We start from the raw sequence: 144,179 nt of genomic DNA on the forward strand, positions 1-144,179 counted from the left end.
TGATGTACCTGCATCTGTTGAATACCTGAATAGACAACGAATCATCCCAAACTGAGGAGTGGGACTTTGGGAGCAACAATATATATATATTTTTTCCCTTTTTCTTTTTTTGTGAGTGTGTGTGTATATGATTCTGTGTGTGATTTTGTCTGTACAGCTTTGCTTTTACCATTTGTCCTAGGGTTCTGTCTGTCCGGTTTTTTTTTTAGTATAGATTTTAGCATTTCTTATCATTGGTGGATTTGTTCTTTCGTTTGGTGGCTCTCATCTTTCTTTCTTTCTTTCTTTCTTTTTTATCACTTTAAAAAAATTTTAATATTTATCTTTTATTTTAATTATTTTATTTTATATTATTTTATTTTATCTTCTTCTTTCTTTTTTTTTCTCCCTTTAATTCTGAGCTGTGTGGATAACAAGCTCTTGGTGCTCCAGCCAGGTGTCAGTGCTGTGCCTCTGAGGAGGGAGAGCCAAGTTCAGGACATTGGTCCACAAGAGACCTCCCAAGTCCATGTAATATCAAATGGAGGAAATCTCCCAGAGATCTCCATCTCAATGCCAAGACCCAGCTCCACTCATCAACCAGCAAGCTCCAGTGCTGGACACCCTATGACAAACAACTAGCAAGACAGGAACACAACCCCACCCATTAGCAGGGAGGCTGCCTAAAATCATACTAAGGTCACAGACACCCCAAAACACACCACCGGACACGGACCTGCCCACCAGAAACACAAGATCCAGCTCCATCTACCAGAACACAGGCACTAGTCCCCTCCACCAGGAAGCCTACACAACCCCACTGAAACAACCTTAGCCACTGGGGGCAGACACCAAAAACAATGGTAACTACGAACCTGCAGCCTGTGAAAAGGAGACCCCAAACACAGTTAGTTAAGCAAAATGAGAAGACAGAAACACACAGCAGATGAAGGAGCAAGGTAAAAACCCACCAGACCAAACAAATGAAGAGGAAAGAGGCAGTCTACCGAAAAAGAATTCAAATAATGATAGTAAAGATGATCCAAAATCTTGGAAATAGAATGGAGAAAATACAAGAAACATTTAACAAGGACCTAGAAGAACTAAAGAGCAAACAAACACTGATGAACAACACAATAAATGAAATTAAAACTTCTCTAGGGGCTTCCCTGGTGGCGCAGTGGTTGAGAATCTGCCTACCAATGCAGGGCACACGGGTTCGAGCCCTGGTCTGGGAGGATCCCACATGCCGCGGAGCAGCTGGGCCCGTGAGCCACGATTGCTGAGCCTGTGCGTCTGGAGCCTGTGCTCCGCAACAAGAGAGGCCGCGATAGTGAGAGGCCTGCGCACTGCGATGAAGAGTGGCCCCCACTTACCACAACTAGAGAAAGCCCTCGCACAGAAACGAAGACCCAACACAGCCAAAAATAAATAAATAAAAATAAATAAAATAAACCCAAAGTTTAAAAAAAAAAAAAAAAACTTCTCTAGAGAGAATCAATAGCAGAACAACTGAGGCAGAAGAACGGATAAGTGACCTGGAAGATAAAATAGTGGAAATAACTACTGCAGAGCAAAATAAAGAAAAAAGAAGGAAAAGAACTGAGGACAGTCTCAGAGACCTCTGGGACAACATTAAACACACCAACATTCGAATTATAGGAGTCCCAGAAAAAGAAGAGAAAAAGAAAGGGACTGAGAAAATATTTGAAGAGATTATAGTTGAAAACTTCCCTAACATGGGAAAGGAAATAGTTAATCAACTCCAGAAAGCACAGAGAGTCCCATACAGGATAAATCCAAGGAGAAACACTCCAAGACATATATTAATCAAACTATCAAAAATTAAATACAAACAAAAAATATTAAAACAGCAAGGGAAACACAACAAATAACATACAAGGGAATCCCAATAAGGTTAACAGCAGATCTTTCAGCAGAAACACTCCAAGCCAGAAGGGAGTGGTAGGACATATTTAAACTGATGAAGGGGAAAAACCTACAACAAAGATTACTCTACCCAGCAAGGATCTCATTCAGATTTGGTGGAGAAATTAAAACCATTACAGACAAGCAAAAGCTAAGAGAATTCAGCACCACCAAACCAGCTTTACAACAAATGCTAAAGGAACTTCTCTAAGCAGGAAACACAAGAGAAGGAAAAGAGCTAAAATAACAAACCCAAAACAATTAAGAAAATGGTAATAGGAACATACATATCGATAACTACCTTAAATGTAAATGGATTAAATGCTCCAACCAAAATACATAGACTGGTTGAATGGATAGAAGAACAAGACCAGTATATATGCTGTCTACAAGAGACCCACTTCAGACCGAGGGACATATACAGACTGAAAATGAGTGGATGGAAAAAGATATTCCATGCAAATGGAAATCAAAAGAAAGCTGGAGTAGCAATTCTCATATCTGACAAAATAGACTTTAAAACAAAGACTATTACAAGAGAAAAAGAAGGACAGTACATAATGATCAAGGGATCAATCCAAGAAGAAGATATAACAATTGTAAATACTTATGCACCCCAAATAGGAGGACCTCAATACATAAGGCAAATGCTAGCAGCCATAAAAGGGGAAAACGACAGTAACACAATCATAGTAGGAGACTTTAACACCCCACTTTCACCAATGAACAGATCATCCAAAATGAAAATAAACAAGGAAACACAAGCTTTGAATGATACATTAAAAAAGAAGGACTTAATTGATATTTATAGGACATTCTATCCAAAAAAAACAGAATACACTTTCTTCTCAAGTGCTCATTCAAGATTCTCCAGGATAGATCATATCTTGGGTCACAAATCAAGCCTTGGTAAATTTAAGAAATTGAAATCGTATCAAGTATCTTTTCTGACGACAATGCTATGAGACTAGATATCAATTACAGGAAAAAATCTGTAAAAAAATACAAACACATGGAGGCTAAACAATACACTACTTAATAACCAAGAGATCACTGAAGAAATCAAAGAGGAAATAAAAAAATACCTAGAAACAAATGACAATGAAAACACGACGACCCAAAACCTATGGGATGCAGCAAAAGCAGTTCAAAGAGGGAAGTTTATAACAGTACAATCCTACCTCAAGAAACAAAAAACATCTCAAATAAACAACCTAACCTTACACCTAAAGCAATTAGAGAAAGAAGAACAAAGAAACTGCAATGTTAGTAGAGGGAAAAAAATCATAAAATCAGATCAGAAACAAATGAGAAAGAAATGAAGGAAACTATAGCAAAGATCAATAAAACTAAAAGCTGGTTCTTGAGAAGATAAACAAAATGGATAAACCACTAGCCTGACTCATCAAGAAAAAAAGGGAGAAGACTCAGATCAATAGAATTAGAAATGGAAAAGAAGTAACAACTGACACCGCAGAAATACAAAGGATCATGAGTGATTACTACAAGCAACCATATGCCAATAAAATGGACAACCTGGAAAAAATGGACAAATTCTTAGAAATGCACAACCTTCCGAGACTGAACCAGGAAGAAATAGAAAATATGAACAGACCAATCACAAGCACTGAAATTGAAACTGTGATTTAAAATCTTCCAACAAACAAAAGCCCAGGACCAGATGGCTTCACAGGCGAATTCTATCAAACATTTATAGAAGAGCCAACACCTATCCTTCTCAAAGTCTTCCAAAATAAAACAGAGGGAGAAACACTCCCAAACTCATTCTACGAGGCCACCATCACCCTGATACCAAAACCAGACAAAGATGTCACAAAGAAAGAAAACTACAGGCCAATATCACTGATGAACATAGATGCAAAAATCCTCAGCAAAATACTGGCAAAAAGAATCCAACAGCACATTAAAATGATCATACACCCTGATCAAGTGGGGTTGATCCCAGGAATGCAAGGATTCTTCAATACACGCAAATCAATCAATGTGACACACCATATTAACAAATTGAAGGAGACAAACCATATGATCATCTCAACAGATGCAGAGAAAGCTTTCAAGAAAATTCAACACCCATTTATGATAAAAACCCTCCAGAAAGTAGGCATAGAGGGAACTTACCTCAACATAATAAAGGCCATATATGACAAACCCACAGCCAACATTGTCCTCAGTGGTGAAGAACTGAAACCATTTCCACTAAGATCAGGAACAAGACAAGGTTGCCCACTCTCACCACTATTATTCAACACAGTTTTGGAAGTTTCAGCCACAGCAATCAGAGAAGAAAAAGAAATAAAAGGAATCCAAAACGGAAAAGAAGAAATAAAGCTGTCACTGTTTGCAGATGACATGATACTATACGTAGAATATCCTAAAGACGCTATCAGAAAAATACTAGAGCTAATCAATGAATTTGGTAAAGTAGCAGGATACAAAATTAATGCACAGAAATCTCTAGCATTCCTATACACTAATGATGAAAAATCTGAAAGTGAAATTTAAAAGCACTCCCATTTACCATTGCAACAAAAAGAATAAAATATCTAGGAATAAACCTACCTAAGACCTGTATGCAGAAAACTATACGACACTAATGAAAGAAATGAAAGATGATACAAATAGATGGAGAGATATACCATGTTCTTGGATTGGAAGAATCAATATTATGGAAATGACTATACTACCCAAAGCAATATACAGATTCAATGCAATCCTTATTAAACTACCACTGGCAATTTTCACAGAACTAGAACAAAAAATCTCACAATTTGTATGGAAAAACAAAAGACCCCGAATAGCCAAAGCAATCTTGAGGAAGAAAAATGGAGCTGGAGGAATCTGGCTCCCTGACTTCAGACTATACTACAAAGCTACAGTAACCAAGACAGTATGGTACTGGCACAAAACCAGAAATATAGATCAATGGAAAAGGATAGAAAGCCCGGAGATAAACCCACGCACATATGGTCACCTTATCTTTGATAAAGGAGGCAAGAATATACAGTGGAGAAAAGACAGCCTCTTCAATAAGTGGTGCTGGGAAAACTGGACAGCTACATGCAAAAGAATGAAATTAGAACACTCCCTAACACCATACACAAAAATAAACTCAAAATGGATTAAAGACCTAAATATAAGGCCAGACACTATTAAACTCTTACTCTTAGAGGAAAACATAGGCAGAACACTCCATGACATAAATCACAGCAATATCCTTTTTGACCCACCTCCTAGAGGAATGGAAATAAAACAAAAATAAACAAATGGGACCTAATGAAACTTAAAAGCTTTAGTACAGCAAAGGAAACCATAAACAAGACAAAAAGACAACCCTCAGAATGGGAGAAAATATTTGCAAATGAAGCAACTGACAAAGGATTAATCTCCAAAATTTACAAGCAGCTCATGCAGCTCAATGTCAAAAACACAAACAACCCAATCCAAAAATGGGCAGAAGACCTAAACAGACATTTCTCCAAAGAAGATATACAGATTGCCAACAAACACATGCACGAACGCTCAACATCATTAATCATTAGAGAAATACAAATCAAAACTCCAATGAGATATCATCTCACACCGGTCAGAATGACCATCATAAAAAAATCTACAAACAATAAATGCTGGAGAGGGTGTGGAGAAAAGGGAACCCTCTTGCACTGTTGGTGGGAATGTAAACTGATACAGCCACTATGGAAAACAGTACGGAGGTTCCTGAAAAAACTAAAAATAGAATTACCATACAGTCCAGCAATCCCACTACTGGGCATATACCCTGAGAAAACCATAATTCAAAAAGGGTCATGTACCACAATGTTCATTGCAGCTCTATTTACAATAGCCAGGACATGGAAGCAACCTAAGTGTCCTTTGACAGATAAAAGGATAAAGAAGATGTGGTGCATATATACAATGGAATATTACTCAGTCAAAAAAAGGAAAGGAAATTGAGTTATTTGTAGTGAGGTGGATGGACCCAGAGTCTGTCATACAAAGTGAAGTAAGTCAGAAAGAGAAAAATAAATACTGTATGCTAACACATATACATATGGAGTCTTAAAAAAATAAAAAATAAAAATGGTTCTGAAGAACCTAGGGGCAGGACAGAAATAAAGACACAGACATAGAGAATGGACTTGAGGATGCAGGGAGGGGGAAGGGTAAGGTGGAACAAAGTGAGAGAGTGGCATGGACATATATACACTACCAAACTTAAAATAGATAGTGAGAAGCAGTTGCATAGCACAGGCAGATCAGCTTAGTGCTTTGTGACCACCTAGAGGGGTGGGATAGGGAAGATGGGAGGGAGATGCAAGAGGGAGGAGATATGGGGATGTATGTATATGTATAGCTGATTAACTTTGTTATAAAGCAGAAACTAACACACCATTGTAAAGCAGTTATACTCCAATAAAGATGTTAAAAAAAAGAACATAAAAAGCTATAACCATTAAAAATTGATAAATTAAGATCAAGAAATCCCAATCACCAAAAAACACCATATTTAGAAAGAGTTAAAGGCAAATCAAAGAATGGAAAATAAATATTTACAATACTTAAAAAAAGACTCATATCCATTACAACTTCTGCAAGTTGCTAAGAAAAGACAAGCAATGCAATTAGAATGATAAGCAATACATGTGAATAAGCACTTCACAAGGATATCCAAATGCTACTGCACTATGAAAAAATCAGTCAGCCTCCTTAGAAATCAGTGAAGTGCATATTTAAACTACAGAGAGATCCTACTGCACATTATCAGAATGTGACTAAAATAATATGAAAACTGACAAAGCCAGTAATTGGTGATTATGTAGCTTAATAGTATATTTTATATATACACACACATATGTGTATATTATGTTCCACTCTTAGGTACATTCTTGGAATGTACCAAGAGGCATGTAATGCCTAAATATTGGTACCAATATACATATACTAGGATACTCATTGGAGCATTATTCCTAATAGCTTCAAACTAGAATCAACTGTCCATCAATAATAGAATATATAAATAAATTGTGATATATTCATTCAAAAAAATACCAAACAGCAATGAAAATTAACAGAAAATCTAGCATCGTGCAACTACCTGGATGAATATTACACACAAAATATTGAATGAAAAGTATTATATGCACAAAAAATAATTCATTATTTTATGTGTGAAAGTACAAAATGAGTTCATACTAACTATGGTGTTAGTAGTCAAGATAATAATACATTTACAGGAGTGGAGATTAGGAGGGAACACAAAGCTTCTGGGGTGTTGATAATGGTCTGTTTCTTGACCTGGATGCTGATTGTGTGGGTGAATTCACTTTGCGATAATTGAGCTCTAACATAGTTACGCTATGTGTATTTTTCTCTGTTTCTTAATTTCAATAAAAACTTTAAAATTGCATAACTTGATGCTAATTTGAAAAGACACATCTGACACAAATTTTCACTGAAAATTGAAACATTAAAGGATGAACCAAGTTCTGGCACACAGATGCAATGAAAACTTAGAAAAAAGAGGGACGAGGAGAAGAATGCAGTGTAGAAATCCTGCTATCATATGGAGGGGAATAAAGAAATTCAAAACAAATGGAACTAACAAGAATTTAAGATAAAGAAAAAAACAGAGAAAAATAACATTTTTGAATTTTTTCCACTTTCAGACTTACTCAGCAAATAACATTCCCATTTCAAAGAATGTTTTGCTAAAGCATATAAATGTTAAATATAATGCAAGAAGTGGTGGAGATTTGAATGAAGCTATAACTATGGGAAGAAAATGAATATGACTTATGAAAGACTTAATTCACAAATAATCTCTGTGCCCAAATTCTTTTTGCAGTTGAGTCTTTTCAAACTTTCAATGAAGATATATTTATAATGTTATACAAACTTTTTCAGAATATTATGAACATAAAAATTTTCTAAATTTGTTCTCTGAAACTGTTTTATGTAATTCTGACATTAAAACATAACAAAAGTAGTAGTTCAAAACTTAAATGAAAATAATAAAGTGATAACACATACCACATGTGAAATTCCTAAATAAAATAAAACATTTAATTTAACATGACAATAAAATAATAATTGACTGTCACCAACTTGATCTCATTCAAACAATGTAATGATGATTTACTATTAGGAAACATTTAATCTGTCATGTTTAATTCACAAATAAATCTTAATAGGTGTTCAAAAAAGTAATTGTATATAATCCAACCTCCATTTCTCATAAAACTCAGTCAGTAAACTACTAAGAAAAAACTGATTATTTAATGAAAGCAGACATCAATTTGAAAGCAAAATCAAGTCGTTCAGTTGGCATTGAAATATGAGCTAGTCCCATTAGAGATTGGTACTAGACAAGCATATCCACTATCACTACTACAATTTAATGTTGTTTAAGATCTGGCCAATGCAGTAAAGAAGGAAACAGAAAACAGAAAGATACATAACTATTGAAAAGGAAGAAGTTAAATAATCTCTCTGCATAGCGTATGGTTGAAAACACAATTTAGAATATAGAAAACCTAATAGAATCAATATATATTAAAATTCAGAAAGTTCAAGGAAGTCACTCTTTACTAAGTCAATATACATGGATCAAGAAATTTCCTATATATCAACATTTGATAACAATTTTTGATATCTGTAGCATTAAATGACTCTATAAGAAAAGAAGTTTTCAAATAATGACATTAACTTTCTCCTTAAACAACTAGAAAAAGAAGAGCACATTAAACTAAAATTAAGTAGAAGAAAGAAAATAATAGAGATTGGAAGCTAAATAAGTTAGAAACAAGAAAAGCAAGGATACAAAAACCTGGTTCTTTGAGATCAATGAAATTGAATATATTTATCCAGATATATCAAGGGAAATGAAGACATAAATTACAAATGTCAGGAATGAGAGAGCTGGCATTACTATGGACTCTACAGATATTTAAGAAGATAATAAGGTAATTCTGTGAATAATATTATGCCAATATATTAGACAACTCAGAGGAAAAGGGCAGATTTCTTGAAAGATAAAAATTGCCAAATCTCACTCAAGAATAAATAGAAAACCTGAAGATCCCAAATCTACTAAATAAATTGGAGTTTAAAACTTTCCCACAAAGAAAACACAAGACCCTGATTGCTTCCCTGGTGCATGCCACAAAACATTTAAGAAAGAAAGAATACCAGTTCTGCAAATGTTCTTCCAGAAAATTAAAATGGAACAATTTCTTCCTAACTCATTCTATGAATCAATCATTACCCTGATACCAAATTCAAACAAAAACATTATTAGATTATAAAAAAACTATAGACCTATATTCTTCATATAGATGCAAAAATTCCAAACAAAATTTTAGCAAGTCAAATCTAAAAATATATAAAAAAGATAATACACTTCTTCAAAATCCATGAACCCAATCTTATCATAAGATACCAGCCAAACCCAAACTGAGGAAAATTCTACAAAATATTTCACCAGTACTCTTCAAATGTGCCAAAGTCATGAAAAACAAGGAAAGACAGAGAAACTGTCACACACTGGAGAAATCTAAACATAATGACTAAAGGCAACATGGTATCCTGGACTGGATCCTGGGTCAGCAAGAAGATATTAAAGAAAAATCTGGCGAAATTCTATTAAAATCTGTAGTTCAGTTAATAGTATTGTACCAGTGTTAATTTCTTTGTTTTGATAAATATGCCATGGTTATGTAAGATATTAACACTACGAAAACCTGGGTAAAGCGTCTAAATCCAAAGGAGCTAAAACACACAAAAAACTGAAAAAGAAGAAAGTTGGAAGACCAACATTACCTGATTTCAAGACATTAAAAAGCAACAATGGTCAAAACTGTCTGGTATTGGCATAAAGGTAGACAAATTGATCAATAAAACAGAATAAGAAGTTCAGAAATAGACCCACACATATATAGATAGCTGATTTTTGAAAAAAGTGTGACGGTAATTCAGTGGAGAATAATCCTTTCAAATGACATTGTAATAATTAGATATATACAGCTGCAAAAAATAAACTTTGATACATACCTCACATACACAAAAATCAATTCATAATGGGATCATACATCTAACATAAAACATAAAACTATAAAAGTTCTGAAAGAAAACAGAGAAGAAAATCTGTGTGATTTTGCATTTTGGCATAGATTTTTAAATGTGACACGAAAAGCACAATCAATAAAAAGAACATGAATAAATTGAATTTCACCAAAATTAAAAACTTCTGCTATTCATAAGCCACTGTTAAGAAAATGAAAAGACAAAGCCATAAACTTAGGGAAAATATTTGCAAAGCATATATCTGATAAAGACTTGTTATTAAGAGTTTATAGACAGAACTTAAGAAAGCAAACAATCCAATAAAAAATGAGCAAAATATTTGGACAGCTTTCCAAAGATGATATGTGAATGGGAAATAAGTACAGGAAAAGATTTCATCAAGGCAGAAATAGAGACACAGATGTAGAGAACAAATATATGGACACCAAGGGGGGAAACAGAGGGTGGGGGGGTGGGTGGTGGTGGGATGAATTGGGTGACTGGGATTGACATATATACACTAATAGGTATAAAATAGATAACTAATAAGAACCTGCTGTATATAAAAAAAAAAGAAAGAAAAGATTTCAACATCATTATTCATTAGGAAATGCAAATTGAAACCACATGAGAGACAACTAAATACCTATTAGAACAGTTAACATTTTAAAAGTTGGCCATACTAAGCATTGACAAGGATGTAGAGAAAATGGAACTCTCATATACTGCTGGTTGAAATATATAATAACACAAGAAGTTGGAAAAAGTTGACCATTTTTTCAAAAGCAAAGTATGCATGTATCATATAATCCAGTCTACTCCTAGTATTTACCTGAGAGAAAAGGAATCATACCCCATATAAAAAGCCTTATAGAAATATGCTCACTGAAGCATTAGTTTAATAGTCCAAACTGGAAATAGCCCAATGGTCATCAGCAAGTGAATGGATTAACAAATTGCAGTAAATCCATTTATCAGTATACTACTACTACCAGTCTCAGGAATCTTATCTGCAGATGAGTGTTTGGGAGCAAGATGTTCACAAAATGATAGAAAAAAGAACTGATATAAAACAAAAAAAGACCCACAAGCCAACCTCTTTCAAATGTAAGCCCTTCTAAAACAAAAAGAGTGCAATGAGGCAAATGCTTTGTGTTCTCAATAAACCACCAAAAGAGAAATAAATGCGTGCTCCAGGAAACCCATGCAATAAAAACATAAATAATGCATCAACACCTTAAAAACTGGTGAAGATTGGTTTAGCATTTAAAATATTCAGTATTCTTGTTGTGTGTATAGATTAATTTTCTAACAATTTCTACTTTAGTTAATACTCAGAATACATAATATATAAATCTGTCTTTATTTTGGGCTGAAGTAACCTAGCATTGTTTTTTAATCTGTTCAATTGTTTGGTTTGTTTAAACCAAATTGACTCCTGCCTGCCAAACTCTCAGGCCTATATTAAGATTTTTACAATTCAAAAGATTTGAATTTAGAGAATTTCTTGGAAGTCTTAATGCACCAATCTCAGAGTGAGGACTGATCACTCAAAGAGGATAATCCTCTTTTGGGAACCAACTGCATAAGCGTCTCTGACTTAGATGTACAGAAGACTTCAGAAGAAACCTCTATAATCTGAGGTTTATCTCTAGCTTGTCATGAGTACCTGACATTTCTACCTTGTTGAGCTCAGACATTTCAGCTTTCATCTTCTCCCATATATAAACCCATGAGAGTATCTCTCAGATTTATACTTCAAGGCTACCTTCTCTGAACTCTTTTTATCATTCATGCTCACTAATCTACATATTTTTGATTGTAAAAGTGCCTCTTACTAAGAGAAGTTTCATGAAAACTAAAAATCTGGCTGTTTTAATGATTCTTAGAAACAGAGCTACTCTCACGCCAGGCAATCTTGTAGACTATATGCTGCTTTCATTCCCTGTGAAGAAAAGCAATCTAGAGAAGACTATGTTCTAATGCGCAGAAAAAGAAATATAACTAAATATAATCACTACTGTTTCTACAGTTCTCTATTCCATAAAAACTGTGAGCAAATTCTGCCATTTATCACCTTCAATCAAGTTGTCACCCAAACATAGGGACCTGTTAGTGGAGTCTACCCATGAGCTCTGCAGGAATCCATCCAGAAGCCAAATACCACTGCCACGCAGCTGTACTCGACACTGTCTATCCTCTCTGTCTTCATCTCTCAGACAAATTCAAGAACCATGGGTTTGGTGAGTAAAGAGCTAAGTCAGCCTAGTTTGGCCACACTATATACACTGGATATGTTCAACAAGGCCACAGAATAATATGCTCTGTAAAAATCCATTAATTTTCAGGTTTCTGTATTTTTTTTTTTTTTTGGTTTTAATTTCAGAAAAATTTCCTCAGAAACAATGTTAAAACATCCACTTTCCATGTCTTAACGTATAAAAATGTCATACCTACCCTTTTCCCCCATGACAAGTGCGTAGGGTGCAACGAATCTAAACCAAGTCCAAAAGTGGGAGAGACTGAGGAGTAGAGGCAAAGAGTGGCGGCTCCTTGGCACGGTGTGAATCAACACAGTTTGCTAGGATTCATCCCTTCCCACCCACAGTATTCATGTTTTCATCACCTTTTAGAAAATATCCCTGTTGAGTCCATTCAGAAAAACACTTTGGGGACACACACACAAAATAGTTTTCCAGAAATATCAAAAGTGCAGAAGAAAGAATAGGGAATTTAATTCCATGAAACACTTTAAAACCAATTATGATAGGTGTAAAAATATAAAGATTATTAGGGCATATGCAGTCTAAACTTAAAGAAGAGGGAGTAAGCCAGGTATGGATTTAAAACAAAACAGACAACACACAGCAAAATGAAGAAAGTGTTCTGGAAAATGAAGAATAAAGATGATGTTAGGAATTGAAACAGAAAGTGGCAAAAAAAAAAAAAAAAGAGGAAAGATGGCAGAGCTTAATATACAAGAACCTCTGAGGGACTTACATTTGGAAGGAAGAGGGAGGAAGCTGAGGAAGAGGAGAAGAAGAGGAGGACCCACCAAGGATACAATACAGGAGTGATAAGAGAAATAAATGTGAAGGGAAATTTTTTAAAAGTCTAAGAAATAATTTTTGCCACTTAAATAAGTGGCATTAAATAGAATCAAATTATAAAAGGATATCAAGAGTGGTGACTGAAAACAAATCCTTGAGTTCACGAATAACTTGATTGAGACCACATTTCCAAAGAGTAATGTGTGTGAAGTGGAGCCATTACAGTCAGGCTGACTTTAAGGAACTCGACTGTGAAGAGTTAAGTACAGTTGGAAAAGGTTATCTTTAAGGGAATTCTGGTTGATGTTGTTAAAATAGAGAAACACAAGGCTATATTGGTAGATAGGAGAGAAAGAAGAATCACAGGGGAAAAGTGATGGCATGTCATATACCAGAGACAGGAGGATTAGCTGGGCAATGGAAAACTTTCAATGTCCATTTTTTGAAGGAGAATAATAATTCAGGTTAAAAAAAAGAAGTTCTCAAAAAAAGGAAGAAAATACTTCCTTTTTTCTGATCTATCACATATACTAAAAATGATGAAGGAAGGAAGGAAGAGGTTAAGTCCAAAAGAAAATTCTTTTCGGGAGGGACTTTTAGGAAATATACGGTTTTGTCAATGTCTGTACACTACCTGCCAGTCAAAGGAGCAGAGAAGCCACTGTTAAAGAAACATGCATAAACAAAATTACATATACCTAGTCAAAATCATAAACAAATCACTTATAGTCATACATCCAGCTCAATTACCCCTGACCTACAAAGTAGTGAGTGGTACTTCATACATCAGAAAATATTTCACATCTTTCGGTTTGCCAGGCAAAATCCCAAGTCTGCTGAACCCTTCTAAATTTATGTATACACTGCAGGTTTCCTGTGCATAGAAGAACACCTAAGATTGGCAAAAGCTGGAGTTTAATGTGTCTTTGTATGATGGGAGTCTGGAGAAGAGAGAACCTTAAAAATGTTACACAAAAACAGTAGGCCATCCTGCAAATCTGTGCTATAGCAGTGCACGTCTTGACCTAATGTCATAAACAGAAGGGATCCTCTATATACTTTGGGAGAAACCACGAGATTTGTCTTCCAGTTTTGACTCTTAATAGGGTAGCAAAAGGTCAACTAGGATCTATGGATTATCTACAATAAACATTAATTGGCTTAGATATAGACAAAGATGTAAAGATATAGATACAGATATAGATAACCTGGTGGTGCAGTTGTTAACAATCCACCTGCCAATGCAGGGGACATGGGTTCGAGCCCTGGTCTGGGAAGATCCCACATGCCATGGAGCAACTAAGCCCGTGTGCCACAACTACTGAGCCTGCGCTCTAGAGCCCATTCTCCGCAACAAGAGAAGCAACTGCAATGAGAAGCCCACGCACCGCAAGGAAGAGTATCCCCCACCCGCTACAACTAGAGACAGCCTGTGCACAGCAACGAAGACCCAGTGCAGCCAAAAATAAATAAATAAATAAATAAATAAATAAATAAATAAATACATAAATAAATAAATAAATAAATAAATAAGCAATGTTATGACAGAACTGCTCTACATTAAAAAAAAGAAAAAGAAGACAGTGCTATCCTACCCAACTAATATCCTTCCTATCCAATCCCAACCATCTCCCAATCTCCTTCACCCCGTGCTTTCCAGAGACACTAGCAAATACTGAAAATGCAGAAAATACGTAAATTGACCCCAGACAATATTTCAGGTATGGAGATTATTTCAAATATAATTCTTCTTCTGTATGTTTGAAATTTAATTTTTAGAAAGCAAATGAATTATGCACTATTTTGGGTCATTTAAGTCAAGAAAATAACTTCTAAGATATTTCTATGGTAATGTACCTCCTTGAAATAAAATTTTATTTGTTTTTGTCCTAGCAAAGACAGGACTAACTAAAACACCTGGATGATTAATCATTTAAACATTCTGATGATAAATGTAATATATATTTGTTGTAGAAAACTTAGAAAAAATAAAAAACTATGATCAAGAAAATAAAAACCACCCATAATCCCATCATCTGAGTTACTGTGTATGGATATCTTTCTAGTGTTTCTATGTATCTGCATTTTTATACAAATATAAGATACTCATAATTCTCTTTTTTGTTTAATGTAGTAACATGGATATTTTCATGTTATAACATATTCTTTTCAAATAAAATTTTAATCAGTGTCTGTAGTCCATCATTCTTTTTCCAAATACCATTATTTAAAAGTAAGGTTTTGAAGATCTTTATCTAAGGCAATATTTTTGTACATCTCTACTTCTTTTAGATTACTTTCTATAATTAGAATCATAGGATAAATTTTATATTTTAAGACTTTTTAAAATAGATTGCTAATTTTTCCTCCAGTAAATTCATTAAAAAAAAATTACATTCCCATCAGTAAGAGATAAGTGACATTTAGCTACCTTGCGAACTCTGGCTCTAGAATATTTTAAATATTTATCTTTTTGCTGGTCTCCACCTCATGACTACTTGTTTTAATATTCATATCTTGAATATCAACTGAATTTTGGCTACCTATATTTCTCTCTGTGTTAAGTCCTTAATCATTTTATTTACCCATGCTTCAGTAAGTGTGTTCATCTTTGTTATTGAGTATAAGAGCTTCAAAGAGGAAGTGACATATGAACTGGGTTTCTGAAGGATCATTTTACCATTAAAGAATCAGGGGAATGTCATCCTATGGAAAGGCACAAAAGCATGAAAGAACCTAAAACATTGAGAGACAGTGAGAAATTCACTGTAGCAGTAACAGTGGACACTGGAAGAGGAGGTGTCCAATGTTGCAGGTAATGGACCCTTGCAAAAATGAAGCTGACAGCAGATAAAGACAACAAAAACAGATGGAAAGATATACCACATTCTTGGACTGGAAGAATCAATATTGTTAAAATGACTATACTACCCAAGGCAATCTATAAATTCAATGAAATCCCTATCAAATTAACAATGACATTTTTCACTGAACTGGAACAAAAAAATTTTTAATTTGTATGAAAACACAAAAGACCACAAATAGCAAAAACAATCTTGAGAAAGAAGAATGGAGCTGGAGGAATCATGCTCCCTGGCTTAAGACTATACTACAAAGCTACAGTAATCAAAACAGAATGGTACTGGCACAAACGCAGACATATAGATCAATGGAACAGGATAGAAAGCCCAGAAATAAACCCACACACTTATGGTCTATTAATTAATCTATGAAAAAGGAGGCAAAAATATACAATGGAGAAAAGACAATCTCTTCAATAAGTGATGTTAGGAAAACTGGATAGCTACATGTAAAAGAATGAAATTAGAACATTCTTTAACACCATATACAAAAATGAACTCAAAATAGAGTTACTGTATGATCTTGCCATTCCACTCCTTGGCATATATCCAGAGAAAAGATACATGCACCCCAGTGTCCATAGCAGCACTATTTACAATAGCCAAGACATGGAAGCAACCTAAGTGTCCATCAACAGATGAATGGATAAAGAAGGTGTTGTATATATAAACAATGGATTATTACTCATTCATAAAAAAAGAATGAAATAATGCCATTTGCAGCATCATGGGTGGACCTAGAGATTATCATATTAAGTGAAATAAGTCAGACGGAGAAAAACAAATACATATGATATCACTTATATGTGGAATCTAAAAACATTATATAAATGAATTATTTACAACACAGAAATAGACTCAGAGACATAGAAAACAAATTTATGGTTACCAAAGGGGATAGCCAGGGGCCGGGGGGAGATAAATTAGGAGTTTGGGATAAACATATACACACTACTATATATAAAATAGGTAAACAAGGACCTGCTCTATAGCACAGGGAACTATATTCAATATCTTGTAATTACCTATAATGGAAAAGAATCTGAAAAAGAATATATATATATATAACTGAATCACTTTGCTGTACACCTGAAACTAACACCACATTGTAAATTAGCCATACTTCAATTTAAAAAAAAGAAGTGTATGTGCTCAAAAATTAATCATGTAATTCAGCATCAAGTTCACATCACTATTGGCCTATCTATCAGTTTTATTTTGGAGCCAAATATTATTTCAAGATTGAGCTACATTTCTTCAAAGCCAATAAATCAATCTATAAATCAATTGCCCAATAACATAATATTTCTAATGATCCAATGCAATACATTTTGGAATATGCTATACTATATTCTCCAGCATAAATTTTCATAAATATTTCTCCCTTTTTAATGAAATCACAGTTTAACAATATATTGAACAATATAAACATCTTGACTGTACAAAAATTGAAGTTTTCAATGATTATGAAACAGTGGATTAAGTTTTCATAAGGTCAGGCATATGTGCAAGCAACTTTCTTCCTGGAAATGGTCACTAGGTTTAAAACAGCATTGACAATAATGTAAGGGAAATGTGATATACAGGTCTCTAGAAAGCAGCTGTGCAAACAAAGGGAAGAACCTTATGGAAAACCATGACACATTAAGAGATCTGTTGATTATATTTCATGTCTATTTCAAGAAATTTTGCTTATACAAAATCAAGAACATAGCCTCAAAGGGATAATTTGGTAGGTTACACATTGCCTTCATATTGCTTGATTCATGTTTTTCACTTGACTGAACACGACTTGCAGTCTGAATATAAAATGATTAGGTTTCAGTAATGCAGATTTTGTTCCAAATGCATTAAAATAGTTAACACATATACATAACATTTCTATATCTTTGTGTATTTGAAAACTGCATAATGTTTACCATTTTAAGATAAGAATGAAATAGGATATTTTAAAATATCATATTTGGCAAGTAGCTAGCAATATTAGTCTTCTTTTCCAAATGCAAATTAGTTTTCTCACCATGACAACAAACTAAAAAAATTGTCATGATGACAGGTAACATTTTAGTACTCTGTAATTTACTACATTTAAGTACTGCATAACCTTTTGCTCGTTGGAAAATAAACTTACAGGACTTCTTGAAATAAACTACTATTAATGTCTTCACCTAAATTTTTTCACTAGTTTATATCATTTTTTAAAAGGTCTTCCATTTAAAAGATAAATCTAAATCTTCTATGCCCTTGATTTTATAATTAAAAGATATTTATCTGCCCTCCAGTGTTTTTCCTGAAATTCCTTCAAATAATCTTGAGAAAAACAAATTATAAGCAAAGATAAATTAATTTTTGGTTATCTCGTTTACCTAGTTAATATTGTCATTTTAAATGTATAAACTTAAAAATCTTCCTATAAGAAACAATTCTTCAATATTTTCTCTTGAAAACATTATCTGATACTACAATAGGAATTTTGTTATACATTTTTCCTAAAACATTACACTGAAAATATAAACAAAAATGAAAACTCTATTTAGACCTTTGATATCACAAATATCTCAAATCAGGATGATTCCATTACCCCTTTACTTTTTTCCTATGCCTCTACTTGCCAAATATTTCTAGTCATAGAAAACTAGGGAATGGCAAATTAAGTAATATTGAAATAATTATAATAATAATAATAATTGACAGCATTTACATCCTTAGTCCTTGCTTATGTATTAACTTTTTAAATGCTCTACAACGACCCTTTTCAGTAGATATTCATATTAACTCCATTTTTGCAAGAACAGTGATCCACCCCTGTGGTACGCACATGCTGGCTTTGAGTTCATGATTTTTCTCTTCAAAGGTGGATAATACATATTCTTTTCAGTCTTCCCCTTCGGATACAGAAGGCCACTTCTGTTTCTCTATCTTTAAAGGATAAATAACTTTCAGAATCATCATCTCCTCTTGGCTGACCGCTGCCAGCATCTGTTTTCAGTCATCCCCTACATACCTTCCAAGACTTTTCTCTTCATCTTTCTGACCTTTTCTCTCTGACCCAAATCTATGCACCTCTTTTCTCAACTTGCACTCATTTTTCCTAACTCCTATTCCTAAACCCTTCTTCTAGTTTATATCAAGCTCATTGTTTTTATATGCCCCTCACTTACAAAACTATCGAAGATTGCTATGTCAACAATTTTAAGTATTTGAGGTAAAATCCAGATGTTTGTATTGAACAGCAGTGCCAAACACCAGACATTTAATATAAACAATATGTTTACAAACCTTCATGTACTAGGTAGAATATTTTTTAACTCATATAACTAGACAGAGTATTGAACATGTGTAAGAAATAAAAAGCATTAAAATCATTAAGTTTGAAAAATCATTTTTCACAACTTCAGCTGGATATACCTGAGTGTGGAATTTGTATTTTAGTTTTATTGTTAAGAAGCAAACATATATTATTTCTATTTTTTAAACCAATTGAAAGATCAGTTATGAAAGCAATTAAACTAGAATATAGTTTATTTATGTTGTGAAAAATTACACTGAAAATATCTCAGTTTTCTAATTAATTAATCATAATATATGGTCATTGATTGTACCCAGGTTTCTTTATATTAAGAAACATAACAGGACTCTAAAAGAACTCGTTATGATCAGGAAGAAAATTATGCAAGAGGTTTAAAATTTTTTATATTTTTAATACGGTATGTTGAAAAAATTTAGGTTAGGTAAACCAATAGAACAGCCCCAAGTCTTCTGTTTTCTAGCCCTATGATCTTAGACTAATTATTTAAATTCTGTAAACCTGTTTCTTCATCTGTAAAATAAAGACAATAGCAGTGCATATCTCATATCTTTGCTATGAAAAATAAATGTGAAATGTAGTTAAAGTACTTGGTATGATGCCTAATAAAGCATATATAATCAATAAATTATTTTTATTATTATAAAATAATTACCCATTATACAGTAGAAACTCAAATTATGTAAATACCTCTCATAACTCTTTACAGTCGATTTGTATGTTCGTGTCTATGGGAACCTATAATGGTTTCCCTTAGTTATGTAATTATAAGGAATGAAATATTGAGATATATATGTGAATACTCAGTAAAGATTTCAGAGACCAAATAGAAGTTAACAGGACCTAACTGATGTGTGTGTGTGTGTGTGTGCACGCATGTATGTATCCTATATATAGGAGATACGTATATCTTAACTTAGCATGACCTGTATACAAGAGATATGTGGATCTTGGTCTTCCCAATCTGTTGTTGACTTTACTGTCTAGCTATTTAATTTTCAGATTTTCCCAAGAATTATGTAATTATTTAAAATCTCACAAATAACTATTTTTTTAACTTGCCTAAGCCTTGTTTCTGTTTTAAGACAGTCTTTTTTTTGTTTGTTTTGTTTTACTGAGATTTCTACTAAATTTTATAAAGATGATAACAAGAAGCTAAACTTTGGATGTAGAACACTCCTGTAAAAACATAGCCACACTCTGGTATTTCATTCTGATTGTTGTACTTGAAGCATGCATTTGGATAAAAATATAAAGTCCATGTATGGAGAATCAGTTCACAATGAATGAAAAAGGAGGACCTTACATTGAAATCAGAACTATTGCATCTAGATGCAGCAAGATAATTTCACAATAAGTTTAAGGAAATCCTATTAACTAAAGAGAAAAATTGTGTTCTCCATGTAAAAGATTATATTCCAATACATGTCAGATTTTTTTAAATATATAGGAATGTTCAGCAAAATATCAGGCTATTGAAACTGAAGAGTCTGATAAAAAAAACCCAAAACTCTACTGTTTATATCCCAGCATATAATCGATCATGGAAATGCATTTTTTATTGCTTTTTTGCTCATACAACAGCTGAAGGAAGATAATAACCTCAAAATCAGTTAATGTAGGAAACCAAGAAACATATTCCATTTAATCCCTATGTTTCTTTATTTTTCTTCCCACAGTAATAAAATATCCCTCTCTGCAGAAGCTGAATTATTTGAGTAGAAATGTGGAGTAGGCAAGTTTCAGACACACTTATGTCTTCCAAACCTAGACCATGAATAACAACAAACTTTAATCAGTTTCTTGGCAAGAGATAAAAAATTAAGCATGGATGTTTTAAAAGAGAAAAACAGGTTTATACCTTTCTGATGTCGTGTGATTAGCTAATAGAAGTTCCTTTTGCTGTATAATGTACTGTTCCTTCCCTGAAGGACTCATAAACTTGCCTAGGCAACACCTAGTTAAATCAGGCATTTATTAAATTTCACTATCCTTTTAATTCACCTTTGAACTCTTGGAACAGGTTATTAAATGAGGCAGCCAAAGTTCCCTTTTGCACCTGCAAATAACAATTGAATCTACAATTAAGGATCATTTCCTCTTTTTTGAAATTCAAATAATGGCATTAAAACAGAGTGTAATATTTTTATCTGCATCTGGTCAGGCTATTTCCTGGCATTTGGGATGAGGTAACAGGATGACTGCATAAAAATGCTACATGAAGATGCTGAGGTAATCTCTAGGTGACTTCGGAAACGCAGGCAACTACTAGACATTACAATATACAGTATGAAAACAGACCACACACCTCTAAAGCCACTTTAAGGGGCAGGGCGTGAAAGGCAGGGGAAGGGGGAGGAAATGACAAACTTTTGTTTCTACATGAAAACAAAAGAAAATCAAAATTAACACTAATATTTACTTTGGATGAAACATATTTAAAAATATATATTTCTAGCAGCCTTAGAACTCATTATCCAGAAAGATCTAAAACATTTAATACAATTTACCCTTCCCCAAACAGTCATATAAACTTTTCTCATACCCACTTGCATAAGCATATTCTCTGGAGCAGTTTTCATTTCTTATCTACCAGAGTTCTAGACATTTCCAAAGCCTCTCCCACACAACTCCTTTTTAAAACCTGAAGATTATATTCAATATCTGTATTACATTCACTATCTGTATTCATCTCTAATAGGCTATTGTGTGTTACTAACTAGTCAATTTTAATTGCTACTGAACTCTTTCCCAGTTAGTCTAAAAAGTTAATCCTTAGCTCCAACTAAGAGTTTTCTAAATTTTATCATTTTTTGAAAGAGTTCTTTGCTACTACCATTTCCCACATTCACATATCCCTGAATTCAGAATCCAAAATGAAAAATACAAAGTATTAACAAGGAACTATAACAAATTTGCAATACCATTGTAATTTCAGAAATTTTAGAGCCACAAGAAATCTCAAACATTTAATTCAAAGTTATCATTTATGGATGAGGAAACTGAGTCCCAAAGAGATTAAACAACTTGTCTACGATCATCCAGCTAGTTAATGGAACCAGAATTTCCCAAGACTTTCCTGGTTGAATTATACCCTGTTATCTCTTAAAGCTGTCCCAGTTTAAAAAATAAATCATAAGGTCCCCCTAGTTAATGTAACTACTCAAGTCTAAACTGGAAGCTGGGCATCTCCCTCAAAACAAATTTTTTAAAGCACTGAATCCTAGTCCCTAAGCAAACTGGTAGTGCCAACTTTTCCCTGATTTTTCAAAGTAACTAAACTAAAATCAAACTAACCTACAAAAAATGTAATAACTATCACAGAGGAATGTGTCTTATCAAATTATCTTTTTTCATTCTATTAGACTCTGCATTTCTTTATAAACACAGACCTCAAAGTAAGTTCTATAAGAAAGAAATTAGCCTAGAAACTGCCAAATAAAAATTGTCACTTGCCATCTGTCTCTACAAGGATTGAGTCACTAGCTACTGCAATTGCGGACCTACAACACCTGAAAGTAGTTCAGGGTGGAGATCAGGAATAAGACACTCTGTGCTCTGGGAAAACCTGGCAGAACAGGCCTTCAGAGAGTTAGATATTTTCAGGAGAAGGTTTTATGAGCCCAATTTCTTGCATCTTCTCATATCTAGGAGAGCACTAAAATCTTTAATGGAAACATCTGTTCCTATGACTAGCAGCAAGCCTCTGCCAAAATGTGTGCTTGACTGCACATCTCCCCCTTCATCCAAATCACAGTATATTGACTCTTCTCCCCCCACCCCCAGCTCTTCAGAGCAGTTCCTCAGAGCTATCTGAGATGCTACCTCTCAAGCTATAGTCTTCATTTTGCCTCAAGTAAAACTTAACTTACAACTCTCACGTTGTGCTTTTTTCTTTTCTCAGTCAACAAAACATACGGGCACAGTTCTGAGGTGTCTGTATTCAATGTATGGACAAGACCTCACATTATTCGAATAACACATATGCAGTAATACTGCAATCAACAAGGCAGTGAATGGCAAAGAAGCGTGGGACATGTAAGGTTACAGAAACTGGGGGAGGTTGAAAGATAGAGGGTAGAAAGTTGTTAGAAAAGATTTCATGGGAAAGATGCCATATTTGGGAAAGGCCTTTAACACACCCGATTTCAAAAGTCAGAATGCTGGAGAGTGAATAAGAGATGAGAGAAAATCATGACCATGCTCAGGGAATTTGAAGTAGTTGAGGCAGGTTGAAGAAGAGATGAGGCTGTGGGAGTGGTGAGATGGGAGTGTGGGGACAATAGAGAGAGGAATGTGAACGTACAGACGATCATGTTATGTAATCCAGTAGCCAGTGGGAAGCTAGTAAAAAATTCCAGAGAAGGTGACAACAAACACACTTTTGGGATAATCTGATAGCAGTTTGTAGATTTTCAGTAGAATTTATTTTAGAAAGTTGTTGCAAACATCTAGCTGTGAAGTACAGAGGAAAATACTAAACCAGAATCAATAAGAACATGGATCAGGAAATTAGTCACATCTGGGTTTGAAGTAGTCTCTGCCATTTATTGAGTGTTTTGAACAATTTTCTTAGCTTTTGTAAATTTTTTTCCAGATTCTACCTTTGTAATCTAGGAAGGATTAATAGGAAACTCGGTGTTGTTTGGAGGATAAGTGAAGTGGAAAAACATATTTTTCTCAGGACATAGAAAATACTAAGGATTCAATTTCGTTCCTTTTTATGGTTAATATTCCATTGTATATATGTACCCATTTGTAGAGACATGGATGGACCTAGAGACTGTCATACAGAGTGAAATAAGTCAGAAAGAGAAAAACAAATATGGTATATTAACATGTATATGTGGAATCTGAAAAATAGGTATAGACGATCTTATTTACAAAGCAGAAATAGAAACACAGACGTAGAGAACAAACGTATGGATACCAAGGGGGAAGGGGGGATGGGATGAACTAGGAGACTGGAATTGACATATATACACTATTGATACTATGTATAAAATAGATAACTAATGAGAACCTAATGTATAGCACAGGGAACTATACTCAATGCTCTGTGGTGACCTAAATGAGAAGGAAATCCAAAAAAGAGGGGATATATGTATATGTATAGCTAATTCATTTTGCTGTACAGTAAAACTAACACAATATTGTAAAGCAGATATACTCCAATAAAAAAATAAATAAAATTCAAAAAAAAGAAAATAGTAAGGATTCAGTAAGTGTTAAACGTTACTGAAATTGGTATTGTTAAAGAAGTAATAGTGGTAGCCCATTTTTAAGACTAATCTGAGATAGATGTATAATAATGCAGTCCTTGATAACAGTAATTGAACTTGATTTTATTTTTATGCCAGGATTCTTAAACCATTTTAGTATTTCTGATGTTGGGAAATTATTTTGACTTACCAAAAATTGTTAACTTGGGGGACCTTCAAGATGGCAGACGTGGATATCACCTTCCTCCTCACAAGTACTTCAAAAATACATCTACATGTGGAACAACTCCTACAGAACACCTACTGAATGCTGGCAGAAGACCTCAGACTTCCCAAAAGGCAAGAAACTCCCCACGTACCTGGGTAGGGCAAAAGAAAAAAGAAAAAACAGAGACAAAAGAATAGGGACGGGACCTGCACCAGTGGGAGGGAGCTGGGAGGGAGGAAAGGTTTCCACACACTAGGAAGCCCCTTCACTGGGGGAGACGGGGGATGGCGGGGGGGGGGGAAGCTTTGGAGCTGCGGAGAAGAGCGCAGCAACAGGGATGCAGAGGGCAAAGCGGAGAGAACGCCGCACAGAGGATCAGTGCCAACCAGGACTCACCAGCCCGAGAGGCTTGCCTGCTCACCCGCCGGGGCGGGAGGGGGCTGGGAGCTGAGGCTCGGGCTTCGAAGGTCCGATCCCAGGGAGAGGACTGGGGTTGGCTGCGTGAACACAGTCTGAAGGGGGCTAGTGCGCCACAGCTAGCTGGGAGAGAGTCCGGGAAAAAGACTGGACTTGCCTAAGAGGCAAGGGACCATTGTTTCAGGGTGCACGACGAGAGGGGATTCCTTCCCTGTCTGCCCACAGAAGGCAGAGCACCGCCTAAACCAGCTCCAGAGATGGGCGCAAGCCCTGGCTATCAGCTAGGACACCAGAGACAGGCATGAAATGCTAATGCTGCTGCTGCAGCCACCAAGAAGCCTGTGTGCAAGCACAGATCACTATCCACACTCCCCTGGAAACCTGTGCAGTGCGCCACTGCCAGAGTCCCGTGATCCAGGGACAAGTTCCCTGGGAGAACACACAGATGTGCCTCAGGCTGTGGCAACATCACGTTGGCCTCTGATGCAGTAGGCTTGCCCCGCATTCTAATTATAACGACCATACCCCTCCCTCCCACACCACCTGAGTGAGGCAGAGCCCCCTAATTAGCCGCTGCTTTAACCCCGTCCTGTCTGGGTGGGAACAGATGCCTGAGGGCAACGTACATGCAGAGGCAGGTCCAAATCCAAAGCTGAACCCCAGGAGCTGTGCAAACAAAGAAGAGAAAGGGAAATCTCTCCCAGCAGCCTCAGGAGCAGCAGATTAAATCCCCACGATCAACTTGATGTACCCTGCATCTCTGGAATACCTGAATAGACAATGAATCATCCCAAAATTGAGGTGGTAGACTTTGGGAGCAACTGTAGACTTGGGGTTTGCTGCCTGTGACTGATTTGTTTCTAATTTTTAGGTTTATTTTAATTTAGTTTTTAGGACTTGTTATCATTAGTGGATTTGTTTGGTTGCTGTCTTCTTTTTTTTAAATTATTATTATTTTTTTTTATTTTAATAATTTTTTTTTCTTTCTTTTTTTCTCCCTTTTCTTCTGAGCCGTGTGGCTGACAGGGTCTTTGTGCTCCAGTTTCATGTCAGGCCTGAGCCTCTGAGGTGGGAGGGCCGAGTTCAGGGCATTGGACCACCAGAGACCTCCTGGCCCCACGTAATATCAGCCAGCAAGAGCTCTCCCGGAGATCTCTGTCTCAACCCTAAGACCCAGCTCCACTCAACGGCCAGCAAGCTCCAGTGCTGGACACCCCATGCCAATCGACTAGCAAGACAGCTAGCAAGACAACACATGAAAGAATGCTCAACATCATTAACCATTAGAGAAATGCAAATCAAAACTACAGTGAGGTATCACCTCACACCACTCAGAATGGCCATCATCAAAAAATGTACAAACAATAAATGCTGGAGAGGGTGTGGAGAAAAGGGAACCCTCTTGCACTGTTGGTGGGAATGTAAACTGATACAGCCACTATGGAGAACAGTATGGAGGTGACTTAAAAAACTAAAAATTGAACTGCCATATGACCCAGCAATCCCACTACTGGGCATATACCCTGAGAAAACCATAATTCAAAAAGAGGCATGTACCACAGTGTTCATTGCACTATTTACATTAACCAGAACATGGAAGCAACCTAGGTGTCTATCGACAGATGAATGGATAAAGAAGATGTGGCACATATATACAATGGAATATTACTCAGCCATAACAAGAAATGAAATTGAGTTATTTGTAGTGAGGTGGATGGACCTAGAGTCTGTCATACAGAGTGAAGTAAGTTAGAAAGAGAAAAACAAATACCGTATGCTAACACATATATATGGAATCTAAAAAAAAAAAAAAAATGGTTCTGATGAAACTAGGGGCAGGACAGGAATAAAGATGCAGATGTAGAGAATGGACTTGAGGACACGGGGTGGGGGATTAGTAAGCTGGGATGAAGAGAGAGAGTAGCATTGACATATATACACTACCAAATATAAAAAGATAACTAGTGGGAAGCAACTGCATAGCACAGGGAGATCAGCTAGGTGCTTCATGACCACCTAGAGAGGTGGGATAGGGAGGGTGTGACGGAGATGCAAGAAGGGGGGATATGGGTATATATGTATACATATAGCTGATTCACTTTGTTATATAACAGAAACTAACACAACACTGTAATGCAATTATACTCCAATAAATATGTTTTAAAAAATTGTTAACTTATACTTTTTTCTAATGTAATATACAGCATGTATACAATATGAGATCAGATTGAAGGTGTTTAAGAATAGTTTTGTAATAATATTATGATTTTATAATTAAAGAGTCCCTTTTTGGCCCATAATCATGAAGGCATTGCACAATTTTCTAGTTCCTGCTAAAGTCCAGTCAGACTTGAAATGTAGTTGCTTCCATTTAACTGAGGGCAGTATGCCATGAATTCTGAAACATATGCCACTAATTGAGCAGGACCTTTAATGAGATTTGAATTTGTTCTCTGTTAATGGCCCTCCAATAAGATAAATTCTTAGTTTTCCTCAAAGTAGGCTGTGATCTTGGAAGAGATAGATAGCATTAGCGTTATATTAGTTAGACATCAAACAGAAAAATGGAAAATTAAATGAGTGTGAAAAAACTAAACTTGGCATTTACTTAAAATTTTGAAAGAGTTATGGCCTGATAACAAAAAGGCACTGATCATTTTTTGCTCTAATTAATAGTACATTTATTGAATTAAGAAAGAGATTTCAAATAAATAAAGACCAGTTCAAATTTTACTTTCAAGCATATGGGACTTCATTCCAACCCAAGGTAAATTTTTCCTGATCATGAACACTAAGAATTTTGACTGGAAGACAGTGTTACTCACACTTTTCTGTTAAAAATGCTGTAAACACACACACATATAAACACACATACAAACAGTTTTGTATAAACACACATACAAACAGATTTGTCCCAAAATTTTAAGTACTGACCACTTTATGAAATTAAGTTTTGCAGTATAACAATAGTATACCATGAATTCTAGTTGTTTTTCTTTTTCTTGTTGTAATGCAATTGGTAACTATCCAGAAAACTAATTGACCCACCAAAATTCCATGTGCTATCAGGACCATATGAGGGTTTTTCTTCTTCCTGAATAATCAGATAGCATTTTCAGGGGAACTAGCTCATCAGCTTCAAACACCCAATGTTGTTTTAATTATTTTAATTCTGAACTTATGTAGTATTTCTTTTCTTTTAAAAGTTTGTACACTTTTGTATTTTATAATTAAATTTAGATTTTGTTTAAATTTCATGAAAGGATTATGTTTAATGAGAAAGCCATCCTGTTAGCATGATATAACTCAACCATCAGTTTGACTATGAACTGTGGCCAGAAGTGCCTTTTAGGATCAAAGATGTTTTTTAAGAAAAAAAGAAAAAAAAGCTCATTTATACCCTTTTTCAATTCGTATCAGCTTAGCTGAATCCTAAAATTATCTGGGTAGTATATCACTAGACCTCTCTATTTGGGAATCTCCCTTAATGGTCTTGACGTTTTAAATTTAATCCAGTGTTTCAGTGCAGAAAACCTGGTTAACCTTTAATTCTTTCAAATGTTACTGCTTAAGCAGGGGGGTGGTGGTGGTGGTGTGATGAATTGGGCAATTGGGATTGACATGTATACACTGATGTGGATAAAATTGATGACTAATAAGAACCTGCTGTATAAAAAATAAATAAAATTCAAAAATTCAAAAAAAAAAGAAAACAACAACAACAAATGTTACTGCTTAAAATTCACAAAATATCTGGCATCTGGTAATGCATATTAAATGAAGTGTTTACAAGGTTTAAATATAATATGTTCTACCTTGCTAATTTGGATAAAGTAATTCAGATTTTAAGGAATATTTTGCAGTAAATATGACTGCCTTCTTTTCTTTTGTATTTCCTTCCTTTCTCTTGTCTTATATTCACTTGTCCATTTATTTTTTCTTTTTCACACTTTCCCTGATATATACATAATTGCACACTAAGTATATAAGTTATGTATATAAATTTCAAGATGTTCTGCTGATTTGGACCTACAATTTATAAGAACCAGATTTTCTCATTTAGCCATTTGGTGAAGAGAATATCCACATTAAGTTACTACAAATCCCTACCATGTGATGATGAAATTTGGACTGTCTATATAGTACTGTATATGCCTTGAGAATGTTCAGTTAGGATATTTTTAGGGATTGCAAGTAATGGAAAACCCTACTTGCCTGGTTAACAATGAGGAAATATTTCATATAGCATTAAATACAGAGGGTAGTGGATTCCAAGTGAAGGTAACCTCTGAATCCACTTCTACGTAAACCTCTGATTTGGCTTTGCCTTCCTCCCAGTATTGGTTTACCCTCAGTTTGGTAGTCAGATGATTTTATGTTATATATTTTTAGCATCTCATCCAGACACACTTGGAAACATTCAGAGACAGTTAAGAGACTATTTTCCTCTTTTCTCTTTCTTAAAAATCAATAAATTCTTCCCAGATGCCCACCAATGAACTTCATCTCACATCCTACTGGCCAGAGTTAGATTGCTTGCCCACTCCTACATATAAATTTTTGTCCGGAGAGCTGGGATTACCAAAACAGGATTATCTATTTAACTTCCAGCCCCTGATGCTGAGGATAAAATCAACTGCAGCACTTGGCTGGACAGAGGAAGGATGGATATTTCAATGATATTGGGAATATTCAACAGTATTCAACAATAATCATTTAGGAAGTGGGAAGTAGGATGGAATGGATACTGTAGGCAAAAAGTAGAACGTGCTTGGAATTCTGATTTCTGAGGTGAAACCCCCTACTCATTAACTTCCATGGGCCCTGATTCCTCTGAGACTACATCTGAGATGGGACACAAGAATTCCAAGAGCGCTTTTCCTTGTAGGTGGAGTTGGTGACAGAATTTGCCTTAGGGATTGAACTTCTGAGGCTATCATCCATCAGAATTGAGATTTCTTTGGCAACACAGAAAACCTTAGCAGGGTTTTAGTCTTCCAATAATTCCAGGAATTGCCATTATAATTTTTGGGAGCATTGTCTCGTTATATGAGAGGCAAATACATATATATGCATATATACATATATATGGCAGCTTTTTCTTGTTCTGTAGATATAATATCTTCTCAAACTTCTCATGGGAATAGTTAATACTAGTTAGAAGGTGCAGTGCTGAGCAGTTAGGAGTCCCTCTATCCTTCATTGAAAAATGAAGCATAGGAATGACTTTGTGATATTGTCCCAACACAGATTCCGATTCGGTAAGTCTGGAGCGGGACCACAGCATCTGCATTTTTTTCTAGCTCTCAGTTGCTGTTGATGATGTTGGTCCCTGGCTCACATGTTAAGTAGGAAACTATAGAGTATTCAGTCTTCCTAGGATCAATGCTTAGACACTTGCTATAGACACTTAAAAAGTTCTTTTAACTCTGGTCACTAGGGTAACTTTTGCTACATTTATAATGTCTAACAAATATACAGTGATCTTAATTCAAAAAAGCATAAGCAAGTTTTCAAATATTCCTGGTTTTCAAAGTTTTGCATAAATTTCAAGAAACCACATTTTAGAAATTCCTTTGTGTTTTATTTTTTTTTCTTGAGGAAATGACAATTTTCACTTAAAAGTAGGTGTCTGTTATGCGAAAATATTTAGAACATTTATTACAAAACTTTGGCTCATATATTCTTGGTTCCTTTACAACAACTAGCAAATTTCCCACATAGCGTGTGTACAGAATAAATGAATGCTCAGTGAATGCATTGCTTAACTTCACAAGATTTCAGCTTCTTCATTGGGTAAAATCAAGGTTCTTAAATCTTGCTACCACCCTATAACAACATGTAGCATAACAAAAGGAATGCAAGTCTGGAGGACAGGAGCTTAGCTTGGAGTTCTACCAATTAATCTTGGTGGAAAAGCAAATTCTGTCTCCAAACAGGCATCTGTAAAATATAGATAATAATGTTTTGAATATTAAATTAGATAAGGAATATGTCAATATGTTGTAAAACTAAAAGTATTATACAAATGTTCATTACATTACTACTACCACTACTCCCAGTAGTAGTACCACTACTGGTACTAGTATTAGCGACATTTTGTAGCAATAAAACGACTTTAATTATGTTTGATCACTTAGACCAGCGGTCCCCAACCTTTTTGGCACCAGGGACCGGTTTCATGGAAGACAGTTTTTCAACGGATGGGGGCGGGGGGATGGTTCGGGCAGTAATGCGAGCGATGGGGAAGATGAAGCTTCGCTGGTTTGCCCATCACTCACCTCCTGCTGTGCGGACCAGTTCCTAAAAGGGGGTTAGTGGTCTAAGTCAGGGGTCCCCAGGGGTTGGGGACCCCTGACTTAGACCACTTAACACAGGTAGCATTATTGTAGAGAAAAGATATTTTCTACAGTCAAGTTTGTATATTATTATAGAATGAATAAGAAAACAGTTGTCTGAATAAAATTAATCTCAATTTATATTTAGGATATAATATGGGTGATATAAATATCTAGAATTAGAATTTAAAGAATCAAAGTATAACGTTTTAACTACAACTATTTATTTTTATTACTTATTTCAGTTTGGCAGTCTTAACATTTGGAAAGAAAGAAGATGGTATCTTACTTTGCTTTTAGTCTATCTTGATGCCAAAAAGAGAAAGAAGACTGGATTATTCAGAATATTAAATGTCATGGAGAGCTAATTACCTCTGATTTAAACAGCATTTATAAGTATTCTCAAATGTAAATCAACTCTCTCATGTATGTTTTAATCTCCAGAAAATGTGAATTTTCTGAATATGATTGTATGGTATATAGTTTTCTTAATTAATTACATAATATGTAAAGCTATTTAGGAGAATCATTTTGGAACTAACTAGAGTAGCTTCACTGAAATGAAATATTAGTGATGTGCCTCTGTGTATACAAATTTTCATAAGTTTCTGTTTTTATCTTTGGATTTATTCTAAGAGAAAATTAAAAATACAACACGCATACACTCCCAAATCTGCATTGTCTACCTCTTTAGGGTCATTCCTTAAGCTGGAAACATTTTTCAATTTCTTATATAATCTTTTCTTTAAAATATTACATCACTATACTTCCCTAAGTTTATGTTACAGGATTTTCACATGCAGAAAAAAGTTTTGTTAAAGGTTGTGTTTGGAAGTGAATAATTCATAAAGGCATAACTAATAAACACTAAATATTACTTTTTCATACATTAAATCAGGGAAGCCATGTTCCAATAATTATATGTTCCTGAATTTACCTTCTTTCATTGATAAGCATTAAAATATAGATATCAACACTTAATATCTATGTAGTGATCTGTCCACGAAAAAGCCAATGACAGAACTTTGCATACTTTTGGAAAATGACATTAAGGAAATGATGGAAGTTCTCCCACTGATGTTGTGATGCACTGTTATATTTTTATTCTCTAAAGCACGTGTCACCAGTTAACATTATAATTTTTAGTACTTTTTAAAAGCTGTCTCCCCGAAGTATAACTTCCCTTTTGAGTTGCCCTCAGATCCCTTGAGGAGAAGTAAAATATTAATTGAGTACAAATTCTTATTATACTAGACAGTGAAGTCACCTCCATTTTACAACAGATGTGACTCAGGCTCATCAACACTGTACAAAAAGCTCATCAGGGTTATTTCTATGGTATGCGCCACATGAACATGTAGTCCAACTAATGCGATGACAATTTAACACAGAGGAAAATATTCCAGAGCATAATCTTTTTCAAGGATTATGAACTCAGCAAACAGACATTCATTCAATTAAACAATGTTAAGTTCATTCAATAAGAGAAGTTAGGACTGGAACTAAGTTTGGAAGTAAGGACAAGTAAGGGCTGAAATTCTCTGCATAGCAGAGGAGTAAGAATTTAAAGGAGTTAGACGAATATAGCAGAGTCGAAATGGGGAGAGAAGGGCCATCAACATGGTAAGAGTAGCCAGGCCTGTATATATTAATAAAGCCAATGAGAAGTCACCTATATCAAGGAGCCAAAATGATGTTAACAACAAAGATTCTAGCATGTAATTTTAAGTTTGTTTGTTTTTTGCTGGAGAGCTATGTGTATAATCCCTTTCCCTGAAAAGAAATACAAGTTCTATATAATGCATAAAGTTCTAGTACATGCCAAGATTCATTTTTGTAGTGATTTGGTCAAAGGAACAGTGGATAGGTAGAATATAAGCCATAAAGTAAAATTTCCAAGATAGTAGCAAAGAACAAGCATTTAGTGGAGGTGGGAAATAAAAGCCAGAGGTGACTATGACAAAGAGAACCCTTTAAAAGTTCACGGGATGTTCCACAGGGAAACGAGAATTTATGGTATGTATATATGGATCATAAGTGGTGTGATTACTCAACTGAATTTTGAGTCCCAACCCAACCTCAAATTTTGAGAATATGAAATACCTTCCAGAATTAATTTGATTCTTTATTGTGACAGAGAAATAAGAATAGACAAAAATAAATCTTCAATATTATCTGGAGGCTCAAGCCAACGTTGTAAATAAACGAAGAAATCCAGATTGCAAGGGAAGAAGGAAAACTGTCTCTGTTCACCAGACACATAATTCTTTATACAGAAAATCCCAAGAAATCCACAATAAACTACTAGAACTAATAGACAAGTTTAGAAAGAACATAGGATGCAAGATCATCATAAAATCAATTTTATTTCTATATTCTAGCGATGAACAATCAGAAAATGAAAATAAGAAACAATTTCATTAGCAATAGCATCAAAAAGAATAAACTGTGTAGAAATCAATTTGACAGGAAATGGGTAAGAATTGTACACTGAGAAGTACAAAACATTAATAGGAAAGTTAAAGATCAAAATAAATAGAGACACATTTCATGTTCACAGATTGAAAGACTCAATATTTACTTTCATGATGACAATTCCCTCCAATTGATCTACAAGTCCAATGCAGTTCCTATTACCTCTTCTTTATTTCCTATTGAAAAACTAAAGCCAAAATTTGTAAAAAGAGCTTTTTGCCTCCATGTTTTTTTCTTCTCAGTTCTGGTGAAAGGGCTCTCTCACTGCTTGGTAAAGTCTTGGCTCCTCTTTCAGCAGCTACAGCTGACACAGCTGTGCCGTCACCTCAAAGATGGATTATTCTAACGAAAATTTTTCTCATTTGACATGTCCAGAGTATAAGGGGTCAGATGGACATGTAAAATTATTTTAGTCATAGCTTCAAGAATGCAAAACTGAGACAACATAAATACTCTAGAATAATAATACATTTTTACTATACCAGCTCATACATCCCTTACACACTATGATTTCCCAAGACAAGACGGTATTTCCAGTACTGGTTATCCATCAAAATCCACAAGTATAGCACCATGACCAGTCAGACAATAGTAAGAGCAGTTTAAAGTTTTCCAGGAGAAAGAGCGAGGGACAGGAATAAGGAGGGGGGAAAAAAGGACAGAAAAATTAAAAACAATCTTGATTACAGCTTCACCAAAATGCTGGTAAGGTTAAAACTCATTTGAGAGAAATATCCCAGTGAGAAGTTAAATGTGACAGTATCCTTCTACATTCTGGGGGGAAAAAAATGTAAACATTTTCCTCTTTCAAAGGGTGGCATGAAAAACATACTATATTTGGGGGAGAGAAAACAAAGAGTGCAAGGTACAAAAAAAAGTACATGGAGACCTGGTCAGATTTTCTTCATATCATAGGGGCCTCAGGTTCTTATCTATAAAACGGGATTCTCCTCTGCTATACGAAACTGTTCTGCTGCTGGCAGCCTTTTCATCTACTCCTTGCTGCTGAACACAGTCTCCTGATCTGCCACATAGCCTCCCAAGTCTGTGCAGTGAGGCAAAGGAAACCTCTGATGTCTTGTAATGTTACTACAACTTGTAAGAAAGAGGCCAAGACAACAGGGAGGAGACAAAAGGGTACCCATCAATCTCTGATCTTCCTGATCCTTAATGTAGAGAAACGCTTTCTATATTCTGCCTGTAAAAACATAAATCATGTTTATATTTTCTGTGAATATTACAATATCTACTACCTAGGGACAAAGAATGAAAAAAAATACATGAATAAAGGTGTACATCTATCAACCGATATATCAACAGTTTTCTTAGGATTGCTCAGCTTGGGACAGGAATCCAGAAATCTAGACATACACAACAAGAAAACCCTAAAAACTGGAGCACTGTGAGTTGTACACCTCATGTATCCAATGCTAGAGAATTTCACAGATACTCATCAAACCTCTTCACGTGTTGGAAGGATGAGAAGTTAAGTGGATTACCTCAGAATAAATATTCTCTCATTTAATATTCTTTTTTTCTCCAGAAAAGTAAAACAATAAACATTAGTGTGAAATCTCATTCTTATTTCTAGTGCAAAAGAAATCAAGGGAGAAAATATGATCATAAAATGAAAATATTATAAGAAAAAAGTAAATGTTTTTGAAAGCAATAGAATTTGTCTCTGTAAAAGAGAAACATATGGAGGTGAGCTAAAGAACCATTGCTCACCAGGGTATCTTGCAATTTCTTAAAGCACTTTGCTTTCCTGTTAGGAGAATGAAAATAAATATATTTGAGAATTTTTCAAACTAACGATGAGACTATTCTGTGAGAAAAGGTGAGCCTATGGATAGTTACACGTGCCTCCTCTTATCCATTATCATTTTTGTAATAAAATATATAAGGCCCCCAAATAGAAAACTAAATACTACCCACAATTATCTTGAACCACAAGTATTAGACTTGAGGTAATTACTCCATTTCAAGATTCTTCTATGGTTGATATCTTGAAGATCAACGAGAAAATTGCTTTTCAAATGTTTGAATTTATTCAACAAATAATTATTGAGCACCTGCTCAATTGAGTTCAAGACAATAAGTGCTACATATTAGAAAATAAGCAGTAAACCAGGCATACACAATCCCCTGCTCTCATGGTGTTTACTGCCTAAACAATCATCCACTTCTACTATTTAAAGCTAAACCCCAAAATCTGCATTTCTGTCCTAGAGGTTCAAAAATAAATGGAACTTCAGTTGCATTGTTTTTTTCTTTATTGTTTTGTTTTTGTTTTTAAATTTACTTTCAAATGGATACAAGTCATTATAAATGTTATTTGTGGAAAATATACCTAATAAAAGTTGTTTGTCAAAGCCTGTACTTTGAAAGGAACATAGGTCAGAAATGCTAACTTTTCAGACGTGTGACCTGAAAGACTCTCCAGGGGCTGTCAGCCTGTAGGGTAACTTTCACGCCTCCATTCATTCAGTAACAGAAGATGAAAATAAGGGAGGAACAACAGACCAAATATTCGTTGTTTCTTAGATATGTAAATAAAAATTTAATCTAAAATTCACCTACATCAGATTAACAATTGCTTTTTCTGGAAAGATATATACTTTGTTCTTTCTGACATAGCAGTTAAGCTAATATTTTTAAATGTTAATTCCAAGGCTATATTTGTGTTTTTGTTTTGTTTTTGTTTTGGCTTGTTTGGTTTTGTTTTTGTAGGACTGTTTCTAGGTCACAGATGTGAGAAAATCTTTATTTTCTCTCTCGGTGAGAAAAATCTCACTAAAGCCACAAAAGAAAAGGGTCACTAAATTGACATTGCCTTGTAGGAGAGGAGTAGAGAATTGGCTGGTGTTTGTTGCTTGTTTGTTTGTTTGTTTGTTTTTAAGAGAAAGATAACTAACCAAAATATCCTTGCTCAGGTTTAAGAACAGAAATTAAAATATTTTTCAGTTAGACAAAAAAAGATACACAGGAAGAAAGAAAAATGATAATGAGAAAAGGGGAATGAAAGAATGTCAAACAGATGACTATATAGAAAGATAGAGAAATGAGTGCTCTGCCCATTGCAGGACCCAGAAGGCGAAAGATACAGATACAAATAGATAGACATAAAGATCCTTATAAATATTTCAAAAATTAACCCATAGAGAGCCATGCAGAGAAAAGAAACATATATACAAAGATATATGCTCAAATACAGAAAGAAATATTAAGAAGAAGCTCTGAAAACTAATACAGAGACACATATGCTCTCAGATAACATTTTGCTAATTGGAATTAAATAGCAGATGGATTCTTAGCACTGTTATGCTATTACATCTATGCTTTAAATACTGTTGAAATAATATTTACATTGTTTCCAAGAAAAATATACAGACCCTTTGAATAAAATTGTTTCTAAGATGGTTTCTGTTAAAAGCTGTCCTCGTAAGCAAGCTTACGACACTGCTAAGGGCAAATCTAGATGGTTTGGGGGAGTCCTGATATGTTGGTGGAATTCAATTTCTTGATAGAAGGAGGGAAGTGTTATCTTTCTGTAAAATAAAAATAACATTAAAGTACTGAAAATGTGAAATAAAGTCAGAAAAACTAGAGAAACTGATTGTAGCAAGAAAACTGTTGCTGTATTGCAAGGGTCCCCAAGCCCCGGGCCGCCTCCCGGTAGCTGTCCGAAGCCTGACCAGGCCACACAGCAGGAGGTGAATGGCTGACTGGCGGGCGAGCGATCGAAGCTTCATCTGCCCCTCCCCATCGCTCCCCACCGCTCGCATTACCTTCTGAACCACCCACCGTCCACAACACCGTCCGTGGAAAAATTGTCTTCCACGAAACCGGTCCCTGGTGCCAAAAAGGTTGGGGACCACTGCTGTATTGGGAGCCAGTGCTGCCTTGTGAAGTTATGGCACTATTAGAGGGACTTAATAGAGAGGCTCCCTACATACACAGGTATATTCAGTGTTGGAAGAAGGAACCGGGACATGGACACAATGACTTTGGGTACAATTATAAGAAGAGCTTTTTCTTGCTGATTAAGGATATAAATTTTGGAGATATAAAGTATAGTACGCAAACAAAGTGGATCTAATATATACAAAGGAAGAAAGTGAAAAAAAAAAAAAGCTAAGACATCTTTTTTCTGAGACAAGGGAAGGAAAAAGAGCATGATAAGTAAGTTCTAAATGTACTCTGCACAAATTCCCTCTACTCGTGTTGCCTTTAAATATATTTCCTAGTGTTTAAATGTAGGAGTTTTAATAATGATTTTTATTTAAAGTATTTTAATCTTTACGTCAGATGTTTTGCGTACAACTTTTGTGCTTTCCCCAACTCCTATTACATAAGTTGGACCCTATATAAGTCAACAAGAGATCACTTCAGATTGGACCAAACAAACATTTGTTTCACTGGCCTCTACAAACTCATGTTATATTCTTAATTCATCCTTTCCTATCTGTCATATATACTCATGTATCATAACTTAGGTAACATACATTCCCAAGAGCATAGCCCTTAGTCTGAACACTGAATATAACTTAAATATTGCTCTTGCTTTTCCACAATTCTGCATTTCACTCTCCCTCTAAATTATCTTATGTAACCCGCATAAGTGGGTCCTGATTAAACATTTTTGCTGTACAATTTTATGAATGTGTATTCCCATTCATTTTATAATAAATAATGGGAAAAAACTAGCTTATTATTATATATACCGTAGTCAGTGGACACATAACTTATATAAATCTCATTTCAAATGTCTGAGGAAATGCCCGGAGCTTTAACTTTTGTGCAGATTATAAAGATTACATATCACATGAAAACTCTGACCCTTTAGTCATGGCTGCCTTAAATGCTGTATTTGGAAAGATCATGATGCTTTATTTAGGCTAATTGATGATAGAGGACTATTAGAAATGCCTGCCTCGGGTGTGGGAAGGGCAGAATGGCAGTTGAGGCAAGGCAGGTTAGCCACTTAGTCTTATTGATAAGTGGGAGCCAGGCATAAGATAAATGGCTATAGTATTAAGCTAACCATTTATTAACCAACAACCATATTTTGGGAACTGAATAAAGCATCACAACTAGTTAAAGACAGTGAGATGTATCTCCATGAAGTGCCTGATACAAGTGTGGAATCTGCCAAGAAAAAGTTTTGCGTCTGTGATCGTCTAAAGTAGACTAGCTGTTCCAGTCCCTGGCTACAAGGTTAGCGTCACCTAAGGAGATATTAAAAAATACCAATGCCCAAGCCCCATCTCGGACGAATAATATCAGAGCTTCTCTGGGCATGATCAGTATTTTTAAAATATCTTCCAGGTGATTCTGATGCAGAGGGAATGGGAGTGAGAATGTCTCGGTTTTTCCCTCTGCCTTGATCGTGCATAACCACTGTAGAGCCTTCTGGACCTCAGAACGGCCTTCCAACCCCTCTAAAAGGAATCTCAAACAAGACTTTAAAGGGTCTGAATTGGCACTTAAAGCCAGAGATTTTTTGTTGGTGTTTATTTTATTACAGGGATTTATAAAAGTTATCTTTGTCATTGTTTTCTCCATATTCAAGAGAAAAAGATTTAAAGCACAAAGAAACAATAATAATGAACTAAATGCCTAATTTCAAATAACATTAGTCTTAGAATTTTACTTCCTTTTCCCCTCACCTGCCCTCATTGACTAAGGCTATTCTTAACTAGTGAAATCTGATTTTATGCCAGACTAAATGCTGCTGAAGAATAGAGGATAAATGTACCCAAATGGATGCACACACACACACACACACACACACACACACACACACACACTGATCTTTAGTTCCCTATAGACATTAGAAAGTTGTCAGCAGTAGCATAATGATAGTCTTAATTATTAAAATTACTCTTGTGTGGAGAGAACTTTTAGAATAAGATGTCAATGGGCATGCAATATGTTAACTGCACTATGGTCTTTTTCTTTTCTTTTAAAATTAAATTCTTAGGAAATATTCCACTGGCTTTCATCAAAACACCTCTCACCACCCCAGTGATATGCACCCTCTCACACAGTCCAAAGGAATTACCAATAAATTCTGATTTCATAAGAAGTACAATGCCCTGAAGATATATTTTATTATTCATTTAGGTCAAGCGATTTCTTTATAACTACAACTACACAATCTATTACAGTCTCAATTTCTCATATTTCTTTAATATGTAATCACATATTCATTAATTCCCAAATTTTTCATGGTGACACAAAGATGCTGTGATTTAAATATTATTAATTTGAAAATATTTTACATGTTTTCTTTTAGGTCTCAAGAAGGACTAGTCTTTGATCTTTAAGAAATAATTTTATATATTCTATTATAATATAGATGTGTAAATACTGATACATAATTATTTCAGGAAAAACACTTCAAAATATTGCAGAGTCTAACATGGGCCTCCATGGATCATAGAAAATGTCAAATAGACCAGAGCTATGGCGTAGAAAAGAAAAAGGGTTCTTTTATGTTGCTTCAGGAAGAAGAATCAGGACCAATGGGTGGCAGTTACATGGAAGCAAATTTGAGATCAATATAAATAAAATGAACAATCAGATCTGACTTAAAAAGGGGCCACCTTGTTTAGCATGCCTATTATTTGTAGTTGGTTCTCAGTATGTCCAATTTGGGAATTCACCAACTTGGAAAGTATTAGAGCTACAAATAGGAAGTAATATAAAGCTGATACGCTCTCAGCCTACCCGCATCCCATGGAAAGAGTGCCAAACATTCATTCTCAGACACAACCAAGAACCAGCCCAAGCAGAAGCACTCTTGTTTCTCTAAAGGACATTCTCTGCCTTCTTAACCAGGTCAGGAGACATAATTAAATATTTGGGTTTTTAACTGCCTACCCTTCCAGCTCCCAGGCAACATTCTGTTGGGACCAGATAACCAAGAAGAAAGTGCATGCTCAAATCTTTATCTCAGGGCACAGAGGCAGTTAAAAAACCAAACGTTAAATACCAACAAATGTGGCTATTTATTGTGTAAATAGACTAAATTGTCTCCCCATTTTTCTGTCATTAAAATTTCCCCTGTGTATCAATCAGTGAAATATATAAATTAAAGGCAGGTCTTTTCTTAGTTGGAAAAGAAGAAAAGATATTATATAATCTGTGTCTAGTAATCCTAAGTAATGTCACTTAGTTTTGATCCTTTTTGCAGGAAAAAATATATGTTTGATATAAAGGACATTGAATAATTTATGTAATATTTAATAATGCAGTAAACTGGGAAGAATTCAGAATGACACTCATGGTGATCTAAATTATTTTCATACCGTACTATTGCATATGTGCCCATACACTTAAATCTATCAGCATGGGCAATTAAAAAGGAGAAATACTACAATTTGGAAATTAAGCAAACAAGAAAAGCTGCTTTTATTTTGACTGATAAAATAGCAGCTTTTTAATCACGTAATTTGAATTGTAAGAACTTATCTTGAGAAAAAGTAAATTAATGGATTAGGATTTATAGTTATGTTGTCATAAACTGAGCACCGTTTTCCCTATGCCCAGAAGCTGCTGACAAGGAGTAAATGTATTAAGGGTGACAGATGTCTATGATTCAGTGATACGGTATAGCAAGTGTCTCAGAAGCAAAGACGCTGTAGAAGTATAATAATTTCCACCCAATCTCAAAGCTATAACAATGTATTACTGATCTCTCTGTCTCTTAATTTTAATGCTATCTTGATCTGTTTATCCGAGGTTTGAAAACGCTACTGGGTCTCCTTATCTCTGCTATGTGCTGCACTCAGGCCTGTGCATCTTTAGGGAGCAATTTGATTCACCAGGAAGATGTGGAAGCTATAAACACAGTGCAAATGAAAATGCTATTTTCTTGAATCCCTCTGATTTCCATTCCTCTGCGGCTGGCTGAAGCCTCTATCACCCTATTTCATCTAAGCTTTCTAGAGGACGAGGCTAACCTTGGCTTCTGTGTTTCTGAATTCTGGCATAGATTCATGGGAGGACATCTCAAAGGAACTTAAAGTCTAATGGGAAAATGTTACATCCTCAGCTTGTCACACCTGCTGAAGTGCTTCACTTCACGCTGTAGGGACAAAGGAAATATTATAACTCCAGCGTTGGCCTTTAGGACTTGTAAAGCAGGCTCTGGACATTAATGTGGCTCTTGAAGCCAGGTGAACTTTGCAACTCCACTAAGAGGCAGGCATTTTAAATGTTTTCTATTCTGAATGTGAGGAAACAGAAGCCAGAATCTGTAATACTCTGCCTTTAAAAAAAATTTTCCTTTTAAAAAAATCTTCATAAGTACATTTTTGCTAATATTTCTGATTCTCTTAGGATACAAATTTACGCAATACAAATTTACAAATAGTTTTCTCAAGATATTATACTTTTACCAGCAGTTTGAGAAGATCTTTTTCCTTGGACTGTCATACTATTTATAGTTTTAAAATGTTTTATTAAATGAGAGGCAAAATTTCTACCTTGGTATTTGTGAGATAATAGAAAGTACATGTACAGGTCTCTGTCCCTGGTTCCTGGCACAGAGTTCCTAAAGGCTTTGTAATTGCCTAAATGATGAGAACACTAGGAACATCTTTTGTTCTATTTTTTTTTTTTAATTTTTCTCAGTCTTTTATCTCCTTGAACATAGTAAGCATGGTTATTTTTTAGTCTGTGTCTGATGATTCCAATATCTGAATCACTGGGGGTGTTTCTTTTTTCTTTTCTCTCTTTTTTTTATAACCATGCCTGAATGGCTTGTTTTATTGGAGAAGAAGATGTGGAGTCAACAACATGAAGACAGTTGGTACTGATCTCGGAGAGACAGCAATGAGCAGCCCTGAACAGAGATCTTAGTTCCCTGCCTAGGAATTGAACCTGGGTAGCCTGGATGAAAACCAGGAATCCTAGCCACTAGCGCACCAGGGGCTAGATCTTTTGTTCTATTGAGGTGACTCTGAGTGGCCTTCTGGATGGCTCCTGGATGGCGGCTGGTCACCAGAAAAACCAAGCCATGATTAAAAGCTTGGAATTTTCAGCCCTACCCCTCATCCTTCAGACAGAGAAGAAGGGTTGGAAATGGAGTTAATAATTGGTCACGCCTACATGATGAAGCCTCGGTAACATCCCAAGAGTAGAGGGTTCAGAGAACTTCCAGGCTGGGAACATGTCCATGTGCTGAGAGGCTGATGCACCCCAACTCCGCAGGGACAGAACGCTCCTTCAATCAGGATCCTCTCAACTCTCGCGCTATGGATCTCTTCATCTTGTTGTTTGTTTGTATCCTTTATCATATCTTTTAATAAACTGGCAAACGCTAGTCAGTGTTTCCTTGAGTTCTGTGAGCCACTCTAGCAAATTAATCAAAAATGAGGAGGGGTTCATGGGAACCTCTGATTTGTAGCCAAATCAGACAGAAGTTGTGGGTAATCTGGGGACCTACTTCCTGCAATTGGCACGTGAAATAAGGTGAGAGCTGTCTTGTGGGACAGAGCCCTTAGCCTGTGGGATCTGACACTATCTTCACTGTTAGAATTGAGTTAAATTGTAGGACATCCAGATCGTGTCGCAGAGAATTGCTTGGTGTGGGAAAGTCTCCAACATTTGGTGACAAAAGTGAAGTGTTCTGTGTGAGAATAAGAGAGAAACGCAGGTGGAAAACTGAGTTTTTACAACTCGTATTGTATCTAAGTTCCTGCCTTTGATTATCAATGATAAACATTTTGGTATGTCTATTGGCCATTTGTCTTTATTCCTCTGTTGATAACCTATTCATGTTATTTGACCAATTTTCTTTTTCTTATTGATCTTAAAATTTTCTTTCATACTAGTTTTATTAATCATTTGTTATATATGTTCATATATTTCTCACTTCTATGTTGAGGTTATGGAATTATTAATTAATCACATTTCTTATTCCCTATGCCACATATAAAAAAATGCCTATGTACACATCTTTATTTTGAAAATTGTTAAATCCACTGAAAGTCTGAAAAAGCAGCACAGAGAAACCATCATGATTCATCAACTGTTAACATTCTTCAATACCTGTTATCTATCCATACCTGTTATCTATCCATACACACACACACACACACACACACACACACACACACACACACACATATGCCTTTTGTCAAACCTTCCAAGGTAGGCTGCAGATATTATAACATTTCACCCCTAACTACTTCAGCCTGCATCTCCCAAGAAGTGGAACATTATTTCCTATGAAACCTCAACATCATTACCACACCTAAGAAAATCAACAACAGTATTATCCAACATCCTTACACAAATTTTCTCAATTACCCTCAAAATATCTTTTCAGGATCCGTGGTTTATATCATTTGAATATTATATGTCTTTAGTTCCCTCAATCTAGACAAGCTATACCTCCCTTTCTTGTTCATTCATGATACTGACTCCTCAAAGGATCCAGGTCAATCAACCTGTAGGACATCTCACTTTCTAGATGTATCTGACTGTTTTCTCATCATTATGTTTGATTTACGTCAAACATAGCTGACAAGAGTCTACATAGAAGATTAGACATACTTCCCAATGCATTACATCATGAGTTAGTGCTTGTTAAATTAAAGTAAATTAGAGTCACACAAGGCAAATTGGAGTTAAAATACTATCAACTTCATTAACCAAAACATTCCCCAGGAATACTAGATTAAAGAATATATACTTGAAAGTTGCTAAGAGACTAGATCTTAAATGTTCTCATCACAAAAAAGAACCGATAATTATGTGATGTGATGGAGGTGTTAGCTAACAGTATGATGATAATCATACTGCAATATATCAGTACATCAAATCAACATATTGTACACTTTAAACTTATACAATGTTATGTGTTAATTATACCTTAATTAATTAATTTTAAAAAAAGAATATAACTTGGCCAAAAAGCCAGAACAGGGACACCTACTTCTACCCATTGAAATGTATCAATTTAATCCATCCATCCTGCCATCAGTGGCTGAAAAATTGACAAACCATGTACCCCTATCCCCACTCACATCCATACAGGTTTACAATTGAAATTTACAATTTCATAAATTTACAGTTGAAAGAGCAGATCTGTGTGCACAAGTTGTTCCAAGCATACTTAAATATTTTCTAATAACTGAAACTTTTCACAAAACAGAAATGAAGAAAGACAATGTGTTCTTCTGAGGAAAGAAAAAGGCCAATTCATAAGAAGAACAATGACCTTTAATACAGTTATAAGAATGAGGTGAGTCATTCCTTCTCTAGGGGAAAGGTCCAAAAGGATGATCCAGTGCTATCCAGTTCTGGGGAATGAGCAGGAGACCTTCCCCCACTGTAGAAGATAGGAAGAACTGCCTCCACAAGATAGTAAACTGTTGCTTTTTAGTTTTATTCATGATGGATTCTTAAAATACACACACACAGAAACACACAGGTCATTAATTTTATATAGTCAAAGCAATCAATATATGATTTATGATTTCTTCTTTTTTCTTTATTCTGATAAAACCATTACTCATACAAAAATAAAAAGAATATCATCCAGTTGTTTATGACTTATTTTCACACCGCTCTAATTCATTTGAAATTTATTTTTATATACAGAGCATTTAATAGTAGCCTTTCTCTTAGGGTATTCTTCTAGCAGTGCTGTCTGATAAAAGTATATGCAAACCAAATATGTAAGTTCAAATTTTCTAGTCACCGCATTAAATAAATTAAAGAAAAACATATGAAACTGATTTTAATAATATATTTTACTTAATGCAATCTTTCCAAATATTGTCATTCCAACATTTACCCAATATTAGATAAATTATTAATGAAATATTTTCCATTTGTTTTTCATACTGTTAAAGTGTCCAGACTAGGATCAACGTGGAGTCCCTCATGCTTAGCCCCACCTCAGCAAACCAGAACTTAACTGTTTCTATGCTCAGCTCTCCCAGAAAAAGAAGGTCTAGGTCAACCAACCAGCACTTGTCTGCTCAGCACAAGTTACACGACCAGCTCCAAGTCTTCCTTTAGCTCCATACAAGGAAATTAACCCTTCTTTAACCAATCAGCAAACCCCTAGTGTAACTTCCTGGTTCCTGCTCACCTTGGTCTATAAAACCCTCTCACTTTGTGCAGCTTCTTGAAGCTCCTCTCTGGGATGATTCCCGATCCATAAATTGCTGAATACAAGCCAACTAGATCTGAAATTTTCTTTTAACAGCTCTAAGTCTTTGAAAGCTGGAGCGTATGTTACATTTACAAAACATCTCATTTCAGACACTAAATACTCATCAGCAATACTTAGTATGTATCGAGATTTAATAAGTCTATAATTGAAAAAATACATTCACATACCCAAGTTTTCCAAACTTAAAAAGTTTCCAATAAAGTATCAGTTTTAAAATTAAATTAATTAAAATTAAATTTAAAATTCAGTTTTTCAGTCACACAAGCCACATTTCAAGTTCTCAGTCGTTACATAGGATTAGCTGCTACAGTATCAGACAGGGCAGTCTAGAGAATCCATATCTGCTTAACAGCTAATCAAAGATTCAATTTAGGGAATCTCGTTATTATATAGTACTTTAGTATATACTTAATGAAACTCGTAGTTCAGTCTTTATAAGAACTTAATCATTTAGAGAAGACAAGGCAGAAATGATGATGATAGATGATAGGTAGATAGATAGATAGAGACTAAAATGTGTGGTAAATTTCATGTCACTTGTAGACCTTATAGAATATCTGAAATTTAAAAAAAGCAACATGCTTAAGTTTGCTTCCAAACTAGGAGAAAATTGAGATTTGTTCTGAGCCCCACAAAAATCTATACCTTTAAAACGCACTTTTAAAATTTATTTATTTATTTATTTATTTGGCCGCACCGGGTCTCAGTTGTGGCACGTGGGATCTTTAGTTGTGGCACGCGGGATCTTTATTTGCAGCACGCGAATTCTTAGCTGCGGGATGTGGGATCTAGTTTCCTGACCAGGGATCAAACCCAGGCCCCCTGCATTGGGAGCACAGAATTTTAGCCACTGGACCACCAGGGAAGCCCCTAAAACACATTTTTAATAGTACCTCGTCCTTTGATGTTTTCCTCATTAGTGTTTGTAAAGAGAAAACTTTCATCTTAATTATAATAAAAAGTTATCTTTCTCATTTATTTAAAAGTGAGTAATAAATATAAGATTCAATTGTCTGTATAAGGAAATTTACAGTAAATAATTTAAGGTAATAAAAACTTATTTTCCAATACTATACCACAAACATTTGCAATTTTAAACATTAAATATATCTTGCCCAATCACCAGTTAAAATGGGATATAGATTTATTTTTGAAGACAACACGAACATTTTATTCTATTGCTATTTGTTTTGCTCCATCTCTGTGAGCATAACAAAAGTATTTTATAGATGAGTAATTGTGGGCACTGAAGTCAAGTATTTATCACCAAAATTCATACAATAAGCCACCACTATGCTAAGAACTCATTGTGAAGTTGACTTCTTGTCCTTAGAGCCAGGAAGTAATCAAATGGCAGCATTTTACAATAATTAAATTCATATTTAGATTTAACATCTTACAATAATGGGTATGGGGGACTAGAAATAAGAATATAATGACTAAACTTGGAAATAATTTATATTTGACTTGAAAATTAAGTTTTAGAGGTAATAACCAATGTCTGTAATCTCATGAACAACTCATTTTGAAAATTTATTGAACAGTTGTCAATCAGATAGTCACAAAAGAGAAGTTCCTGTAAAGGACTTGAGCGGCAAGAGAGCTTCCAGAATGGACCAGTGGTTCACACTGCAACAAATCACGGAAAGCATGAGCTTCTGTAACTAGAGATCTTTGTAAATGTCGGACTCCAAATGATCTCAAGTATGGGTCTGATTTTCACCTGCCTCCATTGATTTCTGCATGTGCTACAAAGGAACAGACCCTTTCCATTTATAGTTATACGAATAAATCTCTATATAAAAGAAAACCCTCTCAATTTTGGAAATATGTGGGGGTGGATCATCTTCAGGATATTCTAAACTTTGGCATTTGATTAAAGTTACTGCCCCAGTGCAGTTTTCATGATTTTATTTATATCAGGGAACCACATTGTCTGTGAAATAAAATGAATGCCCAAATGTCTTTAGTCATTTTGTGACAAAATTTGGATTCTTTCTATTGAAGACTTTGGAGTTTGATTTATTGACTTAGCCCAGATAGTATTTCTCAATTACTGTCGGATAAAAGGCCTCTTGTGACACACAAGTGTCCTAATTCAGGTTCAGACAATGGCCCTAGGGCAGCTAAAAATACTTTGCCCTGATGCATTTGTTACAGAAGTTGGATATTATCATTGCTTTTATAACTGCTCCTGTAGTAAAGGATGATTTGAGTTTTTATTGTTTCATCTTATAAGTGACCAATAAAATGAATAATATACTTCCTAATATACAGTTAAAGACACGATTGCCAACTTTACTAGGAAATGAAACAGAAATAGAAATATGATAAAAGAATCTGAAGAAAAAAAAAACCAAATTGATCTTGTCATTAACTAACTTGCTCCCTAATTATTTACATTCAACTTGTTTATAATATTATTTATGCGTGCTACAATTTGTTTTAAAATAATTTTTCTCACTTCACAGTCTGCTAAATAAGCTAATTTTTTTCTGTTTGCCTCACTGTAGTGTAAGTGCCTGACAATTAGCTTTTTTGATTGTAATGTAAGTGCCTGACATTAAGCTTTTGATTGCCAAGGCATCTACCTCAAAGAACTCCACCTCAGACATATTGCCAGCTACACAAGGAGATAAAGGGCCAGGCTGCCCCACCCATGAAGTTCCCCTTTTACAAAACCTCAGGTGACCCAGACAACTGACCACTTGAGGACCCTGCTTTTCTCTTCCAGCACTTTAACTCCTTCTGTTTTAAATTCATCAAAGAAGAGTGAACCGAAGAAATCTCAGGAACCCTACCCTTGGCTCCAATAAAGGCAGAGCCCCAGATCTGCAAGCTCTATCTCTCGGTGGCCATGTACCCACCAGGACACATGTGTGAATTAATAAGCTTGTTTTTTCAAAGTTCCTTGCTGGTTGTTGCTGAGGTGTGTCTGGCAATCATACTAAGAATTACAAGGTCCAGTCCAGCCACAGCACTGGCTTTGGACAGAGAACTGTCTATGGGGGAACTCACCACAAATAGTGCAAGCCCTGGTGAGCGCCCCAGGCATTCCTAGCTGATAGCAGCACCATCGATAGGCTGAGATGAACATAAAACACTCGTTTCCCATAATTTGGTACTGATAGAATTTTAAAATACATTCCAATGATTAGAGCAAAATTTTCATTTGTACCTGGCCACTGAGGCATTTCTCCCCCAGCCCCACTGCCCCAGTCTCAGAAGTGATAAAAAGAAATCATTTTCATGTGTATTAGAGGCAGCTGTTTACCAGGGAACATCATCTGGCCTTAGCCAATCTTGATTCTGGACAGCTAATTGGAACAGCTAGTTAATTGCTGCAAGCAGCCTCTTCCATTTTCTCAGAAAATGAGGGGAAGCCTAGATTGGAAGCAAAGGAGGAACAGAGGAGGGAAAGACAGGCAAATATGGAAATAGAGTGGATGACTGCTGAGGCATGGCTAATCAGAAAGGACACTCCATGCATATTATGGACCCATTGTGATAATAAAATTGGAATAAAATTGCCTACCCAAACCACTTGAGACACTCTGCATCTTTAATTTTTAAAGTTATGAAGACACTTGACACAGAAGGGGATCAATTATCCTGAGTTTGAGTGCAAATACTTACTTAAGCAAGGCAGTGGGTCAGAGTCAGCAGGAAAATTGCAGGCTTGCAGCCACGTAATGGCAACTAATTACACTATTCCAGGGCCCCTTTCCAATGGTCTCAGTTGGCAGTAATGGTCATGGCTGATTGATTTTGTATCACTTTCAGGGATCTGAAGTTATGATAAATTTATATGTTTGCTAAAGAAAACTGGTTCTCATAATGAATCCACCAAAACATTAAAACAAAAGGGAGTCCCTCCAGTTAACTTGTTAGGTGCTCTGATCTTTGAGATAAATAGTTTGGCACAGTTTCAAAATGGAATACAGATATCTGGTGTAGGATAGAAGCGGCTCTCAGATCACAGTAACCCCTCTTACAATGGCCAACCTTGAACATATACATTTTGGAAGATGAGAATTTTAACTGTCTCCCCTATGAATGCTTTATTCCATGTAAAGTAAAGTAACAGGGTGCTTTTCTTTATGTCAATAACACTTTTGAGGGCTTGGTTCTAAATTATCAGGGCAAATTTAAATTTTATTTGTTATACTATTCACCTAAGATTATTCAGCTGATTTAGTGGGAAAGTGTTTACTCTTCTTTTTTGTTCCATCCTCACAAAGTCATGAGGGATTTGTATTTCCATAAGGTCAAGTCTGGTCTGACAGACAAGAAAACTGAACTTCATTATTGAGTTCAAGAAAACAAACCATTAGAAGCTAAATGAACGTTGTCAGACTTGTGGTGAACAATATAAATAAGCAAACCTCCACTTATTGTCTACATTTCCTTAAGGAAAAACTCATATCTCTCTCACACTATTGCCCATGTGAAAACTATAAAAGAAGGCATGACATCTGAAGACTGAGTGTTCCCTTTCTTTTTTCTATTTATCTGTTAGCAATTTGCCCATTGAGGAGTGAATTTAGTACTGGGAATGACTTGCTTTCTCTTTCTGCTCTACTGAAGGTACTGCTTTAATGTATATGTGAAAATTAATGTATATGTGAAAATTAATCCATTACATATAAAAATAAATCCATTCCATGGTATTTCCCTGAATCTCTTCCAAAGGATATCACCTTTACAGTAAACAAAGCTTTGCTTATGAAAGTAGCCCTAAGCCTAAAGTGTAAGTTCTCAGCCTGCATGGATACCTGTGTCACCACCTGCACTATGGGTGGATGTGACACACTGGCCTCTATCAGATGCAGTGACTAGGATGCCAAAAATAGAAAGAGATTATTGTCAACATTATATATGCTACCAAGCAGCTGATCAGATTTCAGCATCAGCTCCTCGTATTGCTGGCTTGAATCTAGAAGCAAAATCTTGTTTGGTATCAATCCTTAAAAATGTAAAATATGAAAAAAAAAAAAAAAAAAATGTAAAATATGCATATTCACACATTTAACATAATAAATGTTACAAGAAATGTGTACATATGCATTCAGAATCTCCTATTCTTTTCCTACCTTTTCTGACATTTTCACTTTCTTTCTGAAACTTATAATCTATTTGAATTAGAAAAAGTATGTTGGCACATTGCTGGGTGATACCTGGCTCAACATTGAATAAATGATTCCATGCTGGCGTCCTCAAACCCATACAGAGTCTGAGGAGGTAGGATTGGAAAGCTACTGCTCTCTATTGATACATGGCCCAATAGGGTTAGTAGAAGTAGTAGTTTTTCTTCCTTCCATCAGCTCTGTGGTCTATTTGGAGGTGGAAGGCTGTTAACAGTGGGATAGGAGCTAACAGCATTACATGCTACAAAGAGCAATTGCTTGAGCAATTTTCCTAAGCCAGAGCCAAAGCAAAGCAAATGCAATACTCTCCTTCGCCTCTCTGTCAGCCACTTGAGAGTGGAGCTGTTTGGTGATCTCCACGGGGCAAATTCCGTGACGGAACTGAATTCTGTGGCCAGTTGCCTGGCGGCATGGGTCTGCCTCAAGTACAGAATTTAAATATTAAACGCTACGTACTTTTTTTCTTTTCAGGGGCTCTCAAAAATAAAGAATTTTAATAGCACAGGGGTATTTGCTTGACTTCTTTGAAAGAAAACACCTTCCGGCTAAAGAAAAATGCACAATGTTATTTGGAAATATTAGTATCACGTTATGGTTTGGTATTTTAATATCAAGTCCAATGAAACAATGGCCAAAAAAGCCCATCTTAAAATTATTCAATCTTATATCCTTCAGCTAAAATATAGACAGAATATTCCCTGAGATTTGACCATTCAATGTAGAGTGTCTCTTTGCCCCCATTTAGAACGTTATATATTTCAAAAAATTACCTCTTCACTTCTAAAGAGATAAGAGGAAAATGAAATGGAAAAGTTCAACTGACAGCTAAACCTTTTATAGATAACATTTAAAGCAACTGCTCTTTCCATATCCCATGCCTAAAAATATAAGTAAATTGTATTCATTGAATCTAAATGTTCAAAGTACATATAATCAATGTGCACTAAATAACTACTTTCACTTAACTTTCTTCTTCTGCTTCTAGTTTTGAATAGAATTTTACTGTTTAGTTTTCAAATTCAAAGCTACTTAATCATGATAGCCATTTATTTTGTGTTTTCATATGTATATTAGCATTTTTGTATCTTAAACTCATTCAGGTTTATTTTCTTATATTTAAAATTTTTACATATAAAAGGTACTGATTTTTTCATAAAGAAATAGTCCTCATACAGAGTCAGAATAAAGCAGAGAATAATTCTGAGCAATCGCTGAGATTAAAATATTATATATTTTATAAATATTATATATTGCTTATTTCATGAAATTGCAGAATCTTAAAGCCAGAAGATAATCTTAGAAATCATCTAATATAACTCTCCTCATTTTCTAGATGAAAAAGAAAAACTGAGGTTCAGAGGAAATAAATGAGCTGCTTATGATCACATGGAATATAGATTAAAACAGGGTTAATAAATACAAGCTAGATAAAGGAGTGTCTAGGATCAACTAAATCAGGATAGTGTAAAATAAAGAAAAATCCCAATAAGGAACAGATGACACACTCAAATTCAGATGATCGGAAGAGGGTCTAATTAATGAACCGTTTACCAAGGTGTGGGCAGAGAATAAAGAAATCACAAGAGATATCACCATAGTCCAAGGCTAGAAAAAGCTTGAGCTATTAATATTCCTAAGGCTAACCTAAGAAAGAGTATGTGGTTCCTGGAAGAAAAGAGAGGATCCTGGAGGAAGAGCTACTTCGACAGGAGCTCTAACCTGTGGTCAAGAGGCAGAGCCAAAAAGAGGTGATCGCTAGAGGGAAAGGGGACCTCTTGATATATTGTCCACATAGGTCAGTCTCACAAGACAGGGAGCAGAGTGGGAAGGGCAAAGTCCAGGTGGAAAAGAGTAGATGAAAGCATGCAGGTGAAGTGTGAACAAAGGAAAAACAGGGAAAGAGCTAAACGAGGAAAAGACATCAATTTTAAAATTAGGAGCAAAAAAGTACGAACTCAGTACAAGGGGCAGACCAGATAGAATGAGGAAGTTGTGTTGGATTATAGATTGCAAAGTCAAATTTCTGGAAAGAGAGAAAAGGAAGAATAAATGGAAAGGAGGGAAAGTTGCGACAAAGAAAGAGAAGGTTGAGAGTGCAATGGGTATAAACAGATCAAAGTTTACAGAAAAAAAAATCCCTTTTTCATGTAAACCTGTTCCAATTGGGCCTGTGCTAGAGATAAAATTCTACTGGACCACACTGCTCTAATACTCCTGCAACATTAAACACGTAAGTGTCGTGTGAATATTGAGACTTTCCAAATTACTTCAATCTATGAAATATGTTCACTTCATCCCAAATCCTTTCCCTTTCCTTGCTTGGTACAGGAGACTTTTGCAGCACTTTCCATGGTGTTCAGTTACCTAACTTTCCTAGGATTCCGCTGTAGGCCTGTGCTGCTTACATCCACTAGCAGCCCCACCCTCTTCCTGAACAGCCATCCAAGTGCATCTTCCTCAAGACTACCCCTTACGGAGGTCGTTCACTTCCTAAACCTCTCCCTGGTCCACCATTTGCCTTCTGTTATTGCTTGGTCTTGCTTCTGGTTATTTAGGATTTGGTTTCTTCCACAGGAACCCTCAAGCTATATAGAAAACAAAGAAGAGAAATAAATCATGTTTGTGGGGTTTCTCTCCCAATATTATCAGGAAAGAAATAGAACCTGCTTCTTTTTGCTGGAAGTCTCCATGTGTTTCTCTGCCTCTCCCACATATCCTTTTTCTGCTACCAGCAAAGCATTTCCAACTTCTTTCCAGATTTTTTTTTTTTTTTTGCCAATCAAAATATAGACTTCCTTTGCTAAGACATTTACCAAACTCAGAATGAAATATTTTTGTTTACAGTTTAATTTAGGACTGTGCTGTCATTCGCCTAGAGTTTTTTTCTTTGAGATTTCATTGGCCCCTCTAAGCCTCAGTTCCTGCATCTATAAAAGGTAAATAATAATAGCTTCTTCCTCACAGGTTGTTAAAATGATGTGAGATAATCCATGTAAAGTGCTGATCACAGCGCTGCAAATAATAAAAGCTTTTTAAATGTTAACTACTATTATTATTGCTCTCTAAATGGCTGTCCAGGATGGGCTGATGATTTACTGCGAAAGACGGTAATGAAGCAACTAAGGGTCAAGGCTGTTCTCCAAAGGATGAAGATGAAAGAACAATGACACCTCCATTATTATCCCTTGGTATCAATGAGCAAGATATTGCTAATGACAAGCTAGTCTTTTTCTCAGAAATAACACATATTTATCTCCATCAATCAGATTAGCCAGTGCAGAGTAAAGTTAACTTTTTTAATGGTGACCTTATTTTTCCAGAGGTTGTGCTTAATGAAACATACTTGGGGCATTCAACTGAATCTTAAAAAAAAAAAAACAACTAATAGATATATTGCAGAGTACAGCTCCATAGATATTCTGAATATCTTCAAGAAATAACTTTGCAAATGGATCACCAAATGCATGATAGTATTGGAAAAAACCTCTGTGCTATAAACACACAATCTAGGGAAGAATATAGGCCAGCTGACTGAAGTGAAAACTATGGTCTGAGGCTGCAACAGGATTAACAGAGCCACACAAAACAACCCAAATTAAAACCATACCAGATTATGTATGAGGTAATTAGTACATATGATAAAATAATTAAATGTGGTCTTTTTTTAATTGGGTTATATTTGAAAATACAGAAAAGTACAAAACAGTAATCTAGCAAACACATTGTACCCACCTCTCAGACTTAATAAACATATTATCACATTTTCTTTGGATACTTGTGAAAAGACATAAAACAGTAAAATTTTGATCAAAGTCCTTTTTGTGCAGCCTAATTGATTCTCTTCCATGCCATCCATCCCCCTTGCATCCTGGAAATAATCACCATTCTGAAATTGAAATGTATCCTTTCCATTCATGTTTTCATATTTTTACATACAAATGTATAATATATATGTGAATGTCTACATATAACATATATTATTTTTAAGTTTCAAAGTTTTAAATAACAGATATAATGTTGTAGGAATTCTTAAGAGTTTGCTTTTTCTTTCAACATTTTTCTGTTTATTTTTGTTATTCATTGTGCCTGCTGTATATAATTTTATTCCCTTATAATAATGGATATTTAGGTTATTTTTAGGGCTTTTTTCCTATAAACAGCAATGTCACATTGAATACCCTTGTGCATATTTTCTTGTGCACATATGCAAGAGTTTTTCTGAAGTAAATACAGCACTTAGGAGTGGAATGTTGGATCCTGAACAACCTAAAGATATTGCCAAATTGTTCTCAAAACTTGCTGTATCAGTTTATGCAACCACTACCAACATATAAGAGTTTCCTTTATTCCATATCCTAACCTGCACATGATAGTATCAGAATGTTTTTAATGTTTATTTTTCTGGTGAATATGAGATTGAATAACATTGTTTAGATTTTTTTTAAGTGAAATTAAAACAAATTTTCAAATGCATGTCTTTTAAGCAGTAAATTACTGGATTATGGACTTGAAGCAGTTTACTAAATTTCCATTTAACCCATTTTGTACCAATTTGTAATGTTACTGTGTGTGATATTACAGTGAGTTGCCCAAAGAATGACGAGTGAAACATAGCAGATTCCCTTTCTTTCCAAAACAGAGGAAGACAGCTGCTCTCAACCATTTTTCTCAAGCCCAAAATTACCTCCATCCTTAGCAAGAGATCACTTACCTATGAATCAGAACTTTTTTAGCTAATTTATACTTTTGTAAATAGTAGCATCCTTAGAAACCCTCTGTTTTCTTCCCATTCCTCTCTTCCCTGTCCCCCAGCGTCTCCTTTTCCTTTTCCCCTTGTTGACTTTTTTTTTTCATAATAAAAGCCCATTTAAATATACTACTCAGTTGTGAAGTTGGACTGGTTAGCCCCTTCTTAAAAGTGACAGAGCCCACAACTTCCCACAGAGACTTTGCATTTGAGTCTTTTCATTAATACAGCAGCAGGATTTAAGCATTTCATTAACTCTTCATTTAGAGTTTGACAATCCTAATAAACCCATCTTTCTCCTAAAAGGCTGACTTTATCCAGTCATTTATATTTCCATTATAGCAATGTCAAAACTTGTTCTGAATAAAATTTTCTGCAAAAAGTATCATTGTTTCTCAAGTTAGTCCCTAAAAGATAGTTTTTTTTAATTAAATGAAAATATCTATAAGTTGCCATACTTATAAACTATAAACTATAAACTAAGTCCTATAAACTAAGGACTATTAACTAATGGGTTTCTGTTTCATTGTATTGTTGAAATTCAAGGAATCATGTAGGTTATGTATGCATACAGTCATATTTATTTAAATAGTGACAGTTTGCTAATGCCAATCATATTTTAAAAATTATAAAGAGGATTTAAGCTCTTGTGAAACAATCAGAATATAGTTCTTTAAATATGCATACTATATTATTAGTTTTATGACTTTATATTTGACTTTTACGATTTACGTTTTATTGATTTCTTGAAAAGCAAAGAGCAATAGTATTAACTACTTTGGCTTTTTTCTCCTGAATCAACTCACATACTGCTCAACAACTTTTGATAACATTATTTTTCATCATATAAAAAATAATAAAATAAATAAAACTTTTTTGCCTAAATTTCAAGGCCCTCAATAACCTAAACCAACCCATGTGTACTGAGTCATCTATTATTTCTCTACACATACTCTACACTTCAGCCAAATTTCTTACCAATTTCTTACCTCTGTTCATTAACAGCACTTCATATTTTTCTCCATCTGCATCATGGACCTACTGTAACCTTTACATGAACACCTTTACATTAGTTTCCTATGTCTGATACAAAAAATTACCACAAATGTAGTGGCTTAGAAAACACAAATCTCTCATCTTACAGTTCTGTAGTCTCACTGGGCTAAAATCAAGGTGTCATCAGGGCTGCGTTCCTCTTGCCGCTTCTAGAGGCCACCCATATTCCTTGGCTGTGGCCTTCTACCATCTCCAAAGCCAGCAATGTTACAATTTTCTAACTATTCTTCTATAGTCATAGCTCCCTCTCTCTTACAACATTAAGGTACCTTCTTCAGTTTTAAGGACTGTGTAATCAGATTGCATTCACCTGAATAATCCAGCTCATCTCCTCATGGCAAGGTCCTTAACTTAAACACATCTGCAAAATCCATTTTGCCACGTATGATAATATATTCTCAGGTTCCAGAGATTAGCACGTGGACCTCTTGGAGGACACATTATTCTGCCCCCCACAGCTTTCTTCTATTCCTGCCACCTAACAAAGTTTACTTCTTTACTCATAGAATTAGAGCATGTAATGAGTGGTTCAGATGCACAAATGTCATTCAATTCAACCTCCCATCTACAAGTGAGTCCAAGAGTCTCATTGCTGCCAGATAGTAGATTTTTAGTAAATATTTGTTAAATCCTGAATGAAATAACTTGTTTTTCTAGGCCCAGCTCAGATAATAACATTTCTTTGATGCCTCAATTATTCTAGTTTAAGTAGATTTCTCACCCCAAATTTCTCTAACATTTATCATCTGACCACTAAATTATAATCTATCACTTATTTTATATAAGGACAAATATTACTTTTCTACTCTCAGATATTATATTTATTATACGTTTCATTTTATGATGTGTCTAGTACATGATAATAGTTTATACTTTTCCCTTTATTTCACTTTTCAATCATTCATTTCATTGTGCATTCTCCATATTTCATGTGCTATATTTCAGCAGTCCCCAACTTTTTGGCACCAGGGACCAGTTTCATGGAAGACGATTTTTCCACGGACAGGTGGTTGGGGGAGGGGGTGCGGGGATGGTTCAGGCGGTAATGCAAGCGATGGGGAGAGATGGGGAGAGGCAGATGAAGCTTCACTTGCCCGCCTGCCACTCACCTCCTGCTGTGTGGTCCACTTCCTAACAGGCCAGTAGCGGTCCACGGCCTGGGAGGTGGGGACCCCTGTTATATTTTATTAGTCTGGGTTGGTTCTAAGCCTAAAGGCAAGACCTGCTCTCCCAGTTCATTTTTCTTTCTGAGCTCACCTTTGTAAATTCCCCTCACCAGAAAGCACATTGGAGCAGGAGACCTTGCACAGAGTAGATTTTTCCATTCTCTGTCTTCTTTTCCAGCATTTCTGACTGCAATTGGGGTGGCAACGCAGGTTGAATTAGCACCCTGGGCCCAGCTGTCTTTAATTTAGGAAGTAGAAAGTCCCACTTCAGTCTCAGGCCTATGTTCCTGTCATATTATTCTCTCTACCAGGGAGAATCAGTTTTATTTATCACAGCCAAGCTCAATGTTCAGTGCATTGCCTGCACATAGTAGGCACTTTAAATAAACATTTGTCAAATGAATGAATGAAAGGATGAATGAAATATTGACATAAAAAATTAGACTCTTATTGATCTATGTTAGTGTGTCCAAGCTTTGGATGCAGGAGCAGAGTGGGTAGGTCTACTTTACTTTTCTCAACCCACCCTGGATACTCATTCCTGAAAGTCCCTTGCATTGGTGATAATATATTTTTTCGGATGTAAATGTGATTGTTTTCAAGTGTTGAAAGTCAATAAATTGTCTTCTAAAAACATTAATGAAAAAGCCCAAGACAGCTATTTTGACCCAAGAGTGAAGCAAAACCTTCTGTAACAGAATTCATAGTAACAAAATTATTCTAAAAGTATTTCAAAATATTTTCAGTCTTACACTATTTTTGGATCCCTCTTATGCAGCACCCTAAAATGACTTTATTCAAAAATACTACATATATCAACATTAATGTCCTATCAAGTTAGTATTTTATTATACTTTTTTGTATGTCCTTCTTTGACAGATCTTAAACTCCTTGGTGCGTATTTGTATCCTTAGAACCTAGGACAGTTTCTATTTCTTTTTAAAAATATTAATTAAATGAATAAGTGCATATCTCACTTGGTATCATGCCTTCCTCAGATATTTATTGAGCATTAACATGTACAAGGGACTCTGAGAGCCGCACACATAACCTGCCATCATGGAATAAGAATAAAAAACAATTCCAAATAGAGAAATTTTCTGTCTCCATATACAAGGCTCCTAGTTATAGATAAATCAAGATGTCCTCTCTAGTATCTCAAGACTTCATGGCCAGATTAGCCCTCAACTTGTAATCATTAAATAAAGCCTCCTGGTGTCTGGATCTGATGTCTATGATTTCTCTTCACATTCGAAATGCTGTTCTCTAAAAGACTACCTGAGTGGAAAATGTTGCATTGGGAAAGATGGAACATATATTTTGGTATATATACAGCGTTTTCAAATATTTAAGTCCTATATACTCCTAATTTATTTTAAGATTAAGTTATCTAAGTGGTGCTTGGATTTAAATAATTTTTAAATAATGAAGTTTTTGCATTTATATTAGTAGGATACTCTAGCATTATACTTTTTACAACTTTAAGAGTTCAAGGACGGAAAGTATATTTTTCTTCCTAGTTCACTGATGATGAAATAGGAGCATAAAATTTTTAAGTATCTTATTCTAAGTCATATAATGAGTCCTGATTAAAATCACTGTTGGAAATCAAAGCTTTTTGTTCAGTGGCTTCAACAATGGGCTATTCATCTTCCTTGGACACTTTGCATAAGTAATAGCTGCTCACATCTAAGAACAATTCCAGTGGCTATAATATCTATATTCATTTTACATTAAAGGATTTATTTTTCTGTTTATGAATTCAGCATATTTCTCTGAATTGGATGTAGTTCAATGTTTTATTATAGGAAATCATATTTTTTTTCTATAGGTTATCAGGAAACAGTTATCCAATTTTACTAAATTATAACAATGGTTCTTATCCAAAAGCTGTTATAAGTCATGAAAATGAAATCAATTTACTGGCTCAGTTCCCAGATTAAGAATTGCTTTATGAATAAATAAAATAATAGATGGTATCTAAAAGGGGAATGGACAATTTATATATTTTCAGTCTACTTCTTACATTTCACATTTAGTAGTAAAATAGTTACTATTTGGAATTGAGATGCCTCATATTGTGCTGGTATTTTGCAAGAAAGAAACAGGCAAAAAATAACTAGATATTCCAATAATAATAATAATAATAATAAAGCTGATTTTCCACAATACTCACATTCACTGATAATTTTAACATTTTATGAATATAGATACTATAACACATCTCTTCTACTTCATTTTCTTCCTCAGCCTATTCACATTTTATCTTTCTAGTGATCACCTACAAAGGAAATATGCCTACCCAAAGGTTTGTTCAGCAAACCCTCATTATTTGTCAGTTTTGTAGTTTCACATGAGGAATTTATGTTTTGACAAGTTATCCTTTGTCATTCTTCTTCTTATTATTCTATAGAATTTGATAAAACTAACAAAAGATTAATAACAGTACAAGTGTAACATCATAAGTAAACCATCACAAATATAAGACAAAAGACAAGAAATCAAAGAAGAAAAACTGACAACTTGGAAATTTCAAGGGAAGAAAGAACAAGATAATAGGATAATCTTGACACACATAGCTACAATGTATTTGAATTAGAAAGAGGGAGAACAGAAATTGAATGTGGACCTCTTCTCTTTTCATTCTATAACCCTTACCTAGATAAATTTATCTTCACCTAAGACTTCAATTGACAGCTCTAATCCTTTGGGCAATAAATCTTTCTCTATTACTACCTAGACCTCTTTTCTGAGCTCCCAACACACTTATCAGCCTCATCTCCTCTAGCTTGTCTTAAATATGTTACCATATATGTGCCATATATTTGGTACATTGATACCATCCTTGACCCTTCCCTCTTCCTTACCTGCCATATTCGATCCAATACACCACTAACTCATATTCGTTGTTTTCTCTGAATTATCTCCTGAACATATTTACTTCTCTCCATTTCCAATTCACCAGCCTGTTCCAAGCCACCATCTTGGACTATTGTAACATCCACTTAACTATTCTAATTCTACTATTGCTTTCCTCCGAACCATCACCACATGGAAGCCACACTGACCTTTTTAAAATGTAACCACAATAATGTTATATTCCTGCCTACAACCTTTCAGGATAAAGACAACCATGGCTTCAAGATCATGAGCTGGTCACTTAAGACATCTCTCGGGCCAAATCTAACTTCTCCTTGCCCTCTCCTAACTACCATGATCATCTCTCAGTGCCACCTCCTCACCGTGCTTCCTCCCACCACAGGGTCTTTGTTCATGTTCTTTCTTTTGGGTAAACAGTTCTCCTCTCCCTCCTTCGCCTAGTCAATTCTTATTCATCCTTTAGACTTCAACTCCCTAGTGCTTTCACAGGAAAGACCCTCTTGGCAAGGTCGAATTGCCTGATTCTACACCCTACAGAACAAGGCCCTCCTCTTTTATTGCACTTATTGTGTGACCTGTTTATCAATGTCTGTCTCCTCCACTGGACTATAAACTCTAAAAAAGCAGACAGGGCTTATGACTTTACTCATCATGGTAACTCCAAGATAGAGCAAGTGAGTACATATGGTAGATGCTCAAAAATTTTAGTTTAATATGAACACCAGTTAAAAGTAATTAACTGCAATAAACAATTATAAAATAAATATTTTAAATAATGCAATTTAAATTACATAAGAATATGAAACACTTAAAGATATATTTAGCAAAATCAGTAAAGGACTTCTATACTAAAAACTAGAAAAAAATTTCTGAGACAGAGTAGAAAAGAAACAAAAAGGATAAACCATAAATAATTGATAAAGTGGAATTCACAAAATGTAAAATTTCTATTCTTCAGAAGACACGATTAAGAAAATGAAAAGACAACTTGAAGATTTTATGTGTGTGTGTATGTGTATGTATGTGTGTGAATATATGTATGTACATAACAAAGGACTTGTATCTAGAATATATGAAGGACAGTTACAACTCAATAAGAAAACACCTTTATTCATAATAGTTTCAAACCAAACACCACCAAAATTTGCATCAATGGGTGAATAGGTAAACAAATTTTGGTATATCCATACTACTCATCCATAAAAAGGAATGAACTAAGACATGAAAACACAAGGATAAATTTCAAAAATGTTATACAGAGGAAAAGAATCCAGATACAGAGTACATATTCTAGGATTCCATTTATATGAAAAGGCAAAAGTTATCTATAGTAACAAAACCAGATTAGTAGTTGATTAGGACTAGGGAAGTGAGTGGTCACATTGATGGCATATGGACACAGGGAACTTTTCTGGGTGATGGACAAGTTCAATAACTTAATTGTAGTGGTGGTTTCATGGATGGACACATCTGTCAAACTCATCAAACTATACATAAAAGTGGGTGAATTTTATTGCACGTAAATTATACTTCAACAAAATTAAGTAAATGAAAAAACTAATTTAATTCTTAAATACTATGGGTTGAAAAATAAGTAAAGACTACAAGACAATAAAAAGCCTTAGCCAACACAACTGAGACCATACCTTATTTCAAAGTGAGGAAGTAATAGACCCACCTTACTCAAGAACTGAGAGAATTTGCAGTAATCATTTTATGTCCCTATTTTCTTTGGGAAATGCCAAAAATTAAGTGCCCACCGTGTTCCAATATCTCTCATACTCTTTCCTTGTTGCACCTGTGTACTTCTTCCCCACCTAAAACTATTTTGACCACTATCCCATTCAAAACTTCAAGAGTAGTTCAGCTCATATATTTCTTAACAATCTCCTGTACACTGTTAAAATTTTTCACTGAGCACTCCCTACATCTACTGACCTGATAAGTTATTCTCTGAGAAACTTGTTATTCTCTGAGAACACCATATCCCTGGTTTTCTTCTCTACTTCAGGGCCATATATTGTGCCACACACCATGTATAATGATACAGAGTTGTCTCAGTGTTTTCCTTGTTCCCTAATACTACTTTCAGACAATTACCCTTGCTCATTTGTGGCTTATGTCATTTCATTTCTCCAACCCCCCTAACCCTCCGTACCATCTACCAATCTCTTGGTCATTTTTCCTTATTCATTAATAACCTTGGCACCCAGCTCACATTGCTCTTCTCTGGCCAAACTGTACTATTATTTTTAAATTCTACATTTTAAATATTGCAGCTCAAATTCTGCATCTTCAATGGTATTTTTTTCTCCATTCCATTTTAACCACACATTTTTATAACCACAGAATAAATCAGACAATCACATTAAACTACTTCAGAAATCTCACTGTCTGACCACAATCTCCCAAAATTCTGGACATATCATCTGCTACTGCAATTATGCTTTTTAAAAATATTGCTGAGTCCATCAAACCATTTCCTTTTCTATCATTGTATCTATCTCTCCTGTCTATATCCATTTGTCTATCAATATCTCTACTTGTATCCCTCCCATCTCTTTTGATTATGATCCATGTTATGCACTACATTCTTTCCATTTCTAAAATTCCTTTGTCCACATATAAATGCCAAATCCCTAATGCCAGGTGAATCTACTATGTACATTCTCCATGCTTATAATCCAGGTGGAGGAATATCTTTTACACAGATTAATATAAAAAATTAATATTCTTCAATTGGGCTTTGAAATTTTTCTCTAACTTATTAAGTTTACCTAAGCTGCTTTCTTCTCCATTTCCCATAACTACTTTGAAACTTCTCCAGTCTGCTTGAAACTAAAACCCTCCATCTTCCCTCATATCTTCTGCAGATATGTGAGAGTTTTCTTCCAACTCTTACCACCAAAGACATAATCCAATGTACAACTAAATTCATTTCTCCTTTTCTCTAATACAAAGGAAAGAATGCCCTTTATCCTTTCCAAGGCTAGTCCTCTCATTATTCTGTAGACTGCAGTCTTTTTCTCATCTCTGACCTTGTACTGTTAATTATCTACCTCTCAACGGTATCTCAACTGTGTTTTTAACCTCCATCTTATCTGCTTTTAAGAGTGCTTGTGGGAAGCAACCGCATAGCACAGGGAGAACAGCTCGGTGCTTTGTGACCACCTAGAGAGGTGGGATAGGGAGGGTGGGAGGGAGGGAGATGCAAGAGGGAAGAGATATGGAAACATATGTATATGTATAACTGATTCACTTTGTTATAAAGCAGAAACTAACACACCATTGTAAAGCAATTGTACTCCAATAAAGATGGTTAAAAAAAAAAAAAAGAGTGCTTATAAGGACTTGCCTGGCGGTCCAGGGCTTGAGACTGCGCACTTCCACTGCTGGAGGCGTGCAGATTCAATCCCTGGTAGGGGAACTAAAATCCCACATGCCCTGAGGCACGGCAAAAAAAAAAAAAGAATGCTTATAGTACCCTATCTTTAAAAAATAAGTAAAACTAAAACAAAAGCATATTTCTTTGACCCACTAATCCAGCTAGTATTTTATGTCTTATCTCTCCATCCAAACAGACGCAATTTGTTGACTGCACTTTTCTCTATTTCGTCACACCATTTTCAGTTTCCAGCCCATCCCAATCTCGTTCCAGTTTCCACAGATCCACTGATACTACTTTTAGAAAAGTCATAATATTTTACCTTCTCCAAAATTCAACTGATATGTGTTTGTTCTAACCTTGCCTAACTTTTTGGAAGAATTTGAACTGCTGGTTGCTTCCTCCTTTGTAGAACTCTCTTTTTCCTAACCTTTCATGTCCCCACATTCTCCTATTTTTTTCACTATTTCTCTGACTATTCCTCCTTATTTCTGTTTCTTCTTTCTTTTCTGCCAATGAATTCCTCAAGATTTATCCTAAGCCTCTTTCTCTTCCCACTCTATCTCTGGAGATATCTCATTCCTCCCACTGGGCTTTAGTTACTATTTTGAAGTGTAACAAAAACAGCTATCTTCAGTCTCAAATTTTCTCCTGAATTCTTAACCACTTATCCAGCTGCCTACTTGGCATTAATACATTCACAGTTTGAAGCAATAAGTATTATCTTCTATTGCTCTGGCCTGCCCTGCTCCCCCCAACCATTTCTATATTTCCTATTTCTATAAACAGCACCTCAATCTTTTCAGGTGATCCACCCAGCACTCTGGGGGTTGTTCTTGGCTATTCCCTCTCTGTTACTCTTTCTAATATCCAAATAATTACAATTTTTTTTTTTTTGGTTTTATATCCTAAAAGATTTTTTCTTCCATCCATTTTCCTCATTCAAACTATCATCAAGCCACCATCACTCTTGAATGAACTGCTTCAAGTCTCCTCACTGTTCCCAATGCAGTCACTCTCAGTTGCCTCCTTTAGCCTCATTATCTAATTCCAGAGTAATCTTTTTAAAAATGCATATATGATCATATTACTCTTGCCATTAATCATATAAAATGACTTCCCACAGCTCTTAGGGTGAAGCTGTAGCTCTCTAGCATGGCTTACCAGACTTTACACAATCTCATTCTTTTTTACTACAACCTCATCAATAGAATTCCCCCTTTACTTCCAGTGATGACGGATTTATTAGTTTCTTGAACAAATCTTGGCTCTGGTTCTTGGCCCCTGCTATTCCCTCAGCCTAGAATACTCTTTCCCTATTCTTCACCTGGATATTTCCACAAAACTACACAATCTTATCTTTCTTTTTCTTTCAGTTTTACTGAGATATAATTGACGTACAACACTGTATAAGTTTAAGATATACAGCATAATGATTTGACTCACCAATGTCATGAAATAATTGCCACAATGAGTTTAGTGAAAATTTATCATCCATATAGATAGAAAATTAAAGAAATAGAAAAAGAAATTTTTTTCCTGTGATGAGAATTCTTAGGATTTATTGTCTTGACAACTTTCATATATAACATACTGCAATGTTAATTATACTTATCATGTTGTACATTACATCCCTAGTACTTATTTATCTTATAAGTGGAAGTTTGTACTTTTTGACTGTCTTCATCTAATTTCCCTTCCCGCCAACCCCTGCCTCTGGTAACCACAAATCTGATCTCTTTTTCTATGATTTTCTTTGCTTGTTTTTTTTTTTTTTTTAAGTATAATTGATCTACAACACTATGTTAGTTCCTTTTACACAACATAGTGACTTGATGTTTCTATATATTTCAAAATGATAACCATGAAAAGTCTAGTTACAACCTGTTAACATACAAGGATATTACATAATTACTATATTCCCCACACTGTACAGTTCGTACCTTTGACTCCCTTATTTTGCAACTGGAAGTTTGCACCTTTTAATATCCTCACCTATTTCTCTCCTCCCCCCACCACATTCCTCCCCTCTGGCAACCACCTGTTTGTTCTCTGTATCTATGACTCTGTTCCTGTTTTGTTATGTTTGTTCATTTGTCTTGTTTTTTAGATTCCACATATAAGTGAAATCATACATTACTTGTCTTTTTCTACCTGACTTACTTCAATTAGCATAATACTCTATAGGTCCATCCATGTTGTCACAAAATGGCAAGATTTCATTCTTTTTTTATGACTGAGAAATATTCCATTGTGTGTGTGTGTGTGTATATATATATATATAACATCTTCTTTATCCATTCATTTATTGATGGGCACTTAGGTTACTTCCATATCTTGGCTACTGTAAATAATGCTGCAATGAATAAAGGGGTGCATACATCTTTTTGAATTAGTGTTTTCTTTGGATAAATACCCAGGAGTAGAATTGCTGGATTGTATGGTAGTTCTATTTTTAATTGTTTGAGGAATCTCCATATTATTTTCCATAGTGGCTGCACCAATTTACATTCCTGCCAACAGTGCACAAGTGTTCCCTTTTCTCCACTCCCTTGCCAACACTTGTTGTTTGTTTTTGTTGTTGTTTTTGTTTTGGGTTTTTTTTTTTATGATAACCATTCTGACATGTGTGAGGTGATATTTCACTGTGGTTTTGATTTGCATTTCCCTGATTATTAGTAATGTTGAGCATCTTTTCATGTGTTTCTTGGTCATCCATATGTCTTCTTTGGGAAAATGCCTATTCAGATCTTCTGCCCATTTTTTAATCAGGCTGTTTGGTTTTTTTGATGCTGAGTTGTATGACTTCTTTGTATATTTGGGATATTAACCCCTTATTGGATACATAGTTTGCAAATATCTTCTCCCATTCAGTAGACAGCCCTTTTGTTTTGTTGATGGCTTCCTTCACTGTGCAAAAGCTTTTTAGTTTGATGTAGTCCCATTTGTTTATTTTTGCTTTTGTTTCCCTTGCCTGAAGAGACATATCCCCCTAAAAATATTACTAAGACTGATGTCAAACAGCGTACTGTTTGTTTTCTTCTAGAAGTTTTATGGTTTCAGGTCTTACATTTAAGGCTTTAATCTGTTTTGAATTTATTTTCATGTATGGTGTGAGAAAGTAGTTCAGTTTTATTCTTTTACATGTAGCTGTCCAGTTTTTCCAACACCACTTATTGAAGAGGCTGTCTTTTCGCCATTGCATATTCTTGCCTTGTTTGTTGTAGATTAATTGCTCATGTAAGTGTGGGCTCATTCCCGGGCTGTCTATTCTATTCCACTGATCTATGTGTCTGTTTTTGTGCCAGTACCATACTGTTTTGATTACATTAGCTTTGTATTATAGTTTGAAATCAGGGAGTGTGATATCTCCAGCTTTGTCCTTTTTTCTCAAGGTTGCTTTGGCTGTTCAGGGTCTTTTGTGTTTCCATATAAATTTTAGAATTATTTGTTCTAGTTCTGTGAAAAATAACATGGGTGTTTTGATAAAGATTGCATTGAATCTGTAGATTGCCTTATCTTTTTTATCTTAAATATAATTTTAAGAACAAAAAAAATTACTCTAGCTTAGATTTGACCTGTTATTTGAACCTTTAAAACCAGTATATTTTTCTTTTCAAGTTTACATTTGCTTTTTCAATATTTTAAATATGTTATGTCCTGTACTGTTTAAGGGAGGAATTTTTTTCCTCTACCCTTCTGGGTTCTTTTGGCTGGCCTAATAATTTAATTGACATAAGACAGATTAACAGTAGAAAAATTTAATTTCATACATACAGGAACATTACATATACATGAAAGTCTTCAAGTGAGTCAGAACATTGAGGCTTAAATGCCACCCTGAGCTGAGAAGAAGGGGTAGAGCTCTGTGGCTTCAAAGGGAAAGAAGACAATTCGCAGGAAGATGGGAAGAACAAATGTTTGCTAAGCAAATGTTTGTCATGCCATGCATAGACAATGGGACACAGAGAGGAATTTGAATAAACAAACCCTGCTGAGCTCCCCACAGCTTACCACACCTAGCCTACACTCTTTGTAGCTATCTCTGGTGATAGCTCTCTTCCTCAACCAGACCCTTTTTCTAAATTCTTTATGGCAGTTAAGGGGGAAGTAAAAATCTCTTCCTGGGTTTTCTGGACCTTGATTGTCTTCAGCTCAAAATAATTCACATGCCAAAGTGGCACATTTTGGTGTGGCCTATTCTGCTCCCCTTCAACTGTAACATCTATGAGTGCAAGTATTATATCCTTTTGGATCACAGATATATCCCCAGTGCCTAGCACATTGTATGGCACATAGTAGGTTCTCAATATTTGTTGTATACTTAAGTGAGTGAACAGTATAATTCAACAGTGCCAAAACCTAAAAATCATAATTGGAAAAATTATTCCCAAGAATAATAACAACTAAGTTTTTTAGTTCTTATTATGCAGTAGGCACTAATATTAGGATGGTTATATATTTTTATCTTATCTCTATATCTATAAATAGATCTAGATACATAGATAGATAGAAATATAGATTGGTCCTTACAGATGCCTACTGAGTATTATTATCCTCATTTTGCTTATGAGACAACTAGGCATACAAAGTTTAAATAATTTGGCCCAATCACAAAGCTGGAAAATGATAGCTGGAAATGAACACAGAGCAGTCTGATTCCAGAACCCAAATTCTTAATCATCATGCAAGACTTTCTCTTAAATAAGCACTGATTAAGTTTTCTTTAAGTCTTACATTTTAGGAAGAGGCTATAAAATAACAAAAGAATGTTATTAATGCTGTTGTTAGAGCATTAATAGATTTTTTCAGTATACTATCATATGTAAATCTATTAAAATATAGATGCAGAAACCTAGATTTTCCTAGACCTTAAAATAATCCATGGTTAAAAAAAAAAGACACTTATATTGCTGTACTAATTATTTTAGGTTTTTCAAGAACTCCTTAATTAATACTTCATGAAATAAGCAGTACTTCCACATCTTAATAGAATTAACGTACCTTTAAAATATGCAACTTTTAACCAGAGAAGTGAAGTGACATTAAGAAATGTCTGCTTAATTTAGTTATTAATTCTTTTGTTATATTTTTATTTCAACAAATATTCGTAGCTGGTATGTCCCTCTGAGAAGACCACTCAATTGGTGTGACATTTGGTCCACAGCCTAATGAAGTGTTGCGGTGCTTCATGACCAGCTCTTTTATTCCTTATTCATGGGGGAGGTGGGTAATCATTTTCTTCCAGTACATGCCACAGTGCCAGGTTAGTGTCACTGCACCATGGAATGTTCTAGCACTAGTCACTTCCTGGGCTTGGATAAAACTTTTACCTTCAAAATCTCATGCCCTTTTTTTCTTCATTCCTGTTTGCCAGCCTCATTTGGCTTCAGCCAAATACATCAGATGTGCTGTAATAATTTTGAACTTATACTTATCCAAATGTACCGCTCCATCCTCCACATGCACATAAATTTCCTCCCCCCCGAATTTAAGCTATTTATTCTTCTTATATCCATGCAGGAGAGGGAGAGACTTTAAAATCCCATCCATATTCAGAGATGAGCCTGTTCTCTGATTCAGACAGATTGTTTTACACTCTCTCCAGAACACTGAGGGGGTACTTATTTTATATTTGCATATTGACACAAGATATTCTGGTGATTTTCTCAGAAGAAAGGAATTATACAAGCATAGATTCTTTCTAATGGACAGAAACCCATTAGCACTGTTATAGAACACTTCGCCAGTTTAGAAAAACCAGTGCTTCTTCAGCTTAATGAAGGAAAAAATTCAGGGTTTTCTGTCTCCTTTCACTGTCATTCACCCCAGTGCATACTTTTGTAGTAGATTTCTACTGTTGGTTTTGTCTTTTTTTGTTTTTGGCCTCACAGCATGCAGGATCTTAGCTCCCGGAACAGGGATCGAACCTGTGCCCCCTGCAGTGGAAGCTCAGAGTCTTAACCACTGGACCACCAGGGAAGTCCCCATTCTGTCTTTAAAATGCATCTAAAATGCAACTACTCCTCACCATCTTTGCCCCCAGCAACCTGTTATAAACCACTATAATCTCCCACCTAGATTATTTCAATATATGATAACTATTCTCCCTGCTTTTACCCATGTTCTCCATACTGTCTATTCTCAACACAGAGTGACTGTTTTAAAACTGATGTCAGATGATTTCATTTCTCTGCTCACTAATTTCCAATCTCAATCAGAGGAAAAGTCAAAGTTCTTACACTGCTTTGGGAGTCCCTCCATGATCTAACATTTCCTTCCACTCTCATCTTCCCCTACACCCCTCCAGCCACACTGGCTTTTGAGCTGTTCCGCAGCCAGACAAGTTCCAACTCAAGACCTTTACACTTGCTATTCCCACTTCCTGGAACAATCTTCCTCCTCATATACATAGTCCTCATTTTCTCATGTCCATGTATTAATAGTTTTTAATCAAATGTTCCTTTCTCAGTGAGGCTTTCCTGAGCACCCTATTTTAAATTTTACCTTACCCTAATATTCCCAATCCTATTTGGTGTTTTCTTTCTGTGGAACACTAATTGCCATCTAATATACCCATATAACTTATTTATTTTATTATCTATCTCCCCCAACTAGAATGTAAGCTGATGAGGGCAGGGTTTTTTACTTTGTTTTTATTTATTTGGTTCACTGATATCTGCTCATTTCCTAGAACAGTGCAAAAGAGACTATACATTTGTTAAACGGATGAAACAACAAATGTTACTATTTGGTCTTAAACTGAGCAGAGGGGAGAAATAATCCTATAAAGAGAGTATATGTATATATATATATCCTCCATGGAAGACTCCTTCCATAGCTAAACAAGATAGTAACTTCAGCAGATTTTTAACCAACCAAAAATTAGTGATGAAGACAACTTGGCTAATGAGAAAATGTTTATGTGTATGCAGGAACAAGAAGCTTTTCCAGAACAACAAAGGAAAATAAATAAGATGCCAATGAACTGGACAGCTAGTCTTATATCTGATTACTATTAAAAAAACAACTTTTTCCACTTCCTGATTTGGATGCCTTTATATTCTGTATCCTAATACTGAATTACAGACTTGCATTTAATTAGATAATAAATTCTATACATTTACACTTCCTGTAAAATAAGGGACCATTATCTTGACCTGTTTGACTTAATCTGCCAAGATTCTGACAAAAGCCTGTAACATTTTGACATTACATTTTGCAAAAAGCTTTTATATATTGAATCTTCATCAAATTGAATAATATATGTGCAGAGACTGGAAATATGTACTTTGTTCAGTATACTGTTATTAACATAACTGGCCTAGCACCAAAAATGATGAGAAGAGTTACATTTTAAAACACATAGGTATAAAACAGACCACTCTTTCATCTCAGTCACTAATAGTTTATATGTTTTTCTGTGTATGTGATTCAATTAGGAATTTATATGAGAAAAACTAATCAGTAAAGAAGTAATGGGAATTGTTGGTGCCTAAAATGGGATTGGTAAAAGAGGACGTCTAATAATATAACTGCTTTCAGAAAAAAAAAAAAAAGGATAAGTATTATGCTAAAATAAGTAGGAAAGAGTTAATTAAGAAGCCAAACTTCGAAGAACACTATGGGAAAGGAAGATTATGATAAGGCTTATCTCAAGGCAGTACTACAAGTGGGAGAAATAAAAAGAAATAAAATTCACATATCAATATCATCCTATAGACTAAGTGACGGCCTACACACAAAATTACAATGCACTCCCATGAAAAAATAATTTAAAATATAATGCATATTTTATTCTTTTTGTTGCAGTGGTAAATGGGAGTGTTTCCTTAATTTCTCTTTCAGATTTTTCATCATTAGTGTATAGGAATGAAAGAGATTTCTGTGCACTAATTTTGTATCCTGCTACTTCACCAAATTCATTGATTAGCTCTAGTAGTTTTCTGGTAGCATCTTTAGGATTCTCTACATACAGTATCATGTCATCTGCAAACAGTGACAGCTTTACTTCTTCTTTTCCAATTTAGATTCCTTTTATTTCTTTTTCTTCTCTGATTGCTGTGGCTAAAACTTCCAAAACTGTGTTGAATAACAGTGGTGAGAGTGGACAACCTTGTCTTGTTCCTGATTTTACAGGAAATGGTTTCAGTTTTTCACCATTGGGAACAATGTTGGCTGTGGCTTTGTCATATATGGCCTTTATTATGTTGAGGTAAGTTCCCTCTATGCCTACTTTCTGGAGGGTTTTTATCATAAATGGGTGTTGAATTTTGTTGAAAGCTTTCTCTGCATCTATTGAGATGATCATATGGTTTTTCTCCTTCAATTTGTTAATATGGTTTATCACATTGATTGATTTGCATATATTGAAGAATCCTTGTGTTCCTGGCATAAACCCCACTGATACCTACCTAAGGAGACAAAAGACCTGTATGTAGAAAACTATAAGACACTGATGAAAGAAATTAAAGATGATGCAAACAGATGGAGAGGTATACCATGTTCTTGGATTAGAAGAATCAACATTGTGAAAATGACTATACTACCCAAAGCAATCTACAGACTCAATGCAATTCCTATCAAACTACCAATGGCATTTTCCACAGAACTAGAACAAAAAAATTTCACAATTTGTATGGAAACACAAAAGACCCCGAATAACCAAAGCAATCTTGAGAAAGAAAAATGGAGCTGGAGGAATCAGGCTCCCTGACTTCAGGCTATAGCACAAAGCTACAGTAACCAAGACAGTATGGTACTGGCACAAAAACAGAAATATAGATCAATGGAACAGGATAGAAAGCCCAGAGACCATATGGTCACCTTATTTTTGATAAAGGAGGCAAGAATATACAACGGAGAAAAAACAGCCTCTTCAATAAGTGGTACTGGGAAAACTGGACAGCTCCATGTAAAAGAATGAAATTAGAACACTCCCTAACACCATACACAAACATAAACTCAAAATGGATTAAAGACCTAAATGTAAGGCCAGATACTATAAAACTCTTTGAGGAAAACAGGCAGAACATTCTATGACATAAATCACAGCAAGATCCTTTTTGACCCACCTCCTAGAGAAATGGAAATAAAAACAAAAATAAACAAATGGACCTAATGAAACTTAGAAGCTTCTCCACAGCAAAGGAAACCATAAACAAGACAAAAAGACAACCCTCAGAATGGGAGAAAATATTTGTAATTGAAGCAACTGACAAAGGATTAATCTCCAAAATTTACAAGCAGCTCATGCAGCTAAATATCTAAAAAAGAAACAAACCAATCCAAAATGGTCAGAAGACCTAAATAGACATTTCTCCAAAGAAGATATTCAGATTGCCAACAAACACATGAAAGGATGCTCAACATCACTAATCATTAGAGAAGTGCAAACCAAAACTACAGTGAGGTATCACCTCACACCAGTCAGAATGGCCATCATCACAAAATCTACAAACAATAAATGCTGGTGAGGGTGTGGAGAAAAGGGAACCCTCTTGCACTGTTGGTGGGAATGTAAATTGATACAGCCACTATGGAGAACAGTGTGGAGGCTCCTTAAAAAACTAAAAAAGAACTACCATTCGACCCAGCAATCCCACTACTGGGCATATACCCTGAGAAAACCATAATTCAAAATGAGACATGTACCACAATGTTCATTGCAGGTCTATTTACAATAACCAGGACATGGAAGCAACCCAAGTGTCCATCAACAGATGAGTGGATAAAGAAGATGTGGTACATATATACAATGGAGTATTACTCAGCCATAAAAAGAAATGAAATTGAGTTATTTGTAGTGAGGTGGTTGGACCTAGAGTCTGTCATACAGAATGAAGTAATTCAGAAAGAGAAAAACAAATACCGTATGCTAACACATATATATGGAATCTAAAAAAAAAAAAAAAAATTGTTATGAAGAGCCTAGCGGCAGGACAGGAATAAAGATGCAGACATACAGAATGGACCTGAGGACACGGGTAGGGGCAAGGGTAAGCTGGGACGAAGTGAGAGAGTGGCATGGACATATATACACTATCAAATGTAAAATAGATAGCTAGTGGAAAGCAGCCACATAGCACAGGGAGATCAGCTTAGTGCTTTGTGACCACCTAGAGGGGAGGGATATGGAGTGTGGGAGGGAGGCAAGAGGGAGGGGATATGGGGATATATGTATATGTATAGCTGACTCACTTTGCTATAAAGCAGAAACTAACATACCAATGTAAAGCAATTATACTCCAATAAAGATGTTTAAAAAAAATATATATATATATATGGGAATTATGGTGGCTATATCTAGTCTCTACAGTGGGATACAAATATGTAAGCACATAAATGTAATGGTATAGTTTAGTAAAAGCCTGTGTTTGCAGCCAATTATATTTCAAGGATTGTGGCTATTGTAATGCTGAAATCAAAAACAGAATTATAAAATGACTAGATAGAGAATAGGGTTTCTTGCTCACTTTCATCTCCAGGTACCTTCTAACCTTCTATTTACTGGTTGAAGATTTTAGCTTTTGTTTCACTGCATTTCCATCCCACATCTTCCTTCAGTCTCGCCTGGTTTTATTCTGAGTGACGTCATTATGTATGCAAATGATCCACCTAACAACTCTAGTCTCAGTTCCTTGACTTCCTCATCTTTAACCATCATTTTCTTTTCCCCAACCTCAGCCACCCACTCATATTGTCACACTCTGGACTTTTCAACATCAATAACTACTCTACATTAGAAATCTCCATTTTTAGCATTCCATTTGCTGGCCACCATATGCTTTTCTTCCATTTCACTTACAATTTTACCCACACTGCAACATCTAATCTCTATATGATTAATAACACCACCAATTTTTCTTGATTCTGGTATTTTATTCTTCCCCACTTCACATCTAACACCTTCTCAATCCAGTTTAGAATACATGTTTGGTCATTATAATCACTCCCTGAAAATAGCCTCAAATCGTTTGTCCTCTCTCTGTCATCCATGCCTTGCCAAACCTCAGACCAGGTTTAATCAAATTATTTGCTTTCTCTCCACTTTCTGTATAAGAAATTGAATATTGCTACAAAAATATTTCACAAATGGACAGCATATTAGCCTAAAAATATGTTCCAGTAGCACTCATATTTAAAAAGCAAACTTTCTTGGTGGTGTGCTGAATTGGGCGAATGAGATTGACATGTATACACTGATGTGTATAAAATTGATGACTAATAAGAAACTGCAGTATAAAAAAACAAACAAACAAACAAAAAAACAACTAATACTAAACTTTCTTTGGGTTATTTGTATGTAAATATGTTAATATAAATGTTTCAGACATCACATGAAATTTCTAAAAATCTTATATTTTCTGGTATAACATTATAAGTCATAATTCTAGTTGTTACTTTAAAATGTATATCTCAGAAATAACTAAATTTCCTTGTCAATTGCATTATTATGAACTTTCATCAAATCTTTAACCGTGGTCATTTTTAAGTCTTTTGTCATTTACAGACATTTCTGGGTGTACTCTGATGCTTCTGCAAAAATGTTCCTATAAAAGGGTTTCATCTTCAAGGAATTCATGGAAAAGACTCTGACAAGTACAGGTTTCTGGTAACTGACTATAGTGCTGAACTGAATGAATAAACATTTTCAGAACTCTAATGGAAAACTGATGAATTCATAAAAGTGCTAACAAAAGATCAAGATAAAAAAAATTAATTACATGGGACTGAGTGAACTGATGAAGATGATTATAATTTTTGTGACTTTCTGTTTGAATAAAAAAAAAAAAAATATCCCACAAGGACTCAGAGGCAAAAAATATACAAATCAATTTTCACTGCAAAGTAAAGGAGCTGTTACAGTGGAGGATTACTGGACTGAATGTCAATATTATGACATAGTATGAGCGTGTTTCATGTTTGGTAATTGCAATCATTGTTGCTTTTGTTGTGGTCATCCATTTACAATGCTTGATGTCAGTTTATTTATCTCTTGTAAAAATAAAAATTAAAAAAACAAAAAGCAAACTTTCTTGACCCCACATTCTCTTCCAGGTACCATCTATTTTTCAGCTCATTTAAATAAATAGTAAGTAAAATTTTTTAAACTTTTTAATGAGTTGTTTACAGCTGCCATCTCCAGATCCTCGTATTCCAATTCCAGTTCAACTTCCTTCACTGTGGTTTCTAGCTACCCAAAATGATGGGGATTTTGCCTTGCAAGGTCACCAAAGAGCTATACATACCCAAAATTCAATTGAATCTCTCCATTCTATTCTTACATGATGGCTCAGTGGCATTAAAGATCTCACCCTTCCTTCTTGAATACCTCTCTTCTCTTGGCTTCTATATCACTACACACTCCAAGGTTTCCTCCTGCCTCACCAGTCCTGCTTTTTCAGTCTTTTTGGCTGGCTCTTCTTCCTGTGACCACATGAAATTATTGGCTGGCATCAGGAAACTATCTGGAATCACCTTTTATCTTTGTCTTATACTTTCTGTCAAGATGATCTTACAGTATGAAATATCTTTATGCTGATTAGTTCTAAATCTGCATCTTCATCTAATACCTTTCCCCAGTTCCAAATTCCTATTCCCAACTGCCTAAATTCTAAATTCCTATAACAAACTACCCATTTTAGATCTCCAACTTAGATGGTTTAAGCTAAGTTCCTCCAATATATCTCATCTCAAAAAGAAATTTTGCTCGCTCTTCCCCCAATACTGTTCTCCTTCAATCTTTAGCATCTCAGACTGACATACCATCTTTTTATTTACTTATAAGCCTGGCTTTATTATTCCAGTGTCCTCACTCTTTTCATCCAATTTATCACCATATCCTTTCAATTTTACCTCCTAATTATATCTCAATCTTCTCATTTCTACTTTTCTCCATCCTAGTTAAGCCATCAGCATCTCCTACCTGGACAACTGCAAGTCTCGCTCTGGTCTCCCTGATTCCATTTTTATCTCACTATTGGCCACTTTCCATAGCTACAAAAATGGTTCTCTTTAAACCGTAAGTTGAGTCATGTCATTTTTGTATGATATGGTTCCAGGAGTTCCTATTGTTCTTTGGGGGAAAAAATGGCTCCTGTCAAATTATTTTTATCTCATAATATATCATTCTATCCCTCTGTCACATCTCACCATGCAACAGCTGCACTGGCTTCCTTTACTCTCCTCATTCCTGCCAAGTTCTTTCCAGCTTCAGAGCTTTTCACTTGCTATTCCCATGTCTAGCATTTCTCTTTCCCTGGCTCTTAACATGGCTAGCTTAAAAAAAAAACAGAAAACTTTAAGTCTCAGTGAATGAAAGGAAGAAAAGAAGGAAGGAAAGAGAAAGAAAGAAAGAAAGAAAGAAAGAAAGAAAGAAAGAAAGAAAGAAAGAAAGAAAGAAAGGAGGAAAGAAAGGACGAAAGAAATAGAAAGAAAAAGAGAGAGAGGGAGGGAGGGAGGAAGAAAATTTCCTGACCACCCAATCAAAACTCGACCCTTTCTGCTTCCAGTTACTTTATTTGAATATACTATTTCCTTCTTATCATTTTTCACAGTCTGTAATTACTTGTTTTATGTATTTGCTTCCTGGTTTGTTGTCCATCCCAGGCTACTAGAAATGCAATTTTCATAAGGGCACGGACTTTACCTTAGTCACCAAGGTAACCTGACACAAAATAACCACTCTGATAAATATTTCTGAGCAGAATGAAGTAATAAATGAATATGAACTATCACATAAAGGTTAATTTGGGAAAGTTATTATTTTCTATTTCTGCACAAATATCTGCAGTGTCAAAGCAAAGCTACAGTATGAGAAGAAACAGACTTCCATGAGCTGTTCAAAATGATGAATAACTCCCAGGATCTAGCCTATGACTAACCAAGCACAAGAAATACCACTTAAGCCATATGCTGATGAGTAAACAGTAAAATGGCTCCCTGAGTGTCCATCTGGAAAGGGAGCTAAAAATAACGGAGAATTGACTGTGCATCAAACATTGTGCTGGGTATTTTATCTAAATTATCTCCTTTAGTACAACACTCTGAAGTATGCATTGTCGTCATCGCTTTACACATAAAACTTCTGACCTCAGGATGATAAGAACTTGCCTAAGATTTCATAAATAGTGAATGATGGATCTTACATTAGAGATCATATCCGCCCAGCTCCAAAGTATATATTCTTTCTACAAGATTACATATCCTCTCATCTTTTGTTTTCTATTTCAGTAAGTTTAAGTTAGTACCCTTTGAATCTGAGAATTAAAGTGTAGACCCAGGAGAGACCTATAGGAGCCCTAATTTGCATCTTCTAAGGGACCTCCCAAAAAGAAGGAAGAGAAGGAGGAAACACTTAAGACTAATTTTAGGTCTGCAAAGGTAAGCTGTCTTGCAATGTCACTGGGTTAGTTTAATAAGTGTGAGAGTAGAAAATGGCTTCTAAACTAAATTACTTTAGTTCTAAATTTAGTTCTAAATTAGAACTAAACTGATCCACTCATCCAAATAACTCGCTAAAGGAAACTAGAAACATATAGCTAATTAATAATGTAAAAATGAAAGCTTAGGTTTGCATGGGCACAAGTGAACTACTAGTGAGCCATTAGTGAACCAACAATTCTGTTCACTAACAGAATCCATTAGTTTTTAAAAAAATAAGATTGATATCAGGCCTCTAGGATATGAATTTTCAAAGGCCAGAGCTGCTTTAACCACAAGGACAAAGTTGTTCAGAGAGTTGATGAGTCCATGATTTGCTTTTCTGAATTTTCCATCTTCACGTCTCCACAGTTGGGCCCAGTGCCCCTTCCTACCCAACTACAGGCTCAGTTTTGTTCAGAAGTATTTTGTCAATGAACAAAGAAGCTGCCACGTGTTCCTGCAAGGTAGAAGTCACAGAGGCAGAAACAGCAGCAGCAAAAACTTAGGGGGGAAATGCTTGGTGGAGAAAATCAGAACTGTTTTGGACTTCTGTATATGTATTGTACAGATTAATACATTTTTATTACACATCCAGAAGTATCATAATATTCTCAATGCTCAGGGTCTCTAGAAGTCTCAATAAAGCCCCATCAGTTGGCAGCTTCTGCCCAGGCTGGTAGGGCTATCATGTCATCACCCTTCTGAATCTCTTGATCACAAAATTATGGGGACCAATTTACCCTTCAATTTCTCAATACTGACACCCTGAGTACAGAGGATCGTACCAAGGATCAGTTCCTCTCTCAAAGGCAGCCGTCTTCTGTGTAAGAAGCTAGCTCTGAGATGGCTTAGGCCAAGAACCATTTTCAATAGAAAAGTTCTATGCTGAATAGTGACTGACTGAACAAGTTAGATCCTTTCTCATGAGGTGTTTGAATGAGAGGAATACAGAGAAAGTCCTCGTTTGGTAGAAAAATTGGGTAAAGAAGCAGGTGAGGAGAGAAATAAAGAGGAGGACCAGAGTAAAAGAACTGCCTGTGACCACTTTTCTCAGAATGGGTGAAGCCAGCATTCACAGCTGATCCTTGGCCAGTACAGGCTATCTTTTAAGCTTAATTTATTGAATAATAGTTACTTCTATCATTAGATCTGAACTGCTGTGAAGTATCATGTATAATTATATCTCTTTTTACTTTTCTAACTCATTATTTGAGCCCCTGCATGCTTTATCAGAAGGAAGCCTGTTTCTTCCAACTACGACCCACTTTTTCCTCAATTGCTCCCAAAAGACGCTAAAGGCTTAACCCTAGGAATGAAAGTTAACCCTCTTCTGAAATCAGGCTTATAAGGATCTCATAGTTGGTCCTTCCATTACTCCCATTGTTTCTCACTTTTAAAATTGTGTTACTGCTGACGCTTACTTTTGCCCAATCTTGTAGGTGTTTATTTTATCTGCCAAGATAGCGTTAGTGGTTCTCCATGCTGGAGTCTGAAGATACACAGTACCTCTTTTAAAAACCGCTCACATGTTGACTGTTCCCCATGTGACAGACACAAAGCTATGTGTGTGAGGGTCTTCATGTCCCAGCCCCATGCCATATCATAACCACCAAGACCTCACCCCCCCATAACAACAATAAAAAGTTGGTCCCTTGTGTACCACCTAAAGAACTACCCCATACTACTCCTTTCATATAGGAAATTTTATTTCATTGCCTCTGTCTGCCACTAGTTCTTCACCTGGGCCATTCAGAGTCATTCTACTTGGTCTCCTGTACTAGGAGTTCCAAGGAGGTATATTTAGGCTATTTATTGACCTCTTCCCTTCGAGAAAGCCCCAGAGTTTCATTTACAGATACATTTTCTCTCAAGGAACACATCTCCTGACCAGTGACATTTAAGAGTGATAACTGTAATAAACAAAGCTTCTGCCACACTCTCATCTCAGGACAATGGCTGGATCCTACCCTATCTTAGCACATGTGCAAGGCCATTGAGTTGTCTTTTCCTTGTTATAGGGGCTTTTTGTCTCCACCTGAGACAAGCAAAATCCTGACATTTTAAGTAACTTCTTCCATGGGGAACTTATTTAATCTCTACTTTGACTGATACCCTGTTTTCACATCTATAAAGAAGATAGTTTAAGCTCAAACTTTCTACTATCTAAGCTCCTTGGCAGGAATAAATTAAACACTGGCAGGAAGTCATTAATTCTTTATAGCTCGACATGTGCAGGGAATAAAAATAAATCTATGAATCCTTTGCTTCCCAAAAACTTAAATAGTAAATCTATCCCATTCATTTTCTTTCCCTGGCAAAATGCTCTTATTTATTTTTCTTCTATTTCTTATAGTTATTATGTTATTTTCTTGCCTTAATTCTGAATATATTTTAGAAGTATTAACCTACTCTACTCCCTTTTACATGGGCATTGCCAGTCAATAAAAATATAACTTGATAGCCTTATTTTTTAAGTAGTGCTATTTAGAAATAATAGTTTTCTAAAAGTTTTATGGATTTTAATAGTGCTATTTAAATAGTTTTCTAAATAGTGTTATTGTCTTTAATGAATTTAATAAGTGATATAAAAGTCAAATGTAATACTTAAGAAAGAGTTAACATTCAGTTTGAAGCCCTTGCTACCAGATTCCTTTTGTAAGCCACTAGTATTTATTCACATAATCTAATATTCTTTTTGGCTAATTCTTTTGTCTCTTACATTGCAAACATTTGTGTTTTTTTTAACATTACTATTTTAGTTTCCTTCACCTACTCCCTGTGCTCAAAGTTTAGCCTAAAAAGAATGGTTTACTTTTCTAAGTTGAAAATTATTTTTGCTTTCCTTTTTAAATACATTTTCTAATCTTCCATTTTTTTGTATTAACTCTCTCAATAAATATTAACATCACCTATCATATTTATAACAATGAAGTACTTCATTAACAGTTTCAAAAGCATTTATGTTTTCATAATCCCTTTCACAAATGCAAAAATGTACTTATATATTTTGGGTTTTTTTTTAATGTTCTACAGGCTGAAATGAAATACTGCAAACACAATACAATGTTTAATATAGTAGCTATAATAAACGAATACCTAACATTAAATTGCATAATGAGACTCAAGACTGAAGATATTATTAGATATCTACATGAGATAACCCTGGCATGATTAAAAAAACTTTTAAATAAAACAAATGTAGAAAAATTTTTAAAATGATAGTCTGCACTTCTATCAGCAACAACAAACACAACTGAATCCTAAGGAAATTTTAATATGCACAAAAAAACTTTCAAATGTTATTTCTGTTGACCTAACAATGCCAGAGACCGCCCTTACAAATTGAGGGACAATAATGAAGGTATTCTCAACTACTTCCCTCTTTCCCTATTTTCTTTGAACTAAGTGGGTTTGCACACTAGCTTTTGTATTTTTCAACTACTATTAATTTACAGGATTGAACTGGGGAAGAACTAGAGGGTGAATTAAGACTCGAATAATTCAAACCCTACAAAAAGAAAAGTTTATCTGTCAATTTGAAGGAAGAACTTTAAAGATGTCGTGATATGAAGCAGAATTATCACTACTATTAATTGCACAGGCATATTAAAAGGACCGCAGAAAGTGACCTCCTCTAAAACAGAGAAAGTTTTAGAAGAGGTCAGGAATATTTTTAGGAATTCTTTTCTCTACTCTCTTTCCAATGGCAACCTCATTTGGTGTCATACTTTTAATAATTAATGTGCTGATGATCTCAATCCTGTAGCTTGACTTTTTTTTTTTTTTTTTTTTGCAGAGCTCTTAGAGGAGCTCAGGAGGAGGTCAGGAAAAAATATATCTTAATCTTCTATTCTTAGATAAATGTCAAGTATATCTATCACCTCAATTAACCATAGGAAAAAAACTGTCAAAATCTAATTCTTTTTTGACAAGACGTTTATTCTGAAACAAGCAGAGGGAGAAGCAGGCAGTTGCATTAGAAAGAAATGAATGTCACAGGGGTCTGAGCACATGGGGAGCTTCCCATGTGCAAAATGCTGATTAGAACCATGGTGAATCTAGGCCAACATGTTCCAGGTTTGTTGACTTAGTTATTGTAAATCTGGGGCTTTTCAGTTTGGTTGACCTTGGAATTGAGATTGCTAACAAAATAGATGTTTTTATTTCTAGCAATGCCATGCAAATAAAGATGAACTGATGAAAGCACTTTAAAGAATCACATAGGCAATTGCAAAGATGAAGGTAAGTTTTTTATAATAAGCATTTATTTTACCTTTGTTATCTTGAAAAAATTAAATTATAGAGCAGCTTTTTATATCACTAATACTGACACAATTAAACAAAGTTAACAGATAGTCATCCATTTAGTCACATAATAAATATTTACTGTGTACTTTTGCACACAAAGGAATGTGCTAGGTGCATTAAAATACACACAAAAATTATAAAATGCAAATCCTTCCTTTCAGGACACTATAAACAATAAGATAATATAGTTGTATGCTGCTATAATATAAATTTTTAAAATATATTGGTCAATCAGCAATATTAATATAATGAATTGAGTTTAGAGCTGTACTGTCCAGTACAGGAGCCATTAGCCACATGCAGCTATTTAAATTTAAATTAAATAAAACTAAATATCTAATTCCTCAGTCTCACTACCCAGATCTCAAGTGCTCACTACTGGTTAATGCTTACTGTGTTGGACAGTGGTGCATTTCCATCACTGTGAAGAGGCTTATTGGAAAGCACTGACTTAGAACATAGAAATATCCTATCAAGTTGCAGGAATTTATTAAACCCACTTAGTTGAGTCTTCATGAATGGAAAAAATGGATAAAATTTTGACATATTCAAAAGTTCATTTAATAGAGTATTAAATATAAGGAAACAGCATGAACAAAAGTCAAGAAACCAAAAGGAAACCAGCATACAGGTTATATACAAGGAGGAGTGGCCACACTTATTAATTTATTTATTTTTACTGATGGAAGAATAAAGGATACATGTGGGAAATAAAGTTACATATTTAAGATGGACTTGCATCATTAATAAATCTGAATGGCAAAAAAAAAATTTGCATTACACCATAACGACTTTAAGTTTGTTTTGCAGACATGTCCTGAAGTACGGTGTGCAGTAGGATTTTAAGTGGTACTTTGATGGCATTTTTAATTTTAACAGCTTTATATGTATTTTATGGATGCGTAAAAAAATATATTAGTACGCAAAATCTTTTATATCACTGATATCATTGTTAGAGACAAGACTAAATTTTTTTCCATTAAAATAGTCAATTGAATCAAATTCACAGATGATCACTGTGTAGATAAGTCCCAAGGTTTTATAGCTAAGGCAGTACACAGTGTGTTGGCTAAAATCATCAAATACCAGCTTTAACACTTTCCAACTACGTGCTCACAGGCATATTACCTTTTTCTGTGCTTCAGTTTCCTCTTCTGGAGAAAGATCTTAAGAGTAGAGATATTAAGAGTACCTATGTTACAGTGTTCGTGTAAGGGCTAATGGTAAAGCGCTGAAAGGAGTGCCTAGCGTGTAATAAGCCCTTAAGTTTTGCTATTATTACTATTAATATTGAAATCTGCAACATTATTAGAGATGTGCTTTAGAAAAGTTAATTCAGCAGCAGAATGTGACATGGATGAGAGAAGGAGATGATGCAATCTGGAAAAAGCAGGTGGAATACACATTCAGTCATTCAAAGTCAAAGGTAGTACCTGCGTCTGAAAAGAGTAATAGCAATAGGAATGTTGAGAAGGGGACAAACATATAGATATAATACAGGTAGAATAAACAGGACTTGATAAATAATATAATAGAAAGATGAAAGAAAGAGAGAAGTCAAAGGAAATACCAAGGCTCCCAAGTCTAGGTAGAGGGGCATCAAGTAAAAGGAAATACCAATGTTTCCAAGTCTACTTAGAGAAGCAGATGTTTGGGAGGAATGATGATGGGTTTCATGTTAGAAATATTGACTTTGAGGTTTTGGTAAGAACTTCAGGTTGAAGTATCCAAAAAAACAGTGGATATAAGGATCTGGAGTTCTGCACACACACACAAAAAAAGTCAAAGTACAGGATTGAGATCATCAGCACATTGTTAATTATTAAAAGTATGACACCAAATGAGGTTGCCATTGGAAAGAGAGTAGAAAAAAGAATTCCTAAAGAATATCTTCTCTTTTAGGTAACCTGAGACAACAACTGAGATTGAGATAGAGAATTCAGAGATGTGGATGAAAACCAAAGTACAAAGGAGTTACAAAAAAGGAAAAGATAAGCAGTGGTATTAAGTGCTACAGAGTGGTTGAGGAGGATGGGAATTGAGAGAAGTCATTGGTTTAATAACTAGGAATTATTGGTAACTTTAGAATAAAAAGCTTGGGATAGGCCAAAACCAGTTCAAGCTTGACTTGAAGGTCAGATGTTGGTAGTCTTTCTATAAGTTTAGCCACAAAAGGAAAGAGGGAAAGTATGTTTGTTTAAGGAAATGACAGGAGTAAGGGAAAGTTTTTGCTTTTTTTGCTTTGAGTATATCTGTAGGCTGAAAATGTAGTGAACATAAAGGGTGACTGAAAACTGAAACAGAGATTATAATTCAAAGAGCTAGATCCTGAAGCTAGTGAGATAAGAGTGAATCTAGAAAACACCAAGAGAGTTCAATCTTGGACAGGGAGGAGAAATTTCTCTTTGGGAAGAAAAGATGAAGGAGATAGGTGAAGATCTATAGAAAGTTAGACTGAAATTTGTCATTTTCAGTAACTAAGATCAAAAGTCCTCAATATTCATTCACTTATTCAAAAAATATTTGCTGAGCATCCACAATGTGCAAGAGAGATTCTGTTCTATAAACTGGTGATACAGAAATGAACAAGAAAGGGAGAAACCTGAACTTACCCAGTTAATATATTCTAGAGTGAGGAGAAATATAGCTGGAAATAAACAAAAGCTGCAGTAGATGGTGGAGAACACCAATATTTAGAAATAGGGTAAAAGAGAAAAGAAAGAGGAAATGGCAAATAATAATCAAAGTAATTATAAATCATGACATGGTTTTGGAGAAAATTAAATCAGACAATGAGCTAGAGACTGAGTGGATAGCTCTTGGTCAGCAAGGGAAAGCAGGGAGGCCTCTCTGAGTTTGGCTAATATGAGCTGAAATCTGAATGTGGTCAAGTCTACTATGGGGAGACCAGTAGGAGGAATGTTCCAGAAAAAGGAGATAGCAAGTTAAAAATCCAAAATGGGAATGATTTTAGCCTGGAGGGATAGAAAAAGGAAAGAGTGGCCATTGTATAGTCAAAATGAAGAAGACGGTCTGGTGTCTTGAGTAAATATTGGTGTCAGAAGTGAGTTTTGAGTGCTTGTGAAACAGAATTTTGGAAGAGACATAGAGAAATGAAAAGTATTGAATAGATATAGAGTCACATAATTTTCTGTCTTCTCTTGCTCACATATGCTTCTAAAAGGCTAGTGGACCTCAGCAATCTGTCCATAACATCTTTATTCCATCATCTACACTCACAGCCTAAGATGATTTTATCCAGTTCCTTAGTAACATTTTTCTATATGCCAGTAACTCCCAAATCCATGTCTTCATGCAGGACTTCTCTGCTGAACACAGTACCATTCCATCAGTTGCCCACTTGGCAACTCTACTTGGATATCTCAGAAGCATCTCTAACTCAGCACATACAAGCTAGAATTCTTCACTACTCCCTCACCCTCAAATACATTGCTCTTGTCACCTATTTTGTAGCTAATAGCTCTCATCCACTTAATTGCTTAGGGCAAAGACTAAGCAGGCATATTAATTGTTCTTCTTTCATGTCCCAAATCTGTCAAAACTCAGTAAGTCCTGTCATCTTTACCTACAAAATACATCTCCAAATATACCACTCTCACCAAGTCCACTGTTACAACTCTGTTTTTTCAATTTAATTTGCACTGTTCTAATAAACTCCTAACCAGTTCCCCTGTTTCAACTCTTGTTCTTCTACAATCCATCCTCCATAAAGCAGCCTAAGTAATCCTTTCCTAAAAGAATCCACATAGAACTGGTATTAATTATTTCTTAAATATTTGATAGAATTTGCCAGAGAAGCCATATGGGCCTAGACTTCCTTGGTGGAAAAATTTTAAGTTACAGATTTCAATCAACTATTTTTATTGATATAGGGCTATTCAGGTTTTCTATTTTATCTTGAATCATTTTTGTGATTTTTGTCTTCAAAAAATTTATTCATTCATTAAATTTGTGAAATGTATTGACACAAAGTTGTTTATAATTGTATCCTTTTTAAATACAGTATCTGTACTGAAGTCTCATCTTTCATTCTTGAGATGGGTAATCTGTGTTTTCTAATTTTTGCTTCATTAGTTGAGCTAGATATTTATCTTCTTTTTTTTCTTTTCAAAGAATTAACTTTTGGTTTCATTGAGTTTCCTTGCTTTGCTCATTTTTTTCTATTTTTATTTCAATAATTTCCACTCATATTCATTATTTTACTTACATTAGATTTAATATGCTCTTCTTTTTTGAACCTCTTAAAGTGGAAACTTAGGTAATTGACATCCTTTCCTTTCTGTGAGAATTTACTGTAACATTTTCCTCTAATACCACTTCAGCTGTATCCCACAAATTTATTTGTGCTTTAAATTTAAATTTGTTATGTTGTGTTTTAAATTTATTCATTTCAAAATATTTTCTCATTTCCTTTTATTTCTTCTTTAACTCGAGTTATTTAAAAGAGCATTATTTAATTTTCAAGTATATGGGGATTTTCCCAATATCTTTGATGTTGATTTCTAATTTAGTGCATTATGGTCAGAGAACATACTTTCTATGACTTTTAAATGTTCTTTTATACATCTTTTTGAACAATACTGTGTCTTATTGCCCAGAATATAGTCTACATTGCTAAAAGTTTAATATACTATTGAAAATAAATGTATTCTTCTGTGGTTGGGTAGAGTATTTTATAAATAACAATTAGGTCAAATCAGCTAAGAGTATTGTTTCATTCTTCTATACCTTTACTGAATTTCTGTCAACTTGTTCTACCAATTATTGAGTGGTAATAACTGTAATTGTTAAAGTGTCTATTATTCCTTTCAGTTCTATAAAGTTTTTCTTGAAGTATTTTGGAGTTCTGTTATTAGATGCATTCACATTATAATTGTTATATCTTCATGTTATATTGATACTTTTATCATTATGAAATCTCTACCTTGGTGTCTAGTAATAGTCCTTGTGTCAAGTCTATTTAATCTTATATTAATATAGCCACTTCAGTTTTCGTATGCTTACTGTTTGTATCTTATACTTTTTCTATTATTCTACTTTCAAGATATTTATATTTAAAATCCATCTCTTATGGTCAAAATATGTGAGAGTCTTGCTTTTTTTCTAGTGTGGCAATATCTATTGATTGAAGTCTGTTTAAATTTAATATAATTATCAATATGGTTGGACCTATTTCTGACATTTTGCTATTCATCTTTTGTTTGCCTCACCTGAATTTTATTCCTCTGTTCCTCCTTCCCACCTTCTTTTTAGTTAAACAAATAATTTTTATTACACAATTTATTTTCTCCTTTATCTCTTAAACAATTCAGTTTCTGATGAGAATTCTTTTTCTGGCTTGCAGACCACTGTCTTCTCACTATGTCCTCACATGATCTTTCTTCAGTATGTGTGCAGAGAGAGGAAGAATGCTCCGGTGTTTCTTTTTATAAGGACACGAATTCTATTGGACCATGGCCCCACCCTTATGTGTTCATTTAAACTTAATTACTTCTTCAAAGGCCCCATTTCCAAATACAGCTACGTTGGGGATAGGGCTTCAACATACAAATTTTGGGGGAAAAAATTCAGTCCATAAGAAGATAATATGTTATAGTTACTCTGAAACCTCTTTTCTTCTTCTTAAGATTATTGGTTTTTGGTGCCATGAACTTGCCTGAACTCAAACTAAAATTTGTTTGCCCCATAGTGTGGAAAAGATGATACCCCTGCCAAGTTCTCTTGGTTTCTAGTTGCTGCTTTTTTGGCCTAGCTCCCATGTTGGTCTCTTCTGTACCTGTTTAGTTTAGATGTCTGCCAAGGAATTTAGCTGAGCTGATGCTCAGATTTTTAGGCTCATCTTTTTGGTGGTTTCTTGCCTCCAGGGCCCCTGTAGTAAATTTCCAGTTGCTTTTCTATCCCAGAATTCTTTCTTTTGACAAATCAATCTAATAAGGCTACTGTTTTCTGCCACTCAAGCTCTTTGTGTACTAGGGAATGCACTCAATCAAAGGAACAACAAACTCCAGTATTTTGACAGAATTAATTCTGTCTTTCAAGAGACCCATCTCTACTTTCTCCCTGCTTTTGAACCAGAATGCCTGGGGTCATCCATATGCATGCATACTCTACTGGTCATCCAAGCATTTGGACAAAGTTTATACTCAGATTTTTGGATTTCAACTCTTTTGTGGTACTCCTGCTTCTAAAGTTTTGTCCTAAATATCCAGTGACTTTTCCTGCTTTGAAATTGAGTCATTTAGGCTGTTTTTTTTTTTTTTTTTAAGCCACATAATTGTATTTTCTACACGACATAGTGGCAATCATTCAGTAGTAAACTCTTCTCAAGTTTCTGCCTGTCTTTGGTCATTTTCCAGTATCTTCAAATGATTGTTTTTGCTTTTCTTCCAGTTTCTGTAATTGTCTTTTTCAGGAAGAATTGTCTGAACTTGTCACACCACCTATTATCAGTGATCAATTTTACACACAAATCAGATCATGTCACATACAAACACACATACACAGTGGCTTAAAAATCCAAAAATCGCTTTTCCCTTCAAGTAGAGTAAGGTGCAAACTCAATATCCTACAGGACTCTCCATAATCTATCCACTGTCTAAATATCTGGCCTCATTTCTTTCCATTTTCCTACTTATTCACTATACTATGCCATAATAGCTATATCAGGTAATCAATAGTTTGCTTAATCAACAGTTTGCCCCCACCCTATTCCTCTAAAAAGAATGATAATTTTTTTCATGTTCTTGTTTTTTTATACAAGCTACATATCCCAGGAATGTGGGAAGTATAGGTTTCCTGCTTCCACAGACATATTTAGAGGTGGACCTGATATACCTAAGAATAATTGTATTCCCTTCACCACTGATTATTTCAGGATTGGTTGTTTGAAAGATTTGGGTAGCAGGTGAGAAGAGGTTGACAGAACTTCTAAGAAAGTTCCTTCTCATTCTTCTAAGAGACATTTGGGAATTAATTTCCTTGTCCCCTGAACCTGAATGAGTAAAGTCTGATAGATACCAGCCTCCATCCTATAGCCACAAAGTGAACTGACTTTCAGTACAAATCAAAGGTTAATGCGAATATACTGGGGAAGAAAATGAAAAGAAGGGAAAAAATATGGGTTCTTGTTGATGGGATCTGTTGGGAAAGGCTGTCTTCTGCTTGCAGTCTTTCCACCCCATCTTAGCTGCTTAAGAATAGGCCTTGGGCCTGGAACACATCCTTATCAAGACATCAAGACTCCTCATGGCCATAAGCGTGCTGGGCTTATCTCTTTGCATGGGAATATCTTTCCCTGTTTCGGATTCAGTGTGTTCTCCACTGTTCTGCTTAAGCACGTGCAATATATGGCACCTGGCCAACCTTGCTGCAATAGCGGCTCCTGCAGGGAGAGACTCCTTCTGCTACAGCACAAGAGACAAGCATGTAAGCCAGTTGCCCTACTTCGGTTGTCAGAAGGGAACTGCTGGCCCTGGGGAACCAACGCCCACTCCCACTCCAGAACTGATCTTGCTCTCTCCCTCGCTTATATCCAATCAAGCGCTTGCCTGTGTCATGCTTTCCTTGATGACTCCAACCAAGATGCAGTGGGCAAAAGTGTCTTTGAACTTCTACTTCTGATAAAATAGGCAACAGATGCCACTGGCTTAACAGGATCAAACAACCCTGAAAACTACTTGACCTTTGCACTTCTGGTTATGTGAGCCGAAATGTGTCCTAGTCGTTTTAAACTATTGGAAATTTTTTTCTCTTTCTTATGAAAGAAAGCATACTCGCCTTCTTTCTATTTCACAAAAATACCAAGCTTGTTCTTGCCTTCAGGCCTTTTCAATTATTATTACTTATTTTTAAGACCTCTTTCCCCAGATCTTAATTTGCCTGCCTCCTTTTCATCATTCAAATTCCAATTCAAGTACAGTCTCTTCAGAGTCTTTCCCCAACAAGCCTGGCTGAAGTAATTTATTGTCCCTAATTTATTTTCTTCTTCTACTTACTACTATTTGATATATTGTTCTTATTTTTCTTTTAATTATCTATCTATCTTTCCCAGTAAGAATTTCAACTCTTTGAAGGCAAACACTGTCTTATTCACTATTGTATTCTCAATGCCTAGAAGAGGATTTGTAGCTAATAGACCCTCGACAATCGGTTATCAACTTAAAAAATAGCATAAATGTGTCAATTTGGCTAGAAAAAGTTTTAATGGTGAAACTTATTCTTCATTAGAATAAAAATCGTCCAAATTTATATTATAAAACTAGTTTACTTATAGGAGAAAAATGTCCATAATATCATCTGAAGTCCATATTGTTTAGTTCACAGCTGTTTGTTCCCCATTAATTCCTTGGAGATTTTTACTCTCCAAAATATTTGTATATGAATTTTCACAACAGAACAGTCTCTTCAACTTGAAAAATAGGTTTAAAGGTCATTTTTCCATCACTCAAATTCCTGGAAACAAATCTGTTTACTTGGGAGAAAAACCAAATACTATCATCTTACCATTAGCCAAAAGACTTGCATTTTTATTAAATGCTATCCAAATGAGGTTTTTTCAACCAGACTTTGTAAATTAGCTACCTCATATGCCCAGAGAACAAAACAAATAATTTAGATAACACAGAAATTCTTCAATACTTTAATATTCAACAGCATCAGAAGAACTATTCCTGAGTGATGAAAGGAAAATGTGCATTTTTGTTGGTGTGAAGGGCTTGCGTTGACCTTTCAGACTTAGGGATCTGTTTTCCAAAGCACTGTCTGCAACAAAGTGAAAGACCAGTTTCGAAAACACAGATTTCTAAATGTTAAGGAAACGTAAGTATAAAATGTGGAGTCCCCTTAAAACGTCTTTCTTTTGTTTTTTATCTCTAAGAGCTTTGGAACTCTTTTTTTTTTTTTTTTATCTTAGTTACAAATACTACAGGGTAATAATGCATGAAAAATAAAACTCAGCATGTACTAAGCAACTGTGTTCAAGCACTATCTTCAATACAGCCTTTCTCCATTCCCTGCCGCTGTCCCTATATGACACTTTCCCCATCTCAGCCTTAAACGTCTAATGCCCCATCCTTAGTTAAGACTGACTCTGAGCACGACTTTCACAAATGAAGCCTCAAAGTACCCAGCAACTATCTGACTCTTCTTTTTCACCTTAATTTCTTCTTGTATTCCCTCCTGTGAATTAGAAAGTTTCTCTTGAGAGTAATAAAGGGGCAGACTGAGGCACAAACTAACTTTCTAAAAAAAAAAAACAAAAAACATTTTAACTTACAGTGTTAATTATGTTCCTATTTATAATATGTTCCCTTGTTTCTTGCATTGGCTCCAATTACATATTTCACCCTTAATTTGCCCCTCATTCTCCTCCTTCAATATAAACACTACCTTTTTTTTTTAAATCCTAAAAAATAGTGATCACTCTAACACACCACTTAAACTTACCCCGTATGTACCCATTCTCTATTAAAATATAAACGTGGTGGGGGACACAGAATTATGGCTTGAGGAAATAAAAATATTTTGTTTTCAACTTCAAGACTCATTTACAAACCAAATTTTAAGACTTGCTGACATGAAAACTTCAAATCTCTTTTAGAAAAACAAATTTCTCTTTCCTAATTTGCCTTATAGATTGATTTTATGCCTTCCCTGCCTCATTTGGTTTTTGGTCGACTCACTCTAGAACATGATGACAACATGATACCCGCATACAACTGTGGCTTAACCATTACACAAACTGACTGCCCTGGAATGTCAACTCTGCCTTGTCACAGACGTGATCTGAAGCTTTTTAATCATAGAACTGGCCACAGATGGAAACCCAGGACCTGGCATAGGTCTGTGAGTCTGTGGGACTTCAAAAGTGCTAGAGTTTAAAATCCTCTGCTGAGAATCAAATGCTACAGGGCAGGAAACCCACACTAAACAAAATCAGAGGAAAGAGAATATTGCCAAAATACAGTTACTTTAGGACTGATTTTCAGCTTCTAATCCCATCGGGTACAGTATAGAATCCATGATAATCTCCTTTCATAGGGTGAAATTGGCACCACCTTTTTCTGTAATCCCCATCAAAGAATTTATATAAATAACAAGCCTTTTAAAGGAATTTTTATTAAAATAATAATGATATGTTACATTAATATAATGTAATACTGTGAGTTAAGATGACATTAGAGAGCTGATACTCTGTGAGATTACCTGAGAAATATTAAACCAACAACCAAGAAACTCAAGGGTTCCACAAGTTTGGCCTTTCGATATATATTTATCCTGGTGAATTCCCTTATTACAACAGGAAACTTCAGATGATCCCTCTCCTAGATGTTGCAGTTCCTCTCTGGCACTGATGAAATACCTGACTGAAGGGGCCAAAAGGACTCTGCATAGATAGTAAATCTCAAACAATGACATCATGACCTCTCCTTGGGGAAGGGATACATGACTGAGACCAAGATTACTTCAGGAGTGATAAGTAGTGGACACCAGAAGAGCAAGTATATCCATATACTGGATTGTCTGCTGGCAGGTTGGGGACCTAGGAACATTTCCTGACTGATTAAATAAGGTATCCAATGTTAGGGTTCCTCAACTTCTTGAGTTTTTCTAAAGGCTTAGAGAAAACCATCCAATAGGACAAATAGAAAAATAAAACTTCATTAGTCTTACTCTCCATCTCAAATTCAGCCATAATCATGGGTGATTTTAATATCCATGAACACAAATTAGGCAAAACCCTGCCTAAAGTTTCTTAAATTGCCTTAACTTAATTATATTAACTTCAGCTCTATTTCAGCCACCCACCTGAGATCCAACGTCACCCAAAGCAGCTCTGTTTCTGACATCTTTAACATTAATATCTTGCTTTCTGACCACAACCCTCAATTCTTCCAGCTCCCTTGTGTATTTTAATCCATTTCCATTTTAACCTCATTGGCAACAGAGTCAGTGGTTAAGTGTGTGGGCTGTTAAATCAGTCTGCTTGGATCCACATCCTGGATCAGTTGCTTCCTAGCTGTGTCAACTTAAACAAAGCCTTAATTTCCTCCTATAAAGAAAATGGAATTATGTCTATTCTAGCAGATACTCATGTCCCTCTAATACAGTTGTTAAGATGATAAAATGAGGCAACATGGAACATTTAGCATAGTGTAGGGTATGGAACATAGTAGGTGCTAAATAAATGTTAGTTATTTTGTACCCATTTATTTATTCTTAAATTTGTTCATTTTCTCCTAATTTCTTCCATATCCAGCCTAAAATCTGTGCTCCATTATTTTCTTTTCTCCACATAAGACATAGACAAACTTAACAAACTAGCTGCTCTGCTTCGCACCAACACTGCTAAAAAACAACGGGAAAATACATAACTGGGTATTAACTGTCAAAAGTATAAGACCTTCCAAAACAATTGTGCTATTGCTATGGTTCAGTAAACCTTTTACATGTCAACAAACAACAATATCTCTAAATATTGACAGCATGTATTACAAGCTATATTCCTCAGATATCTTTTATTATCTCCTTTCTGTAAAAATTTTAAGAATAATGATTCCTTCCCTTTGAGACTGTGTTATTACATCAATTATCTCTTTGTTTTTTTTTTTCATATATTTTCATACTACTGACTTTTTCCTAGATCCGCCACAACATTTGCTGAGTCCAGGGGAAAAGTACAAATGGAGGCCTGTGTACAACTTTTTAAATATTTAAAAATTATAAAGCAAACTAACAGAACCGTCTGGTTCTACCCAGGATGGAGTAACAGCAATCTGATTTACTATCCCACTTGAAACAAACCCATGCTTCAAAAACACAGACCAAACATATAAAACAATGTTTTTTAAGAGTTTGGACAACAGTTAACAGATGACAGTGATCCCTGAGAAATGGGGAACAAATGAAGTGAGCCCTACAATTTCTTTAATTTACTGTCTTGAGAGAGTTCTCAGGCCACAACAGAGGAGGAAGAATCTGGGAGGACCCCAGTGGACTCCCTGAATAGAGGAGACAGAGCTGAGAGTACAGGGAGAATAAGGCTGCTAGAGTTCAAAGGACAGAGTACTCGAGAGGAGAGACTTGCACAAAAACAGAACCCTGGATGTCTGCAGAGGATCAGCTCAAGTATTTGGCAGAAAAATTACAGTGCGTGCATGTGAGAAAACTACCCCAAGCCAGGGCAAAATCGACAGGAACAATGCCTGGCACTACCAAGGGGTTAGGAAGAGTGCCTTTTCCCATCACCCAGACTAAGAAAACTTATCATTCACAGGTATTTAGGTGGACTAATCACAAAGGTCTTGCCTCAGGGTGAGGAAGAAATTAACCCAGGATGAGCACAAAACTAGGCCCAGTGAACAAGTCATAATGGGAAAACCAAAAAGGATCAAACTGTTTCTAAATAACTTAACTATATCCTGGAATAAAGTTCAAGAATATTTATAGGAATACAAAAGATCCAGCGCTCAAAAAGGTAAAATTCACAATGTACAGCATCTAGTCAAAGATTACCAAACTTGCAAAAAGAACAGGAAAATGACCCATAATGAGGAGAATAATCAATAAAATGAAACTGACCCAGAACTAACACAAGTGTTAGTAAAGAAGGACAACAAAATGGTTATAATAACAGTATTCAGTGTTACAAAATTAAGTAGAGACATGAAAAATATAAAAAAGACCCAGATCTAACTTCTAGAAATAAAAACTTCAGTGACTAAGATAAAAAATACACTGAATAGAATTAGAGGTAGATTAGGCATTGCAAAAGATTGGTAAACTTGAGAGCATAATAGAAATTATTAAAAATGAAACAGAGAGAAAGAAATAATACTTGAAAAATTAAGGAGCATCAGTCAGCTGTGGAATAACTTCAAGAAACTTAATACACAAACTTAAAGAATATTTATGAAACACTCCACCCAACATCAGAATACACATTCTTTTCAAGAGTAAACAGACTATTTGCCAAGACAGACCACAGTTTAGGCCATAAAACAAGTCTCAATAAGTTCAAAAGTGTTCAAGTCATAAAAGTGTTCTCTGACCACAATGGAATTAAATTAGAAATCAATAACAGAACAATATCTGAAAATCATCAAATATTTTAGAAATAATAATACACTTCCAAATAACCCAGGGATCAAGGAAGAAATAAGAATGGAAATTAGAAAATAGTTTAAGCTGAATAAAAATTAAATGTCAGAAAGCTGTATTAATGAGGAAATTATAGCACTAAATGCCTATATTAGGTCAAATTAATTACCTCAGTTTCCACCTTAAGAACCTAGAAGAAGAAAAGCAATAAATCCCCCAAAATCAAAACATGAATAGAGTTGCAAAAATTATAAACACATTTTTAGTAAATAGAATTCAACTCTCTCAGTCTCTCTCATTCTTAATCTCTCTCTCTATAGACAGATAGATAGATGGTAGATAGATGATAGACAGATAGATAGATAGATAGATAGATAGATAATAGATATAAATAGATAGATATCTCTATAAATATATATAAAATAATATATCATGACCAAATAGTAATTAATTCTAAAAAAGCAAGGTTGGTTTAATATTTGAAAATCAATGTAATTCACATATTCGCAAAATAAAAGGAAAAAATGTATTATCTCAATAGTGGTAGTAAAAACTTTTGGCAAAATCTAATATCCATTCCTTATTTTAAAAAAAAACCCATTCTTACTATGTCTGTTCAACTTTATACTGGGGGTTCAGACTACTGTAGTTATCCATGTGAAAAAGGTATTCATATAACAAAGAAAGAAACGTGTCTATTTGTAGTTTATATTATTGCCTATAGAGAGTCTGATGAAATCTACCAAAAAAGCTGCTAATCATAATAAATTAGCTTATCAAAATTGCCAGAAAAATCAATATATAAAAATCAATTGTATTTCTAAATACTAGCAATGAACAATAGAAAACTAAAAAAAAAAAATGTTTTTAAACCATCTGCAATAGCATCAGATGAAATTCTGATGAAATAAACCTGATGAATGATGTGAAATGTACAATAACACAACAAAATGATGTTGAGCAAATTATTAAAAGATCTGAAGAAATGGAGAGATATAATTTGTTCTTGGTTCAACAGAATCAATATTGTTATGATATCAATTCTCCCAAATTGATCTATAGATCCAATGCAATCACAATCAAATTTTCAGCAGATATTTTAGTAGAAATTGATAAGCCCATTCTAAAAAATATATGGAAATACAACTCAACTAGAATGGCCAAAACAACTTTGAAAAGGAAAATAAATTTGGAGGGCTAACACTTCCTGATTTCAAGATGTGTAAAGCTGTAGTACTCAGGATAGTGTGATACTGGCTTCAAGATAGCCACACAGATCATTGAAAGGGAACAGATTCCTACAAATACAAAAAACTGATTTTTTGACAAAGATGCAACAGTAATTCAATGGAAAAAGATTGTCTTTTCAACAAATGGTAATGAAAATTTGATCAATTTCTTGCACCATAAAAAAAAACCTCAAAGTGGATCATAAATCTAAATGTCAAACCTAAAATTATAAAAGTTTTAAGAGAAAACCTATTTGTGACCTTAAGTTAGGCCAACATTTCTTAGATATGACATCAAAAGCATCATTTCTCAAAGGAAAAAATAAGTTGGACTTCATCAAAACAAAAAACTTCTGCTCTTCAAATAATACTTCTAAGGAAGTGGAAAGACAAGCCACAGACTGGGAGAGGATATTTGTCTAACTTATACCTAATGAAAGACTTCTATCCACGATATATAAAGAACTCTCAAAATTCAATAAGAAAATATACAACCCAATTAAAATATGGGCTAAAGATTTGAATAGACATTTACCAAAGAAGATCAGTTCATTAAAAATGCCCACATCATTAGTCATCAGGAAAATGCAAATTAAAATTATAGTGAGATACCACTACACACCTATTATAATGCCTAAAATTAATGACACCGATCATACCAAATGTTGTTAAGCATGTGGAGAAACTGGAGTTCTCACACACTGCTGGCCAGAAAGTCGAATGATACAACCACTTTGGAAAACACTTTGGCAGTTTCTTAAAAAGTTAAACACACATTTACCATATAATTCAGCCCTTTCCTTGCTAGTATTTACCTAAGAGAATATATATATTCTATCTTACACATCCATATAAAAACTTGTACAAGAATGTTCATAACAGTTTTATCTCTTACAGGCAAAAACTGGAAACAAATATCCACCTACAGGTTAATGGCTAAACAAGTTGTAGTATATCCATATAATGGAATAAGCAGAAATTAAAAGGAATGAACTATTGGAAATGCAACAACATTAATAAATTTTAAAATAATTGTTGTGAGTGAAAGTAGCCAGACCAAAAGTGAACAAACAAACAAAAAAAGAATACATGGTATATGATTCCATTTATATAAAGCTCTAGAAAATGTAAACTAATCCAGAGTGATGGGAAGCAGGTAAGTGGTTAGCTGAGAGCATGGCAAGCAGGAGAGCATGGAGGATGTCATTACAAGGGGCACAGGGAAACTTTTGCAGATGATGGATAGATATGTTCACTATCTGGATTGTGGTAATGTATTATAAGTCTATACAGATGTCAAAACATCAAAGTGTACAATTTGAATATGTGCAGATTATCATATGTTAACTATAACTTGAAGCTTTTAAAAGATAAATCAATCCACCTAACAGACCACAAGAATATATTTTATCATCTTGCCTTGACAACTACTGCCCTATGATGACCTGGAAAGCCAGATTTGAATTTAGAATTCCTAGACTCCTTGGATTTCCCACCCACCCACCTCTCCACCTTCATGACAGCTATTCCATGGCCACCCTCTAAGCCTAGAGGTGAACATCCTAGCAGCCCATAACCTCAGGAGGGCAGATTCAGGGAAGAAGTCTATGTAGGTTCTGGAAGTGTGATCAGAGACATTTGGGCCCAGAAGTCTCTTCAGTGGTGTGTCCTTTTGGGCTTGAGATTCTTTGCCTTGGGGACAGATGTGGTCTACAGGACAGAGGGATCCTTTTAAAGTATAGACCCAGGGTAAGAGAAACATTTGCTTGCATCTAAGAGGGACATTCCAAAGCATACCTATGTTAAAGTCACTTCCATTTCAAAGAAAAGAACTTTCCTTACTGCGTGTCCCCACTTTTCCCCTATTATTTACAGCCAAACTTCTTGAAAGTACTCTCACCCACTCTACTTCCACTCTCCACCACCCTCCCTCATGCATTATTTGCAATCTGTCTTTAACCTCTGGCAATCTACCAAAATTCTTCCACACAAATCCACCATGACCTCCTAATTCTCACATGACATAAAAGAGTCTTAAGACAGTATCTTACTTTGCATTTCAGCCATATTTCACAGCGTTGATTATCCCCTGCTCACATTCTCCTCTGCTTTGGCATCCATGATAGCCAAGATTCCTGGCTCTTATCTGTCTTCTCCTCCCTGTCCTTCTTCTCCCCAAGAACACTTTGCTTCGTGCAACCCTTGGAATGTTAGCAATACCAATTCCAAGCCCTGACGTCAAGAGATCCCTCTTTATGAAGTCATGTGCATCCATGGTTTCAAATATTATCAGTATACTTACTCTCTTCTCCCTGGAAGACTTCAGTAACATCTTTACAGATCTGTTTCCAATCTCATGTTTTCTTCCAATCCCTCTTCCATTCCACCGCTTTAATGATCTTTCTAAAATGTTGATTTCATCTTAAAATTTTGATGCTTTTCACTTCCATCAGTGTCACCATTTCTTCCTAGTCATGGTAGGTAGGTCTTTCTCCTTCGGTTCTCGGCTACCTTCCAGCTTAACTTCTCACCATTCACCTGTGTTCTATGCATAACATCTCCTCACCCAAAATATTTGCCCAAGCCTCTACCAGATATGGCTCTTTCACAGTTCAACTCCCCACCTCCTCAACTGTTCAGCATTACTTATATGAAACTTTGCCAATCTAACATTACCCATTTATACCAAATATAGATTTAGAAAATAACAATATTAAAAATAATAGTAGTAACTACCTTTCATTGAATGCTTATTATGTAGCTCACTTAATTATTACAAACACCCTATGAGATAAATAGTACTATTGCCCATATTCTATAACATGGAAAGTGAGATTTAGAAAGTTTAATAACTTAAGTAAAACTAAAAGATAGAGTTAAGATTTCAACTCAGGGCTATCTGACCCCTAAGTCTGATTTCTTTCCTTGGTCTTCCATTATATAGAAGTATGTTTGAATAATAAATCTGATTAGAGTGTAGTTGAAATACTTCATTATCACCTCTACTCCACTAAGTTAAGAGGATCTTGAAAGCAAAGGCTTTCTATCCATCAGGATAGGCTAAGTTAAGCTGTGGTAACAAGCCCTAAACTCTCAGTAGTTTAATACCTTCATCTTATTTGTCCAACATTGGCCAGGAGAACAGCTCTGTTTGTGGTGGTCACTCAGGGACCCAGACTGACAGAGGTTCCCTCTTAACATATGCTTCCATGGTGGGGAAATGAGATCAAGCAGAGTCAAGCATAGATAACTAAATAAAGTAATAAAGTTATATCTAACAGCAAGGAGATGAAGAAGTGCAATTTAATCATACCATATACCTAGAAATAGAAAAATTGGAATGTTGAGAATAGCCCTAGTGACTATCACAAATTTTATCTTTTTCATTTGTTTCAGTGCAAAATAACAGATGACTCAATATGTATACGTTTGTTGAACAAATAAATAAATGAATGCCAGAGATAATGTGGGGCTGAAAGACTAGGAAAAAGGTTTAAGCTGAGTTCACCTAAGTAATATTCCCTAAATAAGGAACTATAAGAGAGGAAGCAGCATCCATACAGATAATAAAGGGCAGTATTTCTCAGGAGAAAAAGTAGAGAAGTTTATCTTCATTTTCTTAAACAACAAGTAATGCAGGATTTCTTAAGAGATAATTAAGGGGAAATTATCCTGAAATAGAGTGTACTAGGTGGGGAAGTTGGTCAAGATGGCGGAGTAGAAAGACCCTGAACGCACCTCCTCTCACAGTTACACCAAAATTACGACTATTTGCAGAACACCTGTTGATGAAAAAGGTCGGAACCTACCAGGATAAATCTTCTAAAACTAAAGATATAAAGAAGGAACCATAGTGTAGGAGGAACAGAGCTGAAATATAGTCAGGACCCACATCCTCAGTGGGTGACCCACAAATGGGAGAATAATTACAATTGCAGGGGTTCTCCTCAAGGAGTGAGAGGTCCAAGCCCCACATCAGGCTCCCCAGCCTGGGAAGATGAACCCCTAGAACATTTGACTTTGAAGGCCATGGGACTTACTTTGGGGCGAGACAGAGGGCTGTGGGAAATAGGGACTCTAACACAAAATCTCACAGGCTTCAGGAGCCAGGGCAGAAGTAATAACTTGAAAGGAGTCAGGGTCAGACCTACCTGCTTGATCTTGGAGAGTCTCCCAAAGAGGCAGGAAGCAATTGGAATTCACTCTCGGGGACATAGACACTGGCAGCAGGTATTTTTGGGTGCTCGTTCTACCTCTAGCTTCTTTCCCTCAGGACCCAGCCCTGCCCACATCCGCCAGACTAAAGGCACCAGTACTGGGATGCCTCAGATCAAAACACTAACCGGTCATGGACACAGACCCACCCACTAGCAGACAGACACACCTTAGGACTCCCCTGTGTCCACAGCCACTCTTGGACAGGACCCTGCCCACCAGAGGCCTCAGGACCAGGCTCCAAACACCAGTGTGCAGGCACTAGACCAGGGACCCCCAAGGCCCTGCAGCCAGAGACCCCAGGACTCAGCTCTACCCAACAGTGGGCAGGCACCAGCCCTAGAATCCCTGTCCCCACCCATCAGCAAGCTTGCTCTAGCCTAAGGACTACCCTCACCCACCACTGAGATAACACCAATCCCAGGACAACCACAGCCCCACAGCCTGCGGGCCCAGCCCATCCACCAGCAAGACAGCACTAGCCGTGGGACCCGCTGGGCCCTGGCCCCGCCCACCAGCAGGCCAACACAAGCTTTGAGACACCCTGGACCTCCCAGCCCCAGCCGCTGTGTCAGTAACTGGCCCCACCCACCAGAGGTCCAACACTAGCTCTGGGACCCGTGGGCCCTGCAGTCAGACCCCAGGACCTGGATCTGCCTACCAGTGGGCCAGCACTAGCTCCAGGACCTGGCTTCACCCACCAGTGGGCGGGCACCAGCCCCAGGATCTCCTGGACCCCAACTTTGACCACAAGTAGGCCAGCACTAGCCCCCGGCTACCCCCCAAGATTCTGCAACCAGCCGCCTTGATTCACGGAGGACCCACCATGCAGCGTACGGCAGCCTCGGCACAAGGCAGAGCCTGGCAACCAACCGGACCAGGGGCTGGCCAAACCTACCAGACACCCACAATAGTCAGCCGACCACAACAGGAGGACACAAGCAGCCCACATAGGGGACACCCCTAGAGCATATAGCCCTACTGACCAGAGAGGAGTGCACTGCTGGGACTGATAAGACGTCTCCTGCAAAAGGCCACTTCTCCAAGGTCAGGAAACATAACCAACCTACCTGATACAAAGAAATAAAAACAACAAAATGAAGGGACAGAGGAACACATTCCAAACGAAAGAACAAATAAAACCCCAGAAGAACAACTAAGTGAAGTGGAGATAGGCAATCTGCTGAAGAAATCTAAAAAATCACTTTCAGATTCAATCACTTTCAATCACTTTCAGGTTCTTTAAAAAAAGTTCTGATTGTCTAATTGTGGAGTATAAAAAGATTTTATTAAGTGTTAAACAAAAAAACTCAAATACATATTTCACATAATCTTATCAGCCCTTTTCCTATAATCTACATACTCAAATATAAGGTAAATTTCTTTTTCACAAAATGATCCCTCAAAAAAGCTTAAATCAATCTTTTCAAAGGGTACTTTCTCAATTCCTTTGTCTTGAATAGCATTATGAGGATTGGGAGAAGACGTTAGCCCCAAATTTCCTTCATCAATGTTAGTTTTATGTGTGTGTATATTTAGATAGAAGATAGCTAGATAAATGATAAATAGATAGATAATATGACTGAAACTGTAAAAACTGGAATTGGAGAAAATTAACACATATTTAATAGTTTTTCCTGGAGTCTGGCCACATAATTCCAAGTGATGCTTTTGTGGTAAACAAGATCGCTTTTAAAAGCAAGATGATAAAAGGTCATATTGTGGCAATTAACAATAATACTAAAAGTCTTAAAGTTATATAAATGAATATTTATATCTTGGGATAAGGTTTCCAGTAACAACATCATAAACAGATATACAAGGATAGATGATAAACTCTAAAAAAATCAGTGACTCAAAAGAATATCTCCAATGATGAAAAATTAATGACATCCTATGGAATGTGAGATTTTTAAAATTAGCATTTTAAAATAAATTTAGTATTTGCAAAAATATGATTTTAAATAAGTTTTTGTAACTAAATAAATTGGCCTACTAATAAGGCAAATAGGAGCTATCCTACATTTAGTGTTGTTTATATTAAGCATAAAAGTTTTAGCATATATTATTTGATGTGGGAAATGACTATATATTGTTATATTGTTACATATTGTTAAGTGAAAAGTTTTTAATAAATAGCATATAATGTGATATATGTGTGATTTTGTAATAGGAAAATGTTTGTGCAAAACTACCTCTTGGTAAGATGTTGACCAACATATTGACTGTGGTTATCACTAGATGGTAGAATGAGATTAGGGATAATTTTTTGCTTCATATTTTTCTCTCCGTCCAAATTTTCTACAATAAACATAATAATTTTGATATTAGAAAAATAAAGGACAAGAAATCAACAACTTCTCTGAAGCCATGTCCACTTTGCACCTCATTATTTGATCTACAATAACAGATCTATTTATCTAATAAGGTATCATTCATTTGTAGCATCGTACTCTGATTATATTACTTTTAATTTCCATCCCTATATTTTTTAATGTAGATGAGATTTATGTTACTTTAAATTGGTTATTAAAGAATAAGAAAAATCCTATATCGTTGTATATGTACAAATCATAAAAATACACTTCGTGAACCAAGCTAACCAAATGATCAACATTTCTTCATTTTTTAATATTAGATAAGTAACTCAATTATAGTTCTTATTTTTGATTCATCAGAGTTAAAGGTATTCTTAGTCCTTAGATGAGAATTCAGAGTTCTGTGTTGAGGATTAGCAGGAGAAAGTATCTAACTACATCGTTATCCTGCTGCCCTGATGGAACCAGAAAATCGAGCTTTGTTCCCTTCCTTGGATACTGAAATTGTGATTGTGTTTGTCTGTTGGGGGAAAAGAGAGGAAAGCAAAATACAGAGAGCGGCAGAATCTTGTGAAAGCAGAAGGACCCAGAGCAGCAGCCCTGGATAGCGAAGGGACACACTGATAATGGATCCCTGGATGTGTCTTCTGTTTTGAAATCTATAGCTCTGCATTGGCACTTAACGTCCTCTATGATTTCTTAATGTTTATTTTGATTCATTGTTGTAATTCATCTCCTAGAGATGAAAGCTGAAGAAGGCTAGTCTGGTAAGATTCTATTTCAACATCTGGTGTTTACTAAAGCTCTGTGAAGTTTACTTTTTTTTTTTTTTTCTCATCTTTGAACTTAGTGTATTTGTTCCCTTAAGACCAACAATTTTATGGACATTGCAATAAAATAAAATATTTGTTCTGCAAATTTTCTCTTTTACCCACCTCATGTTTCTGCCCCTTGCCCATCCCAATAACCATGAAGACAGCCTCAGCAATTAATCCCTCAAGAAGGCATGTCAATGGATCAACCAATCTACACTTTTGCTTTAGTCAGTCTAATTCCTTATGTAGTCACTCTGAATAAGACCTGAGGAGATGAAGATCTTTATGAGGATTCAAAACCAGTTCAGAAAACGATTAGGGTATGAATCAAAACTGAATTGATATCTCAGAGACAGGGAAAAGGGAAAAAGGGAAAAAAGCATCACAGAGAATCTGGCCTTTAAAGAAAAGGGATGTGTTTAATTAGAAAGCTACCAGGGCATCCTAGGTTGGAGAAAGAGCATGGAGGTGAAGCTAAAGGCATGTATGTTGGGACGCAGTGAACAATCCTTCCTGGAGGAAGCTGCTTTTCTTACTGAAAGTAAAGGTACTTTATGAAAGAAGATCTTATCACTAGCTTTATTAAGGAGTAGTGAGAAGGTGCTTACGGATTATGGATGATCCTGAAGGTCAGACTGAAAAGTATGGCTTATTTGGGGAATCTAAAAAAAAAAAAAAAAAAAAAATTGATAAAAATGAACTTATTTGCGAAACAGAAACAGACTCACAGACTTAACGAACTTATGGTTACTGGGGGGAAGGGATAGTTAGGGAGTTTGGGATTGACATGTACACACTGCTATACTTAAAATGGATAACCAACAAGGACCTACTGTATAGCACAGGGAACTCTGCTCAATATTCTGTAACAACATAATTGGGAAAAAAATATGAAAAAGAATAGATACTTGTAAAAAAAAAAGTATGGCTTCATATAATGGACAACTAATACAAGCACTCCTTGTTTTCTTGTGCTTTGCTTTATTGTGCTTCACAGATACTGAATTTTTTACAAATTGAAAGTTTGTGGCAACCCTGCATCAAGCCACTCTATCAGCACCATTTTTCCAACAGCCTTTGCTCACCTCATGTCTCTATGTCATATTTTGATAATTCTCACAATATTGCAAACTTTTTCATTATTATTATATTTGTTATGGTGATCAGTGATCTTAAACGTTACTAGTGCAAAAAGACTGTGAGTCACTGAAGGCTCAGATGATGGTTAGCACTTCTTAACAAAGTATTTTTTAATTAAGGTTATGTACATTGTTTTTTTAAACATGGTATTGCACGCTTAGTAGTCTACAGTATAGTACAAACATAACTTTTATTTTTTTTGAATTTTATTTTATTTATTTTTTTATACAGCAGGTTATTAGTTATCTATTTTATACATATTAGTCTATATATGTCAGTCCCAATCTCCCAATTCATCCCACCACCACCACCATCCCCCCCACCACTTTCTCCCCTTGGTGTCCATACCTTTGTTCTTTACATCTGTGTCTCTATTTCTGCCCTGCAAACAGTGCAAACGTAACTTTTATATGCACTGAGAGACCAAAAAATCTGTGTGACTTCTTTTATTGTGATATTCACTTTATTGTGGTGGTCTGAAACTGAACCCACAATACCCTTGAGTTTTGCCTGCATCTATCACAATATTTTAAGAAATAATGTGTCATAGTAAAATTATTATTTTTACATTGGATTGGTAATGAATTAGAGAATAGGAAAGTTCAAGAAAGCTCATTAGAAAGCTGTTGCAATAACCTGGCTATGGGGTAATGGAGCCTGGATTAGGGTGGTGATGATAATGGAGCAGAGAGTATGTCAAGAAAATAATTCAGGAAATAAAAATAATAATGGATAACAGATAGAGTTATGGGAAGGCAAAATATATGAGGAGTTGAAGACGTTTCAAAGCATGAAAGAATTTTGGTACAAATGACAGAAATGGAAACAGTGGGATGGGACTTACGTCACAGGATTTGTGCCAATTCATTTTATTCTTGCTAATTTTTGGTTCTCTAGGTAGCTACTAGCTATTCCTAAAAAGGATTTTGTTGTACTGACTTAGAAGGGATGAAAAAAAAAGACTTCCCTGGCCACTCATTTAAAAGAAGGTGTTTACACAAAGAAATACAAAAGGGTTTTCAGGAAATCCTAAAATGGTATTTCCCAATGCAGACAGTTGTATATTCCCACTACTCATTAGATAGATCTGTCAAGACAAATATTACATTTTTTGTCTTATTTAGATGACATTAAGATTCATCATATATTTCTAACGATTGTTTTCACTTAACTTGGAATAAAAAACCAAATATGTATATGTATTTTCCATAGTTTCTTCTGGCTCTACATACACAGCCTCTGAGTTTTAACAGTCCTTTTGAAGTCTAATTGGAATAAGCAATACACTGTGTTCACCGATATCATTTTGAAAGTGTCTGACCCATTATTACATAAAGATGAGCGTTTCACTTAATAAAGACTGAGAGTAACACAATTTGTTACACCATAATTAAAGATGGACACATCTGTTCCATTTTAATTCAAACCCCTTTGAACATAATTACATAAAGCTGCAAGAACAGAAATTCTCAGTCTTAGAAATTTATTATCAAAAAAAAATCATTCTGTCTATAGAAACTACATGGTCAAAGACAATTTGTAAAATGAAGTCAAATAGATGTCTCTCATTCTATATCACAGCATGAAATAAAGCTAAGATCCCAGATTAAAGTACTGTCCCCATATGAAAGCTGTAATTAGTTAAGGAAACCCAGGTGAAGGACACTTTTTATAGAAAGTACTAGCATTCCATCCCTGTGGAGAGGTACTATCTTTATATATTCTCTCAGCCCACAGACACATTAAAAAAAGGAGGGAACAAATACTAAGGATAGTTGAAAGAAAAACAAATACAGAAGACATTCAACATTTATGTGTTACCTTTAAACTTCCTACTAATTCTAAATTTTCAGTCATAATAATTTCACAGACCTTGCTTAAAAATAGTATATCCTCTTGGTAAGGGTCAAGCTATTCTACCCAAAATAGTTTTTAGGTTAACAGTAATCAGATGTGTAAATAAAGAAAGAGAGGTAAGGGAAACCTATGACTTCAGAATGAATTCTGAGAATTTAATAACATAAGTTAAACAGCAAACCATGCACACAAATATTCCTGAAATGTAGGCTGTCTGTTTTATTTATGTTTCCATATCCTGAACATGGCTTAATGAGGACATGCAATCAGGATTAGCTAAGCAGTGAGAACTTGGAGAGAACAGGGTGGCAGTAAGATTTATATAAATATTTGCAGAGACTGGGAAGAGCAGATGCTCCTATAATCCAGACAATGTGTGTGCGCTTCATTTTAAAATAAAATAAAACAGTTGAAAGCCAAAATATAATTAATCAGAGGAAATGCTTTAATCAACGTCTTCCAAATCCTTAAGCACTGCTGAAAAGATTAAAGAAACATAAAAGAAATTAAAATATGATATTCAAAAGGAAACAAGAATTGGTCTATTCCTGACGTTCTCCTTTTATTTCAGATGTGTGATTGAGCATGTAATTAATATGCATTGCCAATTGCTGCCAACTAGTGAAATTTCCTAGGAGTTTAAGGTACTAAATAAATCACCTAAGACTTACTGTATAATTACAATGTAGTAATGATAGCTCTCTCTCTTCGTTAATAATTTAATACGAGAAATGTGTATGCTTACCCTTATTTCCTGTAGTTATACACAGAGATCTTTCCAATGGAATGGAGATAGCAAGTTTAAACGAGTGTCAATTTTATATTCATAGGTTACCCACAAAGTTGAAAAAGAAGTTGCACATCAAGAAAAAAGTAAGTATATAAAATCCATGTAGATATCCAGTACGGATCATATAGACCCAAAATAAGTGTGACTAACTTTAAACTCAGTTTTGGGCTCTGTTTTTCTAAATTCAGGATCTCTCTTATATTATTTCTGTTGTTTTCTGCCCAAAATTTGATGAACTACTCAATATGAACCTATAATTGTTACTAAAGCTCAGAGAAGAACAATTTAAACAGAGGATTTTAAAACAATATCTCAAGAAAATAAAAAGCACATGCATTCATGGCAAGTTCAAAATATATCAATATTTAAAACTCAGAGCATTTGCCTCTTCCACAAACAAAATTTTGTTGGCGACAGGAATTATTTCATATATTCATATACAACACCAGAATATTATAAACAGTTTCTAAACATAAGATTAGCTCCTATAAATAGCTAACAGCTTAGTACTATTAATTGCAAGAACACATTTTAAATAGAACTTGAGCCTGATTGTAATTTCTAGCAGAAATATTATTAATGTCTACTAGAATTCTACCACAAAGTCTATAGCACTCGGAATTAGAAGTTGTGAAATCTTAAAAATTTAATCGTGCAAAAACATTGCCAAAATTTTTATTACTGAAGTGCCATGGATCAGAATTTCTTATTATGTGCCCTCCTATAAATAAATCCTAATTATAGAAAGACTGGTTGACCTGAGAGATCCACTGTGAAATCTAGACTGGGAAAATGAAAGAAGCTATGTGGCAATTTCTTCTGTATTCTATCATTGTTATGGTAACTTTGAAGGGCACATGCATTGTACTTATTTGCTTCTTACATACTACCTGTTTGATATTCTGTTCTAACAAAAGAACAAAATATCAAACAGCTAGTATATAACTGAAAAGAAGATATAAAGATTCTTGTCTCAGTCTCTAGATGGCTTTTGGCATTCGTTTAGTAATTTATGTGCAATGGTCCTTTGATTCCCAAATCGCCTACCCTGTGTAGTTCAGTGTAAGGTGAGTTTATTATTATTAAAATAGTCCACATTTTATTATCAGAAAATAATTCTGAGAAGTTACCCTATTGGATTTACATATCAATGTTATTCTTTATTAAATAGGGTTGTGTTACTCAGATTAATGATTTCACAGAGCAAACTCAGATAATGATTTGTAACCAAGCCCAATGACAATGCTTATTAAGAATATGTCCACTCCTGTCAACAGACTCACTGGAGAGATAAGAAGGAGAGAGTAGTCACAAAAATGTTCCTCTTATTCTGTCTCCTTTTTCTCCTTTCTTAGCACACCACAGAAAGGGACATAGAGTTTAATTATTGTGGTTGTTGTATATCATTATCACCATATACCAAGTTTATCACTTGTCATAAGAAAATCAGAAATTAAGTTCTGGTGGGGATGCTGAGACTGAAACCCAATATCTGGAGAGCTGAGTCACATCTCTGCCATTATGTTGCATGGTAATCACCTGCATGGGCTGTGTCTATAAGATGAGATTGGTATAAGGACATGCCACCCCAGGGCACTTGTACCCTGGGCATTGTCTGCATCAAGCCAAGACATAAATGTAACTATATATGAAAATCACACATAAATCTGGAACTGTGCTGTCTGATAAGGCATCCCCTAGCCACATATGGGTATTAAAATATAAAGAAACCAATAGTAAATAAAATTTAAGAAGATGGCAGAGTGGGAAGACGTGGAGTTCACGTCTCCCCACAACTTGGGTGCCTGCCGGATGCTGGTGGGGGACCTTGATGCCCAAGGAGATGGGAGGAACCCCCCAAGCAAACCAATAGGAAATGGGGAAACTGAGGGGGGAGGAGAAGTGGAGGTTGGACAGGGCTGGTGCCCCTGAAGGGTGGCTGAGGCGGGGAGGGGTTCCCATGCCTGGAGGGACCCTCAGGGGCTCGGATCGGGGTGGGAGTGAGCCTAACGTTTCCCCTGCCCAATCGGCCCAGGAAGTCCGCCCAGCTCTCGGGGCAGCTCCCACACCCTCAGAGGCCCCCTCTGGGACACGTTCGTCCTGGGGGCATAGCAGGGAGGCTGGAGGAGAACAGGAGAGGCAGGCAGGAGGGGCTCTCCAGGACCGGAGGAGCAGGAGAGGAGCAGAGGGCGTTTGCCCCTCCCACTTGGGCCCAGGAAACCTGCTGAGCTCCCAGTCCGGATTCCCTGCCCTCCAAGGCCCCCTCCAGGCCACACTGGTTCGGGGACGTACAAGGAAGGCCAGGGGAGAACAGGAGAGGCAGGTGGGAGGGGCCCTCCAGGACTGGAGGAGCGGGAGAGGAGCAGAGGGCATTTGCCCCGCCCACTTGGGCCCAGGAAACCTGCCAGGCTCCCAGGCTGGGATCCCCCCTGCTGAGACCAGAGGCACGCCTGGGCCCCTTCTGTTCTGTTGAATCTAAGCCCCACCCCCCACAACCCCCAGGGCCTTTTCCAGCCCTGTGGGTCCTAAGCATAGACCCCACCCACTGCCCAAACCCCACTCCTGCCTAGGCCCTCCCTCCACAGCCAAGACCTTTTCCACCTTTTTTTTTTTTTTTCTTCTCCTCTTTTTTACTATTGTGGTTCTGTTTTATCTTCTGGTTGTTGTTTCATCTATATTTTTATTTTTATATTCTTGCTAACATATCTGTTAGTTTCCTGATCTAATTTTATTTTTTACTCTTTGTTATTGTTCTTTTTTCTTTTTTTTTTTTTTTTTTTTTGCCACCCCATTCAGCTTGTGGGATCTTGGTTCATGAGCCAGGGGTCAGGCCAAAGCTCCTGTGGTACAAGTTCTGAGTCCAAACTGCTGGACTAACAGAGAACTTCAGAACCCAGGGAATATTCATCAGAGTGAAGTCTCCAGGAGGTCCTCATCTCAGCACCAAGACCCAGCTCTACCCAGGAGCCTACCAACTCCATTGTTGGAAGCCTCAGACCAAACAACCAGTAAGACAGGAACACAATCCTACCCATCAAAAAAAAAAGAAAAATGAGACAGCAAAAAATTATGTCACAGATGAAGGAGCAAGGTAAAAACATACAAGACCAAATAAATGAAGAGGAAATAAGCATTCTACCTGAAAAAAAACTCAGAGTAATGATAGTAAACATGATCCAGAATCTCGGAAATAGAATGGAGGCATGGACAGAGAAAATACAAGAAATATTTAACAAAGATTTAGAAGAACTAAAGAAAAAAGAAACAGATGAACAACACAATAACTGAAATGAAAAATACACTAGAAGGAAACAATAACAGAATAACTGAGGCAGAAGAATGAATAAGTGAGCTGGAAGACAAAATGGTGGAAATAACTGTCAAGGAGCAGAATAAAGAAAAAAGAATGAAAAGAATTGAAGACAATCTCAGAGACCTCTGGGACAACACTAAACACACCAACATTCGAATTATAGGGGTCCCAGAAAAAGAAGAGAAAAAGGCAGGGTCTGAGAAGATATTTGAAGAGATTATAGTGGAAAACTTCCCTAACATGGGAAAGGAAATCGTCACCCAAGTCCAGGAAACCCAGAGAGTCCCATACAGGAAAAACCCTAGGAGAAACACACCAAGACACATATTTATCAAACTAACAAAACTTAAATTCAAAGAAAAAATATTAAAAACAGGAAGGGAAAAACAAAAAATACCATACAAAGGAATCCCCATAAGGTTATCAGCTGATTTTTGAGCAGAAAGTCTGCAGGCCAGAAGGGAGTAGCAGGATATACTTAAAGTGTTGAAAGAGAAAAACCTACAACCAAGATTATTCTACACAGCAAGGATCTCATTCAGATTCAACAGAGAAATCAAAAGCTTTCCAGACAAGCAAAAGCTAAGAGAATTCGGCACCACCAAACCAGCTTTACAACAAATGCTAAAGAAACTTCTCTAGGCGGGAAACACAAGAGGAGAAAAAGATACACAATAACAAACCCAAAACAATTAAGAAAATGGTAATAGGAACATACATATTGACAATAACCTTGAATGTAAATGGATTAAATGCCCCAACCAAAAGACATAGACTGGCTGAATGGATACAAAAACAAGACCCATATATATGTTGTATACAAGAGACCCACTTCAGACCTAGGGACACATACAGAGGGAAAGTGAAGGGATGGAAAAAGTTATTCCATACAAATGGAAGTCAAAAGAAAGCTGGAGTAGCAATGCTCATATCAGATAAAATAGACTTTAATTTAAAGACTGTTACAAGAGATAAGGAAGGACACTACATAATGATCAATGGATCAATCCAAGAAGAAGATATAACAATTGTTGGGGCTTCCCTGGTGGCGCAGTGGTTGAGAATCTGCCTGCCAATGCAGGGGACACGGGTTCGAGCCCTGGTCTGGGAAGATCCCACATGCCGCGGAGCAACTAAGCCCGTGCGCCACAACTACTGAGCCTGCGTGTCTGGAGCCTGTGCTCCACAACAAGAGAGGCCGCAATAGTGAGAGGCCTGCACACTGCGATGAAGAGTGGCCCCCGCTTGCCGCAACTAGAGAAAGCCCTCGCACAGAAAAGAAGACCCAACACAGCCAAAAATAAATAAATAAATAAATAAAAATTAAAAAGAAAGAAGATATAACAATTGTAAATATTTATGCACCCAAAATATGAGCACCTCAATACAGAAGGCAAATGCTAACAAACATAAAAGGGGAAATTGACAGTAACTCAATAATAGTAGGGGACTTTAACACCCCACTTACACCAGTGGACAGATCATCCAAACAGGAAATAAATAAGGAAACACAAGCTTTAAATGACACAATAGACCAGATAGATTTAATTGATATTTATAGAACATTCCACCCACAAGTGGCAGAATACACTTTCTTCTCAAGTGCACATGGAACATTCTCCAGGAAAGATCACATCTTGGGTCACAAGTCAAGCCTTGGAAAATTTAAGATAATTGAAGTCATATCAAGTGTCTTTTCTAACCACAACACTATGAGATTGGAAATCAATTAAAGGGAAAAAAACTGTAAAAAACACGAATACGTGGAGGCTAAACAGTGCACTACTAAATAACCAAGAGATCACTGAAGAAATCAAAGAAGAAATAAAAAAATACATAGAAAAAAATGACAATGAAAACATGACTACCCAAAACCTATGGGGTGCAGCAAAAGCAGTTCTAAGAGGGAAGTTTAGAGCAATTCAATCTCACTTCAAGAAACAAGAAAAATCTCAAATAAACAATCTAACCCTACACCTAAAGCAACTAGAGAAAGAAGAACAAAGAAAACCAAAAGTCAGTAGAAGGAAAGAAACCATAAAGATCAGACCAGTAATAAATGAAATAGAAATGAAGAAAACAATAGCAAAGAGCAAAAAAACTAAAAGCTGGTTCTTTGAGAAGATAAACAAAATTGATAAACCCTTAGCCAGACTCATCAAGGAAAAAAAGGGAGAGGATGCAAATCAATAAAATGAAAAAGGAGAAATCACAACTAACACCGCAGAAATACAAAGGATTACAAGAGACTACTACAAACAACTATATGCCAATAAAATGGACAACCATGAAGAAATAGACAAATTCTCACAAAGGTACAATTTTCCAAGACTGAATCAGGAAGAATTAGAAAATATAAACAGACCTAACACAAGTAATGAAATTTAAACTGTAATTTAAAATCTTCCAACAAACGAAAGTCCAGGACCTGATGGCTTCACAGGCGAATACTACCAAACATTTAGAGAAGAGCTAACACCTATCCTTCTCAAACTTTTCCAAAAAATTGCAGAGGGAGGAATACTCCCAAATTCATTCTATGAAGCCACCATCACCCTGACACCAAAACTAGAAAAAGATATTACAAAAAAAGAAAATTATAGACCAATATCACTGATGAACATAGATGCAAAAATCCTTAACAAAATACTAGCAAACAGAATCCAACAACATATTAAAAGGATCATACACCATGATCAAGTGGGATTTATCCCAGGAATGCAAGGATTCTTCAGTATATGCAAATCAAGCAATGTGATAAACCATATGAACATATTACGGAATAAAAACCATATGATCACCTCAATAGACACAGGAAAAGATTTTGACAAAATTCAACACTGATTTATGATAAAAACTCTCCAGAAAATGGGCATAGAGGGAACCTACCTCAACATAATAAAGGCCATATATGACAAACCCACAGCAAACATCATACTCAATGGTGAAAAACTGAAAGCATTTCCACTAAGATTAGGAATGAGACAAGGATGTCCACTCTCGCCACTCTTATTCAACATAGTTTTGGAAGTCCTAGCCATGGCAATCATAGAAGAAAAAGAAATTTAAAAATCCAAATTGGAAAAGAGGGATTAAAACTGCCACTGTTTGCAGATGACATGATACTGTACATAGAAAAGCCTAAAGATGCCATCAGAAAACTACTAGAATTAATCAATGGATTTGGTAAAGTTGCAGGATACAAAATTAATGCACAGAAATCTCTGGCATTCCTATGCACTAACAATGAAAAATCAGACAGAGAAATTAGGGAGACAATCCCATTTACCATTGCAACAGAAAGAATAAAATACCTAGGTATAAACCTACCTAAGGAGGTGAAAGACTTGTATTCAGAAAACTATAAAACACTGATGAAAGAAATCAAAGATGACATAAACAGATGGAGAGTTATACCATGTTCTTGGATCGGAAGAATCAATATTGTGAAAATGACTATACTACCCAAAGCAATCTGCAGATTCAATGCAATCCCTATCAAACTTCCAGTGGCATTCTTCACAGAATAAGAACAAAAAATTTTACAATTCATATGGAAACACAAAAGACCCCGAATAGCCAAAGCAACCTTGAGAAAGAAAAACAGAGCTGGAGGAATCAGGCTCCCCGATTTTAAACTATACTACAAAGCTATAGTAATCAAGACAGTATGGTACTGACACAGAAACAGAAACATAGATCAATGCAACAAGATAGAGAGCCCAGAGATAAACCCAAGCACATATAATCACCTAATTTATGACAAAGGAGGCAAGAACATACAATGGAGGAAAGGCAGCCTCTTCAATAAATGGTGCTGGGAAAACTGGACAGTTACATGTAAAAGAATGAAATTAGAACACTACCTAACACCATACACAAAAATAAACTCCAAATGGATTAAAGAGCAAAATGTAAGTCCAGACACTATAAAACTCTTAGAGGAAAACATAGGAAAAACACTCTTTGACATAAACCACAGCAAGATCTTTTTTGACCCACCTCCTAGAGTAATGAAAATAAAAACAAAAATAAACAAATGGGACCTAATTAAACTTAAAAGCTTTTGCACAGCAAAGGAAACCATAAACAAGACAAAAAGACAACCCTCAGAATGGGAGAAAATATTTGCAAATGAAACAACAGACAAAGGATTAATCTCCAAAATACACAAACAGCTCATGGAGCTCAGTATCAAAAAAACAAAAAACCCAATTAAAAAATGGGCAGAAGACCTAAATAGACATTTCACCAAAGAAGACATACAGATGGCCAAGAGGCACATGAAAAGATTCTCAACATCACTAATTATTAGAGAAATGCAAATCAAAACTACAATGAGATATCACCTCACACCGGTCAGAAAGGCCATTATCAAAAAATCAAGAAACAATAAATGCTGGAAAGTGTGTGGTGAAAAGGAAACCCTCCTGCACTGTTGGTGGGAATGAAAATTGATACAACCAGTATGGAGAACAGTATGGAGGTTCCTTAAAAAACTAGAAATAGAACTACCATATGACCCAGCAATCCCTCTACTGGGCATATACCCTGAGAAAACCATAATTCAAAAAGAGACATGTACCACAATGTTCATTGCAGCACTATTTACAATAGCCAGGACATGGAAGCAACCTAAATGTCCATCGACAGATGAATGGATAAAGAAGATGTGGCACATATATACAATGGAATATTACTCAGCCATAAAAAGAAATGAAATTGAGTTATTTGTAGTGAGATGGATGGACCTAGAGTCTGTCATACAGAGTGAGGTAAGTCAGAAAGAGAAAAACAAATACCCTATGCTAATGCATATATATTTTTCTTTTTCAAAAAAAGAAAATGGTACTGATGAATCTAGTGGCAGGGCAGGAATAAAGACATAGACATAGGAAATGGACTTGAGGACACCGGGCGGAGGGGGAAGCTGGAGCAAAGTGAGAGTAGCGTCAATATATATACACTACCAAGTTTAAAATAGATAGCTAGTGGGAAGCAGCAGCATAGCACAGGGAGATCAGCTCGGTGCTTTGCGATGACCTAGAGGGGTGGGATAGGGAAGGTGAAAGGGAGGCTCAAGAGGGAGGGATATGGGGATACATGTATCATATGGCTGATTCACTTTGTTGTACAACAAAAACTAACACAGCATTGTAAAGCAATTATACTCCAATAAAGATGTATTTTAAAAATTTTTAATTCCATTTCTCAGCCATAGAAGCCAAATTTCAAGTGTTCATAGCCCCATGTGGCTAGTGGCTACCCTTAAGAAAGAAAATTCTTCATAAATGATTATGCTGTATCCATTAGTTTTTGGAACTTGGCACGATACACACCAAAATGACCAATATGCAAAATTATCGACCTGTTTCCAATAACAAATGGAGGTAGCAGAGTCATTTATATAATTTTCATTCTTTTTAACCATGGTTCTAACCCTTTCGTTTTCCCTGACTATGGAGCAAGACATATGCAAATGACTTTCCTTCCTTTTTAATAAAAAAAGTTCTCAGTATATACATGCTCCTCAATATTAAGGCATGTCTTACTGGTCATGCAGAACCTAAAAATCATATACCCATACAATATTATAGCAAAGATCTATTTCAAAGATTGTTTACTATGGCATGGCATATTAGTTGCTGATACTCAAAAGAAAAAAAAGAAAAGACACACACATACACAAACACACCACAAACCTCTTTTCAAATAAAAACTATGAAACAAAAACTAACACCAAAAGTAACATATTCATACTAGTATATAGGCAAGCAATCTGAGAATGATCTAAAGCCTAGTGGCTTAGATTTAATAACACCTACTTAATGACATATGATTTTATATAATCCTCTATTTATTAAGAAAGAGAATACAATGAATTCAAATGTTAATATATGAGTAATTATAGAACATCAGCATTTTTTTCAAACATTCTAAAATGTATACATTCACAAATGTTACTCAACCAGTTACTTTTCAGAAAAAATGAATTGCCTTTAAAGTTTCTGAAATATTCTTATGGATAACATTAGTGGTGCCTGATCTTAATTGAGTACATTTTTGTTTTCAAAAATAATTTAATTTCATCTAAAGCCAAACCTGGGTCATAATTTCTGACTATAATCAAAATGAAACTAAAAAATAATATTGTGGGAATAATAGTAATGAGGTACATTTATTGGATGGCCATGAAATATCAAGAGGTGTTGAGTATTTAACATAATTATTCTAGTCTTGATAATTATTGCACCATCTTACAGATGAGAAAACAGCTGTTCATAGAAGTTTCATATCTTGCTTAATGTAACATGGCAGGCACATTGCAGAGCAAGGATTCAGACTCAGATATATCTAGCTAGTGCAAATCTGGGATGCTAAGGTTAATTCTCAATGAGAAATTCCAAAAATTGTTTTTTTAATTTATAATTGTTATTACTCCCACAACTTCAGTTATAACAACTTATATCATGATCCAGATCAATATCTAATATACATTTTATGATGTGATTTTTTAAAGGAAAGTAAGCTATGAACAAAATTATTCCTCCAAATACATATTGATCATTTTTAATGTAGAAAATCAATAAAGCCCTTCAGTAAAAGCCTTCAAATATTTATTTATTTTAATTTTTTGTTGTAATTAAATATTAAATCATATGGTATAGTTTTCATAAATTAACATGGATACTTTCATTTTAATTGAAAAGTAAATATGTGTCCATATAAATGTGCAATGTGAAAAAAATAGGAAAAATCATGTGACTATAAATTTTAGTATGTTCACAAAAGACTAACAAAATTTGATATAAAGTGTTAAATTTACAAACATTGATTCCAATATTTTAGTTTATGAAGTTAGTATATAGCTTTCAAATATAACTTAGAATGATTATCCTATATACAGTTCAATAAGACAAAGGCTCATATAAATATCATGTACCATTGAACACTATCAATTAAGTACATAAACCTAAGATAAAGCTGTTCAGGTGGCATACTAGACAAAGTGGAATTATTACAGAGAGTTTGTATAAATTAAGAAAGTTCAAGCAGTTATTTAAATACTTGAGGCTATCCATTAGCTTTCAAAGCTGAAAGAAATCACCAAAATGTAATTATTTCCAGCTTGGTGATTGACACTTAGGTTTATAAGAGGTTAAGAAAGCCCCACAGGTCATGACTGAACAAATAGCTCCTGATCACAGAACCACTGATATCTTAGGAGAACAAGATTATAGAGAAGAGATCTTGGTATTTAAGAATGTCTCTGCAGTTTTTAAAAAGTAAGAAGATTTGGAATAGCAACTATTAATTGAGAAACAATGCCAATGAATCAGCATAAAATATATTATTTGTGAACAAGTCAGTTAGTTTACAACAATGTGTGCATTAAACCACATGCAACTTTTTAAAAAAATGGTGGATACTATAAACCTTAAATTCAGTCTCAGAAGCAATGTTAACAAGTACATTCCCTCTTACTTAGAGGTTTTCTTTCTATAGATGTCTTAACCCATTTAATCATGCTCCTAAATACTACTGCATGGCAGGCAATTAAGACTGTAAGTATTCAGAATGTACATCTGTGTATCCATTTCTTTTGAGACAAGAAAAGAAAATTACTTAGCTGTAGTTCTTACTCTTGATGAATTGTAATTACAATGATTCTAAGCCTTTTGAACTCAAGTGCTTCCCTAGTGCATCTAAGTTAAAAAAATCCCATCCAGTGAATTTTAAATCATTCAGTGTCCTCACAAATAGGTGAATGCACCTCCAATTCTTAAAGTCCAACACGTATCTAAAATTACGAGCTTTACATTTCAGAATAGGCAGGATGGAGACAGTTATAATGATGACCCAGAAGATCAAGAGGAAAAGTTTTTTAAAAATTTACCTCAGTAGATCTAAATAAAGTGTCTCTCCACTCAAAGAAACAACCATAATTTCTCAACCCCCTAATGGGAGCTGTTCTGGTTAACATCCTTTTACCTCAAAATTATACGGTTCATCAATGTTCAAAGATTTACAAAGAGTACTGAGTTTATGCTGAAAATAATTTAACTATGGATGATTCAGAATTTCCTTCAGCATTTTTTCCCTGCCCTGTGCATCATCATTAAACACATACATCATTATTATTGTGCAGTCTTGTAGGTGCAGAGTATATAGGAAATGGGGTTTTCCTATATATACTTTAAAATATATGTGGGAAAAAATCTGCTTTTAGTTTACTTAATGGACATTTATCTGTTGATCATGAAACAAAAAATCTGATGCAAAATGCATTCACTGACACTTTTTAGATGTTGGGTTTGCAGATCAACAAGGCTTCAGTATATACAGAAATAATAGCCCACATGTGCACACATGGGCGTGCGTGCACACAGACACACACAATCTTGTACAGCACAAAAAAGATTTTAACATGCCCTTAAAGATATAAGCAGCCATGTAGCCAAGAACTCACCAACACACTCTAGCTGCTGAAACTTCCTTCTCATCACTATAGTTGTAGTGAATCCTGGGTCTTCATTTAATTTTCACTGGTGAGGAAATAAATGTCCACGATCTCCATTACCCTATTGCTTGAATCCTTGGTGTCATGGAAACCTTGATGTCCTACCCTAACTACTGGAAGATGAGGGTGGGGAGTGTGACTAGGGGGCTGTGTTTCCACTCCCACCTTCAGGCCCACTTCATAACGGGAGATGTGTTCCAGAATCTTGGGTTGGAAATTAGAATTGTTTTCCCATAGAAATAAAAGTCTGAATAATTAAAGCTTCCCAGATAATTAGTATTATAATTCAGCTACTTTATATGATTTTGTGGTCTGGCCAGGATAAACTACTCATATAATGTCAATATTATTAGAAAAATACACTTGGAGTTTTAAAATAACTGAAAATCAATTTTTGAAATATATGCTGTCCATAATTTGGGAAATGTCAATAAATTAAGAAAACAAAGGAAGAAATCAAAGTTAGCACTCTGTAAAATCATAGATTTTACAAAATTTTTAGTGGACATACTTTTAAATACTTTGCATTGACAAATGATCAAATTATAAATAGTAAAGTCTAGGGAGTAGAGAGATTTGACCAATATAAGGGAGATATGAGAATTCAAGTCTTATATTCATGTGTTGATTTTTTATTCTAATTCAACTGGCTGGATTTTTTTGTTTTCATTTTCTACAGACCTGATAACACTGGACAAATATCTTTCTTTTTATCTAAAATATCACATTTGTTTTACTTTTTACTAGATTATGCTCAGTAGCATATTTGCACAACAAAACAAACTTTCTTTGACCCCACTCTTCACATTAACTACCATTCAATTTCTTTCCTTCCTATACAGCAAAACTCTGTGAAAGAGTTGCCTTTACTTATAACTTCCAATTTCTTTCGTCTCATCTCTCTTAAACCTACTCCAATCAAACCTGAAGCTCACCTTTCTACCAAACCTTTCCTGTCAAGACTATTACTGATGTCCTTGTTCAATCCAATGGTTAGTTTTCTGCCCTTGCTTGACAGGATAGCAGCATATGACACAGATGAGCATTCCCTCTTTATTGATACATTTTCCAGGATACCTCCCACTCAGTTTTTGTTTTATCTCTCTTAACACTTCACCTAATTTCTTGGTTCCTCTTCTCAATCTGCTTCCTTAGGGATCTTATGTAGTTCCAGGACTTTATGTTAGTACTTTGAAGACTTTGTTACATCATCTTGTGATGTCTATAATTTCTGATTAGAAGTTTGTGATTTTATGAGTTATCATTCTCCTATAGGTAAGAACTCATTTTTCTCTTGCTACTTTCAAGATATTCTCTTTACCTTTGGTTTTTCAGAAGTTTGACAATAATGTGACCAGACATAGTTTGAGTTATATTTACCTTCATCTGGGTTTGCTTAGCTTCTTGAATCTGTAGTATTCTATCTTTCATCAAATTGGAGAAATTTTCAGTTATTTTTTTTCTTCAAATACTTTTTCTGGATTATTCTCTTTCTTCTCTTCTGGACTTCAATTACAGTTGTTTAGACATTTTGGTATTGCCTACAGATTCTAAATACCTGTTCAAAGTTCTGAATCTTTATTTTTTCCTTTCTTAGATTGGATAATTTCTACAGATCTTTCTTCGAGTTCACTGACTTTTTCCCTTGTCATCTCCATTCTGCTTTTAACACCATCCAGGGAATTCTTTAATACAGATACTGTGTTTTTTGGTTCTAGAATTTTCACTGGATTCTTTTATGTTTTTATGATGAGAAGTATATTTTTACTTATTATAACCATCTTTACCTTATTGGGCGCAGTTAAAATAGCAACTTTAAAATCCTTGTCTGCTAATTTCAACATCTGCATTATCTCAGAGTTGGCCTCCATTGTTATTTCTCTTTAGAATGATCACATTTTCCTGATTCTTCATATGTTGAGCAATTTCAGATTATAGTCAGAGCACTGTAAATAAAGAAGAGTCTCTATTTTATATATATAAAATATTCTATCTTATTCTTTCAGAGAGTGGAATATTTGTTTAATCAGATAGATAGTTAATTTAATTGGACTCAAACTACAAACTGTCTCACCAGAGGTAGCTTAAATATCAGTTCACTTCTCTTGGCCTTAACTGAAATCTTTCTCAATCATGTATGGTTCAAGTGTCAGCAAGAGTTTGATAGAGTTTATACACAGAGAGTAGGGCTCCCTCTCTCTGGCTCTTTGTTTCCCCATTACTTTGTACTCTCTGTGGTTGCCCCAAATTCTAACTACTGATTCTTCAGGACAGAGAAACTTAAGCTTTTCTGTTGCAGTTTAAAACATTCCATGCAGAAGCTACTGAAGATGCACTCAAGCTAAAATTTGTAGAAAATGGGGATCTCACTCAATGCCAATTACTTCTTACAAGTTTCAATTTTCCTTCATAATCTGCCTGTTTGGTTAGCTTCTCAGTACCTTTGAGTAGTTCTTTTAGATATTTTATTTAGAATTTATTGTTGTTATTTGCAAGATGAAGGTCTGTTAGATTACTCAAACATACAAATGGAGAACCAGCCCTCAATTCAGCCTCTTGATCTTAAATACTATCTGTATGCCTAAATCTCCTTAACTTATATCTCTAATCAAGATCTTCCAGACTTATGTATCAAATTGCATGCTCAACATTCCTACTGGCTGTGAGATAGACATCTCAAACTTAATATATCTAAGATCAATCTCTTGATATTTCCTCCAACTCCAAATGTGTTTATCAAGCAGCCTTCTCCATCTCAACTGCATCCTTCCAGTAACTCAACACAGAAAACTTTGTAGTTCTCTTGACTCCTCCCTTTCTCTCATATCCTTCATCCAATATAGTAGGAAATCCTATTAGCTCCACCTTTAAAATATGTTCATAATTGAATCACTTGTGCTCACCTTCACAATGGCCACTGTCATCCCTTGCCTGGATTGCAGCAATAACCTTCTAACTGCTCTTGTTGTAACTACCCTTGTCCCTCAGTTCTGTATTTACCACAGTAGGCAGAACAAGCCTTTAAAAATGCAAATCAGATCACTTTACTCCTCAACACTGAAGTGGAGTCCTGTTTTACTCAAAGTAAAAGCCAAATTCTGTAAAATGAGCTGTAAGTCCCAACAATCTGCTCTCCACTACCTCTCTAACCTCTTCTCTTACTTTTGCAATTACTTTTGCCAAAAGCCTTATACTTTTGCCATTTCTAGGACTTTTGCTCAAGTTTTTGCCTCTCCCTGAACCCTATTCCCCAGAATATCAGGTTAGCTAACCTCCTCCCCTCTATCAAACGTCTGTGTAAATCTTATCTTCAAAATGAGACCTACTTTGACCATTCTATTTAATACTGCAACTACCTCACCCATCCCACTCTTCCAATCATTTTTGTCTGTGTCAACCTGCAAGAATGAAGCTCACTGTGGGCATATATCTCTGCCCCCAGGGTATCTCAAGTATCTAGAACACTGGCTGGCACATAGTAATTGTTCAATAAACATATGTTAAATAATAAATGTTAAGCCCAATCTTGCCTAATGTCAGAAAACAGAATCTTAGTCATTTCCTGCTATCCTTTGTCATTTCAGGTTTAAGTGTAATTCATTCAAAATTTCCCTTCCTCTTCTTTCTCCTCAACCTGGTACATAATTTTCCGGGGGCTTATATGGAGGAGAGGGAGTCCAGGAGGGCATGTCTGGCCTGTGGCTGCCTTCTATACTACACAGTGATCTGTTGAGATGGCCTCTGCCTCTCCTGGCCTCTGCTCCTGCGTCCATCCACACTGCTATTCTCTGAGAATCAGTCATTACTCCATGGTCTGCAGTAACATCAAACAACCAAAACTGAGAAGTCACTTTTATGGTTAGTTCTTTCTTTCAGCCAATTTTGCACCCTCTTTGAAGGCAGTTGGGAAAATTTAACTATTTTCACATGCTTCTCTGGAATCGCACAAAATCTTTATCAAGACTTTGTCTTAGATACCACAAAAATCCATAAGAACTCACACCCTTATCAATATGGGAAATATCTTCAAGAGTAGAGCCTGCTGACATCCTAGAACTAGCACCCTCTGTCTTTTGGATATCCAAACTTATCTTGGGGGGTTTTATCAGTGTTCTTCCTCTTGCTTTGAAATAACCATGGGTAGGGAATAGAAGCAGAGCATGGGCCCAGCCCTAAGCAGGTTTAACTATCTTGCTTCCTCTCCTTTTCTATTCCCCTCTACAGTTCAGAGGAGCTCATGGCAGGAGTGGGGGGTGGGGGAGTTTGGAACTGGATAACAAATATTCTTCCTAAATACTTCCTTCTTGCATAGGAAATAAAGCTTTTGAGTTTAAAAGCCAAGGATTTGCTGCCTTTTTTTTTCCCCCCAGTCCTCCAATGATAACATCTGATGACTAATTTCTGGATGTCTGCAATGGAATAAAAGGTCTCAAAGCCCAAGAAAAGCAAATCAAAGAAGTTTAAATGTGGGGAATGAGGTCAGGCAGAAAAAGGAGGAAGTGATGGTGAGGATATTTCAGTCAACACTTCAATATGGTCACAAATATTAGCTCTAATCTTTATCACTTGAAGAACTTATTATACCTGAGTTAGCCTTTTGTTGAAAAATAACCATGTAGCAAAAAGAATGAAAGATGAGAAAATGCAATTAATCTTTTCTCACAAGACAGATTTCCATAGTAATGTTGAACTTACCCAGTATTTTCATGAAACTAAAAAAAAATACACTAGCTCTGAGGTTTGATGAACTAAGAAAAAATCAAATGGGATAAACTTGTGAATGTCTCCCTCTCTGAGCCTAAGTATGGTTTAGAGATTCAGGCACACAAAGTGAAGAAAGAAAAAGAATTATCCTCCTTTGACATAAAGTATTGAGAAACAACCTGACTTAACATATTAGCATCAAATACAGCCAGAATCTAAATGAAGAAATTCTTTGCCTTAATGAAGGTCAAATGTAAACATTCAGAGAATTCCACACTAGCTTTAAAAGGAAACTCGGGATATTAACTTCCACACATGATTAACTTCGAGGTTTTTAGAGGAAAGTAACTGCCTATATCCCGAGTAATATTATTTAAAATTTAGTTTCTTGTATAATTAATGAACAATTGAAAGTGATTACCTTTTTATTGCAAGTGAGTAAATTTTTTTGAAAAGTTAAATCCTCAGGATAATTATATAGGTTTTTCCCTTCACCAGGCACAATCTCCCCAGCCCGGGTTCTGTCTCAGCTGAAATACCAGAGAGACCTTCTTGGATGCCCTGCTCATGAAGGTCAATTCAAGCTCATTTCTATTATTCACTAACTCTAAAGTCGTTTATATAATTTTATAAATTATATATTTGTTTATGTATTTACTCCTTTATCATCTGCTTTCTACATCAGATTATAAACTCCACAAAACAAGTTGTCTTTACTTAATTCTTCCAAGTGTATCCATCATTTAGCATGATGCTTAGTACAGAGCAAGTAATTAAATGTTTGCTAAATGAGTAAAAGACAAAAGAAAGAAAATATGCAGTTAATTGCTCTGAGAATTTTTTAATTGATTCGTAGTTTTCTGAATGACAAATATACTAATACTCATTAAATGTAATACTTTTTTCTTACCTTCTTTCAAGACTCCATTGTTTCTAAAACTGTGCTGGGCTGGTAAATGATGGACAACCTGCTCTCTGAATGAAAAGTAAGGCATGTATATATGTCCATGAGTTTATTGTAAATTTTACTGACATACAATTTACAACTAATAATAAAATACACCATATTCTTTATTGAAAATCCCATATAGCCAGTTAATTCTCACAGAATGCTTTTGATGATTTTGGCCAAACTCTTGTATCCATAGTCAATCTGTATTTGAAATTCACAAATCAATGTAATTCCAATGTGGATATTGGTTGACATTTTTGTCTATGATTTTAGTACAATACAAATGACAAAACAGACATATGTCAGAATTTTGCACATTTGTCAACAATGTGAGCAAATTTTTTGCTGAGTCAAATAATAGTTTTCAAACACTAGAGAAATATTTTCTCGAATTCTTGTGGTCCTCACAATGTAACATCTGTATGCACAACACATTTTTAAGTTTAATTTGCATCATTCATATGTTGTCCATCCTTTCTTATGAGTAGACCAGGAGTAGAAAAACTTTCTCTGTAAACGGTCAAATAGTAAATATTTTAGACTATAAGGGCCATACAGTCTCTGTTATAATTATTCTTCTTTACCATTATAATGCAAAAGGAGCCATAGATATTTTATTTAAAAAACGGGTGTGTCTGTGTTCCAATAAAACTTGAACTATGTACAAATAATATGACTATGCAAAAAAGCAAGCAATGGGCTAAATTTGGCCCAAAAGATGTTTGCCAATCCTTTGCCTAACAGAACTATGAACCTGAATTTTAGCACTTGCCATTTTTACGGTGTAAATACTTCCACATTGCTGACTTCAAGCTACCAATGTGACATCAGTGCATGCTGAGTTAGTTAGGAAAAGATGAACAGTAGAATAGGAACCACTATATAGTATTTCCAGTCTATTAGAGATATAATATATACAAATAAACTAAAGAATATGGATAATAGCAAAAAGTATTAAAATAATTAGAAAGTGATGAGTTGTGTTTATTAACTTTGTTTTTGACATATTTTATTTACTTAGAGTTTATATAATTTAATATTCTAAAGGCTGTGTAGAAAACTTGACTCATAAAATTCCTGAAAATCTAACAATCAGCTCACGGGAACTGATAGAAATAGGCTTCTGCACACCACAGCTATACCTCCTTCCTTGAAACTCTCTCTACCTTCTGCATCTCCTATTTTAATCGGATTCTCTTCTTTCTTCTTTGACTTTCCCTTATTTATTCTCAGGTAGTTCCTTCTCCTATTCTCATTTTCAACTTATAGGATTCAATGTGAGTCTGTTCTTCTGTCCCTACATAATCCCACAGCACACTCTCTTAGCTTAACTTCAGCTACTCCTTCATTGCTGATTATGCTAAAAATATATATATATATATATATATAAATATATATATGGATGTTTTTGACTCCCTACTGTCATTTCAAATTTAATGAGCCTAAAATCAGTCATCACATTTTCCAGTCTCCCTCCCTCCTGCCTTAATTGTTCAAAGTATTTTCGTTAGTAAGACAAGCTTGAAACTTTTAATTCAACTTCTCTTTGGCCTGTATCCCTTCTTATCAATATTTCCTGTCAAATATCTTCCATTACATCCCTCTCCAGTCACATTTCCACCATATAGCACACACCTGAATCACAACCATAGTCTCTCAGCTGATCTCCCTGTCTTCAACCTTCTCATTCTTTCAAGGTTTCTTTTTTTTCTTTTTTTTTTTTTTTTAAATTGGGATCACGTTTGGATGAGCACAATTGCCCAAGGCCACGCCGGGATCTCATTCTTTTTTTTTTTAATTAAGTAATTTATTTATTTATTTTTGGCTGTGTTGGGTCTTCGCTTCTGTGCGAGGGCTTCCTGCAGTTGCGGCAAGCGGGGGCCACTCTTCATCGCGGTGCGCGGGCCTCTCACTATCGCGGCCTCTCTTGTTGCGGAGCACAGGCTCCAGACGCGCAGGCTCAGTAGTTGTGGCTCACGGGCCCAGTTGCTCCGCGGCATGTGGGATCTTCCCAGACCAGGGCTCGAACCCGTGTCCCCTGCATTGGCAGGCAGATTCTCAACCACTGTGCCACCAGGGAAGCCCTCAAGGTTTCTTATACTGTAATTAGGCTCAGTTGTTCTAAATCCTCAGTTAATCATACTTAAACCCTTGATTAAGACCTAAAATGGATTTTATTGCCTACCTCACTAAGCCTAAGTTTCATGCCTCAGTTTCAAGGGCTTCATAATTTAGCCCAATGCATCTTTACTAGCCCAATGCATCTTTACTAAGGTACCTTTACTAATTCAGTATCTCCCCTAGGAAACAAAATTCTTAGATACTATAACTTGTATTTCATTTTCACATGGGTACTCAAGAAATAATTTGTCATAATTGAAGCTACATCAAGAAACTCAAAAGATATGCTTCCACTGAAAAATAAAAATACAATATATTAAAGAAACTATAGATATGCTAAGAAAAACTTATTTATCCACTCATTCAATAGACTAAATAAATAGGCCAAGTCCTAAGAATTTTGCTATGTGCTAAGGACACTAGGATGAATCAGACAAATTTTCTGACTTCAGAAAGCTGCAGTCTACTAGAATACCATTATAATCAACACATTTTTAAAATAACATTGCCTGAGAAACTTGGCACATTTTGGTGAAAAAGGTATTCAGAGCTAGAATTTCACATGTTGTGTCAAGGGCCATATAAAGGGCTTATTGAAGAATATTCCCTTCGTTAGATAAATTAGATAAACCATTTAACAGAATATTTTTAAAATTAACTTTTAAAATAGATATTGAATTCCAGGCAATACTAAGTAGTATAAGAATATTTGAAAATATTTTCTCTCATTTCAAATTTTAGTAGGGATTTTGATGGTCTAAACATTTGACTTAATCTGTATTTTTATGAGAGAAGTATATTTACATTTTTGTCAATTTTTCACTGTTTTGAAGAACACAAGCAGTTTTGCGTTACAACATGTTCTACCCAGCAAATTGACACTGCTAGTCCCACAACAGCAGACATTTTTAGATGTGGCAAAAAAAAAAAAAAAGCCCTTTTTAAGCACCTTTTTAAAAATGTTAATCTTAGACCATATGTAATCTCTTGAGCAATTACTAATATTACATGGAAAACTACAGCTATAAAAAACATTGTAACAATCATTTAAAAGTGATCACTTAGTTGGCTTCTCTAAATAAAATTACACACTATTGCTTTCCCATTAATAAAATACAACTGTATAGTTTTGAAATTTTTTTTTCTAATGTAAATTCAGTAAAAAGTCCTCAGTTGTAAGAAAATTGAAATTTCACTATGAATAACTCAGAATTTTAGAAGCGACTGTCCATTGTAAAGCTATTAAACAGTACAAGTAGATACTTAACTCAGCTTTAGGGAAACATAATACATGCAATATTTCTGTATCATAAAAATAATAGTAATGAATAATGATTAAAATCCAGAGTATTCGAAAGTGAAATTAAAGCACATTTAAGAAAAGGTATGAATTTTTAAGGACATAATATGGACATTGTTTATCCACCTGGATTTCATGAAATTCTTAATCTTCATTGTTATATGAAGCCTTAAAAATTAGCTTTCTTTGGTTCAGGGGGATTAAGTAGAAATCTGTCTTCACTGTTCCATTAGCTCTAGTGGTAGACATTAAATCTCCTTCTTGGAATTAAATGTCTTACGAATGTGTAAAGATGGAAAATGAGTCTTTCTGGTGAACATTTTCTTGCATAACTTTGTGTTTCTAATGTGATAATCTGTATGTTATCTTTAAACTACAATTAAACCACTTAAAAGTAACTTAGAGCTGAGTAAGAAAGTTGAGCAAAGATCTATTTCAGTTCTAAAATGCTATGATCTCACATTATAAGCCTTTTTTAAAAATTGTCTCAAGAGCTCATAACACTTTTTTTTCCCAAAAGTCAACGTAGATGTCATATCTTTTATCCAATAAGATTTTTTTTTAAGTTATCCACTAGTTGTCCAGCACCAAGTCTCATGATAATTGTCAGTGACCAAGCCAGGGTCAATTTTAGACATGTATGATGTGACGAGACATGAAATACATCTCTTTTTGCATGGTTCATAAATTGATTTTGAAGGCAAATGCAGAAAGGCTTCCTAAATTTGTTTCACAAAAAATAATACTATTAGAATATTTGTACAAATTTTCTAGTTTTGAGATGAAAGCTATTAGCTTGAATCTATAAATTATGTATATTTATCAAAAAGAAATATCACAACTGTGGAAAGAAAGTAGAAACACTAGTGGAAAGAAGGGCAGAAGAAAAGGACAGAGAAGGGGGGGAGAAAAATCTGCATTCAAAAACCAACTCTGCAGCCTACTAGTTACTTAACCTCAGAAACTTAACTTTTGAGCATCATTTTTCTCATATGATTGCTGTGAGAATGACGTGAAAGGTATATAAAACATATAGTATACACTGGATTCTTTTACCTTACAACTGAAATAAAAGGTAATTTAATACTGATCCCTTTCTTATTGATGGTTACTATATACCTGCATTCCGGTTTTTATATTCTTTATTAAGAAGCTTTATGACTCAACTGTCCAGCAGCAGGAACCCAGAAATTTGGTCATGTACTTAGAGTGTGGGTTACTTTCTCTGCTAGTGAATCATAAATCTATATTAAAGTGAGTCCAAAGTGAAAACTTCAGTATGAATATGTTGGTTAAAGTTTGGGGGAAAGCGGCACCTATAATGTTTTGATTCTTTACTTCTTTATGTCTCTCCATGGGGCTTGCCCTTCTTGTCCTTCAAAATTCACCAAACTGAGAGTAGATGTCCCTTCCGGAACAGTAAGATCATGTCACACTGAATTCTTCTAGTGACTTTGAAACAGATCAGTACCAAGGCATCTGAGGCAGTATGAGTGTCACAGATTTCTGCTCAGCTACCCATTGCTCCTGCTGCATGGCCCAGCCAGCCCTCAAGGCTCTGCTGCTTTTGAGCTAGGCTCAGGGGCCACAGGACACTTTGTTGAAGCTGCCTATGATCCCTCCTGCTAAGACACCAACAAGCCATTCTACCCTCAGATCTTGCAATCTCACCAGCAGTGCTGCAGGATACAGAGAGGCGTTATTGCTAATTTCAGGACTCAGATTTCCTCCTCCAGCATCTTCCTTGAACTTCTAAGCATGGAGAAATCTTTCCAAACTGGAGGGGAAACACCAGTCGCCAGTCTTTTTGTCTATATCCATGAATAGCCTTCCTTTTGACTCCTTTACCATCCCTCCAACTTATTTTAAAGACTTAGGCTTTCAGAAAACAAAATCCACACAAACTTGTTGTCTCCTTTCCAATCTACTCATGCCTGGTTTGATGTCCATGATAGATAAATAACTCCTTAAATGGACTAAAGGAACAGGAAAACAGAATACAACAGGAAAACTATACATGCACATCCTGAAATGTTCAGTCCGAAAGAGTATCACCTTACTTTTTTTTTTTTCACTAAAATCATTTGAAATACATGAAGACTCTTCAGAAAACCCTATTGCCCTAATCCAGATACATTGCTTTTGATTTTTTAAGTAATTATTTTAGGTCCAGTCATGATCAACTTTATAGGGGACACAAAGGGTGGTAGAGTCTATGACAAAAAATGGCTTTTTTCAGTGACTTTTACCACCCCACCTTTCACATTATAAAAATCTGGCTAAAGAAGCAAGGAGAGTGGTAGGGAAAGCTTACCATCTGACTCAATCAGTCTTACTTGAAAATAGAATCCCAAAAGACTCTCAATCTATTCTCTACTTCAGAAATTATATATAATCCCTACCCTTATCAGCCCAAGGGTTTTATTGTTTATTCACACACATAAGTATGTCATTGTATATTGTGACTTTCTCTCCAGTACCTTCAACTCTCCCTCTCCTCTGGTTCCCTCTGGTTAGCATCTGAACAAGCTTAACTCTCTTCAATCTGGAAACAGTCTTCCCTCTACTCGTAAACCCTCAGGTAACTATCACCTCTCCCTCTTCAACCTTCAGAACCAAACTTGATGAAAATGTCTACAGTCGGTCTCCAATATCTCTCCACCCATCTTTCTTCAAACCACACAATGATTAACTCTCTATAGAAGCAGCTCTGACCAAGGCTACCTCCTCATTGATATATCCAGTGGAAACTTCTCAGTTCTTTTCTCATTTCTAGTTTACTATTTTCTGGTCTGTGTCCTTCATTCAACTGTTAGCTCTATAAGGGCACCTATGTATAGTGACCAGTGCATCAACGTCACCCAAAACCCTTGTCTAACGAATGAAAAACAGAAAGGCACAGAAAGCAGTAGTTCCACCTAACTCATAATTTCCATCAAGGAAAATATATTTTCTCGAAACATAAAGATTTAGTCTCCAGCCTGAAACTAATTCAGGTATGCCTAGGATTTTATTTTCGTTTATTTTTGTTTTTCTTTGTTGCTTTGCTATTGCTACTTGATTTTGCAATATATTTCTTCACTGGATCTTAGGGAGGATTTTTTGAATATTCTCTTCAAACTGATTTTCCACCCACACTCTTCTTGGGAATCAATTCCAAACTAAGAAGAACAGAAATCCTATCAAATAATTCAAAATATTTAGCTAATATTTTAATTTAATTTAATTTAATTTAATTAATTTTTTAATTTTAATTTTTAATTAATTAATTTAATTTAATTTAATTTTTAGTAACTAATCTCTCTCAGGCTCATCCAGAAACAAATCCTTATATTATAAAATTTCAAGCTATTTTTTACCTTGGTGATTATATTACTTTTGTAGTAGAGAATTTTCATGGTAGGGGAACTGTTATATCCAATGTTCCATTTTATAATACAAATATCTTACTTTTGCAATAATTCAATAAATAGTATGCAATTAATGGAACCAAACTAGCTTCTCTAAAGATACACTTAAGTAATCTAAGGAGACAAAACAATTTTTTTCCAGTATCTATGAAATACTATTCTTATATTCCTCTTGTGGTTATCCTTAACATATATAAAACTTTCACCATGTTCCATTAATTTGATAACATTTCAAAAATAATTGAAAATAAATATAATAATGTATAATATATTTAGGAGGGAGAAAAGAAGAATAATAGAAGAAAAGAGGGAGAATTTTAAATTGAAGAAAAAAAAGAAAAAATGCATTTTTTACTTCCTTCAGTTTTGGAAATATAGGAACCCTAATGATCAGTTTTGTCTCCCAGATAAAAAGTTCTCCAAAAATGAATATTTGAAAGAAATCACAGTGGTCTTAATTTTTTACAAATAAATCAACAATTTTATTTAACCTTTTTACCTCTAATTCAACCATTATCCTCTATATCTCCCCACATGGGTGGAAGGGTGTACAGGGAGTGAGGTGGAGTGGGAATTATCTACATCTGAGTAATCACAGCTGACCTTAAAAAATGTGGAGATAGAGACAGAGAAAGGGGAGGGAGAAAGTTCACATAATTCATAGAATTGCTACCACTTATAACTATGGTTGAACAATCCTTTTTATGGTAGTCAACTACAAAAAATAGAAATTTGATCATCTCACTTCTATCACTAGTGCCTCCATCGTCTGCAAGGATATACAGCCAGGCACACAGGGCCCAGCTGGGTCTGGCTTCTACGTGCCTCTTGTGACATATCTCAAGCTCTTCTCCCATCCATATCCAGGGCTAGAGTGGTATTAAAATATATGCCTGCTTTCTTCATGTTCTCTCACAGTCCCCTGCTTCTCCATGAGCTAGAACCTATTCAAGACTGTTTAACACGTTACAGTAACCAGATCAGAACCAAGATGGAGTCACTCCTGCTAAACCATGCAACAGGCTCCGTCAGCAAGAAAAACTTTAACTAAGTTTCTGAACTCAGCAATCCCAGAAAAATAAGTCCTAAGTCAATCAATCAGCATTTGCCTGCTCAGTACCAGTTACCTAACTAGGCTCCAGCACTTCCCTTTGCTTCATATAAGGAAAGTAACCCTGCTTTAACCAATCAGCAAATGCCCAGTGTAACTTCCTTGTCCCTGCTCACTTTGCTCTGAAAAAATCTCGCGCCATAGACAGCTCTTCAGACCTCCATTCTATGTGCTAGCTTGGATTCTGTCCGATTCATGAATTGCCAAAAAAAAACTAATAATATCTTTAAAACTTACTCAGTTGAATTTTTTTCTTTAACAGACATTTATCTTTCCCAAGAAGGTTTCTCTCACCCCGCAAGCACTCCTTCTCTGCCCTTTCCATACCTCTGTATCCTACTGATCATGTTGCAAGGCAAATGTTTATTTCTTTCCATTTTATTTCAGACTGTGGAAGGAAAAAGAGTTTACTTTTAATCATCTGCATGTCCTTGTGATCACCTGCAATGTCCTATATAGACCTAATAAAATAAATGGATGAAGATAGCAAATTTATGACCCACCACACTTCACAATTATACTGATATGGTCTAAATCAAATATTTATTAATAATCAAAATGTCAGTATTTGGTGATATAAATAACACCCAAGTGTGAAGTACAAATGATAAAAATAGGCAGGTCATTAGTAGGGAGGGCAAAATGCTTCCCTTGCCAGTTAGTCCGATACTCACTATGATCCTCCACTTAGCTTTCTCCTTCTCTGTTACCCTTCAGAATAGTGTAACACTCTGCAAATGTCCCCGAGCCCCACTCTGTCAGTGAGCCCTCTGTTCCAAGGCTCTTCCTACACTCGGTCACCACATAGTTCTGAGTTCACCACTGAGACAATGCTCAGCTCAAAAAGCCCAGAAAAGTAAGTCATGATACAACCTTTCAATTGTACTAAGTCCTCTTTATACTTTATTTGGATGTTGAAGAAACCAAAAACTGAGAATCGAAGAAAGTGGCACCAGGAGTTAGAAACTTTCATCGCTAGACTTAGAGAGGTATGTACCATCCCTGAGCTTGCCTAGTGTGCTATCTGATTAGACAGATTCATCACCTGGTTCTCCAGGCAGGAGAAGGATGGGGCACAGTGTCTCTGACAGCCTGATACTCTGCTGGTTACCTTTGTCCTCTAAATCTTACCTGCAGGTAAAGGCAAAGACCTCTACTCTACTCAGAAATATATATATCCACATGTGCTCTGACTGAATATATTCTCTCGCTCCAGCCCCAAATCCTCACCACCCACTCTGTGTTTTTACTGGCTATATGATAGAATAGATTCAACTTTATGTGAAGTGTCATGACAGCCTAGCCCTGAAAACCCCACTCACATAAGCCACTCTGAGAGTGTGGTCCAGGGGAATTCAAAAAGTTTGAATAACCTTTGAGCTTCCACAACCCCACTGCATCAGTGACCAAGGCTAAGCCACGTTTCCCAGACAACATAATCCGTAGCTCCCTATTAACTTGTTCCATCTGATCCCACAATGTCCACACTGGCTGGGAAGCTCTGTTATCTGTGCTTTCTGTGTATTTACTGCCTTGTTCTATTAAATGTGATTTCATCATTTTCTTGTACATTCAAGCAACTCTCACCCTTCTTGATGATGGAAAAGCATGGCCAATGTCTACCATCACCACCAAGAGTATTCACATTATGCCTTGACAAGCCTTGTAACACACCCACTTTGACATTGACTCAAACAGTTATCCTCGGTTGTCGGAGCTTAGGGTAAATGTGGGCGTGAGGGGAGGGTTTTCCTTTGCATTAGTTCTTTCTTTTCCTATTTCTTTTTATTTGTTCGTTTGTTTGTTCTTGCTTTTTTTTAATATTTATTTATTTGGTTGCATGGGGCCTTAGTTGCGGCAGGCAGCCTCCTTAGTTGTGGCTCAAGGACTCCTTAGTTGTGGCTCAAGGACTCCTTAGTTGAGGCTCACAGCTCCTTAGTTGTGGCATGCAAACTCTTAGTTGCAGCATGCATATGGGATCTAGTTCCCTGACCAGGAATCGAACCTGGGCCCCTGCATTGGGAGCACAGAGTCTTATCCACTGTGCCACCATGGAAGTCCCCATTCTTGCTTTTTTTTTTACAGGGTTAAAAACATACATAACATAAAATTACCATTTTAATTATTTTTAAGTGTACATTTCAGTGACATTAAGTACATTAACATTGTTGTGCAATCACCGCTGTCATCCATTTCCAGAATTCTTTTCATCTTCTCAAATTGAAACTCTATACCTATTAAACAGTTACTCCCCATTCACCCCTCTCCCTAGCCCCTGCTAGTCATTATTCTACTTTCTGTCTCTGTAAATTTGACTACATTAGAAATCTCATTTAAGTAGAGTTATACAGTGTTTGTATGATTATTTCACTTAACACTGTCTTCAAGTTTCATCTATAGTGCAGCATATGTCAGAATTTTCTTCCTTTTTAAGGCTGAATAATAGTCCATTGTATGTATATACCACGTTTTGTTTATCCGTTCATCTGTCAATGGGCATTTGGGTTGTTTCTACCTTCTGGCTATCGTGTATAATGCCGCTACAAAGATAGGTATACAAATATTTGTTTGAGTCCCTGTTTTCAATTCTTTGGGGTATATATTCAAAAGGAAATTATTGGGTCATATGAAAATTCTATGTTTAGTTTTTTGAGGAACCACCATGCTGTTCACATTAGTTGTTATACCTACCATGCCTTAAAATATTTTCTCCTTATGTCAGATATATACATTTGAGTATAAACAGTGAGATCAGGTGTATTAGTTGTCTATTGCTGTTTCTAATTGCCCCCAAAACTTGGCAGTTCGAGACAACATTTTATTATCTCACAGTTTCTGTGGGTTAGGAATCTGGGAGCTGATTAGCCCTTGACTCAAGGTATCTTACAGGCTGCTATAGTCAACTCAAGGCACAACCGGGGAAAGACCCACTTTCAAGTTCAGTCTAATTGGGGAGCCTCAGAAGGTGCACTCCCAAGTTCACACAGATGGCTGTTGGCATGCCCCAGGTCCTCACTGGCAGTTGGTCAGAGATGTCAGCTCCTTGTCACGTGAGCCTCTCCATAGTACAACTCACAACATGGTAGACTGTTTTTCCCAGAGTGAGAGTTCCTGGAGAGAGTCCTAGCAAGACAGAAATCATAGTCTTTTTATAACCTAATCTCAGAATGGCATCCCATTACTTTTGCTGCCTTATATTCATTAGAAGTCAATCATTATGTCCAGCAAACACTCAGGGAAGGGGACAAGACTGTGAATATCAGGAGGCTGAGATCATTGGGAGCCATTTTAGAGACTGACTACCACAGAAAAAATTGGCTTTGTTTTGGTTTTTATTGCTGTAACCTAGAACAACTATCATCTAGAAGGCACTCAAATTATTTGTCCAATGAATGAATGAATATTAGTGCAAATGCATAATCTGTCTTTTCACATGTCTATAGGGTGTTTGAAATCAGAGAAAATTTAACACAGAGTATTCTAACATGATAATTTTAACAATGAAAATATATTTTTTCCTCTCCCATTTTATTAGGTTACATTAAAGCATCAGAATCAAATTTAGCATCTCTCCCAGAAGGCATTAGGGAAATAATACCACTTACTGACTCCTTTTGTGTATTTCCTGGTATTCTGGTGGAAATGTCATCATTTTATGACATATGGGAATAGATAATATGGTTGAAGATAATATAATCTATTTTAAGAATTTAACATTGGTTACTGAAAGAGTTTTATGCTTCATGTTAAGGAAAGCAAAGAATATTGCAACGAAGATATGCATGCTGTTTATTCTTGGATTTTTTTTTAGCTGTGTATTGATCTTTTAGAGAAACTTTAAAATTACATCAGTAAAAATATGGAAAAAAATATATCTTTATTAAGCATGGATAGGCTGCTACACTGGGTACCAAAGATATACCTAAATATGCCCTAGTCTTTTAATATTTTTAAATAATGTTATTCAGTGTTGTTTCCTAAACTAGTTTACTTATATTCAGAATTTTAGGGTTGGTGATAATTTATTAGGATTCATGAAAATTATTAGACATGTTGTATCATCTATTTCTTACAAATGTGAAAGGTATATTCTTGGATTTCTTCAAAGGACATAGGCCAGTTTAAGGAGAAACCTGGGATATTCAATAGCAGTATATCAAACAATCCTGGAGAAAAAGTTATGTGATAGACTGTCAAACCTTTCCAAAAACAACAACAAAAAAGACATAATTCTTACCCAGACAAAATCATAAGCTATCTGAAGGCTGTTGTACTATGAGGAGAGAATGGTAAATAAGTTTCATCTATTAGCCAACTCATAAATAGGAAGCAACTATTTTAGGGAATATGTTGAAAAGAATTTTGAGGCCACTCCCAGGTCTTGGCAGGTATATGCAGTTTTCAGCTAGTACTGTCTGCTAGTGGTGGGAGAGAAGACAGTAATAGCAAAATATTTATTTATCATGCTGCTTGTTGTGAGATAAGGATAACAATAAAATGGTGTCATGTGTTTCTTTTACACTTCAGAACACCTAGCACATTTAATGATGAAAAGTATTTTTGGATTTGTTTATCCCAATATTGAGTATTCCTAAAAAATTTATTATTGCACCTTATTATAATGAAATAAACTCTGAAGGCCCTTCTATCACCAAAAGTTTATGATTCTATGGTAGCCTTTTATACTAATGTTATTTTGAGTAAGTAAAAACATTTCTCTCATTTTTAACAATAAGATGATATTATTGTATTTTGTTTAAAATTTTATAAACTCACAGATTCTGACTTTGCTGTTCATGTTTCAAAATGGTTTTACAAACACACGTTTTTTAGCTTCTTAAAAATTCCTAACTCACTAGGACTTTTTAAAAAGCTATTCGTTTCTTAGCCATAAACTCTTCTAAAAATTAGAATTCTAAGTATGTTAGTTATAGCCCAAAATGCTAATTATTACTAAAATTTCTTTAGAACTTCTCAACCTTGCTATAAGAACACACAAGTATACCTAGAGAGTATAAATTTTCATTTGTTCTGTTCATAGCAAGTAAATTTTACCCCTGCCATCTCAGAGGGTTAATAGCCAATATTTCAATTGAAATGTTTCAATTATTGCTTTAAGTTTGGGAACATTAATTTAAAAGTTGAATTTCTCACTTATAAATGATTAAAGACTTAAGGCTTAAAATAAAAACATAATTTTGTTAGAAATAAGAATATTATGAAAAGAACAGAAAAAAGATATAACCAATAAAAAACCATCCCCTTTATTATTGTTTAAAACTTAAAATGATAAGTAAAATTCTAGGGAAATAGATAGACTTTGTCATAATTTTAAGGTCAAGAACTTCCTAGAATTTCAGGCAGGAGTTTTTCACACTCAACAAAGTTTGTATGATAACATTGCAATTTCTAATTGTAGAATCAAAATTTACTTGATTGCTATTGATTAACTTACAAAAGAATAAGGTTCCCAGTGAGTTTTCAAAAGAAATCCAACTCTTGCTTGCACGCATGGTAGGTGGCAGTCTTTTTCATGTTGAAATTTCTAATTAATGTTTAAAGTCATTTGAGCCACATAGACCCTGTTTTTTGGTCATACTGTGAATATCTAAGTTCTCTAGAATCTAGTCAGGCAGACCTGAGGTCCTTTATTTGATCCTTAAGCCTCTTCATGACAGATTTCCCACATAAGACTTTCTTACCAATACTTGAAGCGAAAATGGGAAGTCCCAATTAAGATATTATTTTCTATTGATTAAAAGAACTAATTATTAAAGTATCATTTATTTCTTTGGAAAATGAATGGTATTTCATTTTGTATCATTTTACAACAAAAACTTTCATTTGAAAGCATAATGTGACTATAAACTGGGAAGGGGCACTGGATAGGTGTTCTTAATCTAAATTCTTTAAATTTCTAGGCTTTGGGGCAGCGTGAACCTTCTGAAACTATAAGATATTTTATGTTGATGAACGTGTTTCTAATTAGAGGAGTCACAGAGAAGAGAGAAGGGAGAAAGACAAGAGTGAAGGATGACTTGAAATTTTGTGGTCCAAGAAGCAGAGGAATGGAACATGCCATTGACTAGGAGGGGATGATTTCACATGGATCTGGGAATTTCAAGGAGAGCTGAGAGAGTATGGATCAGGTGTTCAGTTTTGTATGGGTTAACTGTGAAATGTCTATTAGATAAGTTGAGCCAACCTGAACTAACTGAACAGAGGAAGGTAAGAAAATCCAACAAACAAACAAAAAAGCAAATGCAGTGTTCAGGTAAGTAATGATGCTTTAGCAAATGCTACAGAAATCCTAGGAGTCATTTCTCCTGAGGGACCATTTCCAGTTCTGTGCACATGTTAATCTAGTCTTTCTCCCAAGTGAATTTAAAGGCAAAGATATCAATTTTACCTTTGAGAAAGAAACCATTTTCTTTCCATATGTATTTTTTTTGTTGTACCAGTGATATATAGCTATTAAAGATGGTTATAAATATTTAAACTATTAATGGTTGTGTTACACATTATAAATAGCTTTATGAGCTCACCAAGCACTGTAAGTGATATACTCTTGTTCCCCAAGGAAACGTGGATAAAGTCACTGCCACGGTGGAGGACATAAGGTGCATTCACCAGTGACAAATGAGTGCTGTGTCAGTAACAGATACTACATTGAGTTTATTTTAGTCAGCAAAATTGGTGGCAAAGAGAGGATATTATGTAGACTGACCTCATCTAACAGTACACTAGGACTAAGAAAAAAGTTTAAATTCTTATGAAATTAACTTTACGACAGAGTGACAAAATAGTGGGGGTTTTTTAATCGTGTAATTAAAGTGAAACAATGTATCAATGACATCAGTTATTCAAGAACCTTACATACCATATTTTGAATTTTTCTACTCTTACCTCTTTTTTCTGCCCTCACTTTTTCATACTCTCTCTCTTAGGGGGAATCCTCCTGCTTATATTTAGAATCAATGCTACAGGGTAAAATTAATGAGTTATCTAGGTAAGCAGCTATAGTATAAGATTCAGAAGGGAAGATGGGCCGACTTGACAAAGGTCCAGCTCCCTGGGCACAAGCTGTGTGGCCTTCCTTGGGTGGGTTACTTAATTTCCATGAGTCTTGATTGTGTTATACATATCCATTACTCTCTCCACGTCTCAACTTCCTTATTTGTAAAGTAGAAATAAAACACAACCTGATAGCTGTTTAGAAATTAAGTGAATGAATGCAGAGAGTTGGGTATAAGATACTATATTATGTAAGATACTATTTTAATATAATGATTGTAATCATTGAGAGTTTCTAAAGGAGATAATATGTGTAAAGGGACTGTAGACTAGTTGTATTATCTGGCACTCAATTACTGAGTTCCTGACTACACGTCAGGCTCCTCACTGGGTACTTACGGTGCATTATCTGTCATCTTTACAGCAACCCTGAAAAGCAACATCACTTCTCTATTTTTATAAGGTACTGAAACTGATATTCAGAGAAGTGATGTTCTCAAAGTCAGACACAGAAAGTGGTAAAGCCAGATGTTTACTCCAGGCCTAGTCTGTCTAATTCTAAAACCTGTGCCTAGTCCCTCACCCACAAAGACAGTGTCAAGGGGGCCAGGGTGAGGGCCCTTGACTGAGCAGTCCTGTGCCCCAGGCAAATCCAGGGAATATGTTTTTGTTTTTTTTTTAATTTATTTTATTTTATTTTTTATTTTATTTTATTTTTGGCTGTGTTGGGTCTTCATTGCTGCGCGCGGGCTTTCTCTAGTTGCGGTGAGTGGGGGCTACTCTTCGTTGCGATGCGCAGGCTTCTTATTGCGGTGGCTTCTCTTATTGTGGAGCACGGGCTCTAGGGTGCGCGGGCTTCAGTAGTTGTGGCACGTGGGCTCAGTAGTTGTGGCTCGTGGGCTCTAGAGCGCAGGCTCAGTAGTTGTGGCGCACGGGCTTAGTTGCTCCGCGGCATGTGGGATCTTCCTGGGCCAGGGCTCGAACCCGTGTCCCCTGCGTTGGCAGGCGGATTCGTAACCACTGCGCCACCAGGGAAGGCCCAGGGAATATGTTTAAGCTGAGTGTTCTCACCCATAAGATTACACTAGATGATCTTTAGGACCTCAGAATAATTTCCCAGAATGAGTGAAGATTTGGGGATCTGTATGTTTTTTAAAGTGTGGTTTGTTTTTGCAAAGTCAGTTATCTAATTAAATCCTTTATTGTACTTAGATTAGTCTCACACAAGTACTGACGTCGACACAGAGAAGGAATTTCCTTAGGTCCACAAAAGCAAGGGAAAGCTGCCTAGAGTACATAACCTCTGTGTTTGCTCTTTCATTTTGTTTGTTATACACATTAAACCTTCCCCCAAAAGAGGGAAATTATATGCTGCAACAGAGAGTGCAATATATTTTCATGTACTTACATAGTCTGTTTCAGGTATTTTTTTAAGAATAGTTTATTAACTATTTTTAATAATAAGGAATTATTTTCATGTTATTTGCTCATTATTGTATTAAATATGGATAGATAAACTTGATTTAACTCTTCATTCCTACACAAAAAAAACACGAATGCCCTCTGGAATTTAAAGAAATGAAAAAGAATTTATGTTTCTTACTTTTATTATTCTGTACATCTGGTCTTAAGAGTCAATATATCTGGACTATGTCAAGCCTTTTTCAGTCACTCTTAGACAAACCCCATTAGATAGAAAAGTTGTCTTGTATTACCTAAAACCCATACTACAAAATCCTTGCCATTTATTATGCAAAGCCATTTGTTAGATTTTATGAAGATACAAGGATACATATTCAGAATTGAAGATGGCTAAGGAGACTCCAGCATAGATTATTTTATAAGTATTTTAATACAAAAATTTTTAATGGAAATTTGAGATGAGAAATTTTACTTCTTTTTGATTAAAAATGAAAGTTAATAATGGATATAAATTAACACACTAAATAAATAAATCAGTATAATTCTCTGATCCCTACTGCAACTTTATAATTCATAAAATTTCTGCCAATTTTGTCATATAGTCCTAATTTCATAAGAACTCTCACATTAGCTAAATTAGTGTATAGCATTTGAAGTAACACATGAGATTCTGTTCAATAAAACATTATGTTGATTGATTGTGATACTTAACAGTGCTTAACACTTATTTCGCACTTTACATCCTCAAAGCACTTTACAAACATTAACCAATTAATCATCATGTCACTGTGATGTCAGGAAGGTGGTAGAATTCCCATTTCTGAGATGAAGGAATTAAATAAAGTGGCTGATGTCAGTGAAAGACTTTAGAAAGCCTAAATATTAATACCTCAGGAAAGTTTCAACTCAATGACTAGAGCATGGAATTGACTGTGTGTATATGAAATAAAGAGAAAGCAGCGCAAGTTAATATCATATTACAATCTCAGCCACTGTTCAATTATGGCACTTAGAAGAATAAATGGCCATTGCCAACAACCCGTGTTTCCTTTCTAACCTTTGCTATTCCCAAAGAGCTATTACATAATTAATTTTGCCTAGTATTTTCCATTTTTAAAGTATAATTTTTTCATAATTAAAACCTCCCTGTGAATTTAAAAAGAAAATTGTTCAGGAATTTTCCGTTTTTCATCATTAATCATGTTTGAGGAAAAACAACTACTGGAAATGTTCAAAAAATTATTTAAAAAGGAACAATATTAACTTAGATGTTTATTTCTGGTCAGAATAATTGTTTTTTAAATATTAATCTTCAAAAATACTATCAATAAAAGTTCTACAGGTTCTTAAAGAAATGCTATTCAGAAAGTGTCACTATTTAAATTTTACTGAAGATTTTTATTCGACCCATGATACAGTACTATTGATTTGACTTCCATTGAAATTCATACTATACAGACTCCAAAAGTATAAAAATATTTGGTTGAAGTATAACATAGATACAGAAATGACTACAAATCATACAGTTTAACAAGTTTTACAAAGCACAACTGGGTAACCACCAGATAGAGCAAGGAATAAAACTCCAGACATCCCTCATGTCCCCCTTCCTGGTCACTGCTTTCCAAAGGTAATCTCTCCTAGGACTCCT

Source organism: Eschrichtius robustus, chromosome 6, assembly GCF_028021215.1.
Source record: "Eschrichtius robustus isolate mEscRob2 chromosome 6, mEscRob2.pri, whole genome shotgun sequence".
In the NCBI taxonomy this organism is placed as follows: Eukaryota; Metazoa; Chordata; class Mammalia; order Artiodactyla; family Eschrichtiidae; genus Eschrichtius; species Eschrichtius robustus.